Here is a 142,361-nt window from a genome sequence, read left to right as displayed (position 1 = left end):
GATACAATAGAAATAGCTATATGGGGCATTTAGAAATTGCTTAAGCAGTTGCACTGCCTGAGATCTTTTGCTAAGGACTTCCTAGAGCTAAAATATGTCTCTGACATACTTAGTGGCATTCTACTAAGCACTGAAGTGATGAGATTACAGTCAAATTAGGAACTTGTGCCCTTCTCAAAAAAATAAAAAAGCACATACAGAGACATCTTGTCTCAATTGCCTTGAAAGCCTCTCAAAATTGCTCCAGTAGAGATTTGGTTGTAATGAAAAAGGAGCTGATTTAATGAGCACAAGTTTTTGGTGGGTCTATCCAGCTCCCAAACTGTTTAATGGGAAGCAGAGTGTTGATCCCCTATCCAAGGTAAAGAAGTTGGGGAGAGACAGAGGCACAATTTAATGCTTAAAAATGGTACCTTGGTCATCTGGGATACGCACACTGGGGTATCGGACAGTCTACCCTTTCAATCATTATGCCGAGAGGTGTCATGGAAGAGGTCAGGAGTCCACAGACAGTTCTAAAGTTCAGTAAATGCCATTGGTTTTCCAAATTTTCTCTTTTTGTTAAGAGGAGAACATAAGTCGCTTGTTGCCCTTAAGACACCGTGGAAATTGGGTTATTTTTAACCTGATCTATGTTCCATCTCACAAACAGAGCAGGAAACTGCAGCAGCACAGGCAAGCAAATACCTGGAGAAGGTGGTCTTAAACTGGTCTCACTGCCAGGAAACCATGTCTTGAAAGATGATGTGTCACAAGGAAATGGTCTTCAGCTTAATACATGGAGCAGCACAGGGAATGGGCTCTAATCATCAGCCAGCTGCCAGCAGAGGCAGCTGGGGCAATGAAAATAAGAAAGCAGAAAGCAGAAGTCCCCTGAGAGGCTGCTCTGAGCTCACCATGAAAGTCATGCCTCTGTGGTGTCAGGTAGAAGAAAGCAACCAGCGGCCATGTGAGTACTGGGAGAGACCCAGTGTCACTGCCCAGAGGCCTTCCCCTGTCCTTTGGTGCTTCAGGCAGTGACCAGTCCCACCACCCTCACCACCTTGCTTGGCTCCCATCACTCCGGTCACCACGGAAATCCTCTTTATCTACTCCAGCCTCATCCATGACCTTCCTCAGCTGACTTTTCTCACACCTCAGTTGGTGCGTGCTCTAAGATATAACCATATTTTAGCCATACTTATGGGGAGGCTGAATTACCATTGCTTTTACTACGGGAGTAAGTAGACGCACTGCAGTATTTACAGCCCCATTTCACAAGGCGCCATACAGATGGATTTGAAGAGACCGTACCTTTTCTGAGCACAGTATAGATGAAGCAGGCAAAGTAAGGTTTGGAAAATTTATTATAGTTACTCAGCAGCAGAGCAAGGAAAAAAATGCCACTCCTGAGCTTGGTGTTCTGCCCAGACAATTTTACCATTCCTGCCTTTTAATACATTTAACTTTCCCTTTAGCTGGCATTTTGTTGAAACAAACTTTATGGTCCATAGCATCAGTGGTACCAAAATATGACAATTAATCACAGCCAGCTGCCAAGCTTCTACTGAGTTCAAGCATTTAAGTCACAATTAGCAGACACAATATTTCAGGATATCAATTTAGACAAAACATTGAAACGCTGAACCGAATTTGATCTATGACATTGGCAGAGTTGCAACGAGCCCATTACCATACAGCTGTATTCATCATAATTTATCTAGTCACTGCTGAACACTGCTGTGTTCACCAGGCCATGAAGGGAAGGACTGTAAGTGATCCCTGAATCTGCAGTGATGATGGTTCAAACCTGGCTTGCCTAGCACATTTCACTGTCCTGTTTCACACAAATATGCATCCAGTAAATCTCTAAGAATAAGTCGCTTAGGGCCAAAAAGACTTAGCTTTGCAGTAACAAGCTCCAGTAGTGCCAGAGCAGCTGTACAGACATTCAGCACTTTTGCCTTTCCCTTCTCTCCCTGTGTGATGGTGTGCTCCCCCCACAACACTTCTCACCTTCGGTCTGGCCATTGCCTTGTCCAAACACTGGCCTTGCTCGTGCAGGTAGCGACCACAGCATCAGCTCAAGCTGGGTGCTGGAGAACCTGGCAGACATCTGGCTCAGCAGCTGAGGGCCAAGCACCAAAAACAAAAGAACCATATGACTACAAGTCCATCATCTTACCCCATAAATAGTGAGCAGACCAAAAGCCCTTGGAGCTCTTCTGCATGGTGGGATCTCCTCTTGAGCAGGGACACCTCTCAAGGTCACATCTGCTGCAGAAATCCCTTACCCCTTGCTAAAACAGATCCTCAGTAACTGGTTAATAGCCTGCTAAACTTTGTAAGCTTTGCTAAGATTAAATCTTAGATGGATTGTGGATTAACCATGTCGGGGACTAGGAGTGGATCCGGCTGCACCTAGGTTCCTTACCCCTTCGGTTTGAGGGGGTTTAGAAAACAAGGGGGTGCGCTCTGAACCTCGTGAGTCAACAGGAGGGTCTCCCTCACACATCTGACTTACCCTGTCCTCCAAGCAGTAAATTATCAAGTGCACCTTGCCATCTCGAATCTTGTTAAGCCACTGCTACATTACTACATATATACTACATATATATATATACACATATATACTACGTACATATATAGTATATATACATATATACTACATTATATCAATAAACATACCACTGCTTCTCTCTTATGAGTGAAGTATATAATTTCACCCACAGCACTCTGCAAGGCCAACATAGCGCTTGAGAGGAGCATGCTGGAGGTCAGAAAGGATATTTGGAAGGCATTAGAAGGGTGATGGAGGGCTCAAGCTCTTAAATCAGCTCACCAACAAGTCAGAGCTCCTTCAGGATCAGCTTTAGGTACAGCTGAAAGGCTGACGCAGGTGAAGCCGATGGGGCTAAAATTGCCTATTGAGAGCCTTGTCCTGCTAGGGCTGCACTTGTAACTCTTTCTACTAACACAGGTGTTAGGGGGCTTGAGCTACATGCTCCTCTTGAGCCAGCTTAATGGCACCTTGTAGCTGACCAGGCATGAAAAACCCTTCCCTGTCCGCTTCTCTGGGCTGTACTCTCCATTGCCATTAACTTCGTACAGGTTTCAGGTTAAGCTGTCAGGAAGAAATAGAAGAATATCTGGCTGTAGCCCTGGTGTTGCCATGTCTATCTTAACCCACACTAACGCTGAATTCTTCCAGCCTGGAAGGCACTACAGGAATTATAGATGTTACACGCTTGGCATGGCACCCATAAAAAGAGAGCTATAAACAGATTATTCTCACAAAAGAGCATCTCTTGAAAAGAAGGGCTTTCCTCTATCCCCAATATTAATATTGAATTAATGCAGTTCAATATTGTATTAACTTATTTACACATAAGAATTATTGAGTCGTTAGTGGGTTTGGTATTTATCATGAACTGATTTCATTCTTCTTAAATACTTTTTGACAGTGGTGCTGTCAGTTCCACAGATGGTAAATCCATATCTTGATTCCCAAAGCATTCACGAGGATGTGCCCAGTGAGACTAAAGTGTTGTTTACAAATAAGCTGCACGGAGCATATCCTGTGAATCATTAATTTTCTTCATCTTCCCATCTTTATGGGCCTCCACAAGCTTCCAGACCCTTCCCACCCTTACGTGCAGGAGGTCAGAGCAAGGTGAGGGAGAAGGGGCAGACCCAAGACTGCTGGGTCTCTCTTCCTCTCAGTCCCCTGTGATTCAGCCCAAAGAGACAGCACAGCACTGCCTCCTGCTTGGTAACCCCACGTGCCAAACCCTGCGGACCAACCCTGCCATCATTCGCCATCCACTTGTGCTGCCACCTGAAAGAGAAAAGAGACCTCGAAGAGATCCTGGCTTTCAGCTTGGTGCTCCAGAACTTCACCTCACGTGTGAGACCACACTGACCCTCTACCGCCCGGGACAGAAGGCATCTGCATCCTGAACCCAGGACTGCCTGGTGCCCATCAACTCCTTCTGCCTCTGCGCTGTGCCATTCCCTGCTGGGCACAAGCCATCTGGACCGTGACATCTTCCCAGCTTTGATATGGATGTCTCCGAGCTCTCAAAGCAATGGATGCCCCATCCAAGTCTCCACATGCGACCAAAATGACCTACTTTCCCCACTCGTCTGCATTTAGAAGTCTTGTGAACAGGTTGCACAGCGCCTATTTCTGACTTGGCAAATGCATGCTCTTCCCCACCGTGGACTTTTTTTAACTGACGATGCTCAAGATGATTTATGAGTTTCCAAGAGCCCAAGTCAAATCACATCACTAGGTTATTTTGGGGTTATTATTCATGAAGTCCATTTCAAAGCTCAATTCAAAAGGCGTCTGTAAGCAGACGGTGAAGAGCTGGAACCCCTACTGTAATAAATGAGTCATTTCTCAGTGGAAAATTAAAAACTTACCATGTCAGCAAGATGCCTGCAAATGGTAGAACATTGAGAGAAAGAGGAAATGGGATTAAGGGAATGGAAATGCAAGGAAATCTTAAAGAAAGAGCAAAACATATGGGTGGAAAGAGACTCAAATGGAGTTATATAAATAATTGTTTTGATGAAGTTCTTCAGAAGCTCCAGAGCTTCAGAATGAGAGAAAAACATCCTGCTTATAGCATTATTTTGCATCTCCTTGCCCTCTGAGCTGGTTTCAGAAATGGAATGCCCAGGTGTGGAAGAGGTGGTGCCAAGAGTCTCAAAGGGAAACCGGCCTTGTAGACTTATTGATCCGTGTGTGGGGTAAACTTGCCAAGACATGCCATTATTTTCCAGAAAGTACTTGTCCTGAAGCAGACTGGATGGCAGATGGGGCAGGTTTCCACGTCAGGTTCAATCTACTAGCCTAGTAGCATCTTCTTCCACGGAGAGAGCAAGGCTCCAGGTGGGAACATGCAAAATTCATGTGCTAAGGAAAGCAGCCAGAAATATTTTTATCTTCTTGCTACACCATAGCAAGCTTTTGATCCTTCATGACAAAAATTACTCTTATACTGGCCAATGTCAACCTTTCCTAAGCCTTTTACCGCTCCTGCCTGGTATTTGGTTAGAAAAGTGCAAAATGGCCTTAGTTTTGTGTGAGCTGAGCTCTGAGCCAGGCAGCATCAATGTCCATGCAGTCAGGAGTAAGTGCTCCACAGGGCCTGCAAATCAGAGCCGGGCAATAATCCTTCTTATACGCTGTCCTTAAAAGTATCAGTTCTTGCCTTTAATTCACTGTGGTCTTCTCAAGAAAATCTCCTGGCTAGAGCTTCTCCAGGTACTTCTGTATGTGTTCAGATGTGTTTGGTTTCATTGCTTTAAAACGTATTTAATTTAGAAGCATCCTTACTCTGCTGTTACTAGGAAAGCCTGAGTGATAGACTTATCCTTTACAGCATCATCTTGTATTCGTTCCTTTCAACAGAGGCTTTTTTCATAGTGCTGGTTATTTTCATTTCCTTCCTGAGAGCTCTTCTTGCTGCTACCCTGTGTTTTGTCCAACAAAGTGATCAGTGGATCCACCTCATTGCACAGGTGTCACACTGACACCAAGCTAACTGAGATATTTTCAAACCTGTCCTTAATACAATCTACCATCTCGTTTGCTGTGGGGCCCTTTATTGGACACTAAACAGAGGTTTTTCACAAAAATGGTGACAGAGGCTTTTCCCCCACCTGGCTGCAGCTGCTGTCAAAGCCCCAGCTCTCTGTGGCAGCTCAGGTGGCTCTCTGCAGCACGGGTAGCCCAGCCGATCAGAACCTGGCTCTGCAAATGCAACATTTTTTAATTTAACACCTCAGCTCTTTTGCAGTGATCATGGATGTAATCCTTCACAATTACCTTAAAGTGGCACTTCTCCCATTCAAATGATTAATCTTGCATAGAGCCAGGAACACATCAAAAGAGGGAGGAAAAAAAACAGGGATGAAAAAAGAAAGGGATAACTAGAAGGAAAGAAAATACAAATTAATTTTTTCACTATTTCCTTGGTCTCCCTGCCTCTCTCTTTTTTCCACTAGCAATTGTAAATATGGCCCAAAACGTGCAGTTTGTTTACAGAAAATGCTGAAACATTTTGAAACAGCAAAGAAGATGGATGGGTCCCAGGAAGGCGGGAGCAAAGGACTCTTCAGAGCCACGGAGCTATGCTTCATGCTACCTTCCATATCCTGCTGTTTCATTTTCTTGTCTCCTTTCTCAGTTTCGACCGTACAGTGATCCAGTGTATGAATTATTTCTGGTTTCAGTATACCCATGTCCAGTCTCTACCCACCCGTCCTTGCATCACTATTGCCACTTCAGAAGTTCTTTTCCTTCCTTTTTCATCCCTGTCGGGGATCTCCAGACAACTTCAGCCAGCAGCCCACAGCTTTTCTCACAGAAAAACACTCATCTCCATCCTCACACCTGGAATGGAAGACGCTGTGGATGTCGCTGCACCGATGATTCCGCAGGTCTTGTGCTCTGCATTAGCAGCCTGGTCATGGTCTTGTGGACAAGTATTTTGAAAGCTTTCCCCCAGATGACAGCACTTCGACATCACATCCTCTCTCAAACACTTGCCATTCCAAAGCAAGTTCTTTTGCCCACCTTGCAGACCATCCATTCTCCATTCCTGCGGCCTTCCAGTTTAATGTCATCTCCTTCTGAGCGTGAGTTGTATACTTTAGACCTGAGAAGTACTCACCATAACATTTACAAGAGTATTTATTTTCCTATCCTGGAAACACAGCTTGGCAACACTAGCGTATTCTTTATGGCTCCCTTATACTTATGGCTTGGCCAGATACTGCCTGAGGCCTAGACCTCTTCCTCCTCCTGTACCTCTTCTTGTGCTATTCCATTTGGGTTTTGAGAAGGTAGTTCCTTGTCCATGACTGCTTAATAAATCTATATCTCCCCCTTGCTCTCCAGTCCCCTTATCTAATACCAAAAGATGCAGCAAATGTCTCTCTAATGCACAAATTTCTTAGGAGTGAATCAACAAATGGCACTGATTTTAGGAGATGCAAAGGACTGGCTCCAGCAGCACCTCTGTTTTCACTCAGTGAGGACTTGTCTTCACAATGTAGCTGTGATTTAAACAGTAGGTATCAGAATCTACTTGCTGTACAAATGTCTTGTATACTGGCATTTGGACAAACTTCCATGCTTCCCGGCGAGGTGCACAGGTAAACTTTTAGTGAATGAAGAGATGTAGCAACAAATAAATCAGATGCAGAAGTACCAAGGGGAAGGGAGGAGGTGAGAAACAGAAATCTTAACACCAAATCAGTCCAAAGCTGGCATGAATTGGAGAGGAAGACAGGAAGGAGACCTCTGATGCAGACTCTCACAGACAAGAGAAAGGCGAACACTTCCAAGAACGTGATAATCCACCACAAAAATGGCCATCCTACAGTGTCTGCTTCTATGTCGTGTTTAAATCAGAATCATAGAATCATTAAGGTTGGAAAAGAACCCCAAGATCAGCTGGTCCAACCACCCCCCTACCACCGCTGTCACCCACCAAACCATGTCCCTAAGCACCACGTCCAGCCTTTCCTTGAACACCCCCAGGGACAATGATGCTGCAAGGTCCCTTCTTGTACCATCCTGTAAGTGTACTTAGAGGTAGCTGGCTGCTCACTAACTTGACGTTTGGAAGATAACCAGGTTCCCTGCGCTGCTTCAGGGGGCTTCAGCAGACAGAGCATTTGGTAGGGTCCTACCAATCCCCTACACTTGGGAAATGAGCTGAAATGTAGACACTCCTGAAGCTGTGTTTGGGGAGCTTGGCAGAGACAGCTTCACAGCCAGTAGGCTGTGAAGGGATGGATCACTTCGGGCAAGTAAACCTGCAAAGAAGTGACCACAGTCCTTACTGGCTATCCATGCAAAATAGCTTTTCTGGTCACTGATGTGATTTCACTGTGAACCTAGAACGTGTACAAAGCTCATCAGGAATGAGCAGAATGTAAAACGTTGTCCACACTAACATTGTCTGGGTGTCAGCAGTGTGGCTGTCTGATGGAACTGCTGCATTGGCTGAATTCATCAAAGAGAGGCAAACAAAGGAATATATTTGTCAGGCTCTGTTCCAGTCTAGCTGTGGACATCATCCCCCAGACCACTCAAGCCCTGTAACATCAGTTCTTTGGTCCCCTTTGGTACCTGTATGGACAGCTTGTTTCATGAAGCTTTGCAGTGTGTAAAACAGACAGGGAAAGGGAGAAGGTCTTATCACATTTATACCTTCCCGAGTTGTATAGTCAACCAAATGAAAGAAAAAAAAACAGAAATTCGCTAGACGTATTTTTGCAATACATATATTTTTATAGATATATTTTTATCACCTTCAGAGAGGATGGGTCTGGGCAATAAAACAAATTCTGAGCCAGAAGCACAGCTTTCATATTAACTGTGATGGCCAAGAGCAGTAAGATTTTCTTTTCTGTTCTTTTGATGGTTTCAAGATGAGTCTCTGCACTTCTAGACCAGACAATGTGTGCTGCAGAACAAAAAGAAACAATCCAGGTGTCCATATAGATGAAGAGCTTACGTTAGCTAAATCTGCTGGGGGTGCTGCCGAATCAGGCTGCAAATAGGAAAATGAAGTGCGGGATTATGTATTGGGGATATAGAGCCGAGAAGAGCAGCTACACTTTCGCATACAGCTTTCTGAAACAAGTGCTGCTGCCAGCCTGGGTTTGCTGCAGAGACGTCAGAGCTGTCCCTGCTCTGAGGAAGAGATCGAGCTAGAGGCCTCCTGCGGTCCCTTCCCAACTTGCATTATGCTACAATCCTCAGGTACCCAGTCACTCACTTCCTGGCACCTGAATTGTGTATTTAGCCTGAGTTTCCCTGGGATAAGGTGTTTGTGGACTTTGGTTCAAGCTCTCCAGGAACAGTTATCCATGTTACAAATCCAGAGCACTGTTTAGCATGGTTTGCAGGCTCAGAGAAAGAAATAAAAGGCGTATTAGGAGAGAACCTTGGGCTGATGCATTGAGTTCTGCAGAATAGAAATGATTTATCAGATGTGAGGTTGTTGAAATCCTGAAAGAACCATCATGACTGTTGAGTCTGACCTCCTGAATACACGGGCTGAAGTATTTTAGCCAATGATCTGCAGCAAACCCTTCTTTGCAATGATCATTTTATTCATAAATCCAGTAGCATGACAAGCATCTTCAGAAGCTGAGGTACCTTGAGGTCTGAACTCTTTAAGAAAATGTCAGCATAGGAAAGAGACACTTCTCAAGACAAGATCTTTTTGCAGACCTGGCTGCCTGCTTATTAACCATGAAGGGGAAAAAGGCAGCCCCAGCTGAGACTGAGGACCTCAGAGAAAAACCTTTTCTTCTCCAACCATCCCCGTTCTCTCCACAGGACTCATAACCTGCAGTTGGGTCTGGGTCTGGAGTTCACATCTGACCCAAAAAGGGCTGTAAGGCTGGCCCAGACTCAAATAGCTTCTTAAATCTTTTGCTGGTGAAAAGTGACACAACGTGTCCTTTATGCCTCAGGCTCAGGAGGAATTTGAAAACACTTCTAATACTTTGCCAATTGAATAAAATAGCCGAACACTCAGATTCATTTCATAAAAAGACAAACTGATCACACTGGTCTGGCAGCGCAGACCTGATCAGCACAAGCAGAGCACAGAAACACAGGTGATGGTCACTTTAGTCAGTTAGGCATCTCTGGGCAGATGGATGGGCTGATAAAGGAGGAAGTTAGCTAGTGAATATATCCTTTTCTATGTCCAAATTCACACATGAACCTTTTATTTTTAATTCAGTAACATTAAAACTGTAATTCAGCTCCAGAGACACCTACGTTTTGGCATCCTTATGTAAGTGTGAGCTAGCTGTCTAAGCTGCCACACCGTCCATGGAGACCTAAGGGTCAATTTAGCAACCAGGTGGTGCCAGTTTGGATGTCCCAGGCCACCCTCCCTGACCTCCATCTGCTGTCCAGCAGCCCATGGGTCTTCCACATGCGCTGCATCGTATTCTCAAGCCCCACATAGAAGTTTTGGCCTAGCTGATGTCTGCGCGTGTGAAGTTGAATCCCATGCCTAGATTTGGAAAAAGCTGGATTTAGGTGCCTGAATCTGGAGCTGAGCAAAACCATTCTTTTTCCCCTCTGTGCTAACTGATCACTCAGGTAATGTCTTCTGTGTGACTTTACCCTTCTTCTCTACCTTACTGTCTCCTAAAATCCTGTCTAAGGTATCATTTGCTAGTTCATAATGTCTCTAAAATCATTAGAGGGGAAAAAAAAATCAATGACTAGATACGCCAATTATAACGAGGATACCCATATTCTTATTCCAGGTGCACAGGATTTAAGCTGTTCCACCTGTGGAAGTAGAGGTTCAAATCTAGGTCTGCATCTTTGCTCTTTTGCATGAGGGGGCTTCACCAGGCCAGGAATGGTTTAACGCTCAGCTGCAAACAGGAGGTGAACCAGAAGTCATTCCCGGCTCAAATGAGCCATCAGACTTTGTAGCCTTTTGCCCTTAAGGGACCTGCTGCTACCTGGGATAATTGGCATTTATTGGCTGTTCTTTAGAGCCACATCTGTAGAGAACATCATTGCCGAATCCCAAGGCTGGCATTCACTTCTCTAATGAGAAGAAGGGATGCATAAAACAAATAAGTGAACAGGATAAAAATATTCAGAAATCAAATGCCAACAAGCTGCTAATCTCACCTTCTCTTTAATCACCTGCTTCATTTGGATAAGACAAACAATGTTCTAACTGAAGGGAGCCCAAGCTGCACAGTCTTTGCAAAATCTCCCCAAAGCTGAGCTCACGGGGTACATAGTGCTCGGTATTTCTGCAGCCACATGGGAACAGGGTGTTTTATAGGCCTGAAAGGAGCCAGAAGCTTGGGTGTGTTTTCCACATGCACTCACGGCGAAGAAGAGCCTCCGTCCTACCTCTTCTTCCCCTCCCCAGGAAATTTCCAGCTAAGCATCCTTCTTGCCTCTGAAGGATTGATGTGAGGGAATTAATTACTTGGCTAGGAGGAAAGCTTTTAAACTTCAGAATCACAGAATCATTAAGGTTGGAAAAGACCTCCAAGATCATCTGGTCCAACCACCCCCCTACCACCAATGTCACCACTAACCCATGTCCCCAGGCACCAGGCCCAACCTTTCCTTGAACACCCCCAGGGACGGTGACGCCACCACCTCCCTGGGCAACCCATCCCAATGCCTGACTGCTCTTTCTGAGAAGAAATGTCTCCTCATTAGCTCCCCATAGCTTCCTTGCTTATGCCTTTGCCAGAAGGAACTGTTCAAAGGGACTGTATGATGACACACATGCCCAGAGTACATGATATAGTTCCCCTGATTTCAGCGTCTGATCTCCTAGGTTGCAGGCAGTCAGGTTTTCAAGCTTTTCTCTACAGCCCTGGAGCAAGAAATACCAAACCGCCACTCCTGATAAAGATATAGCCATGGAGAGATGGCAGTCCTGCTCTTGGTCTCAAGTGTGGGCTGACTTTCTCTAATCCAAACCACCTCTAAGCTCCTCCTGCATGACTGACATTCAGGTGATCCTCACATGCACAAGGGAAATGAAATAAAATGCAGTTCATTACTACTATCAACCCCCCAAAAAAATAAAAATAATAAAAAAAATGTTTCAAGCAGTAAATCCCAGCACACAGACTTTAATAACATAAAAACAATCTATCCAGGAGGAGGCGTTCTCCCCACCCTGCTAGCATTATTCACACATTAAATCAGAACTGACACCGCAATCTTTTCAGCTGAGCTGTTCTCATTCTTCTTTTTTTATCGTGATGAAATAATTCCCCTTTTTAACAACTTCCAAATGTTCATACTGATGCATTATTGAAGTGGAAGTGCAGATTTCCAAGAGGATGATGTGTTTGATTTTCTCCAAGCAGTGAATAGACAAGAAGTTAATGAATCGGAGAAGTATTAAAAATTTGTTTTGCAAAAGGAAATGTTTTTAACTGTATAAACCATTGCAACAACTATTGATTGCATTTCCACCACAACAAGGCAGGCAAAGCTGATTTATGACAGCAACCCACCCTAACTATCTAACCAGATTTAATATAGTTGCCATTCCATGACACAATGATGTATATTTTTGTGGCAATCTAGAAAATAATTTGCAAGGAGTAACAGTTCGTTCTTCAGCCATCAGCCATAAAGCTGTCAGGGGAGGATCTCCAGCGCTGGCTATGGGACAGTGATGTAGTGAGGAGGATTGCAAAACTTCATGGGCTGGGGGGAGAACGGTGGGATCTCAAATTTATGGATATGAGGATTTTCATGAGACTGTGTTGTTACTGGTTTTATTTTAGCCATAAACCAAAGGTAGCACGGTCTCCATAGGAATACGCAGTGTTTACCAATCCTCACTTGTTGTTGTCTGACAAAAATTCAAATGGGCCTTGCTGTGTAAGTTGACGATGCAGTCTTTAGTTGTCTGGAGTTTTTATTTCCTGACAGCTCTGGTAACAGCTTTCCCTTTGGGAACCCTGGGGCCAAGGCTAAGGAGGGCAGAGGAAGGTAGAAGGTAAGTTCATCCACACTTTTTCGCTTTTTCACATGAAAAACTCAGGTTTTCGCTAAAGCTGGGCAGAACTTTAATAGCAAATACTGAAAGCACCGAGAAAACACAGCCTCTTCCAGCCTGCAATGCTGCTTCCAGTCAAACTTCTTTGAGCGTTTTTGCTTGGAGAGGATCTGGGGGCAAAGTCCCCCAAAAACTGTCAGAAAAGGGACCGGTGCTTTCATCATATCCAGCTGCCACTCCGTGTCACCCAAAAGCAGAAGTACCCCAATGGGAAGGACTCGTATTTGGGCAGGAGGTGGCTGGCACAGCGACAGCAGAGACGGGGCACTGCCACCGTGCCTCACAAGGCCGCATCTGCAACGGCGGCCCACTGGGAGGGCCTGCTGGAGAGGGTCTTGCCAGGGGACCAGGACAGAAAGGCTACGGGTAAGGCAAAGGCATGATCCAAGCACCTCACTAGGATGAACACACATGTTCATGGGCTGCCGTGATAGAAAAATTTGTCCAGGAGATGCCCTGAGGCATCTACGGGGCTTTGCAGGCCCAGCCACCCCCTCTGCTCTTGGGTTGGCACAGTTATAAGGAAAATCCCGCTGGATGAGGAGCCTGTTCTCTACCCAGCCCTCGTTTCAGCAGGGTTTCTACCTGTTTATCATGTATAAAGCCTTGTAGGACACTGAAAACCTTTACAAGCATTATTTTCTGCACTTCTACCAAGACTGCATTAAATGGTTGAGCAATAAATACGACAAGCCTCCTTCCCTCCACCTGCTGCCTTCTCTCTTCTGTCTCTGAGGCTCTCCAACATCCCAATTACATGAGAGTTAATTATGGGGGTTTGTTTGTTTGTTGTTGTTTCTTTGCACATTGCTATATCACTTATGTTTAGGGTACGCTGGCTTCTCCACCAAACCTCAAAGCAGATCGGATCCACAGGAGCACTAGTACATCCAGAGATGCTACAAGTAAACTTCAAGGTGAGAAGCAAAGAGGACACAACTGCAGGCCCCTGCTTCAGGCAGCTGACTGCCCTAGGAAATAATCCGTGTCAGCAGCCCTGCAGCCTCTAAGGATGCCGTATTTACCAGGATAACAAAAATTAAACAAACAACAGCAACCAAAGGAAAAGAACTAAAGTTAACCACAGAACGCAGCTTTGGCTGGAAACAAGCTGAGCATATTTTCTTTAGTTGACTAATTCTTGTTTATTTTTTGAAAGCTGCTGCTATAAAATTCACAATCCAATTACAATTTCCAGGCTGAAAGAATGGCTTCTAATTATATTGTTTCCTATCACTGCTACAATCATTGCAAGAAAGAGTGGATTAAAGCTGTATTATTTGTTCCCTGTACAGGAATCAGATCCCGGCATTGTCAAATGATTTATAAAAGACACATTAAATAAACTAACAATGTTTTTGCAACAGAAATGGGCTGTACCATAAACAGGACAAATTGAAAAATACAGATTTGCTGCCGTGTTCCGGTGCATCAGAAATGAGGATAACAGTAACCGTGCATACAGAGTGTGGACTGTATAAACACAAAATAAGGAGGGAAACGCAGGTGAGTTTTGAAATGTGAGACCAGGCTTTAGGTGAGCTGGCTTGGTCTCTGGCCTGGCAGAAACTTTCAGCATGACTTTGGGGAAATCACTTGGCCAAGGGGAGAAGAAGAGCTCCAGATACTGTCCTCCCAGGGCAGCTGTCTCCAAGTAGGTGTGAACATGCATGCTTTGGGTGTCTAAGTTCCTGAGAGGAGAGTCTGGCTAGCTAGAGATCTAGTCAGAGGAGGTCGATGACCAAATGTGTCTACTTGACCATTCCAGAGGTTTTGCTGTCCTTGCTTTGTTTCTCATATGCTTTATCCAAGCACCCAGTTCTGCCATGTGTCTGGTGACCTTGGGAGGTGGATATGGATCATAGAACCACAGAATCATGAAGGTTGGAAAAGACCTCCTTGATCCAAATGCCTCCTGTGTTTCAGGATGGGGCTGAACCAAAGTATAGGTTGTCATCCATGAACCGTCAGATCAATTTATTCCCAATTCATCCATACTGTGGTAGACAAAGAAATCCAGTGTCTTGAACTAACCTAACTGTTTCCTGCAGAAAGATGTATCCATTTAAATGACTGATGAGAAACTTCTCCCACTTATTGCTTCTCCTCCTTGCAGTTAGAGCTAGTTAACAGCAAGACTGGCAGTCTGAATGCAGAGCAAGGAGAGGATGACCTTGGGCAAGACGCTATCCTTCAGGTTGTGAACCCTTCAGAGACATTTCTACACAGATTTATGCACACATCTCTCTCTACGTACACAGCAGCTATTTCCAAACACAGCTTCTAGGCTACAAGACCCCTTGCAGCCTTTCTGCGCGGTTAACCTCCTCCACACAAGGGCTGACACTGAAGACCCAGCACCAAATTAGTTTCTTCCTACTTATCGCACGCAGAGAAGCAGGACTACTCCAGTCCCTAAGGGCACTGCTCATTGCCCTGGCTACTTCCAGCATATACAGCCTGGTGTATGTGACACTATGGTAGATGCTTTTCCAAGGAGCCCAATCTCCTTCTCCTCTTCTCTAGCAGTGAGTGACTATTTCATAGTTTTTTTCATTATGCACTGGGTTTCTGTTTCTTTTGTTGTTGTAAATAAATAAAAATAAAATCTTTCAGGCCCAACAATTCGTTTGTCTTCTCCTTAACTGTCCTTCCCACTCTCCCACTCTTTGGCCCTCCAGCCTTGAGCAACAGAGAAAAAGGGAAAAGAAAAAGAAAAGAAAAAAAAAAAAGAATTGGTAAGCTCTTGAAGAAACAGTCTAAGACATTTCTTGTCCACATCAAAATGAAGATAGGTATTTCTCTAAGGCAGGTCCCATTTGACTGCCAAAGCCCCACAGTTCAGACAACATTACTCATACCAGCTTGAAAAGCAACAAGAAAATTCGACGTTGCTGGTATACTGAGAGCATGGGGAAGAAAACCAGCTGCTTTCTTTACCACTTCTCTCCAACTTGCATAAAAGGATATGACCATAAATCAATATAACATCCAGAAAGAATAAAATAGTGTTGTTCTTATTTTCATCTGCTATTTCTCCAGCACATTTTCAGCTCCTGAGCTCAGAGCAGGAACCCAAAACTGTTTTAGTGTTAAAACCTGCCACCTAGAGAGCAAAACCACGAATGGAAATAGGTTTGTGAGCTGTTGTTTTTAAAGCAACTGTCTCATAGCATTACAGATGTGCTAGAAACTATAAATTCGCTGTGCTGTCTTTTAGGGCAACAAAACAGATTTTAAGAGACCCTTGATTATGTATCTGCACAGCACAGACATCATTACAGGGTATTGCATCTGCTCCCAGCACAAACACTGCTGCATGTGGCTTAGTGATTATAGGACAGAAAAACATTCTTTCTCCCAGTTCTATAAATTTGTACTTTGTGTAGACAGAGACTGATCTCTTTCTCCCTCGTTTTTTTTTTTCTTTTCTCCCCCTTTCCTTTTTTGAGATCACATAACCATTGCAGAAAGCAAGGCAGTTTTTAATCATAAGTTTTGGTGCTTTGAGTGGCAGAAAACAGGCTGGGTCTGAGTCTGCAAGTGAGCTGTGTTAGCTCAGCCAGCCTGACAAACTTCTCCTTGTGGTCTTCAGACTGAAAAGGAATTAAAAAAAATAAAAAAAAAAAAATCACAGAGCACTTCTGAGGAAGTTTCCTGAAGTTTTTAACTGGAGCAAAACAACTTCCAAGTTTCCACTTCTAGGAAAATGTCCTGTTTCCATCTCAACTTCAAATGGAAGAAGTTGCCAATTTCCTTCTGAAAATGGAAAGTCTTTCAGTATTTCTGAGTCAAGAAACATTTCTGAAATTGTGCATTTTCATTCCAGGCCAGTTCAACACTAAACCACATTTTCACAGAGAATAGGAAAGGGAATATATTGAAGTAGTCTCCCCCTAAAAATGGTGCCTATCAAACGCGCTATTTCCATAACGCATCCAGTCCCAGGGCTCCTGCGCTCCTTTATAGAGACTAGAGGGGAAAGGCAGAAAGGGTGGGCAGAGGCAGGTGAAGCAGTGCTGTAAATTTGGAGGAGTCGGCTACTTGCTTGTAATTGTGAACTACCTGATGTACTTCCCACTGCTCCGCTTGTGAATGGGGCTTTGGGCTGCGCAGTGCCTGTAGGTGCAAGGCAATGGCAGCAGCTCCCACAGGTGCCGCTGCCCGTAGTAACTGATGTGCCTCAATGACAAGAGACCAGCCAGTGCCAGGGTAAATTCTCACAGGGAAAGTTTAACGCCTCGTTAAATAATTCAGAAGAAGCCATTATTTAACAATTTGGCCAGAGACGCGTAGCATAACCCCGTCTAGTTGTTAGTGGGGTGCTGAAAGGTTGTGTCCAAGAGACTTTTGTCTTGGGTGTACAATTTCTGCAGAAAATGCCAAACCGCAACTCTTCCCCTCCTATCACCACATGGCCAGGGTGCTCAGCACTCACAACCCTCTGCTCGTGCCCCAGGAGGAGCTGCCTGCTGCCTAAAACACCCCAAATCTTGTGCTTGTCAGGTGCCCGCAGCAGCCCAAGTCTTCCCATCCCCACCTGGAGAAACTCCGGACTCACGCCTGTATTATCAGACATGCAGAGAGCCCTTCTTATGAAAAGCTTTAAGGTAATCCTGACAAGCGAGAGCTAGTGGATAATACTTAATTCCACAGTTTCAGCATAATTAAGAGCTTACGATTTGGGCATCAGAAGTCAGCTACCACTTTGAAGACGTCCAGACAAAAGCCAGCCCCCGAGGTTCTTCTTGAGACCGCCATTACGGGCCTCGGAGCTCAGATCCTGGCGATTTCTGGCCCATTTTGACATGCCCCTCACCTGGCTGCCAGCAGGAGATCCAGTCACCAGGCCTGCGGGGCCCAGCGTCAGGCCACGAGCAGAGGTCAGTCACCGCCCCAGGACAAAAGACATTTTTTGAGCTACTTTCAGGCCAGCTAATTAGCTGCCTTCTGCCAGAGTGCAACCTCTAACCCCCTCGTCACCGGTGAGGCCCATTAGTGAGCGCCCCTCTCCTCACCTTAAAGCTTTGAATTTACTATTTGATCCACAAAGAATTAAGTTGCGTCTTCAGTTCAGCTAAAACCACCCAGACCATCTGAATACAGCAGCCACCTGACTGTAATTAACACATCTGCTAGGGCCCTGTGGGATTTCAGTCCACCACAAAAAGAAGCAGGTAACCAAAAGGATGAAAAGCAGCACATCCAAAAAATGGGGTAGCTTGAAGAACAGTGGCAAATCTCAGAAGCTATCACAAGAGCTGTTGAGAAAACCACCACCACTTTCTCAGGAATCCCATACAGTTTTAAGTACATCTCAACACCGGGGTGACCTTCTGTCAGGAGCCTCTCCTTCCCTCTCCACCTCCTACTCACAAAGACGACCTTATCTAACCACATGAATTGGCATAAATGAGTTTCAGTAAAGTGAATATTAAAAATCCCTTTGCTAGAATCTAGCAAGCATCATTTTAACTACAGAGATACAAAGAGTAACTTAGTCTTCCACAGAAATATGACATAAAAAATTAATTCTGGAAAATAGTATAACCACAGGGAAAAAAAAGTCACCAACACATCCTACAAACACAAAAGGCATAGGATTTATTAGGTGTGACAGACCTCTAACCTCAAAGAATCAGCATTGACATCATCAAACTCAAGGAGCACGTACTAAGTGAGGATATTGGGTACCATTCAGAGGCAAATACTGCCCAGTAAGAAAAAAAAGAAAAAAAAAAAGAAAGAAAAAAGAAACTAGACCTGCATCCTCTTCTCTTTTTCAACAAAATCATTGCAGCAAAAATGAATCCCTCTGACCAAAAAGAGCATCTAGAATTTATTCCTAAAAAGTGCCTGTGATTTATAGGTTGGCTTCATTGCCAAGTCTAGATCAAGGTATAAAAAAATAATAATGATAAAAAAGAGACTATTTCATAGAACAATGAGAATTTGAATGGTAATATCAGTAATGTCTCTCTTGCACATAAAACGTATTTATTAAGCGATAAGGTAGCAACAGGTTTAAGGCTCAAGACCAATTTAACTTTTGCCTTTGAAAAAAAAACTCTCGATTTTCCATATCAGATTACTTGAAATTATTTATTCACAAGCACACCTGGATGTGAACGGATGTGAACCTATTTTCCAGAGACGCTGTCATTAGCACTGTAAAAGGCTGATGAGATCTTGTCAAGTGTTTTAGATAGCAAGAAAAAACTGCAAAAATTAAGCCTCTCTATGGGACATGGTCAGATTTCTTCTCCACCCTCAGGCGATCCTCCTCTCCAGGCTGGTACAGCCTGCTTCCCGGGGCTTGCACAGAACCAGACAGCTGCTAAGGAGCAGCACTGGATGCCTGCTGTGAACATTAGAACAAGGGGCACATTTTCAATGCTTCCTCAAATTTCAGCACATGAGGAGCACTTCCTCAGGGGACAACGGTCACTGGAGTTTACGGCTGTCTTCTAAAATCGCTGGTGCCTCTGAAGTAGCTTTCATTGAGCAATCCCTAGCAGGAAACTTCCTACGCTTCAGTTGTCCTGGAAGGTCATCTACCATAACACTGGTGGCACTGATGAAATTCAGGCAGTAGATGAAGTGTTACCCACCCCAAAAGATGTGGAGAAGCCCACCACTACAATGAACCCCCTTGATTAGCAGGTTCCCAAGAGGAAAGGCTGCAGTATCATGACATTCACGGGTGAAGAAGTGCCTTCTTACATGGATTGAGACGTTCTAGCACTTGTATTTCTGGAGTTAAAGAGCACTGTTTCATCTTTTTTTTGCTTTAAATTAAATCAGGCACTACACAATAACTGAGCTAGTGTTAAATTCCTACCTGTTGTCATAGACTTTACCAAATGATTTACCACTCAGTGCTGCCTTCAGCTGTCCAGTGACATGTCAGGTTCATTTTAGTAAACCACACCAACATGAATAATACAGCATCTAGTCTCTGTGTCCTAAGTCCCGTACCATCTGACCAGTGCCTGACCATATATGAAGCACATTAATACACATTCGGTGCAGCAGACATTTGACCTGTCCTTTTACTCCTTCCTTCAGGGCGTAGCTCTAGGAACTGTAAATGTCAGCGTCAAGATAAATGCTCACTGCTTGCATGAGGAAGCAGAATTGCCCAGGCGCTTAAGTGAGAAAACTAAGAACAGTTTTAAACAAATAACAACACGAGTTTCGGTAACAGCACCTTTATGGAACACAAGGTTAGCTTTAGACAAGTGCCAGGTTACATGAATTTTCAGCCCTCTATATAAAGAAAGCAATCTTGGATTTACTCCATCCTGATGAAACTTCTAACACTCGTTTATAGGCACTGTGTTTGGGCTATTTCCAAAGTAAAAAGGGCTTTCCGTTACAGTGCTGGGAGTGGTTAACAGGTAAGATAACTTATTACATTCTTTTCCAGAAAATAATAATTCTCATCCATTATCTCCCAGTGTTATTGGGATTTCAGAACACACAAACAATGCAACCCTAGTTCAGGTTAAAGAGGAAAGTAAAGTAGTTTAAGACAAAGAGCAAATCATTTTCATAGTTACACTTTTGAATGTATACATTTGCATTGGAAATTAGACTCACTTCTGTGAACAAAAATTCCACCTCTGTAAAACAAAAAGAATTCCTCGTCAGTAGAGGGCTACACTGTGCACGGGTCAGCCTTGAAAAGAAAGCCTGGACTTCAGGCATATCCAGCTACGTGGATCAACAAGCAACCCCTTCAGATCCAGCAGCTTTGGTTTAATGGACGGAAACTTTGGCCTATTGTTCAAACGTACTTGCCAGCAACGAACAAGTAAGAATTTTAAAAATAAAGTGTGATACATGATATGAGCAATGTGCTTAAAGTCAGCGCCTTGATCCTTAAAAGCATCTCTATAAGCGACTTTACCTTAAAATGGGCAGTGCTTAAGTTACAAAAGATTCAACCCTTCAAGGCTGATTGGTTTCTTTATGATGGTTGAAGAAACAGTTCTGCTTCAGGAATTCAAAAGATGTATCAGGTTTAGTAGTAGATTTATTAGTTTGCTGTGATTTACAATAAGGTGATCGCGTCTGAACCAAGGAGACATCAAAACAGGTTTAGCCAAGAGGTTTATGGCTTCAAAGTCAAATTCCACAACCAGTGCCAGTCATTTGGGCAACTGAGGATTAGCAGACAAAAGATAAGCAGAGGCCAGGTGCTGCACTGATGGTTCAGAGACGGTGTTCCGAAGTGTCTTCTCTTACAGCAATTTCCTTTTCTCAAACTCCTGCAAATAGCACACAGACATTACATGTAGGGAAAAAAAAAAAAAGGGGGTTTACTAATATTATAAATTACTTTCTATTTACTGTACTACATTGAATTTTAGGAATTAAAAAACTGGAATTAGAAAGTAAATTAAAAAGCGTGTAATGTGTGCAAGTACTCTCCCACCTCACATTAACTCACTGGCTATGAAAAACCAGTAGCTCTAGATTGCGGTCAGTGCACCACACTCAGACTGCAATGCTGTCAAGGCACAGGAAAACAGGCCTGAAAAACACTAATTCTGTATAGAAACTGCACCAGGATCCTTATAGTAAAGGATTCAAGCCAGGAAAGAAATAAAGATTTTTGGTTTAGTACAGGAAAAAAAAAAAACAACAACAGAAAAAGGGAAGACTCGCACAGCAGCCTGTGAAGGTGCTATTATGCAGTCATCATTGGAAAAAAAAGATAACTAGCACAGCTGAATTACGCATTTCCTCTAGCTATGAAACAGTGCCTTTTTTTGGAGATGAATTAAGAAAAATGGCAATAAACCTATTTCATACAGAAGTTTCTCAGCTGTATGCATTCAGCCATAATTCCAAATTAGTACTTAAAAGAGACATGCCTATATGCCAGGGCTTTCCTCCTTCAAAGACTGTACTTTCAAAGAGTGTTTTATTATTTTAAATTAACTTGGGTTCTTTGCTTCCTCAGATAGCATCCTGAAAAGACAATTCAACAAGTTGTTGCAAAAGCAGCTAAGCGTAATCATTTCTATATTTTGCTGTTTATTTTCCTATAAAGTTGTACTATACACACTACTTGTGCAGATCATCTAAGTAATAACTGCAGCTATTTCAGTCACTAGACTTCTGATGTTTAACCAAGCTTAGAGCAACAGAATATTTGGGTGAGAGATGTACTACCATTCCCTCAAAAGTAGACTCCTGCTCTGGATGAGTGCATATACCAGTTTCCAGGTAACGAACCTTGTAGATGGTGCTACCTAGCTGAGCAGGGGACATGCTGACCACGACACCAGCACTCTGAAGAGCTGCTATCTTCTCTTTAGCTCCACCCTTTCCACCAGCAATGATTGCTCCAGCATGACCCATCCGCCTGCCTGGAGGAGCAGTCAGACCAGCAATGAATGACACTACTGGCTTGGCATTTGGACCCTGTGAATAAAGAAAATATACAGAGTTACACGGGGGAGAGCAAGATGAAAAGCAATTCTAGATGGCAGGTTAACAAAAAAAAAAAAGCATCAACTAGGCAGGCAAAGATATCAAAGAGCTAGAAACCTCAGACAACATGGAACCACTAGTCTGAAGATAACTCCTCCTGATTAACTGTGTCAACCAGAAGCGATCATGAACTTTAAGACAGCTCTTTACAGAACCATGTATATTACCAAAAAAATGTTCCCTACAAATATCATTAAAGGACTAAACATCTGAAGCTGACACTGCTCTGCTGTTAGAATTGAAATTGGAAGCTTCAATCATGATAAATCATTCTCTTTAATAAGAGTATAATCGCCGTTTCTCTTTTGTTCTTTTGTCAGTGCAGGTTAGAAACTGTACCAAGCTTTCTTGACATGGCAGAAGATGGTTAACCACCAAGGCATCTGGAAGCAAGTTCTTTAAGACTTACAGAATTATTTTCTTTCAAAAATGCTGCTGCATCTTCTTCAGCATTTCCTCCAATCTCTCCAATCAGTATGATCCCCTCAGTATGAGGATCCTTCAGGAAGACATCAAGGCAGTCAATAAAATTAGTTCCATTGAAGGGATCACCTCCAATCCCTGAAAAAAACATGAAACCACAGAAAGGTAACTGAAGATAACATTACATTTACATTATTAGTTTCAAAGTGAATTTCAGCATGAAGAGTTGTTCCCAAAGGCTCAAAAGATGGACAGCTCTCAGAGTGCCAAGTTCCTGTTACAAATCTGTCTCCTCCACTATTTTACAGAAAGCTTGATATCCTAAGTTAACATCTATGACCTTTCAAACCATAAGCAAAACAGCACACCTTATACAGAGACCCTATACAATATACAACAGGGGCGAGACTCCAGCTCTATAAATTTGCTGTAAGAAAATGTGAGTTAGCCAACTTGCTTAACATACCCAAGCAAATGCCTAAGAAAGCCCTATCCCTTTTTAATACTAAACATTTTAGAACACTTCCTAGTGGGAGGTGTCCCTGACCATGGCAGGGGGGTTGGAACTAGATGATTTATAAGGGTCCCTTCCAAACCAAACCATTCTGTGTTCTTCTGTGTGTTGGCAGTTCTCTGCTCAAAACTGTTTCCTAGGCTGTTATTAATCTGACAAGGAAATGATATCAGAGAAGGGGGATACTCTTCACAGCAGCTAGGGATCTAATTTCTCAGTAAAACAAGAAATGATTCAGCTATTTCTGTGCTTGCAAAAAAATAAATTTAATTTGGAATTGTTCCTGTGAAGAAGAAGCAGATTAGACTAGGTACAGCAAGCTGCTCCTGAGGAAACCTACCAACACAGAAAGACTGCCCCAATCCAACTTGCGTCGTCTGATGAACAGCTTCATAGGTCAGGGTTCCAGATCTTGACACAATACCTTTAGGGAAGAAACAGAGATAAACTTAACACTAATGTAGCTAAGTGCATGACTAGAGGTAGCTGTTCTTGCATTCATGAAAATCACCTTAATAAACTGAATGTGAGATGTCAAGTTTTCCAGTTATCCTTGCCAAAAGATGAAAACTCTATGTAAAATTATATCTGTACAATTTCTTGGTTAGCACTCTTAATACTGAATTGTAAACAGACTAACAGGCTTGCCCAGCAAGCCAGTTATATTGGGTAAGATAGCACTCCTCACGCTACAGCTTTACCAGGAGAGAAAACTGAAAACAAAACAGAATTTCTTGTCCTGTATACAAGTAGCTTATGCACTGAACTTAAAACAGGGTTGCAGCTGAACAGTTAACAAAATAATTCAGTATTAATTGTATCTCCAGTATTGCTAGGCACAAGAGATCCTCCAGAATGGAAACGCACTGCATAATTCAAGTTACCACTATTAAGATAGTCATTGCTGCAACTTATCTGCTCTGCGATACACATTTAACATTCACATTCCAGTATTACAAGAGACCACAACCTAGCCAGGCCTAACCAGATTTTCTACAGCAAAGGTTATGTGCTGAATCCTAGATCAGGAGCAAAATCCTTGCATGTTTTTGTTCGTTTTTCAAAGTCAAGATTTTTGTTAACACTCCAAGAGGGAAGTTTTCCAGGAAAAACAGACATTGTCTTCCGTCTATTTCAAGCCATTTAACAAGCAATGTAATTAGTGTATTGCACGAACAGAGGACAAAATGCACCATTAGACTAACAAGCTTAGTTTTATCTACAGTTTATACTGTTGCACAGTGCAGATGTCTACTAGCAAAGAAGTTTTTTTCTCACTACATTTGCAAAAGGCTTCCTGTTTACTATGTTTCAGATTTCATGAAAGAAGCATACAGAGGTCCTAAGACTGTGGCTATTTTTATAGCTTGCATCCCAAGATTATCAAATGGTTCTTGGACGCCTCACAGTAAGAGAAAGCTGGGGAGCATATCACTAAAGGTCATAGTGTTAAATGAAGCTGGGAGGATGGCAAAGTTCACATCTTTACTCCCCGATTCTTGGATCACCATTGAAAATGTTTCTATTAGGCCAACTGGATTTAAAATATTCTTTTGTGCTTGTGGTGCCTTGCATTCAGATTCTCCTGTCTTGTGACGGTAAGATATTTCAAGTAGACACAGAAAATCTTAACAGAACTTTGATTCAGAATGAAGATCGAGGTAACGTCAGCTATCTTTTACAGTCATAGAGCAATGGCTTGATGTAATCTACAAAGGGGATACCCACAGTAGTCTGATTTTTCAATTTCAGGTTTGACATGAGCATTAATGTTTCCTCCAGCATACATTAGGTACTGTTATTCTAAAGAGCTCCTCATGTTTGAAAAACTGTCCTGAGTACACTTAGCTTAAGAGCACTGAACAGCTTTTCCCACAGCAAACACACTTTTCACAAGAAAAAAAAATGATAATGCTGTGAAGGGTACCTCCTCCTCCAGAGGAGGGCCACAACAATGATCCAAGGGCTGGAACGCCTCTCCTGTGGGAACAGGCTGAGGGAGTTGGGTTTGTTCAGCCAGGAGAAGAGAAGGCCCCAGGGAGACCTCACAGCAGGCTGCCAGTGCCTAAAGGGGGCTGCAGGAAAGCTGGGAAGGGACTCTGTGTCAGGGGTGTGGTGACAGGACAAGGGGGAATGGTTTTAAACTAAAAGAGGGTGGGTTTAGATTAGATGTAAGGAAGAAATTCTTTACTGTGAGGGTGGTGAGGCACTGGCACAGGTTACCCAGAGAAGCTGTGGCTGCCCCATCCCTAGAGGTGTTCAAGGCCAGGCTGGATGGGGCTTTGGGCAGCCTTATCTAGTAGGAGGTGTCCCTGCCCATGGCAGGGGGCCGGTACTGGGTGATCTTTAAGGTCCCTTCCAACCCAACCCATTCTGTGATGTTATGATTCTGTGTTCAAGTTAACCTCACCACCCCACTGACAGATAATGGCAGCATATGCTGTTTACAACCTTTCTAAAGCTCTATGTATTAAAATATCAATGCATGTTTTGGAACAATTTTCTTGATTTTTCAAATAATGTAATGCAGGAGCTATAATCCAGTTGTTATTTCTATAGTTTAGGACAAGGAACCACCAGAAATCAGGACATGACACTTGCATGCAACAGGGTGTGCAACTACCTTATGATTATGAACAAGTCACCGCCCCTCTCACCTCAACTTCCCTGTCTGAGAAGTGGCTGTGTCTGCCAATTCCACTCACCATGGTATAACTGCCTAACTTGTCATGTTATGAACTTCTTGGTAATCTCTTCATTTTGTGGTGATACTGAGCTCACGCTAGGCGTAGGATCCCAGTCATAGAAGCATTAAGGTTGGAAAAGAAGTCCTCAGAAGCCAAGCTGTTGGAGGGATTAGTATTTGGGAGCCCACTCAAACCCCAAGGTAAATGGACGTACACTCAAATTAAGAATAGTAGTGTACCAAACTTTACTTTTAGATAATGCAGAGATATTCAAAAACTCACCAATTCTTCCCTTCTTGTGAATGTGACCAGGCATGATACCAATTTTACATTCTCCAGGCTAAAGAAAGAGTGGGAGAAGTGAGATGGAACATTTAAACCATCACTAAGAACGGTCCAGCTTTGGAGCAAATCCAGAATTCACTTACATTGATGACACCAGGACAATTCGGGCCCACGAGTCGAGTCTTACCCTGCCGAACCAGTCTGTGTTTAACCCGAACCATGTCCTGCTGGGGAATACCTTCAGTAATGCAAACAACTAAGGCCATTTCTGCATCGATTGCTTCATTGATCGCAGCAGCAGCAAATGGAGGAGGTACATATATAACAGTAGCAGAAGCACCAGTTTGTTCTTTGGCCTACGAGGAGGATACAAAAAAAAAGGTATCAAACATTTAGTGGGCCCAAAGAGAACTTCTGACAACTAGTCATTTAAAATATGTCCACTCCAAATATAAATCAGGTAAATAGATAGATACTGATTTACTATAATCAACGCAAGTGTTAAATTCACTGAAGACAGACACACAGAGCGTAACCTGAGACCTAAGTACTGGCTGAAAAGGATCTCCCCGACAAACAACGCCACAAACACCCTTTGATAATAGTTGCTACGATTTCATCATATGCACCAGAATCAATCAGAAACTAGTTACGGGCATAAAACATAAACATATTATAAAGAAAGTTAAAAAGTCATTTGCGTTACTGAGCATCTGGACTCTGAACTTCCCAATGGAAGGCAAACTCATGCTTGACCACAGTGAAAGCCACTTTTAGAAGGCATCTATTTCATTGCTTCCACAGTGACATCCATGGTTCAAATATTTTGTCTCTTCAGTATGAGGAATGCAATAAGGAGGCCTTCAGCAGCATTAGCTCTTGTATTAAGCCACCTGGTCCTCCAGTCATTGCTGCAAATTACCTCCTTCACAGAATTAAACACGGGCAGACCCAGATGAGTTTTTCCACCTTTCCCTGGAGAAATTCCTCCCACTAGATTGGTGCCATAGTCCAATGCCTGCTGGCTGTGAAAGGTGCCCTATGAGAGAGAGAGAGAATGAGTAAAGTTAAAATGCATACGGTAACAAAGTAAATGTAGCAAAAAAAGGTTTTGATGACATTTGTAATTCTGAAAGCAATTCATTGCACTTAAATTTACAATGAGAAGAAGAGATTTCACAGGAGGAGATACAGCCAGCCGTTTTGAAGAACATACCAACATGTTTTATAAGGATTCAAAATATGCCATGCTTTTTGCTTTTAAATTGGAGCACTGTGGTTGCACACTCAAGAATGGTTTGTTCTGTGTTGCTAATACACCAGCAGACATAGCAACCACATTTTATCTTCCACATCAATTATGGCAGATGACAAATACATTAATCAAACAGAAGAAATTAGCATTCTCGTCCATGACTAGCTGACAGACTTAGCAAAAGCAGTCTTCTTCCCTTGCAAATGTGTAAGAGTCAATGTGAAAAAAAATTAAGTATCCTGAAATTAAAACTTTTTTTTTCATAGCCATTGATATTCAAAGGCTTTTGTGAAAGAGGCACTTTGAGAACTGTAAGGTTTTTGTAGTTTTTTGCAAGTCTCCCTTTACAAAGGAACCCTTTCAGTTATGTACAGCTTAAGGCTTAAGACCAAAGCCAACCACAAAAATCAAGTCATCATGGAGACGACAAAAAAAAAAAAAGTGTTTTAAGCTTGTACAGTAGTGGGAAAAAAAAAATCTAGTTTATCGAATTTCAGAAAAAGGGTATTTGGACAGAAGAATGGGAAACCACAGAGCTGAAAGGATCTTCTTGATCACAAAGTCCTGTTTCCTAACAACACAGACAAGGCCAGCACATCATCTCTTTTATATGTTACTATGTTTTGCGGCCAATTAACTTTCTGCACTGAAAGGGTGACAGAAGAAACAGTTCATATACATACCTGTTTGCCTGTAAAACCCTGACAGATAACCTTTGTATTTTTGTTAATATACAGATTTTTCCTCGATGCCGAGTAGGAGCAGTGTCGTACTCCATTCTGGTGCACTAGAGGAAGAAAGCAAGGAGAGAGCAAACCATTAATCAACTGCCCCGTTATGCTCTAAGTTAAAAAGTGTCCTATCAAGTCAGTGCATGTATATTTACGCTTACAAGAAAAGATGAGTTGATCGTGTAGCTCCTGTTTTTAAAAGTAGCCCTGAAAGTCGCAAGCATTTATGAACTTTTATTCTAAGATAGGAAACAGCTGTAGTTCACGCTCTCGTTGTGGCTGCTCGGTTTGCCGGGAATCAGAGGTTGGGTACTGAACATCCGAGCTCCAGACAAGACACATCACAAACATCTTAACCACTGCTTTCATTTGTGAACGACCACGTCTCTGTCTCCTAACAACTTCTACAAAGAGGCAAAGCAGAACTATGATCCTGATATCCCAGAGGCTCTACACCTTGTGCAAACACAGCACAGCCCCTGCAGACACCGAGAGATCTCGACACGGCCACAGGACCCCCAGGCCTAACTCCAAGCACGGCACACAGCAAGAGATCTTTCCCCAGCAGATGCTGAGCCACGGGAGCTTGTACATCGCAGCTTTCAATGCACTTGGGCTCTTGAAGAAATACGGCTCTCTGGATACTCCACTGAAACGGTTTTCAATTTAGTTCTCACAACTCTGGTCTTGTAAACACCGCTCGCACACAAAAGTAACACAACTGTAGAAAAATGGCACAGTGAATGCTGGTTTCAAGAAGAAAAGGAGAATGACTGCCACTCTGATGAAGGGAAAAATGGGGCATTATCAAATGATTAAAAAAGAAAAGCGTAGAAGGGCCCAATGCAAGAAAGCCTGAGACAGCCGGTAAGGAGGAAAAAGAGGTCTTGTGGCACAAAAAGGATGCACTCAGTACCACGAGCTTTCACAAAGGCCAGGGTTTTGAGAGGATCAGAACTGATTCACTTCCTGCAAGCATTTTCGATAAAGACCGCATTTTGTGCCTATAGTGAGGGTGGAAGAGTGCAATCCTCATACAAACACTGACACTAGTATGGTACTACACACATCATGAGCTAATTTAAAACTCTTCCACTTTGGATTTGCAGAAATAAAAACTGAAGTCGAAATAAAAACACAGAGGTTTTGAATCGGGATCCCCGGATTGTTCCACATACCTGCTCAGGCACGCCTGATCCAGCGGGAGTTGAGTTGTTTTTATTTTAGTGTTTGTTTCTTACAAAGGAAGCAAATACTACTAAGATGAAAAAAAAAAAAAAAAAGAAAAGTATTCTTCAACATAAACTGTTGATGCACAGAATTTGAGATGACTGTTAGCAGGACACACTCAGTGATTTTAGTATTAAAAAAAAGCAAACAGTCATTTCTTTCTCCATACCATGAAAGCAATTCTACAGTCCCAGCTCAGCTGCCCATTCCGTACCTATTTTCAGCTATTTATAGCCTTTCACAGAAAGGTTTTCAAAAGCTTAAGTTTGTCGATTCTCAGTTTTCAGAAGACTATACAGACATACATTTCAGGGATAAGAATCTTTAGTGCCTTTTATAAGCTATCAAGTACCCGAAAAAAAGGTATTTATTCCCACGCACTGATAACTGAAAAACAGCTTAAATGCCACGCTTTTTCTGGATTTACTCTTAAAAACTGTATATGCTTCATACATGAGTGAAGAGCCTATATTCAGAAAAAAATACAGCTGGTTCAGAAGAAGCTGGCTAGGGCAGAGCAGTTGGCTGTCTCCAGAGAGAGGCAGCTTAGCCTGGCACGTGTCTGGGGAGCAATATATTTTGGAAGAAATTTAAAAAAAAAAATCACCTTGCACTTTCTGGGCTGGCTTTGGTTGAGATTTTATTTATTTTTGTAACTGGCACAATACAGCTCTGTATTTCTCTCCATGGCCTCATCTGAAGCAGAAAGGTTTGGCCCTGGCTACCAGCACAGTCGGACCTGCAGAGAAATCGGTGGAGACGAGGTTTGGCTATATATATGGGGCACTTGCAGCAAGCCCTGAGTGCAAACAGCTGGCAATTTAAACAGCTAATGGCAATTTAAATAGCTAAGACAGATATAAGATGAGAAGGAAACAGGTGGAATATTGAAATGGCATGCCTAAGTTCACAGCAGGTAAGGCAGAAATAGAATCAAAGGCTCAGTTTCCAGCTAGGACCTTCATTCACGAGCGGCTCCCAACTCCTGCAGGCAATTGCTTTGGTGCCTGAGTGTAAATGTATGTGCCTTCAAGAAGGCAGGACAAGAAACGATTTGCTCTTCTGCTTACAAAGCTTCAGCAATGAGCCAGGAAAAGCCAAACTCCTTGCGGATGCTATTTTAATGCGCAGCTCTCGCTTACAGGCCAAGTTACAAAGGTGCAGGCTCCACGCGAAGCCATAAAGCACAAAGACAAGTCTTAACAGTTGCAGATCTTATCGAAAGCACGGTGGAAACGCTGCATTTTGTCAAATCAGAGGCCCAACATTAACAAAACCGTGTTCAGCCAAGGCCTGTAATGCACTCACTGCAGCTCAAGTAGCGGGACAACCTGGTTACCTTCACTTCTTGAAAGAAACCTCACAGCAGCAATTCACGTCTTACAACTAAAAAGCCTTTCTAGAAAAACATGCTCCTACTTAGCATTGAGTGCAAACATCAATTTACGTGCTTAAAGGAAAATTAACCCATTTGCAAGATATTTTTAAGTTACACATCAAATGTAAATACTGTTTTTTGCAGCATTTCAGGCCCTCTTGCAGCAGTATCTCCAAGTCCAGCCCTTACTTAAAATGGCACAACCCAAGCCACCTTCGCCCAGATGAGAGCCAGCTGACCATGCAGGTACTAAATCTCTTCCTCAACTTTACAGAGTTGAAGATTTGTTATTTTCAGGACCTCCCACAAGACTCCCTAGAGCTACAGGCAGGAGTCCAAGTCAAAGTGCTTCCTTCTTGCCCACGTTTATCGTGGAGGAAAAAATGTCTGGAAGCTGAGGTAGCACCTGAAGGTGCTCACAAAATGAGCACAATATAAAAACAAGGTAAAGGAGGGCCCTGAGCAGACTCCTACACTGGCAGGAGACGGACAGGTAATAAATGAAATTGTCCCTCTATTGCTCCTTGAAATACCCCGAGGGCCTGGAGACGAAGGAGGATATTCCTTTTCCTATTACCATTACGGAAGGGAGGAAGAAAGCCTTAAAAAATGCATGGGCTCCAACACAAACAGGGAAAATGAACTTCAGCGCAGGGAAAGTCAGGGAGGGGGTCAAGTACAAAGAGTGCAAGGCAAAATACTATATAAGTTTGTTGCCCCTTTTTTTTTTTTAATACACACACACTTTACTTTCCATCAGTTCCGAACCTTCAGCTTGTTTGTGAGAAATCCTTCCAATATTTCACACGCTGTTTAATTTGCCTCTTTACGAGCGTCTCCTTTCTCCTCCCTCTGCCTACAAACGCGTGGCCTGGAGAGCACAGAGCAGCAACAGCTCTGGGGAGTTTCTTACATTACAGCACAGACATTACAAATAAGTTTCTTACATTAAGTATTCTTACATAAGTATTCTTACAAATAAGAAGTTTAGCAAAGGCCAAAGTACCACAGCAAATTTTAGAGTTCGCTGACTCAAAGTTTGATATTACAAGAAGATTTGACACAGTTCCTCATCACAGTCCTTCCTTCAGTTGTGATGATCATGATCAGGCCGTACGTGCACATTCACACACGCGGTTGTATTCTGGACAATCCTTTCTCAAACCTGTCTAAATTCATCCTGAAAGGTATCGGCTGCAATACTAGAAGATGATCCTCAGTGACAAAGAAGTTTTCATGCTGTTGAGGGATTGCCAAAATATCTTACTCCTGGTCTTAAAGAGGATTATGAGCTCAGGGAAGGATTTCCAGCTATTGGTACCCAGCCTCTCTTCTCTCACCCTTCCCTTGCCAAATTCCTGTTAATTATGGAAAAGAAAAAAAAAAAACAATCCACAAACATGGCATAGGGGTTGAGGAATTAAGCAAATTAACCAGTCTATAAAGGAGAGATGCAATGACTATGCTACAACGACCACGTTACACAAAAGCAAGCTGACAGACAAGTGACAATTAGAAAAATTTTATTTCTTTCAACACCTCTCTCTTCCCTAAGCAAAAATCCCCGCTTAGTGCCACGAACATCACTGGATACAGTCACAGGAAACACGATGGCATCTGAAAGAAAAGCTTTCTTCTCCCTAGCTTATGAAGTTGAAACTGCAAGCCCTCGAGGAAACAGGCACACTCTGCTCCGCACAGATCAAGTTCTTCTAAGACAACGAACTTTTTCCCGTGTACACAGCACTAAGAAAGCGTGCAGCTAGCGAGCTTGCACAAAAGCAACAAACAAATCCTTCAGTGTGCGTCGTTATTTCTGCAGCACTTCTTTGCCAGGATTATTCACAAAATTTACTTTGATTATTTAATCTAAGAGCTCTCCAAAGCCTTCCAACTCGCCCAGAACATTCAAAAATCCCGACTCTTCAGTGATAATCAAGATAAGCTTAAGTCTTGGTCCATAAGCGAGCAGCGCTTTGAGATGACCTTTGAGCAAGCCCTCACCACTCATTAACATATTGCATGGCTTGTTTTCACATTGTTTTCACAAATTCCTGAACTGAAACAGTGATACACACCCTGCGGGCTTGCTTCAGCAGTATACCAACAAGAACTGATACTCTTTTGCAACAGAAAACACTAGAAAGTCACTATTTTAAATTGCCACTAAGAGATGTTAATTATTTGTTACTGAGACTGTTGTACGAACAAAGTCCAAACTTAATAAATTAAAAGACTGCCCAAACCTTAAGAGTATCAAACCAAAAACTGTTTCAAATGAAGAAGTGTTCCTTCTTACAGGACTTTCTTACAAGTGTTTATAAACTGTTGCAAGCAGAAAGCTTCCTGAATTACTGAGTCCACCTCCTTCCCCTAACCCCCAAAAAGCATCTTAAGCACTCTTCCCTAATCTCTTACTGCTACTTGTAAAGGGAAGAAAGTGGTTTTTTGAAGACATAAAACTGCACCCAAGATTAGCTTTGCTGGGGGCATAAATTAATCTAAGCTGGAGGTGCTTCGTTCTCATCTCCACCAGAACCAACCTGCATCAGACTCACGGGAGCCAGCTCAAAGAGCTGCCTGGCAGAGTCAGCCCCATGGGAAGGGGTATGGGAAAGGGTCCAGGAAGGAGTACTCGTGCTCCTACAGCTTCCTACTTGTGCTCATGGGGGACAGGAGGTAGGAAGGGGTGCCTGGGGAACGATGGGTGCACCACAGGAACAATTTGGACCAGCTTAAAACGTCGTAGGATCACATCATGAGTCCCTGATCTGCACGTTACCACAAGAAGCATAACGTTTTGCTTGCACGGAGATCCAGTGAAATCTGTTAAGTTTAACTTTGCCCGCTCGCTGTCAGATCCATGATTAACACACCATTTCCTCAGCTAAGATTCCACGAAACACCTCTTGTGCCTAGGCATACCCATACCAATTCCTGTAGCGAATGCAGCATTAGCTGCACAAAATAAGCACAAAGAAAGAAAAACACTTTATTTAGTTTATTGTGATCTTCTCTACGACCCCTATAAAAGCTTTCAAGCTGAAGCGTTAGCTGCACATTGCTCGTGTTCTCTGTGCTTAAAGGCTAACGTTGTTATTCTTGACAACACAGACAACTTTATAGGGTCGTGCTTCAGTCTCAGGACAATTTAGGGACCTCAAGAGGCCCCTAGCCCGAAGAACCACTCAAAGCGACCAGACCCAACCCCACCACCACCTTCCTTGGGGAGCTCTGTGCATTTCCAGGGATGCAACAGAGAAAAAAAAAAGCTGCTGGGCTCCCCACCCAGCGTCTGACACCCCCCAACAGGAGGACACCCTTCATCCTCAGGACCCCCTGCCACCCCCAAAGGCCCCCCCCAAAGCCCCCCAAAACCACCCCAACCCCTTTCCCTGGCAGCCACCCATACTGCTGCCCCCCCCCCCCCCCCCCCAAAACATGGGGCAGCCTCCCCCGGCTCCCCACCCGACGAGCCCCAGGCCCTTTAGGGCTGCACCCCGGGGGGACACCGAGCCCCACGCTGCCCCTCCCCAGCCCTCCCCCTCCACAAGCAGAGGACGCTGAAGGGCTGGAAGCAGAGCCCGGGCCTCCACCCCCCCCCCCCCCCCCCCCCCCCACACCCCCTCAGCGCATCCCCGCGGCCTAGCCCGGGGGGGGGGGGGGGGGGGAGCAGGCCGCGGCGGCCGAGAGCGGTTGCCAAGAACCGGGAGGGCCCCGGAGCGCCGGAGGAGAGGGTTGGGGGGTCCCGGGGGAGCGCTACTCACGGCGGAGGAAGCGGCCGAGGAGCCGGGCGGCGCGGCAGTGAGCCATCGTCCCCTCGCAAGGACACCCGGCCCGCAGGCCCCGCTCGCCGCCTCAGCACCGCCCGCCCCGGCAGCGCGCGGGGGGTTGTGGGGGTTGTAGTCCGTCAGGCTCCCGGGGCAGAGCGGCGCCGAGATACTCGTTCCGTGCTAAATTTTAGCTCCTAATTTGTGTTAAATTCCTTCAGAAGATGAGTTCTGGTGGGCCTGCAGGTGGCCCGGTACGCTGCTAGGTCAGCAGTGGGGGTGAACGGCACGCTGCCTACACAGGGATTACTTGTTTGTCTTGGCTATAGCCACGAGTGCAAAAATAAGTAACATTTTCAGGGAAATGCTTCGGTAAACAACATAAGACACATACATCTTCGTTGGTAAATCTAATAAAATACTCCTCTCTACATAACAGACCCCGTCTGTTACTAATTTTCAGGGCAACATGTAGGAATGCGGCACAGCCCACGTCCCGACCGCACCAAGCAAACTTTCAGTAAATTATACAATCACAGAAGGATTTGGCTTGGAAGGAACCCTAAAGCACAGCCAGTCCAACCCCCCACCATAGGCAGGGACACCTCCCAGCAGCCCAGGCTGCCCCCAGCCCCATCCAGCCTGGCCTTGAGCACCTCCAGGGATGGGGCATCCCCAGCTCCTCTGGGCAGCCTGTTCGGTGCCTCGCCACTAAAAACTGTACCTTCAGGAGAGAGAGAGAAGTTGATCTAGAACTACACACAGCAAAAATGAGCGAGACTGGAGAGCAGACATCCAAATAGAACAAGAAAAAAAAAGAAAAACAACTATTTCTAAGCCATCCCCCTGGGCTTGCTGAGGCAGGCCACAGACAGGCCTGTTCTAAGGGTCAAAGGAGAGGCCCTGGCCTGTCAACAGGGGGATCCGAAGTTTTAAACCCAAATAAGTTATACAGCGGGTTTTTCTTTCTCTCTTTTATGCTGAGCTATGTAGCATCAGAAGTCTGTCTATTGGATACCAATTTAGAATAACTCAGGCATGAAGTCAAAAATGTGGCCACTGCAACTTTTGTATAGTTTTAGTGGGACTGTAGAAGGTGAAGGGGGTTTGTGGGTTTGTTTTGTTTTGTTTTCCAAACCTGAGTAGCATAAACATCTCTTTAGTCAAAACCTGAATGTATGTAGCGTCTTTTGAATATTAATATTCATGTATAATCAAAAAGTCATTACCACTCTAACAGTAAAGTTTCAGGGTACTGAATCAAGCTGTACAATATAGAATTGGCCAGAAGCTCTTGGAAGTGGGTTTGTTCCCGTCAGAGCACACTCTGTCCCACTAATATTAATTTAGTTAATTTAATCAACTACATAGAAAGAAACCATTCAGCCCAGGGAGAAACAATACAGCAATTAGCAACACTCGGGTGGCAATGACTGGGGCTCCCTTACACAGTTCGGGACAGACTGAGTTTTAGCTCAGAGGGGGTAGCCAAAGGATTAAAAACAACTGTGGGATTTAATCTACAAACAATGCTTTTCAGGCATTGCAGGAAGATCAAATGTCAGGTAAGGGGTGGGGTCTCTCCCTAATGCATTTTGAAGTGAGAAACTTCATTGTAAGAGCAACACGGAACTTGGAGTTCAACCTTATGAAAATCACACGCCTAGGGACTGAATCCTAGAAAACATTTTTCTTGCTCTCTTACTCAGAGTTGCAAGTTGACTTTGTTTGAAAGCACTTCTTTGTGATACTAAACACAGGGTGTTCTGCCTAGTATCCATCTGCAGAGGACCAGACCTTCGGATCGCAAAAAAAAATAATATAAAAATAAAAAAAAAGAGGATCATGTTAACGTTTACCCACGTGGGAGCTCGTAGCCTAAGATAAAACCACAGTGTCTGCTAACCTTTTCCCATTCCTAGATCTTTAGATGAAAAGGAGTTTCATTGCGTGAACAAATTCAACTGTTTTTGGTGCTCCCTTAAAACTTATTGTTAAAAAGGCTTTCATTGCTTCCTTTACATCGTGGCTGGGCAGCTGAGGGCCCTGGCTGTGGTGCTAGCGGTCTGCACCCTTCCTTGGAACCATCACAGCAGTCACTCAATCTCTCACAGCCTTGATTTCTTCTCTTTAAGAAAAGACAATATTAATGCTTTGTTTGCTTGCATCAGCAGCTAAAAATGTCCAATGCAAATAAAACACCAACCCCATAAATATCTGGATTTACCAGCACTAAGAGCAGCAAAAAACACATATTTTTTTTTCAGGTTGCCTTGTTTACACCCCAGGCCCTAGACATGATGTTATTCCACACAATGAACACAGACTATGCTCCGGGCTCTGGCACCTAGATCTAACAGTCACCTGCACCAAACCCCTGTGTCTCTTTTCTCCATGAAGCCTTGATGGATACAGCAACTGCCTGCCAGGCTTAGCCTTCTCCATCCCCACAGGTGACTCACCCCTTAATACACAAAGCAGTCTCTTTTCCATATGCTCATTTCCATGCATGGATCTATGTATCTCCTTTTCTGGGTTTCAGGAGACATCTAAACTGCTTGTGGGCTGGCATCTAGTGCAGCTTGAGCTGCCCTGCAGCACCCCGTCCAGCTTCTTCCTGCCTCTCCAGAAACACCTGGGTTTCCTTTCAGTCCTGTATCCAATCAGCCAGTCCTCTACAGATGTCACAGCAACCCTAGGGCATCCCACATGGCACCAGACACCTATATTTAGGCACCTAATGTGAGCCTTTGCTGCCAGAACAGTATGCAGCTAAGGAGGAAATTCAGGTCCTGTGTGGCAGGTGAGTACGTGTGTGCTGTCCCAGGTCTCGTTGTGCCAAAGACCTCGTTGGTGCCGTCAGCACAGGCGAGACAGCAGTTCATGAGATGTCTATAAGCATCTGCTTCAAGGAGAGGGCTGAACTGCGCTCTTGGTGCCCTTGCAGAGCTGGAAGGTCTCTGCTGGCAGTGACAAGAGCTCGGAAACCCACCCACATGGAGGCAGCGTGCGGTGGACGGGTCAGCTGGAGGTGCGTGAAGCTGAACCTGACTCCCACCCAAAGCATTTTGATCCCGGCAAGATATGCTGCTAAGTCAGGGAGGCAGGGACCAGCAAGCAGGCCTTCTTTGCACTGCTCCAGTAGTTCCTCCTCCCATCTTTCCCTGTAACAGCGATTAGTGTGGATGCATTTCAGACTGTCAACCTCTCACCACTTCCCAGAAAAGAATCGCAAAACCAGAAAAAGCTTCTCGTACCCCAGGATTTTCCACATTCGCTACAGCATAAATTCCTGGGATATAAATGCCCGGACTGCCAGCACTTACCTCTGAGATAAAAGGTCTGTTTGGGGCTCTGTTCAAGGCTGCACCAATGTTTTGGTGCCTGCAAGAAACCTGCTCCATCACTGTCCTCCCAGCTGCTCTACGACTGCAGCCCCTTACACCACAAGCTTTGTGGTGACGTTAACCCCAGGCACAAATCCTTTGGGATGACGGCAGGGGTCACACACTCTATCCGTATGTTAAACTCAGATATATCAAAAAAAGTTGTACACAGCCTAGCAGCCATACGAACAATACAGTCAGTAGAGCCAGAAAATGGCCTTTATGGGCAAATATTTCATGGCATAAAATATGCCATTGGCTTCCTACTCAGAATCAGCTTTGTCTGCACGTGCTGGTCGGGGCTAAAAGGTTCCCCCTCCGCTTTGCTCTTCCCATCACGCAGCTCCTTGTGCCACAGACCTGCCATTAGTCCTGTGATCAGCACTTCTTTGTCAAAAGCAGGTTCTAGCAGGAAGGGTTTAGCAAGAAGGCCACCCTTTGAGCCTTTATTTTGGGAATTGCTAAACTAGGGACAAGCTGGTTTAGCAATCTCCGTCTGGTTTAACCCTTACTCACATCGATGGTAACACCAGACTGACACACCTTGCACCAGCTGATGTTTGGTCACTGGCTCTCATTCCTAGCTCTCCAAAATATCCCCACTGCTTGAAATCCTCATGCACCTTGTCAGATTTAGCAGCAGCATCACCTCCTATCGCTGGAAGTTAAGAATGTGCAAAGAAATGGGTCGTTCCTCTCATCTTCCTTGGACTGAGGGACCAAAGTATGAAGACCAGCCCTGGCCTTGCCTGTACCCAGCCTCCAGCAACTAGGGTTGCTGTCCTAAAACACGTTCACCTGTGGATTATTTTTACTATAATTTACAGGCTGCAAGTAAAAAAAAATAAAGTCAACATCTCTGCCCTGGGAGAGTCACCAGGTCTACTGCTCTCCTTCTCTATTTGCGAAAAGCACAGAGAAAATCAGAGGTGAGGATTCCTCTGCAAGGATTAGCCATGCTTGTGCTTTAAGCCACTGAATCTTTATCCCTGCAGCCTGTAATGCTGCAGTAACAGAGCTATGGCTGAGAGCATCTGCTAAGGAATTCGGTAGAAATGGACTTACTGGGACTTCTGCTATGACTCCAGATAGCAGAGGTAAAACCATGGAGGGTTTATGGCAAGGAGGGAGAGGCAGGTGTTGCTGGTGTTGTCTCACTTACTAAATTTCTCTGCAATTCACATATTGCTTTGAAAATTTTGTATTTAGTTCTCTGCTCCTGAAACGTCACCCAAACTTCTGTAGTGTTGCTACTGTTATGATTATTTTAAGATTTCTTATTTTTTTTTTAGTAGTACCAAATGAAAATTCACCTGCACACCAGCGCTATCCCCTTCTTCCCTAAGCAGTGCCACAGCTTGGTGTTTCTGAAGAGCCTGGTGTTCCTGTCCTGCTTCACAAACAGGGCTCAGATTTCACCTTGGCACCAACTGGGATCACAAGGTCGACATCAGAAGGGGGAAGTCCCCAAGGACAGGACACCCAGCCGGTCCCCGCAGCCTGCCAGCCCCGGACTGACCGTTTCAGGTTTGCACTTCAGGAAGGCAGATGCTGCTGAAGATCTTTGGTCATCAGCTATTTTTCCTCTAAACATTTTTTCCCCTTTGCTCTCTGATTTGAAGTCTTACTCTGTCCCGTATCAGGGGCTTATCAGAGCTTGCTCATTTTATTCATTAAATTTTACCAGAGATGCTCCAGCAATTCCAGCTCTTAGGAAAACCTTGACATTTGATGGGCTTTTGTGGCAGCTCACTGGGCTGCAGTCGGAGCAGCCATATGCGTCCCTCTGCCTTCCTCCTGCCAGAGATGGGCCAGCCAAGCACAACAGTTTATTAAAATCACAGGTATTGAGCCCAGAGCTGCCCCGCAGTGCTGGGAAATGTTCACTTGCACCAGCCAGGGAGCCAGCTCTTCCACACCCCCTGGTCATGAGGAATGGAGCGGATCTGAAAGATGGGATGGGTTCACAAAAGAAAAACAGCACTTCGGGGCAAATTCTGTTCTCCGCGATCCTGCATGGAGTTCTCCTGGTGCTGGAGCAGGATACAGGATGTGGAGCCTCTGCCATCCAAGAAGAAGAAGGAGCAAATTGGACACAGGTCCCTTGAAGCAGAAAAAGGAAGAGCTCTTTCCCCTCTGCTTCCAATAAAAAGGAGTAAACTTTTTCTGCTCCTTGTCACCTAGAACTTGCTCTGGATTTGATCAAAATGGCTACACAGCAAGTAGGAAAACCATACTACTGGATGGTTTGGGATTTATTTTGAATGGTTTGGCATTTATTTTGACTTGCTCCCATCTACACACAGGCTTTTTCATGGCAATCCCCAACCAGCAATAGTATAACGTGGGCTGCAGAATCGAAGACCTCTAAGAGTTTGAAATCTCCATGGGTCAAGCTCTTTCTTAACACAGGTATGCTCGTACACTCACACAATCATTGATTTGTACAAATCCATGGGGAAATCGCTAGGATAACTTCTGGAGGATGACTTTGGCTGGGCTGTGGGGTCCTCAGGCAGGAACTGGGAGCTTTGAGCAGCCCCAGCTGATAAACCTTTCCCTCGAGCAGTCTTATGGGGCTATTCCTGTAGTTTGAAGGACCTACGCCTTCCTCCCAGGGGACACATTTTCAGCATGAAAGCACAAAGCAAAGCTCAGCTGAAACTCCTGTTTTATTCTGAATATACATTGAAGCCTTAAGAAGTGCTGGGCTGCCAAACTATACCTTCTTACTATCCTTTTCTGGATGTGATCAGATCATTTGCAATAGTGAGACAAGTCACCTGCACTGCCTGGAAATCCCAGTGTTGGCTAGAGCAATGTCATAAATGCATCTGTTGAACTTTTTCATACTAAAATTGCTTTTCTTGTCAGGCTTTGTAAGGTTGATACAGAGTAGAAGTTCTGTACTTTTTTTTTTATTATTATTTTCTGGAGGCTTAACAACCCCAGAATAAAACATAAATTAAGATTTATCCCATGGAAGAATTTGTCTTTCACCTAAATAAAAAAGTATTTTGTGCAAGTTGGAAGGTTTTTGTGCTGAAGTCATCTTTCTACTTCCAAAATACAACTAACAAAACTGACAATTTTAAAAGTGCTTCTTTGTAAAGTGAAGATTTTTCTCTGAGGTTTTTCTTTCGCTCCGATCTTGCTGCCTCAGCAATGTGCAGAGTTCTGCAGGACCAAGTTAATGTTCCAACGAAACTCTTTGCTTAAGGATCGGTCCTTGAAAATGAATGTCTAGGAAACGTGTGTAAACTAAATGCAGAGTCTGAGCTTCATTTCATATCCTTACAGTTGAATGCAGAGCACCAGTAGGGAAGTTACTCCCATGGCAGCACTTCAGACCTTGTGGCCTCTTGAGAGTCCTCTGGCTCCATATCCTTAAAAGCTGCAGTCAGTTCTCCACCTGTTACACCAAACACACTCAAAATCAGCATTCATTAAATGTGTCTGTTCTTCCATACTTAACATTGTTTAATATATACTTTTGTATACATTCCTCAAGTTGCCTCGGAGTGGCGAAAACCCACAGAATGACACTCACATCTCTCCTTTACAGCAGTTTCTTCCAGTTTCATCTTCTGGGAAACCTTTCACAACCAGCTGCAGCAGCGAAAAGCAGTGGGTGGCTGAAGAGACCTACTCCTCCATGGAAAGTGCCGTCTCTGCTTCACTAAAATTATTTCCATTTTTCCTGTAGCTCCATCACAGAGGAAAATTACAGGTTGGTCATGAAGGCATGGTGGTCATATATACGTACGGTCATATTTACAGTGAGCATTTTTGTCTGTGCTGAAATAGCCACGAGTACCACTAGATGTCACAGCTGCTTCGCTGTTTGACCTTCTCCCAGGGCTGCTCTGAGCAGCCTTCACTGGAGAAGGGCTGCTACAGCCTGAAGAGCAAAAGCGAGGACTGTGCCGCTGAGCTGAACCACGCTTCTGTCCCCAGGCTCCAGCTGAAAGATGCTTCAGGGATGCTTTTTCTTTAGCAAATGTTTCATGCCCTTCTGAAGTCCTCTGGCTGGACTGGGGAGGAAGAAGAAGCCCGCAGGTTGTTTGGGCTGAAGGAAACCATCAGAGCTGCAGGACCTCCCTGGTCATTGGAAGCAGCAGCAGAAAATCGGGGTGGAGTAGGGGCTGCCTTCTTCCTCTGTGCTACTAATTTCAGTGTTGGAAGAAAGAAGCTTCCCTACACCTTCTCTAGAGTTAACAAATGGCATTTGCCCTGGTGCTGTGGTTATCAATGCCTGCTGGATGGATCTCAGGAATGCCTGCTTCCTCCTGCTGAAATAGTTAAGGAATAACAAAAATATCAACCAAACGTAATTAGGTCAAAGTCGGGGCATTTTCTCTCAAAGGGAGCTAATTCAAGTGCCAAACAGCTACAGAGATTGGCTGCATCTCCGCTCTATTTGTGGCAGAGAGGCAAATAATTGCAGTGCGAAGGAGCGAGCGCTGTTTCTTCGGGCCACATGAAGGTCAGGGGAAGAATATTCTTCCTCCCTTCTCAGGGCAGTCTCATTTCTGTCTCCTCTCGTGTCACCCTTAGGAAACTCTTCATTTAGCTCTGAGGTTACCAGAAAGGATACACCTTTTCTGGAGGGAGGTTCAAACTAATTATCTCCCACGAGCCTTCCGAGGATTTGTCTTCCACTTCTAAAGACACGGCAGTTAGTGCAGCAGCCTGTGTCATCATTATGCACATGGAAGTAATAACAAAGCTGAAGATAATTAATTCATTTATTCACTCTGGCATGACTGGTAATTGCTGCTGTGGATTTCTTTTTCACTCCGATGACAACACTTATGCTACAAACAAAACCAGAACTGAATTCCTGTGAAATTGCTATTAAAACATTCCCTTAATGCGCTTCTTACGAGAAATTTTAAGAGAAGTCAAGTGCAAATCAGGAAGTAGCTAAAAACAATTTCCAAATGGAGTCAATTTTCCTACCTTCTGTTGCTGTGTATTATTTTTTTTAACCTTGCCCCAAACATCTTGGGTGTAAGTCTCCTGTATTGCAGGAGGCTGGTTCCAGGCTGCTGCTATTGCAGGACCCATCACCCATGGAAAACTCACCTGGCATCACTGAAAATGGGGTCCCTGTCCCCTGAAGCAGAGCAGCATCTGGCAGGACATGATTTTATACAAAAGCAGCCTCTAAATTTGAGCTTTGAAACTCAAGTCAGTGTTCATCCCTCCTTGGTACTAAGAAATAACTTTTCCATCAGCTTTTGCTGAAGGCTTCCCATTTGCTCCCACACAACTGCAGCAACACAAATATCAATTCCTTAATTCATCTGCAATTACAGGACCACCTAACTTCCACGCAGTACAAACCTTTGACACCTGTATAAAGGAAGCCTCAGTTTCTTGCTTTTTGCCCCAAAAGGTTAGATGAGTTTTCTGGATTCAGGACTTGGCGTGGTGCCACAGGCTTTGTGGGCTTCAAGGGAACTGCTCTTGTCTTCCCATGGTAATCCATAGCCAGAGGATTGGCATCATAATCTACAACAAAAGATTGCAGTAAGGTTCCCCATTTACACATGAAAGCAAGGCCATGGCAAAACTGATAGAGAAAACATCGAATCAACAATGATCCCTCCTCTCCAGCCCCATCCTACAAGCAGTGCTGTCTCTGCCATGGATTTTGCTCTCACAGTCAGCGGTGTTCGAGATAAAGATGACGGAGAACATCCCTGCCAATGTAAAGTCCCCTCCTGCTGCACTGCCGCTCTTCTGTTCAGCAGATCCCCTTCGCTGAGGGATGCTTAAAAAAGAAGGAGGGAGAAATCAGTGGTGGGAAGGTGCGCTGGGGAAAAGCTCTGAGCACCTTTCAGCAGAGCAGGTGAACCAGTTCCATTCAAATGCCATTCAAAGGAATGTCTAAAACCAGACTACAAAGCACACATTTAAATGTGACTGTAAATCCAGCTCTGAGCGTGCAGATAAAGCAGAAAGGCTGCCTCCCTCCCCAGGTGCCAGATCCGAGAGCGCAGCACAAGGCGTCTTTAAAGAGGTGGCTGCAAGAAGCCAAGAGTTTTTCACCAAAACACCCACAGGATTTGATAATTTGGGGTTCATTTCAGCCATCTTTTATTTTCCCTAAAAAGAAACAAACTCATTTTCCCCGACGAGCTTGCGCTGGCTTCTTATGGCAATGGGAATTCGGCCCAGGAGGAAGCTGCCGTGGCCATGCTCACGTGTGGGTTCTCTCCTAAAAGGTGATGCCTCAGGACTGTAGGTTGCCCAGAGAGGTTGTGGGGACTCCTTGGGGGTCTCCAGGAGCCGCCTGGACATGGGGCTGGGCCCCCTGCTCGGGGTGGCCCTGCTGGGGCAGGGCTCGGAGCAGAAGGACCCAGAGGCCCCTGCCAGCCACAGCCGTTGGGCCGGGCTCTGTGATTCTGGGGCCTGCCCTTCCGACAAGAGCCGTAGGTGAGGTTTTGTGGCTAGACACAAGGAACGGCTCATATCAACGAGCACTGATGTGCTAAATCCACGTAGCTCGCAACCTGCTCAGCCCAGAGCAAGATCAAACAAAACGCTGCCCCACAAAATGATCTTTCACTGCATCCCCAGCCTTTCACGGCCTCAAACTTCCATCATTTCCACAGCATCCGATCTTCTTTCTCACCAAACTCCGACCTGAGCCTCGCATCCCTTCCCCGTGCCGCTGCACGTATCGCTTCACAGCAGCCAGCTGCTTCTTATTGTCTTCGTTGTAGACATTTAACATTTGAGTGCTATTTCTCATTCTCTTTCTGCACAGGGCAGGGAAGCTCCCACCTGCCCGCAGGAATAACGTGCCGCCATTTCATTCCCAGCCCGTGCGATGATGTCCCACAAGCCAGACGCGCATGGCTCACACCTGCACAGCCCCACACCACCCCCCGGCTGCTCTGAGCTGTCCTCGTCACTTCTCACACGCCGTCTGCCAGCACCGAGCCTCCACACACAGCAGGACTGTCTCGCAGGCTCATCAGGCTGCTTCTCTCTGTCTTCAAGGCAGGAATTAAACCAATGGAAAATCCATTTTAATTCCACCCCTAAAAAGTGCAGGAACTTTGTGTCCCACCACTTGCATTCGTCATATAAATTAATTTACATCCTGAGTGGCCTTTTCTAGTGGTTGAGTGCATTTAACAGGAAAAAGATGAAACATCCCACAGAAGTAAATGGTTCTTTTATACCCGAATGAGCTTCAGATCATGGGTAGCAGAGGAAACCTTGCGTCGCATGCGATGTGCAAGCTGCAGCAACCATAGAGACATGGGGCGAGCTGGAATCAGGATGAACTTTTGTAATCAAGCTGGAGAGCAAATGAGCATTCCTCCCTTCCCTTAACTCTGCTCACAGATCGCTGCTCCACTGAAACACCCAGAGCCGCTCACCATCACGCGGCAATATCTGCAGTTCAGTTCAAAATCGATGGGATTACTCGCAGCTTCACAAGCCCAAGTACGGAGGAGGGTCACTGCGAAACACTGCCCATCATACGTCCCCAGTCATGTATCCAAACAACAAAATATGATTTTGGTTTAATATGCTCATGCAGCAGTAGGAAAGTCACACCTTCTGCAGGGATATGCACAAAGTTGCTCGTCATTTTTAACAGCAGGTGCATGGCACGTACCATCCACCATACCCATAGGAACTGCAATGGGTAGAAGTGCCCCAGTTTGCACTTTTTATTCTTTTATATATTACTTATTATTCCTGCTTGGTTAGAATGGAGTAACTGAGTTGAGTTTATGGTCTTTTGGATCTAGCTTTTAATGCTAGGTGATAGAAAAATAGGACATTCATTAACTGTGTTTTAAAATACCTGATTAAAATAATACCTGATGCATAGCTAAACAAGAGCTAAAATAAATAGCTGATGTGCAGACCTATGCATCATCTTAATGGGAGGAACAAGCAAATTAAGGAAATATTGCGTAAAGGAGAGCAAGGGATATAATCCCATCTCAGAGAGCTGTCATCTTAATAAATCTTAATTAGTCGAAGATGACAAGTCAATTATAAGTAAGTACTTACAAGAGGGGAGCTATGAGGAAGTTAAGTCTTCCATTTTACAGCGAGCAGATTGCTTTGCAGTCCTCATGCATGTCGTGTTGGATACTTGCTGTTTTCCCCAGCTCCTCTAGGCATCATTGCCAGTCATATACCGAATCCCAAAAGCCTTTGGATGACGAGGGGTGAGGATACGGGATGGAGTCAGCTCACTGCATGTGCTGCCCCTGCTGCAGAAGCTGAAGCCACCAAGGGACTGAGACACCCCAGCACTGGATTTCTGCTCAACACCTTGATCTCCACAGGCTGGAGCGATACCGCTGTGTTCTCCTTGTCTCTGGATTCCCCGAGGCCACCTCCTGCTCACTCCCCGACCTCAAAGCTTGGCCAGATGGCTCCCACCCTGTTGGCCCACATTCCCCAACTCACCTGTCACAAGGTTATTTTTTACAGAGCCTTTAGTCAAACTCCTCTCCTGCACTATAAAGCAGTGCTTATTTTGTCCGTCTGTGCACCTGACTTCAAACGCAGGTGAAAAACAGCTGAGGCCGAGAGATCTGCTCATGCTTACACACTTTGCTGAGCAGATGGGCATAGCTGAGGCTTCTCAAATGCAGGAGGCCAATCCTTGTTATGAAAGGATGCTGCTGTGCATAGGGCAAACGATGGGGGAAAACCATCCCCTAAAAATCATTAGAAGTTTTGCTGCTGAGTGCAACAGCACCGGGATTTTAACCTGAATATAGACTTGGAGCATCACTGCTGTGAGAGAGAGCCCTGAAGGACTTAGCTAAAATCAATGGGAGTGTTAGAAATAAGCTCTCAATGCCATAAAAAAGGGCAAACAATGTGCTTGGATCTTCATAGGATCAGTGTAACTGCTGGGGAGGGACAGAAAAAGAGTTTTCAACACCTCTGTCTTTGAAGATCTCTCCCATCTGTAGCTGCAGGGATTGGCAGCAGCAGCACTGACTGGTAAAATGTCACCACTGCACATATAAACTCTGTTAGAAACAACAAATATTCCCTATGAGGGAAAAAATAAAGGTCAATACTGTTTCAAAATATTTTCTGGAAATTGAATAAAATCTATTCAATTTTTTTTTCTTTAAAAATGAGACATATGTTAAATGGGACCTTTCACATATTCAGAACTCCATAGGCACAGGATAAGCTGAGGGGGGTGAATTTTTGTTTGTTTGTTTTGTCGGTTGTTCTTTACATCTTGCTTTATCCCAATTACATCTTTCCAAAAGAAACAGCTGCAGCACAGTCTCCAGTTCCAAAATGAGCAGTTCCCTGCCTCCAGCTGCTTAGGCTGAGGACTAATCGTCACAAGAAACTTCTGCTGAACGGATTTTCAATGGACATCAACATTGCAGGAGGAAACCAAAGCGTCGCAACCGACCCATTCAAACAGCAGCAGGAGCTTTAAAGACGTCCTTCATCCTGAAAAGCAATGTTAGAAGGACCAGGCTCTGGGACTTGGGTAGGTGCTGCCAGGAGGGGACAGGTCCTGTCTAAATTAGATCAGATGAATCCACTTGGCTCTTTCCAGAGGGCTCCACATTTGCTCAAGCTAACTGCTCATGTAGCCTTTGAGGGACATCTTACATGAGACAAATCCTATTACTGATGCAGCAAAAGTGGGAGTAAGTTGCTCCTGGTCCTGCTATCTCTGTCTGTTTGATCAGCAAAATGGGTGCAGAGATAGATCGATAGACAGAGAAATGTATTACAGCAGACAGGATTTGTCCACGCTTAGCCAGCTGTCTGGCTAAATAGCAGTATTGATCCTGTAAATAGTGACATCCCTAAGATACCTAACTTATTCTTCAAGCAGTAAGTACAGGCCTCGGGGCATGGATGTCTCCACAGGATGAATTTTGCTCGGGAGAGGCAGCCATCCACTGCAGAGCAGCTACCGAATGGGGACTCTCTCCCATCTTATTTATTTCTCTTCCATTAGCCAAATGAAGGCTAGAAAGGTATCGCACTTTTTTCCCCTCTTACTTACTGCATATTCAGTTTGGGACTTTGAGTATTATTTAATCCAGAAATGTGCAAGTTTTCGAAGCAACCGTTGACCGAACAAGGTTTATTAGCCCCTTTATAACCAAAACGTTGCAAATCTGGAGGATTCAAAGCAGCTACAGGAAGCTGCATTACACACCTAGCTAAAAAAATACCAAACCTGTGAATAGCATTTGATAAGATTTTGATTGAAATGTGGCAAACCATTGCTGGCACCTCCAGATGCACAATCCTGAGAGCGGAGGTTTTTACAATGATTCTTCTGCAACAGCTTCAGCTGTTAAGTTTCGCACTGACTTGCTTTAATTCATGAGTTCTGGCTAAACTAAAAAGGGATTAAGTAGTTTTATTACACAATATTCAAAACAAACTGACTTGCAGAGCACTGCTTGCACTGACTATACTGCATTGCCTTCCCTAATACAAATAATACGGTAATAGCTGTTACATACAATAATAGCTAATACAAATGCCCAAATGTTGCCTCGAATTTCAAATATTGCAGTAAAGTAAAACTGAAGAGGACTCTGCAGATGCCCACTGATGTTACTGAAACACAATCTGGCTGTCCTTCCCCATTAAAAGTACTTCCAAATCAGTTAAGCAATAGCTACAGAGACAATTATATAGAGAAACAATATATTATATATTATATTATATATATGTATATTATCAAGAGAGACAACACACCCCATGGCAGGAGGGCTGGAATTAAATGATCTTTAAGGTCCCTTCCAAACCAAACCATTCTACGATTGTATTAATTTTCTGTCCCAGTGTTAGGAAGAATTCTGTTTCCCCAATTCATTTTGCAGTATAAAATTATCTTTATTTAAAACCCAGAAAAAAAAGATCACTGCTGATGCGATATTAATACCTCTAAAGGGTTTGCGGATGCTGGTCACTTCCATTAACCCACCAGTTGCCCTCCGGTAGGAACAGAGCTCGTGGAGATGGATATAGTTGTGATATCCAGATGCCTACAAGCAACACTGCCAAAATCAAGTTACTTTGGGAAGAAATAGAGTCTATTTAATAAATACATAAATAAATAAATGGATGACAAATCTCCATTGGTTACAGAAGACCAACCCAAGTAAAAATACCCCATCCTCAGGGACTTTGTACATTTTGGGGAAGCCAATATCTATTTGACTTCACAGCCATGTACGAAGAAACTTTTAACTATAGGCTATATAAAAAAGCCCCAGAGAAGCTCGTGCCATGTGGTGGACTCTTGGTGGACACCTCTGGTGGACATTTCTCCAGGTCATTGCAGGAGAGCAGAGAAGGGGATACAGTTCAGGGGTGAATCCTTCCAGCCCAGGCATCCCTGCCAAACCTTGGAAGATCAAAAAGTTTCATTTCATACCAGAGGTAGAAAACACTATCACCAGAAATACCCTATAGTTTATAGCCTAATAAAACAGGCAATGAATACTTGACTTAAAAGACTGAATTACTATCACTGCTTACATCGGGTGCACTGGATGGTGACGGCGTGCTGAGGGTGCTGTTATCCCAGACGGATCAGTAACTGCCAAGAATGAGTTTCTGCGTTTCATTTCATGACTGTGATGCCTTCGTATGAACATAAAACTGAAGGTAACCGTGAATGCCCACTCATAATTTAGTAAGGATAAACCAGACAGATTTACAATTTCTTCTACTAAACAGCTGTTTAAAAGGGAACCAGTAGCAATCTTAATTTTTTGGCTGCTTTTCAGTGACACCGATGAGACTGACTTCATATTTGTGATAACATGGGCATTTGGACCTGGTAGATTTGTGCTTAAGGCTAGGAAGTCTGAGCAACAATATTTTTAATGTCCTTTTTTTCCAAAGTATATCCGAATGTGTGGAAACCCCACAAACGAAGTCAGCAGGGAACAATTTTAGCCAGATCTTACCAGACATTATTTTTATTGTTGAATGGAAAAGATGTTCTTAACTGCTAGCATTAAAATACAGTTTAAAAAATTCAGAGCTTTGTCCCTATAGGTGTTACATTTTTATTTTATTTTATTTTATTTTATTTTATTTTTGTGCTGCCGTACAACCCGAAATGTAAGAGAACATTCAGGAGGAAGAGATTTGTTGGAGGACAACAGGGAGGTTCTACGAGTAGCCTCGACAAAGACAACAACGAAATAATTTCTGTTAATGATAGCTGCCTGTTCTCGTACGGGTCTGAACTAAAAGCGATTTGTACCTGCTATCATCTCCGCAGAGAAAAGCATTTAAATAGCAGCTTGTTCTTCAATTATATAAGATTTTGCTATATTAGTCATGAGCCGTTGGATTTGGATTCCTCGCTGACCTGGCCCCATCCTCACTAAGCTATATTTAAAATTAAAGAAGGGAATGGTGAGCTCCTTTTTGAAAACCAATACTCGTGTAAGGACAAGAGGAAGACAAGATTAGTTTTTTAAGCAAGGAATTAAGATAGTAAGACAAGTGTCATACCGTCTAGATTTACAGTGGGGTTTTTCAATTTAATTTGACAGTGCCAAATACATTGCATTGGGATTAAACTGTACAGGTTATTAAATCCTGATTACCAGAAGCCAGTGCACTGTAGCAGGCAAATAACTCACAAGTTACTGAAATTACAGCTTTGAAAACGTTTTAAGGGAATTAATGTTTAATTAATGATTTTGATTTTTAAGGCCTTCCAGTAATAGCTTCACTAAGAGATTACAGAAACCTGCCAGACATTGTAAGCAGAAAGGGTATGTGATGTTGCTGGTTTTATAATCAGCCTTGCACTGGAACAGCACCACGAGGGAACGAGGAGATTGGTGTGCAAAAAAATGACTGTCCCAGTTAGGAGGAACTTCACCTTCTGTGATTTTTTTTGTTTGTTTGCATGATCAAATTTATCTCTCATCCTTTTAACATTACAGCATTAGACGAACTTTGAATTTAGAGTGATCCAAGAATATCCCTAGTTCAACCTCCCAAGTTAACTTGGATATTAATGTGCAGGGATGTTTACAGGCCTAAAATGATTGTTTAAAGTTAGCACCGTGCTGCTGGCTTCTTTTTGGTGCTAAATGCTGAGTAATAAATACTGAGTAATAAATACTGAGTAATAAATAATATACATCATCATCACTTTATAATTTTCCAGCACGAGATCTGTATGAAACCACGACTATTGGTTACAAAACTAACTTACACCAAGAAATTTTTGTACAAACTTTTTCTTTTTTTCCTTAGTAGTTTAAGTAGTTTCTCATATTTATGTAGTTTCTTAGAAGAAGCTAAGTCACTGATCCTTCACTCTTTAGCTCACCACGTTTACCGTGATGATCCGACGTTACCTTCACAAGGCTGTAATTGTAATTAAGGGGATTTGGAAGATGTGTGTGTGACTGCCTGTAAAAATGCAAACAGGAAAGTCTATTGAACTGAAAATTATAAACATTTGGTAGCAGTTTTCCTACAGAGATGACCTTACAAGGACTCTCCGACACTAAAACATTAGGGATCTTGACGGTAATTTATGGTGCCCAGTCAGGAGACCGGGACATTTAAAGCTGACCTGTGGAGTGCTGTAATTGTACTGGGGCTTTCCGACAGGTCTGCTCCTGGTGGGTTACAGAGGTACGGGGATGATACAAAACCCACTGAAGTTATTGGAAAGGGAAATGCGGTAGTTCGTAGGTTAAAAGTAGTTTGTAGGTTAAAAAAAAAAAAAAAAGCGTAAATGTCATTCTAAAGTTCCTCTTTTTAACCTGAGATACAGAACATTTTCGCTATTGTATTGGGTAAAATAGAACTGCAAAGAGGTTTGGGGGGATTCACAAGGCTTGATACGTTTGAAAAGTCCCTTGGAAAAAAAAGTCACTTCTTCCTCATTTCTTCCTGGAGCAGCTGGACCAAAGCCGAAGCCACCAGGAGGTATCCGGTTAAAGCCACCCGACTGACATGTTCCTCCAGACTTACCAACTTATCCAGATAAGCAAGGAGAAGGCTTTCCTGGGTTGCAAGATGGACCTGGCTCTATGTTTAAAAGGTATCAATACCCATTACAGCTTGCTAATAGTCATTACGGCTCGTTTTGCTCACTGCTTATGTGATCATTTTCTCCTTATCACTTGGTTTGGTTTAATACACAGAGCAAACAGCCTCTGTGCTGCCTGCTTAATTATTTCCATCTCGTTGTCAAGTTTCTCAGCGCAATAATTATGCCAGCTCGTAAAACTAGTCCTACAGTGGCAATAGCAGGAACCTGACAGAAAGAGTTGGTTTGTAACATGGAGCAAGGTGGTTCACTTTAACTAAACACTCAATTTCTTTCCCCTTAGTTTAATTAATTCAGCTTAATTATTTAACCTGCTAACCAAAGGTTAATTTGATTGGATCTTAAGCACTCTATTATTATATTTATATCGGTTGGGGTTTCTTTTTGGAATGAGCCTCGTGTTTTATTACCTCTCATCCTCATTAATTTTAGTGCTGCTGTTGATCTCTCTTGAAACGTTTGTTTTCTCCAGGGCCAAGTTAATCCATAATTCAGCGCTAATGGTAAATCGGCTGTGCGTTACCCGCTGCGCTCAGTGCTAAAAGCGAGGCCAGGGTTGGCGTGCAGGAGATGGATCGCACCCTCTCATCACGGTAAGGTTCAGGTACTGCAGTGATATCGCACCCTAAATTGTCACAGCTACTCTGCCTTGGGCGTTAAAAGGACAGCTTCTTCCATCTGCTTTTAAATTTTTATTATTTTTTTTTAATGCCATCTTCTAAAAATGCATCCCTGCTCTTCTTCCTGAGCAGGGTGGGATAGAGGTGGCAGCCCTGCTACTAAAGACTTCTTAAGGCTATTTTAGACTGCACCTTAAAAAATAGAAGTCAAAAAGCAAATGCCACACTACGAACCGCCCAGGGTGTTAAAATCAAATGTAACAAACACAAACTCAGGCCCAGGAGCTGTTGGGAGAAGCCCTCCGGTGTGCTCACAGGTGAACAGCCCCCTCCCTGGATGGTCACAGCGTGTCACGGAGCCCAAGAGCCTCTCCGCTAGCTGTGGGGAAGCACCAGACCCTTCTCCATTAGGTGGATTTTGAGTCAAGGTGCCCTAACCCAGAACATATCCACTGACCAAAAATCTGAGCTGGAGAACTTTGCACAAAACCTGCATAAAAATCGGCACAAAGCCTCCAGACCTGGTTCAGACCCCAATTTTTCCTCCATCCCTGCAGATTTTAATTCCATCCCTGCAGTACATCGAAGTCTGCATGCATAGCCCATAGCCCAAGACCTGCTCGAAGTCCCCCCGGCAGGGACAGCTGCCAACAAAGCATGAGGCTTTGCCACGAGCATCCCAAGCACCCCAAGAAGCTGGAGAATTAGACTTGCCACGTTCAGGCTCCGATTTAACAAGCCCCTGCTAAGCACAGAGCTGAATGAGATCACGTCTGGTCCAGGGCCAGGAAGTAATGGTGCAGTAATGGTTTTATTGGCTTTTTCAGAAGGAGCTGTTCGACTTCAGAGAGTCAACAGCAGCGTTGGCTCCCGCTAATCTCATTTTCAGAAGCGTGCTGTGTGAGAAGCAGCTTCCTCACAAAGCTTTGCTTGATTGCCCTCTGTTTATCTAGGATTGCATTAGGAGCCCGAGACTATCTGAAAGCAGCCCGTGGCAGTCGGAACAGAGCTATGATTTTGGGAACGGCTTCTGCAGCATCAGATTTGCGAGAAGAGATGCTCCAGCCTTTCCAGCAAGTTGGTGACTGGGTGGCAGCCAGCGTGCTCAGTACAAAGAGGTTCAGAATTCACAGAATAGATGTGCAGAAAGGGGAAGATTTAAAGGCATAAAAATAGCTCCTTTCTGTGAAAAAGGAGCTGTGTTTTCCATGCCCAAGTTTCAGACATGCGGATTTAAGACAGGCACGTGGTAAGTGCTGCAGCTAACACGTGATGATTAGAGAAGGGTTAATTGAAAATAATGTAGTGTATTTACCTTAAGCAAAAGGAAATCAAATGCAACATCAGGGTGAATTTAGCTTGGGTGAAGTGCTGTTTTAAGGGAAAAGTGCAGACAAACTTTTAAAGGAACTAGAGCATAAATCTGTCTCACAACAACCTGTCCATGGAGTAGTTACCTTAAGAATGAAATCACCACCAGACCTGGTATAACAGTTCTTTATTTCAGTGTCTCTAACACAAAAAGAGGGCTTGCATTTTGACATCAGAACCATGCAAAGCACCTGTACACAGAGAACAATATATCAAATGAGTGTCTCCCTCCTGCTACATACGGTAAATTTAGGCAGGAAGACTCGGTTTTCCTTCGCATTCTGCTCTATCCTTCCACAAATCAACCAGCTGCGAGAGGTGATAATTAACCTTCATTCCAAACCAGTAATTTGCCACAGAACAGTATTCTGCACTGCCCCAAGCTGCTCATAAATGCTTCTGTAAACATCCTCAAGGACCCTCAGGTTCTGCTCTCCTTTTACAAGGATGAAGTTCTGAACATCTCCAGCTACTGGAACAGGCTTTAACAGAGGTACTGCGGTAATGCAGTTGTACAAGAACAGATTTTGGCTCAAAGGATGAATGTCTCCTCCATACAGAGGCCCAAAAAAGGCCCTCATTAACATCCCAGACACAGGGACGCAGAGACCACAGTGCCCCTAGGCTCAGAGATTTGTCATATGCACAGAGGATTAATTAGACATCCCAACTATTAAAAAACAGTGGTGTAGAAAAAATAAAAGGCATAAAATACCGAACCAAAAAGGTTCCAAATAAGGCATCAGCAGGTCCCAACTGGGTGTGCTCCCGTTATGCACATCATCCTCCCAGCCAAGGTGGCTAAGAATGACGCATTAGGGCTGTATTTCTGACCTCAATCGTTGAGCGCTAAGAGCAGCCCGAAGGGTTCAAGTTCTGTTCCAAAAAAAAAAAAAAAAAGAAAAAGAAAAACAAAACAAAAAAAAAACACAAAAGAAGAAGTATTCTTTTTGGTAAATATTTCTTAGAAAATCAAAATGTTAAAGCAATTTGTTTAAATGATTCTTTAAAAAAAGACAACACTCCTATAAAGTAAAAATATATATATATATCTAGAAATAGAATATAATTTCTTTTGTGGTTTTTTTTTTTTTTTTTTAAAAAAGACATTCAGTATCACATCAGCGGATTCTGGTCAACTCCCCGTCCGCCTCCTGCGATACCCGCTGCTCGTTAAGGCAAAACGTCAGGCTGGCACCGTTACGACAGCTGAATCCAAGTGGCCCAAGGCGAAGCAGAGCGGGCAGCGTGCCGGCGTCAGCGGGGCTGCTTCTCCCGCACGCTGACCGAGCCGTCCTCCATGCCGAAGTACACCACCTCTGCCATGTTGATGAACAGCCCCGTCTCCACCACACCTGGGAATGAGAGCATTAATGCCAGAGAGGTTTACAGAAATGTGTCCAGCCTGGGTGACTTGCATCAGCCATACCAGGAGCCTTTACCACGCAGCCAGACCGAGGAAATTCTCTACAGAGAGTAAGAAACAGCTCCCAGAGCACCCCCTGATGTTCGCACCACCCCAGCCACACGTTTACACTAATACAACCACAAACATGGCATTTTCAGCTGTCTGACGACCCACAGGAATCAGAGGAAGCCACACAGCCATAAACTTACCCACTTTAGCTTTTAAACACGTCTGAAAAATTATCTTCTTAGAGTACACCTGGATAACACTTTTTCAGATGTTAAGACAGCAGATCTGCTGCTGCCTCTGCAATTTGTAGCCCATTAGCAGGTGTGCTTCTGGTTGCATTTAATTAGGTAATTATGGGGTGCTCTTAACTTCACAGTGGTCACTGAGCCGCAGCCAGAGCCCATAAACACCCAGGCTAGTGGTTTCCAAACCAGGCAGGTGGAGGATGCAAGCCAGTGCCATGGGTTCAAACAGAGCCTCCAGGCTTTTCTCCTAGCCAGCAAGAGACTCCTTTAGGAATCAAACCGAAACTTCCTCCGGGACAGGGGAGAAAAGCCAGCTTTTCACATTGCTTAAATCTTTGATACCACAGGGATTACGGCCGCAGAAAGGTCCATGAGAAGTTAATCACCCTGTCTAAGGGGAATTAAGGGCAAAATGGATTTGAGGCCAAAGATCAAGGAGGAAGAAAAAAAAAATAGCACCAGAGCGATGCTCATCCAGTTGGTCCTTCCTTATACAGACAAAAGAAAAGCCCAGGGATACCATTAGCTCTGTTTTGAGGCACACGAAAACCTCAAGCATCTTTAACGCTGGCAATTTGTAGCGATGCACAGCAGCCCCCAAGGCAGCAGCTTGCTGGTGCACGTGGCACTCAGCATGCCAAAACCCTGGTCCCGTAACGGACCCAAAGACAGAGGCCACCAATACTCAGAGCCAGCAGCGAGACTGCTGGGTGAGCCCACGCGAGCTGGCTAGGATATGGAGCACTGCACGGGGACAGCCCAGCCCAGCAGCGCTCACTGGTTCATTAACATCAGCCACTGGTTTGTTTAGATCTGCTCCTGCCAAAGGTCTGAACCCGCCATCTACTGTTGGCTGCAAGCAAGTGCCAGGTAATTATTCAGACCACAGACACCAGGACAAGCCAGGGCAGAGGTAACACCCTAGCAGCTTGCTCCGAGAGTTGGGAAAAGGAAAATGGGTTTGTTTTCAGCAAGTCAGCCTTCTAATAGGCATTGAGGGAAGCAAAGCCACTAAACAGAAGCAGCTTTAAGTTACTGGGAACCCTTCACCAAGCCTAAATTCATGGCCTCTGGCTGGTCGTGCGCTTTAATCGTGGTGCCAGGACAATACTTTGCCACTTTGCAACAGGATCCCAGCCTGTTCCTATGCGTTCTGGCAATACACCAGCAGCAGTGAAGCTAAAGGCAGTCCTGCTGTGCACTGCAGGGGCAGGAGGTTATCTGGGATGAACTCAAAGATAAAAGATACAACACTATGTATTCAAAAGCTGGCCAGATTCAAGGGCAGACTTTTGCTAAGACCTCCAGCCAAGATAGCCAGATGAGGCCGAGCCAGGCTTCATCTGCTCAGGAGTCCTTGCAGAGAAGCTGTTCCATTTGCACAGTATCATTGGCCACTGCTTCTCTTTTGCACATAAATAGCTAAAACAATAGGTATGACACACTGCAACCTTACAGCAAGGGGAGCCCCCAGGGCTACACAACAGTACTGAGACGGAGCTGTAAGCAGTTTCTGGATAACACAGCCCAGTGCAAAAACAAAAATAACACAGCCCAGTGCAAACCCCTCGTTCCTGAGTCCACCAGCGTTTCCACTAAAAGCTCCTTGCTAAATGGACACAAGGAGAGTAAGGAAGAGAATAAGACTGGCGTGTCTAAAATGCAAAATGGTGTACACACACACACATACACAATCCCAAGGTCAGGGCTTTCTAGCATGGACCAAGCCTTAGCCAATGTTTGTTTTTTATTTACAGACATTACCTGGTATCATTTTGATGGCAGTGTTCACTTCGCTCCATTCATGAACCTTGTCAAACTTCCAATCCAGGATGAAGTTCCCGTTGTCCGTCACCACAGGGCCCTGGGAAGCAAACCCATCTGTCAGCACCGCGAGCTCTTTTCCTAGCAAGCGCAGCAAGGGACCATCACAGTCTCGCACCGGGAGCTGTCCCCGCTGCAACAGTTTAGAGAAAGTCATCATTCAGGTAAAGGAGGGCAGTGCCCTGCTCCACAAGAACAATAAGCCTGTAAGAAAAACCATCACCCAAGGCAACTGTGCCTCCTGCATTCTTCTGCATACAGGTCACAGATAATAACGCAGAAGCTGGAAATAATGATGCGATTTCATCACTGCGGTAGAGGATCCTTTTCGCAAGAGTAAAACCCGATGAATGTCCTAAAAAAGCTACCATATACAGCTGAAGCCAAAATAAGACCCCCTACCCCAAAGATAAGGGTGTGCCACACACTGCTGGATGCCAGGGGGAGGTTTTGGAGCTGAAGGACTGCTGGCCTTCAGTGTCCCAGATGTGCTCTGCACTCTCTCAAGCCCAACAGTTGGGTCCTTTCAATAAAGCCAAAAAAACTGGGGCTGAGAACAAGGTGTCTCAGCAGCTAGGAGCAGGGTTTGTGACCACACGCTCCAGCAAGGACCACGGCAGGAAAAAAGCATCCTCCAAGGTCATGGCTCGTGCTGCACCAGCACCAATGTGCGTTCCCCGAGAAAGGCTGGTCTCAATACACGGAGAACAACTGGTTTGCTCTTCTCAGGCTCCTAAACAGCCCCTCAACCTCTGGCCAAGGGATGAAATGCACCAAAACCAAGTACTCAGCCTTCAGGCGTTAGCTCCAGCTGTTCCTGCAGACAGCTCTCTTTTTCCCTGGCTAAGTGCCACTGCCCCCGGCCAGGACAGGACAGTGGCAGTGGAGACAAAGCAGCTTCGGTTTTAATTTAGTCCAGCTCTTGCTCAGTGTGGCACACAGGAGCCTGGGATCACCAGGAGCTGCTCGCCCAACCCAAGACACATTGGCGGCACAGACTGCCCTCCAACCCCAAACATCCCTGCGGAGCAGCAGGTCAAGTATTTGTGGGTGAGATGGAGGCCCCGGCAGGACAGAGAGGGTTCCCACAAATACAGTGACCCGGGCTCTGAACAGAGAGACCCAGAGCAGCCCTCAGACATGGGCTTGGCAACCCCTCTTCTTGTTCAGGGCTGCTTGCTTTGAGAGGGAGGCCAGAGAGGCCTTCCGTGAGCAACCCCAACATCTAAACACGCAGTTCATTAACCGAAGTATGACTGGGGAGGAATTACACAAGGGGCCAGATCTAATCAGACGAAAGGTCCTCCGTTTGGTCACGTTCAGGTGGCTCCTTTGGGCAATCCTGGGGCCGATCAGGGCCACTCACCGCTTTGCTGACAGCCATCCGCAGCTCTGCGGCACCCCCAAAGTTTCTGGTCAGGGCTCTGGTGACAGGGACGTAAGCCATGGGGATGACTTCAATGGGGATTCCCTTCTTCCACTGCTCCCCGAGACTCTCTGATTTTTTCCTGAGGACACGGTTTGAGGCGGGATTGGTGTCAGACATCACATTGCTACCACAATTAGCTAACATAAGACACTTATCGCGTTCCCTCTTGCCTATCCCTCAGGTGTAAGGCTCTAGAGAGCAGAGCACTCCGTTTGCACATGCACATGTGCAGGAAGAACAGGTTTAATGCGGAAAGCTCTGCTGATAAGCCCCGTTTTTACACACTTTGGACAAACAGGACAGAGGTTGGCTTCTCTACAGCCTCGAGGCTGCATGCACAGAAGGGGAAATTTATTCTGTGCCGACAAGCACTGAGCTCAGAAAGAACGGAGCAGCCGTTTCCCCACAAGCTCTGCTGACTCGGAAGCAGCCCTGCTGAGTTGAAAATTAAGGAAAAAAGGCCAGATTCAGTTGGTGAAGCACTGGGAATCAGGCTCATCTCCACTTATCCCTGCTCCCCTGACCCACTGGAAGAACTGTAATAGCCTAACACGGGACCATCCAAATCCTCCCACAAGACAGAGGCGTAACAAATCTTAATATTTACCTGTAATCGGCAATAACAATGAAGCATTTGGCATATCCTGCAACTATCTTCTCCTGCGTCAAGCAGCCACTGCAAGGGAAAAAAAGAAAACGTCAGAAAACATCGGACTGCTCCTCGGCGGAGCCCCGAAGCCGCCCACCACCGGTGCCCCACGCAGATGCACGGACAGCAAAGCTCACCCGCCACCTTTGATAAGGTTGAGGTTTGAGTCCACCTCATCCGCTCCATCGATGGCAACGTCAAGCTGTAGGGAGAGAAGAAATTGGGTGTGGAAACCTCACCCACACAGCCTCAAGGCGCTGCTCTCGGTGAAGACGGGAGGTGAACTTGCCGTCTCAGGGGACCACCCGGAGAGAAGCCCTGCTCTTCTTGGTCACGTCGTGGTGTCGGCGGTTGGGATTTGAGGGCATTTGTGGGTTTTGTGAAGTGGAGGAGCCCAGTTCAGCAGACAGAGACAGCCTCCTGGCCCTGCAATCCCTGCCCGAGTCACCCTAAAAACCCAGCCTCTCAGCCAGACCGCTGCTTTGAGCAAACTAAAAAGCCCAGGGAAAAAATAAATTAAGCTGGTTCTCTTCCTTCCTGCAGCTTTTCTCCCCAGGGAGGACAGACGAGCCTGGTGCTTTAGGAAGGACCAGGCTAAAGGCAGGGCAGGTAAGGTCTCGGTCCCGCTTACCTCTGGATGTCGGTCCAGGTCACTCAGCGTTAAGCCGTTCTGCAGGATCAGCTGCCGGGCCTGCGCACCAAGAACACAGCGAACACCATTTACCAGGGGCAGGGAAGGAAAACAGCCTTGTGGGGTCGTTCCCCCCGCCGCAGCGAGGATGGAGGCTCCCTGGGAGGCCTGCAGGACTCCGTCCCGAGCTCACAGAGAGGCTGTGGCCAGCACAAAGGCACGGCAAGGAGAAAACGCTGCTTCCGCACCGGATTCTTTTATCCAAATAATGACGATTTGAACTCAAATGCTCAGATGGTGCAAAGGGAATGGCCTGAGTGCAGGTCTCTCCATCCTAAACAGCAGGAAGCCCCATCAGCTTGGTGGGAGACACCCGTGTCTAAGCCTGAAGACATATATGGGATTTTTGAGTCCTGTATTTTCCATTTCAGCTTGGACATTATATTCCCCTGCGCCCATCTAGCCCCTCGGATTTCCCTTGGCTGAAAAAGCGGGAGGAGGAAAATGAATTATTTGCACCGTAGCGACATGGGGCTAACGATAAAAGCATTATTCATATCGGAAAGGAACAAACAACAATCGAAAAAGCAAAAAGGAAACGCACAACTCATGGCAAAAGTGTGGGAAGCCTCCTGAAACAGCAGTTTGGTGGCCCCGACCGGCTTTTACTGAAGTAGCCGTGCATTTCCCTCTAGTGGCAACACGACACAGAGCACCTGGAGCCACTCTCCCCTTTGTCCACCTGTTTAAATGTAAGACGGAACTTACAGAACCTTAAACGGGTTGAATTTTCTGTTGCAAATCACTGTTTGAGTGAGAGTCCCTTCTTGCATGAATTCTGCCTGAGTCTGAACTTCTGATTGTGCTGTGGCTATTCCAAGAAACCCGTGTCGCAGCCTGGATTAATTCATTCCCAGCAGTTTTACCCACTTACAAAGCGCACCAGTCACACGTAGGGGCATTCCAGAAACATTAAGAAGAATTAGATAGTCCTGGCAATGAGAAACAACTTGTATCTTTTCCATTTCTCTATCATTTTACAGCATGCAGTTTTAACACCCATGGGCTGCGGGCTCTCGATCAAACTGTGCACTGGGATTGCCCCGAGGGCTCAAAAAGACCCCCGTCAGTGGGCGTACATTCGTGGTGTTCGTGTACGGAGATTTCAGGGATCTGGGAATTGAAAGCATTGGAAAACACTGTGCTGCACATGCAGGCCAGATCCTGGACAGGCTCAGAGCGAGCGGCGTGGAGACGAGGTGGCTCTCCTCGGGCCCTCTGCTTGCAAGGCGATGAGAGCAGGCCGGCAGAAATCAGCAGCAGAGCTCCCACAACGGGGGGCAAAGTGGCAGGACCCGCGCAGCGCTTGCACGCCCCGAAATGAGCGGGTTAACCCCGTTTCCTTGCCCAGCCCCGGGGATCCAACATGCAGTCCGGAGCACTGCGTTAGCTGGCTGGAGGACGGGTCCTTCGGGGATTAGACGAGTGACGGGTCGCTGCCAACAAGGGTCTGGCTCCGTGCTCTCGGCACGCGTCCGGGTGCAAAGAAGAGACAATGCAAAAGCCAAGGGACGGATACTTACCCCGGCACTAGCTTTACTGATGGTGACGGAATAACCCAACCTTACAACAGGGAAGGGAGAAGAATAAAAGCCCACTGAAAGCAATTCTTCCTTGCCAGTGACCTCAGGCAGCCATTTACACCTGTACGTAGCGAAAATAAGAGGCTGTTTTGCTGACCTGGGAACGTTTCCCTGCGAATTGGTTGAGGTCTAAGAGACTGCACGAGATACGAGGCAGCCCCACATTTGGGGGATTTGGGCTCGTGCAGGTGTGTGACCTATCTCCTCCCTTTACCAGCAACCTGGGTGTTTTACTGGGAAGGAACTCTAATGTTACATGAACGATCCCAGCACTTGAAGGCAGGGCAGGCTCCAGCTCACACTCACCATGAAACTTTTATCAACATTCCCTCTAAGACCTAACGACGTAACTCAGAGGAGTTTTTCTAGGTTCTGACAGCACGTGGCATCTCAGGATGGGGATCAGTTTACACAGATCAAAGAGAGGCCATCACCACAGTGTATGCATAAAGCAGAAGTACTGATATAGGCTAAAATATGTATTTATTTTTTTACTCTTTGCTTTTTGCAGCAGTTTGCCACTGGTTGTTTGCAACTGCTGAGAAGAGAGAGCCTCACGTTGAAAGAACATCTGCAGGGCACAAGGGTGTTAAGTTTTCATAAGGTTTTAGGATGATTTAGGTTGGTCTCCATCCAACCTCCAGCTCACAGCAGGGCCAGCGACCAGGCTGCTCAGGGCTTTGCTACACAAACCTCTGAAACTGTGCACGGCCTCTCCGGGCAGCCTGCCTCACCACAGGATCGGCCTCACGGTGACAAAGTTGTGACAAAAGTACAATCCCGGAATCCACACCAGGACTGAGAAAAGGACAAATGTCCAATTCCCAGACCAGAGTGTTGCCACCCAGCCTTGAAAACCCTGCGGGTGGCCCCCGTCCCACAGGCTGGCACCATCTCCTCTCCCCACCCTAAGGGGACAAGGTGCACAGCTGCTCCTCTGCAGCAAGTTTCCACCTCAGGGAACAGAGGCAGAGAGACCAAAGGCATTTGCCTGAAGGCACAGAAGCAGCTCAAAAGCTTCCTGAGCAGCTCTGAGTTTTACCACGGAGCCACAATTCTCCCTCTCCCCGTCAGCTTCTCGACAGCTAGGTTGGTATGAGCTGATCCCTGAAGAAGCTGCACTGCAAGGGAAAAACTAAGCTGATTTCTCTCCCGCAATCTCTTGTAAAACCCAGCTGACACACGCTGTCAAGCTCCTCCTGAAAACACAGGAGCTCGCGCCGTGATTTTTACAGCTTTCAGGGCCTGATACAGAATCAGGGAAGGAGACTCAGCGTCTCCAACGTGTTTTGCATTATGAGCCTGCGTCACCACAGCCAAAGGAAAGATGTCTGTGAGCGCCTGGACGAGAAGAAAACAAAGGAGGGAAGCGCTTACCTGAAAGGACGTAGGGATGCAGACAATTGTCAGGTTCTCTTCTTTAACCCGCTCGGCTGGAGGAAGAAAGCAGAAGCCTTGGTTTGTTCGTTGCAGAAGGGAACACCGCGCACCAACTCTCGCTGTAAGGACATCAGCTCAGAAAAGCCCCTCTGAATCACCGCAATTACTTGCTTGGCTTGCAAATAACTCGGTCACGCTCAAAACGCCAACAGGAGCCACCCTGCAGGGGCTCAGGCTCTGTCTCTGCAGCAGCGTTCGAACACCCCGGACACCACGAGCCGTTAACCTTTGGGTCTCCAGCAGCGGAGGCGCGAGGGTTGTGCCTCGGCAGCAGCTCCCGGGACATCGGCCCCGCTCCCCTCTCTCGCTCCATTAGACGGGCTTTGCTGTGCTCCTTGTAAACAGAGCCGCAGCAGCTGCCTGAGAGGTTTTCTGGCTTGTTGCCTCGGGGACTTCGCGTCCATTTCTTATAAAACATTTAAATATACGGCAGGGAGAGGATTAATGAAACACGGTATTCCGTTAAACGGAAGGAAAGATTTCTTCCCTCGGGTTAATTTCAAATTACGAAAATCTATCGGTACGATATTACTATGGACAAAATGTGATTTTAGTAAATACAGTGCAACAGCCATCTCATCAGAACAAGCACGTGGGCCACAGGCTTCAAGGCAACGCAGCCTTGCAGGGGTGGAGGATGAAAAACACGGGGCCACGTGCTGCTACAACTCACATCTCACATTTCTTTTGAGATCGATCCCGTGTTAAATTTGGAAGTGGTTGTAACACTGAGGCAAAGCCAGGCAGCTGAATCGCAGCTCCCAAGCCACCTCCCAGACCACCGTGTGCAGGAGACGTGGTGTGGGGTGACGTGGGGGTGACAGGCAGATCACACCACGATCCCTCCTGTCCCCTGCCCGAGGAGTTAGGAGTCACCAGGGGACTTTGCAGCCACAGCAGCCGGAGACACCCCGAGCTCTGCTTCCAAATCAGAGTCCCAAGGCCGAAAGGGAACTTTAAACCTCGGTGCCCACCGTAATGAAGCACGAGGATAATTACCCTCACACTCACTCTGCAAAAATGCGTTTGCTTCACTTGAGAATTTTGCAAAGAGGCTGAAAATTTCTGAATCACACCCTGAGCAAATTTGCACCTCGAGGCAAGCAGATCGACCTAGCTGTAGGGTATAAAAAAAAAGGCACGGCAGGATTTCATTCCTTGCCCCACTTACACCTCAGCAGGACCCTCGGCGTGAATGCCGTGCGTGCGAGCAAGCAGCGTGAGCTGCATGCAAACGAGTTAATGGCAGCAGAGCAGCTGCATGGCCCGAAGCCACAAAGCAAGTCAGGACCGGGCAAAGCTGGAAGGTTTTTGGCTCCGGTTTGGGCAGAGCTGGAAGGTTTTTCGCTCCAGTTTGCGGCGGGTGCCAGTAAAGCGCATCGCCTGGCTCTCCGGGGAGAACAGGTGGAAAGCACCGCCCTGCTGAGCAAAGCCGAGGGAATCAGTCCCTCCTCGGGGCTCTCCGTGCAAAAGGTTTGGAGCACAAGACCCAGCTGCAACCTCCGGCTTCGAGAAGGACGCGGCAGTGGGCGAATACACCCAATGTATGAGCACGAGCTCTACGTACGCCTGGTTATCAATTAGTTGGGGCAGCTGGGCAAGAGGACTTTCTGGAGCGGGAGCAACGTGAAGGGGAGCACCCTACCTAATCGATGCACCGCGTGGACAATCGTGGAACCGCTTCCGATGCCAAGAACTTGGTTGTTCTGCAAATCAAAGAGAGACGGGAGAGCTGTTAGTGGGGCACGGTGCAAGGCCTCCGCTTTTCCAGCAGACTCCGTATTTTGGGCACGTGCAAGGGGAACCTTGCACAGAGCTGCCCGCTGACACGCTGACAGCGTGCTTCAGACAAGGAGAGGAGCTCGCTCCAGCACGGCAGGACCGCTGCCTGCTCTCCGTGAGGGTGCCTGAGGGATTTGAAGCAACTCACCCACTTCTCACAGGACCTGAGCTCGCTAAGTACCGCTGCGTCTGGCTCTCGGGGTGCTCAGTGCACACTCGCTGCTGGCTGCTGGCAGCGCCAGAGGCAGCCTCAGCAGCAGCACGTAGGGGCTTGAATTCCAACTAATCCTTGAGGGACTGTGAAGAGGGCAGCCAAAACAACAGGGTTTGTCCTCCCCCGCAACAGCCTAGCGCAGAGCAGGAAGGAAGCCTGAGAAACACTTGCACAGGACCTCACAGCTCAGCCTCCTGGCACTCCCAGCCAGCGGCACGTCTCCTCAAAAATAAGCAGCCCGGTTTGCAAGCCCCAGCCCCGGCACAGGACAAGTCTTTTCCTTCCGAGAGCAGGCGAAGGGGAAGGTGAGCTCTCGGCAGGCAACGGCAGCACTTCTCCTGCCGGAAAGCTGGGCACTTCCCCCAACACCACAGAGGAAGAAGGTGAAACGGCCTCCAGATAACATCTCCCAGAGAAGCCGCACAGTAACAGCAGCGGGCTGCTGCCAGCGGTGTTGTTAGTAAATACTGGGCATGCACCAGCAGCCAAGGCAAAGCAGTTCCTAGAAGATACAAACACCGTCCCCTAACACAGGGCACGGAGCTGGCTGCAGGAGGCTCCAGCGACACCCCTGAAGGATGAGTGAGCCTGGCAGCGTGTGCTGCAGAGGATCACGCTTTAAACACAACTCAGCCCTGGACTTTTCTCTGCTCGTGGTCCAGCTCGAGGATCACTGCGGTCTCACCCACAACACAGACAAGTTTCTAAAGCACGCCGCAGGCTGAGGGTGGTTGGGCGCAGTCGTCTTGCCTGCCCCAGAGGATGCTCCGCCGTGTAAACCTGTGTTTTATTATCAACTCAGCCTCCCACCCACCAAGAACTACCTGTGGCATCTCGCACACTAATTTTCGGTGTACTTGCCCCTGGTTTGGACAGGATCCAAAGCTTAAATTGACTTAAGAGGGCACGATATCACTACAGAGATTTCAGACGCTAAAGACTTCCAACCAGCCAGAGGTGCAAGCACAGAGTTGCTGGGTGTTACTTCTTGGATGTCAGGCAGCTCTTCCTCCGTAAGCAACAAGTCGGAGCTCAGCAGATGTGGACAAAGCCACATCTGCAGCATTTCAACCAGCTGAAACGTTACCGGGACGTGAGCCTGCCTGGAAAGGCAGAGCTCAAGGCAGGTCACACTCCCCTACGATTAATGACTTCCCTTGCTTCTGCAGCTTAAAAGCTTAAAAAAAATAAAAAGTTCTTTGAAACCCAGCACACAAACAGCTCCAGCTCTTCCTAACCACCGTGACTCTGCAAAAGAAGGGGAAAGCAACAGATCACCACCGCGTGCTTGCGACACTGCCAGCAGAGCTACGACATGGGAGAAGCCCAGCAGCAACCAGGGCTTCTCAGTTTCACCTGCCTGGCTGGCAGAGCCCAGCAGAGCAGCTGCAAGGGGCGAGCAAGGCTCGTTTTGGCCATGCAAGGGGCAGTTTCATCTCCTTGACCTCACCTCTACAGGCTGGGACAACTTTTTGGAAACCCTAAAGCAATGGTGAAAGCCTCAGCATCAGCCACCCCATTGTAATGAAGTGGGAAGAGCTCACCAGGCTCATCAACAGCAATAAACCTGAAGGTGTTTATCGGTGACAAGAGGCAAAGCACCCTCCTGCAGGAGGTGGCAAGACTTTGGTCTCAGTGGGTTTCCCAAAATTCAGTTTAAGCCGTTCTAAACCGGTGCTGTCACAACCCTGGCCCTACCGCGGCTCCCACCTCTCCCTTCTCAGCTCCAACCCCAGCCAGAGCAGGGGCAAAACCAGCCCAAACCCACCCAATTTTAAAAACGGGTGCATAGCAAGCCTGCCTTGAGTTACAGACAGGGCACAGCACAGCAAGCGCACCAGCAACACCTCACAGGCATGGCCGGTCCAACACAAGCTTCCAAGATTCGGATTTACATGAGCAAAGAGCTGGAGATAAACAGCACAAAGGCCGAAGTTTCCTCACGGGCATCTTCAGTCCTCTGTGGCAGGCGTGCCTACAGCGGCGCTGGAGGAGCTGTATAAAGGCAGGGCCAGCTGTCCCCAGGCAGTTTAGGGGTCCATGCTACCTGTGCTGCTCCTGTTTGAGCTCCTCCATCCCGGTGTCTGCTTGAAGGGCTCCTGCTCCGGTTCCATGGGTTCTGCTCTCAAAACTGCCCAGGGACAAGCGCTGGGGGTAAAAACACTGACCTGGCTTTAATTAAATGAGAAAGAAGAGGAAAAAGAAAAAAAAAAAAGGTATCCCCTGCTAATCTCCACCTAACGCAGCTGCTGCAGGCTGCCCAAGGAGCTGACGTTAGGGAGGACGGCCCCAGTGCCGTGAGCCTGCAGCAGAGTCAGGCAGGAGAGCTGTGTCCTGCACAGCCCAGCCCCAAACCCAAACCCAGCAGCACCTACCACACGTGCCTGGCGCACACGGGAGGCGATCTGCAGCTGCATTTTGGGGGGATCCTACTGCTCCCTCCGCTAGCAGTGATAGCAGCAACGGCCAAAAGGAAAACTGTTAGGCAAAGCAGTTGCTCCCTCCCGATACAAGCTGAAGGGGAGACGCGTTTTCTGCAGTAGCTGAGACCACCCAGCTCTGGGGGGACTCTGACTTGCTTCGCCACCATCGCTTCAAGCCAGCTTGCAGAGCAAACACTGCAATACTACCCCCACCGCTGCCTCTTTCATTATTAGCCAGGCCCTGAACTTCAACCGGTTGGGACGGGGCCAGACGTCACCGTTAAGTCCGCCCGACCATAAAACAGTGCAAAAGTCAGGACTCAGGAGTCACGTTGTGCCCCGAAGGCTGAGGTGCACCCGCCGCGCGACACCCAGCAGCGCCACGCACTGAGCAGCCCCGCTCCTGGCGACACAAACCCTTCACAGACCCACACACCGTGCAACTCGGGGCTTGCTTTCGGCAAGGGAAGGAGCTGACGCCACCGAGAACTGGGCTCCCCCTGCCCCACTGTCAGCTCTGCAGTGGGCTGGGGGAGGGCAGAGCGGCTGTAAAAGAAGCAAGCCACTTACGGGACACCGGGGAACCCGCTGACAACCGGGCCTGGGGGCAAGCAGGGTGGAAAAAGGGATTTTTTTCCTCCCCGAGAGTGCTAATATGGACGTGGAGCCCTACACCCCCTTCTTCAGTGCTGTTGAAGAGATGGTGAGATAACCCACTGCTCGGCAATAACCCACTGCTCGGCAATAACCCACTGCTCGACGACAACCACCGACCCTCCAAGTGTTGCCCACCAGCCTGTCCCAAAGCTGGGACACTTCTGCTCCTATCTAACCCTCGAGGGGGTGACCGAAGCCCTTCGCCCCCTCTCCCTCCTGGCAGGGGGCTGCCACCCCCTGTCCCCCCCCCCCCCAGGGCTCGCTGGGCTGGGGGGCGACGAGCCTGGGGGCGAGCCCAGCTCGCAGGGAGGGAGAGCGGGGAAAAACTGAGGGTGTCCCACCCGGGGGGGGGCTCGGGGACGAGCCTGGGGACCGGGACGGGACGGGGCAAGCAGGCGGGGTCCCTCACCTGGACGTGCCTGTCCACCGCCGCGCAGGCTGCCAGCCGCTTGGCTTCCTCGGCCATGGTGCCGCCCGGCCGCCCGCGGGAGAAGGCTGCCGCGGCCCCGGCCGCGTCCCCGTCCCTGTGCCTGTCCCTGTCCCTGCTCCTGTCCCTGTCCGTGTGACTGTCCCTGCCCCTGCCCCTGTCCCTCCCCGGCGGCCGGGCAGCCAGGGCGGTGCTGCGGAGCGGGCCGAGCCTGCCGGGGAGCCGCATGCCGCCGCGGCCCGCCCCCGGGGGGCTCTCCCGGCCGGGCTGCGGGCCTGGGCCGAGCCGGCTGCCTGCCTCCCTCCCACCTCCCTCCCTCCTTCCTTCCTCCCTCCCGTCCTCCTCCTCCTCCTCCTGCTGCCGCGGGAGGCTGGGACTTGTAGTGCGGCGAGCCGAGGACTACAGCTCCCACAGTGCCCCCTTGGGGGAGCGGCTCCCGGCCGGGCTGTGGTGCCGAGGGGTCGGGGCCGAGCTGGGCCGCTCCCCTGGGGTGCCCGGAGCCCTTCACAGCCCCTGTTCCCCGCCTGGCAGCAGGGGAGCTGCCCCCACAGAGGCAGCGTCACCCCCGGGACAAGGGGGGACACGGACGGGACAGGAGGTGCTGGCCCCTGGGGCGGCCGGCACCCGCTGCTGCTTCTCCCAGCATAAAGCACAACGGGGTTTTCCATCAGGGAGCGCATAAAACCTTTTCTTTTTTTACTTTTTATACATATTTTCCCCTCTGTCGCTGCTGACACCGTCCCCCGAGACAATCCCGGGGACGCGGGTCAAGCCCAAACCCGGCAGCCAGGCTGAGACCAGGCACTGGTACAAAATAAAAAAGCCCTCTCCGGGCTTCGTCCCACGTAGGCAGCTGGGATTTGCAGGTACAAGGTCACACCACAACGAGTGGAGAATCTTTTTTTATTTGCACAACAGAAAAGCTGCTGTTGACTCTATTTTTTATTTTTTTTTTTAGTTCTGCACATGACTGGCTTGTTCTGCTGCCAACCTCTGCAATTCCGCTGTGATTTTTTAAGGCTAGAAACGTTTCCTTTTGTTTTCCCTGGGCAGGCACGCCAGCCTTTGAACAATGGGGCGTTATTTGAACAATGGCTCTATTATCATCACCCAGGCTTATCGGAGTGAGCTGAGGCCTTACCTTTCTGTACAGAGCAGGTGACTTGCTATTAAGAGCATGTGACTGCTATACAGAGGAGCCTGGAGTTTTGTTTGCTGGCAATGATTTTTCCACGAGATACACGTTTAAAGTCCAAAAACGCACGGTTAGTGGAATCTAGATTTCAGAAAGAAATCCCTCCTAAGTGCCACAATGCATTAATTTTGAAGGAGAAGCTGACTGGGTTTGGGTGCCACTCCGTTCGGCATCCTAAACGTTTGACTTCTGCTTGAAATAAAAACCAGTCCTGTTTTTTTTTTGTTTTTTTACACTGATTCAGCAAACCCACCTTTACATGCGGGAGTCTCTCGAATCCCGCCTGAGTGAGGAGCGTTGGTGCTGAAGTTCAAGCCGAGGTGATAAACATGTTTGTAGCCTCAAAGCAACTGCCGGTGGCTTTGGCTTGAAGCGCATCCCGCAGTGCACGTGCCTGGAGGAATGCAAACATTTCCACTTACAGATAATGCTGCTTTCCGTTAGCGTTTTCTCTGAATCAGCCGGTGAGGTACAGTTCCAGTGAACGCAGGAAGATCTTTCCCAGAATATTCAATTTCTGGTGCGCCGAGACTTGCCTGTGCACAAAAAGAGGGCACTGGACCTTTTAGAAATGCGTTTTCCCTAAGTTTCAGTGACAGCCAGCTCTGTTTGCAAACGGCTCAAAGTCATTCTGTACAAGCCTGTGTTTGCCCCTTGTCAAAGCCGCTCTGGGAGCCAACACTCATCCTCTCTGCTTCAGTACAGAGGGAGGCGTTTGAACCTGCTTTGAATAGATGTTTTCCTTGTCGAACAGGGTGGCAACTGCAAGATGTTAACCCTAGCAAAATGCCACACTGATGAGCAGGGAAGCGTGGACCGTCGGGCTGGGGAGGGCGGCTGCGTGATTCTGGGTGCTGATTTTTCGTCTGAGGCTGAAATTACACGTTAGGAAATCACAGGGTAGCAGAGAGAACAGCTTGCTGTTGACAAAAGGGAAGATGGTGCTCCTTACTCTCGTCACCCACCATCCATTCTGGTCCTGGGTACACAGATCGCGCTGGCTCTGCCATTGCTCAGCCCCTGTGCTGAACCGATTGCCACACAGGTGAAAAGAGCAGCTTCCTGCCAGGTGTGTGAGGTTGAACCGGCTCAGACAAACTTAGCCTGTAACACCTCCCTGAAAGGGAATTGTATAGCTAGTTTATTTAAGCTGCTCTGGTCTAAGCACTGTCCCCAAAAAGGAGCTTTCCCTCCCTACGGTGGGGAACCATCCATTTGCCAACTTTTCCTGCTACTTCCATACGTGGGCAAGGAGCTGATTTTTCAGCTTTTCAGATTTTTACAGATTTTGCCGGCAAAACAACTGGCAAAATCAGAGTCAGTTTTCCTGAATTTGTGCCTGTATGAGGAAGGCAGCAAGAGCAACCAGTTGGCAGTGGGAAGGCTGTAAGACCGCGCAGCTTAAACCTGTTGCAGAAGTGTGTGCTAACCTGAATGAAATCCTAGCGAAGGCACGGCAGTCCCAGGGTGTCAGACGTGTTTATCCAACTGTCTGTCTCATTCATTTCCTAAGTGGTGTGAAACAGCCAAAAAGATAAAACCTACGAAGGTAAAACTTCACCGACACACAGGAGACAGCAAGTGGAAGCATTTTAAAGCACTCATCTTTCCAGGCAAACTCTTTTGCTGTTTGGCAGTGGCTCTCCAAGCCGGTTCTTCCAGTCACATCCCAGCAATTACGTTCTTGCTACCTAATTTTTATCCTGCAAACTCCAGTTCGGTGGCATTTCTCCTGGATAACACCTCCTTCGCTTCCCGTCTCTGGTTTGATCTGGTGCTTGACTTTATGCTGCTTATGAAAAGATATCAGCAAGGGTGCTGGTGTACTAATTCCAATATATGCAGTATTTTGAGAGCCTGACTTTTCCTGGAGGAAAAAAGTAGGCTATAAATAAATCATTTTTCAGGGGACTACTAATGGCCCTTGGTACAGGGCAGCCACAAGGTGGCACGCTGGGCTTTCACTGCTGTGCCTGGCTGCTCTGCAAGTTATTCAAGAAAAGCAGGCGAGTTCTTAGGTGGAGTTATGTAAAGCACCGTTCCTATTAACATCCATCCGTCCTGCAAGTACAGGCTTTGATTTCCCGATAAATGTCTGGTTGGATCTTAAGTTATTGTCATATGATTGAAATAGATCTCTTATGTCACTCAGTCAAAACAGAATGGAGCATGTGAGTCATGCTTTGCAAAAAGCAGGAAGTTTGGTTTTGCTGGCACAAGAATTTAATACAGAGAGAAAATTATACTGTCGTATTGCAATGTTTGGCTTAAGGATTTCTGAATAGCGTTGCCAATGTAATAGAGAAATAAATTTCCAAAACAGAAAAGTGAGAACGGGTTACGATCACTATTCCTTATGCTGCAGTGGTAAGGTGTCTGGAAGAAAAACATAGACTCACCTGAAAACTGTTGGACCCCTTAAAACAAAAAGCAGCAAGTGGCAGGCTTCTGATCTGGGTGGGACAGGGGTGGAAAGTAACATGAGAAAATGAGTTAATGCTCGTGGGTGTGATAGGGACACTTGCACAAGGCTGTTACTGTTTTGCCTCAAGTGTAATCAGTGAATCAGCACAAAGGTAGAAGTGCAAGCCTTGTTGTGAAGGCAGCATTCAGATCCCCTGAAATGTGCTGGTGTCTGTGGTTATTGAGTATTTGTTTCTAAGCCGCTAGAATAACTGGTGGGAAAATAGAGTTTCCTGCAAAAAGCGTAACACAATGCTAAGATTTGGGGGACAATCTATAAATACAATGGAGTTTTAAATTCAAATACGTTCGAGTTACCCTTCAACGTGACTGTTGAAAGCACTGCTATGCAAGAAATGTTAATTTAAATGGGAACAGGTGCAGGGGAGGGCTGGTGAGATGAACGGGGGAACAGAGAGCCAAAAGTGTAAGGGAAGAATAAAAGCCTTTGGCTTGGTTTGCCTAGCGAAACAGAAGGAATTTGATTACTCTTTACAAACATATGAAGGGGTAGACACTCAAGAAAGAAGAGTTATCTAAATAAAGAAAATATTAGCAAAAGACCATATGGATGTAATAATAAAGTGTCATTTGAGTTACTAAAAATGACAATATTCTAACACGAGCTGCTTGGCACGCGGCACAAGGTAAACTCTTTTGGACTAGAGTGTAATGAATGATGCCAGAAAAAAAAAAAAATTCTCTGGATTCCAAGTCAGCGGTTGTCTGGAAAGGAACGTTCGTGACCTGACTTTGCATACATCTGGTGCTTTAATAGAGCTATTTTTTCAGCTCATCAGAGTGCACGCAGGAAGAAAAAATTAGGTAGGAGTTTACAAATGACAATTATAAGCTCTTCAGAAAGAGTTCACTGAGTCAAAAGAATGACGGTCAAGGAGCAATGATTCCAAAATCAAGAAAGAAAATACTTTGGCCGTTCCTGTCTTACTAGCAGACCAGAGAGAGAGTGATGAAAAATGAAGAAATAAATAGCCCAAATGGGGAAAACAGGGGAAAAAAAAGTGTTGGTATAAATGAGAAGTTATGAGAAGCAGAGTAGTTATTGGAAGTGAAGCACATCAAAGGAAATCCATAGCTGGCAGGGTTGTGCACAGCAAAAATCCCCAAAAACTCTAGTAATGGTACAGGCCCATTAGTAGATGGACATGATTAAAATGTCAATAACGATGCAGAAGTGTTCATTGAACATTTATGATCTGTGCTTGTCAAGAACCAGGAAGATCCGCGGGTGAATTACTTAAGAGTGATGTGATAAATTTCAGTCCATTAGTAACCAACAAAGCTCTTCTGGTGGTAACTGTGGCCGAGGAGCTCTAAACCAGCTGGCTGTGGAGATCCCTTGCCTGTTATGTTCCTCTTCAGTAAACCTAGATGTACCAGGGGAAATTCTAGAAAGCTAAAAAAGTGCCAGAATGGTATGTGTCTTCAGAAAGGGCAGCTGCACAATATGTGGTAAATGTAGATGCAAAAACACTTCCTGGCTAAGTACCAAAAAAAACTGGTATGCGACTCAGTTATTAAGGAAGTAGTAATAGCAGCCAGCGGCCTAATAGAAATCTCATTTCATGCTTCAAGACGACAAAAAGAAAAAAAAAATATTTCTTCTGGGAGGTGTAATAAACTTTTCAAATAATTTTTACTTGGAACTGCACCATGTGTTAGTGAAAAAAACAGTGTAATACAACATCAATTAAGCATATATCAAACACTGGGCACATGGATCTTCTTTTTTAGAATTGGTTATAAAACAATGAGTTAAGGCTACTTCTAATGGGGTCCCTCCCAGATCAGTCCTACACACGTACATAGTCAATATTTCCATTAGTCACTTGGAAGTAAATTTAAAATCACTCCTAATACAATTTGCGGTTGACATCCACATTGGCCGGCGGTACAACCAGGACGATGAGAGCCGCTTTCACGATGCGGTAAGCTGGGTCCAGATAAAGTGACTTTATGGTAAGGCAGCCAGACACAAAGCCGTGCATCTCAGGTACACACCTGTACAGAGCCACGGGGACCGTGCTGTGGCGGCGGTGGCTGGCTGGGACCGTAGGCTTACGGGAAGAAAAGCTCACGGCTGTACGATCACGAACGGCCTACATTCAGCCTTTTCCTCTACACAAAGGGGAAGCACACCTAGGGCCATGCTAGAGCCTTTCCTATCCCTGGATACGGATGAAACGTGGCACCCTGCTCTGAAACGCTGCGCTCTGAAAAAACGGAAAAGGCGAGGGGTGACAAAGTGTCTTTTAAGGGCTGGGCGAGACGGCCTTACAGTGAGAAACAAAGAGGTTTGTATCTAACTTCGTTTATTACAAAGATGATAAAAGGTCTGCCTGATCCAGGCTGTGCCCGGTGCCTCTTGGCCTGGCCCCGTGCTCTCTGCAGCCTTCCCTCGGGTGCTTATGGACGTGGACGGGACCCCCTGGGCCTCCCCTTCCCCAGGCAGAGCAGCCCCAGCTCTCCCAGTCTCTCCCCACAGCAGGGGCGTCCCAGGCCCCTTCAGTACCCCCAGACCCCCCCAGTACCACCCAGTACACCCCAGACACCCTCAACACTCCCAGTACTCCTCCAATACCCCCGGACCCCCTCAGTACCCCCCCCAGACCCCCTCAGTACCCCTCATTATCCCCCCAGGCCCCCCTCAGACCTTCCCAGCACCCCTCCAAGGCCCCCAGACCCCCTCAGTTCCTCCCCACTACCCCTCAGATCCCCTCACTACCCCTCAGTACCTCCCAGACCCCCTCAGTACCCCTCATTATCCCCCCAGACCCCCCTCAGTACCCCCCCAAGGCCACCAGGCCCCCTCAGCTCCCCCTCAGTAACCCCAGTACTCCTCCAATACCCCCCAGACCCCCCCAGCACCCCCCAGACCCCCCCCCAGCACCCCCTAGACCCCCTCAGACCCCCCCCAGACCCCCTCAGTGCTCCCCAGACCCCCCAATTCTCCCCAGATGCCCCCCAACCCCCCCCCACCTCCCCTCAGCCCCCCCCAGACACCCTCAGTGCCCCCTCGCCCCCCCCCCCGCCCCGGGCCCAGCCCCGCCCTCCCGCCGGACGCGCCCATTCCGCTCCGCCCGGGGGGAGCCCCCTCTCAGCCTCTCCCCGTCCCGCTCCCCCCCGTCCCGCTCGCCGCTTGGTACGCGCCGCTGGCCCCGCCCTGCCGGCCCACGGCAGCAACAGCCACGTCACCGGCCCGGCCGGGAAGGGGCGGGGCCGCGCGGCCCGGCTCCTCCACTCAGCAACACACGTGGCGACGCGGCTTTGCCAATCAGCGAGCGGCTCGGTGAATCATGCTCTTCTGATTGGCCAGCGCGCCGCGCCACCGATTGGCCCTGCGGCCGTGTTGACAAACACCCCCCTCCCTCCCTCCCCCTCCACCCTCTCCACCAATAACAACCGAGAGGCGCGCTGAGCGACGCTCCTCCCGCCCAATCACCACCCTCCTTCCCTGGCGGGGCGGGGCCTCGGGACGTGGCGGGGCGGGCGGGCCAGCGGCGGGCGCCCATTTCGCGGCGGCGGCGGCGGGGAGCGGGACGGGCCGGGGTGGGGGGGGGCTGCGTGCGGCTGGGCGAGGCGCGGCCCCTCCATGCGGGGCCCGCGGGCCCGCAGCGCCCTGGCCGCCCTCACGCTGCTCCTCCTGCTCCTCCTGTCGCTGGGGGCGGCCGGAGCCGCTCTGCCGGCGGCCGGCGGGGAGGTGACGGTGGAGGACGATGAGCAGGAGGCCGAGGGGAGCGGCGGAGAAGCCCGGAGCGGCGGCAGGTGGGCGGTGAGGGGGGGGAGAGGGGGGCTGAGGGGGTGTCAAGGGGGCGGGGGGGGGCTCTGCGGTGACAGGACGAGAGGCAGCGGGCACAGAGTGCAGCACCAGGAGCTCTGGGTGAACGTGAGGGGAAATTTTCGTCCTGTGAGGTGACGGGGCGCTGGAAAGGCTGCCCAAAGAGGTTGTGTTGGCTCCTTCTCTTCAGTTATTCGAGCCCACCTGGGTGTCATCCTGCGTGACGTGCCCTAGGTGGTCCCGCCCAGCGGGGGGGGGGGGGGTTGGACTGGGTCATCTCCACAGGTTCCTTTCAACCCTGCCCGTTCTGTGCCGTTTTCGATTTTTAAACTTATTTAGCCTCAGAAAATCCGTAAAAAAATTAAATTTCTGCCCTATAATTAAGGTTAAATAAGGACGCTAAAGGTGTTCGGTCAAATAACTGAAGCCTGAACCTTTCTGTTTTATGACTAGAATCAAATGAGGACACTCAAGATGTTCAGTCAAATAACTTAAGCCTGAGATTAAATGTAGCCGTTCTCCCATTGATCGCTGCTTTGGGGTAGACTTGCTGTCATCAGATGAAAATAGAATATCACCAGCTCCATAGTATTTACCTGCATGCCTGCCTGGATTTTCTTTCCATCAGTATTTGTGAGGTCTTTACCCACCCCAGCCAACTGTTCTGCAGCTACAGAATATCCACGTAGTATAATGGGTTCAGTGCAATCTGGAAAAAAAATAACACCACCTGTTTTTGCTGTAGGCAAATAAATGTGATCATCATTTTGAGGAATTTCTCTTCCCTAGAATAAAATAAGCGTGGTGCTTAGCGAGTTACCGTGCTTACCCCTTACAAACGTTCAGGGTGTGAAGTTGGCATAGCTGTTTATAGTTCAGATTTGACAAGTGGCTGTATTTGTAATACCCCAAGTGCACTTTGAGGCCAATATTAGGGTTGTTTGTTCCTAACTGAAGCGAGAACTGTGGTACATATTGTACCTAAACGATGATGAGTTCTGCTTTCTCTTTCTAACCAAAAGAACTCATTTGAATAGATGCAAATCTTCTGTACAATGAGACGGGTGGACAAGCCAGTTAAGAGTTCCTCCTGTCCTGTTTCCATCTTCCCGTGTTAGTGTGGCCCTTTTCCTCTGTCCGTAGGTAAATAAGAGTGCTGAGCTTCTGTAAAGCAGAACAGGGCTGTGTTCAGGGCACCTGTTCTCCAAACCTGGTGTGTTCGTGATGGGTTGTACTCAGTGATTTGAAGTCCCGGGGCTGGCCTTTTGTAAGTGGAGTTAGAAGTTTGTAGCAGGTTCTTTGAGTTCTGGGAGGGAACTTTATAAATGTGCTTCCATAACAACCTCGTGTTGTGAGTGACAGAGGCTAGGAAATGGTAAGAAAACAGACTTTCATTCAGCCGTGGAGGTTATTTATAGATGCCGTGTGGGGGAAGAAAAAGTACACCCAGATGCTTTTTCATATTGACAAAGCACAAATAAAACGTGGCTGTATAGCATTAGCACAGTCTGTCGGCAGCTGTGATTACAGCTCTCTGTACGCGCTGTGCTGTGCTGCTCCCTTGCTTTAATCCTGCTGCTGGGGCCACCTGTAAGAGCCCAGAAGGGATTTTCAGCCCCCCCATCACAGGTTCCTCACGTGTTCTGGAGCACCAGCTGGAGACAAGGTGAAGATGTGTGTGTATTTACCGGCGTTTGCTTACCAGGTGCCTGCTCCACGCATCCTGAAGTTCGGCTCATTGCCTGGTTTGGAGTTAGGAGTGATTTCGTTGCATTTTTTTCCGCCTCATCCAGGCTTGTGGAGACTATTGTAATGCTGGTGTGTGTTTGTGTTTTTGTCCCCTTACCTAGCAGTATGGGACGTGATTCACTCACTAGTGGTTCGTGGTTTATTTTCACCAAATACCTTGCTGTACTTGCAACCTTGTTGCTGTTTGTCTCCCTCGCTTCCTTAACATCCTGGTTGTGGGTTTTGGCCTTTTTACCTTTGACCTCAGGTCGGGCAGTTGGTGTCTTGTGTGGGGCGGTATGCAAAATTGAGGTCTGCCTTGGTGGAAGTCTCAGGAAACTCCTACGTTGCTGCGTTAGGCTTCTTGTAGTCTCTGAGTGCTGCCTCAGGCAGGAGGTGGTGCTGATACCGCCGGTGATAAGGTATGGTTTTGCAGAGAATAATAAAGTTCATCAGGCTTAACCATTTTCGCTGATGAGGAAATTCCTTTCCTTGCAGTTCGATGATTGTGTCCCGAAGATGCATCAAGAATATCGCTATTTGATTTTGATGTCTGTAATTGCAGTTACAGTCCTGATGTCTGGAACCAGTAACAGTTCCTAAAGGATGGGTCTTTATTCCCGAATAACTTTTCACACAGCCATATGCTGCTGGCGTGTGTAAGAATTTGGTGTTACAAGTTACGGTTACCCTAAGATAGCACAATGGGGTGACAAAAAGCAAGCGGCTTTCCCCCTTTTTCAACTGCAGTAGCTTCTTGAAGCCATCTAAATTGGGTTTATCAGAATCCATTAGTCTAGTGATTGATCAGAATGTCCAAAAGATGGGAAAACCTTTTTTTCCTGTCATCGCTTCCTATTGTCGGTGCTCAAAGCAACAAGCAATGGAATTGCACAGAGAGAGGGGAGAAATTTAGCAGACGTGCTAGTGAGAAAATACAATGCAAGCATCAGTCTGAGTAGGGCACAGGTAGAGAAATTACAGAAGTTAAACCAATTAGTGTTCAAGTGACAGGGTTTTAAGCTGCTGAAGTTAGAGATGGGGAGAACCTATTTAGGTTTTAATTTACAAAGAAACAGAGTAAGTAATCAAGGATTTTCTTACAAGAACAAGGAGTCTTTCACACTTTTTGTGACAGGCAGGAATATTGTTGAAGAGCAAGACCAAGATTGGACCAGAAACATGACTATTTTGTTTAAAATGAGTTATTTAAAAAAAAAAAAAGCAGAAACACATTTTCCTTGCACCTAGACACAGGACTAAAGGTAGCCGGTTGCAAGATTTAGCCCGGAGGGTCTGGCTGGCTTGGTCCTGGCCCTGTGTCTCACCCAAGCGTTTGCTCTGTAGGTAGAGGTGGTGAAACAAAGTCCAGCATCCCAGCGCTGCTGCCCCAAGTGCCCAGGGGATTTTCCAGGTACACAGCAGGGGCTGGTCACCCAGTTTACCGGGAGTGTGTGCTGTTGGTACAAAAGCTCCCTCCAAAGGCCCGTTTGGTTGTTTTACCATTCTAAAGCAGCTAAACTTAAAAATTAGGAGCAGTTGCACTGTGATTTGAGTGACTCGAGGTCATTCAGAAGCCTGCCTTTTGGGTGGCAGGGCTTCAGTAATGAGAACTCCCGGGGAAGGCTGCGGTTTGCATCTGGTGAGGAAAGCTGATATGAAAAGGTGAGGCACAAGGGCATAAAATATTCCGTACTTGAGGGATAAAACAAGAAGGAAACCAATGGGAGAAGGTAGGTAGGAAACATTTCACCACATGACGTTAGGGTTTGTCTTCTCTACGGCGGCGCTGCCAAGATTCCCTCCATTCTAGCTGCGTTTCTACCTTTTTTATAACCAAGTTGTCAGCTGGATCAACATAAAACTGAGGTAGATCCACTTGGAATAATATTTTTCTGCAGTGCCAGAGGGCTTTGGATAAATCGTTGTAGCATAACGCAAACAGGCCCTGTTAAACGTGTGTCCGAGGCTGCTGGTGTGCGAGCCCGTGTTGACAGTGCTTGGGAACAGCGAGTCTGCTGCAGTCGGGTTGGTCATTAACCCGGTCGTGGTTTCTGCACGGGTGGAATAATTAAGTGTACTCGGTTTATAAAACCTCACGTGTTCTGTTCAAGTGTTTGCACAAGTGGCACTCTTCGAAGAGTTCCTTAAACTAAGCAGCTTGGAGGAATGTGATGCTTGGCTGCCTCCAGAAAGGAGGGCCGCAGCACTGTTGTTGGTACAGGTTGAAGATGCATTTAATTTTCTATCTGTCAGTAATATAATGCATATAGTACAGGATAGGGTTCTCTAAAAAATGCATGGGTTACTTTTACATGTAAAACCGCAATGTTTTAGATGACCCTTGTAGGTGATGTGAGTTGCTGCCCTTGAACGTGTTTTTAAGATGATGATTTTAGCTCTTCCTCTTCAAAGAAAAATGATAGCCCCCATGATTTCCTCTCTAAACTTCAGCTTACTGCACTGATAACCTTGGACAAGTGAATATATCTGGTTGGAGTTCTGCACAGTAATTTGGTGACCCTTATTGTTTCCCAATTCTTTTGCTTATCTGAGTGAGTGCTACAGTCCCCTCCTCCCCTGCAATCTGCTCATCAGGCTTATTTGCACAGCTCCTTATTCTCATTGAAAGCGCTGTCTATAAAAAGTCCTTCTGGGTCAGTAAATCCAGCCCCCCTCGGTGCAAGCAGTCTGTAAAGCGATCGAGCTCTGCTCCTACAGCCTCTGAAACTTGGTGAGCTTGCAGCAAGCCCCAGCTGCCTGCATGTCCCCTGCTTTTTCGGGTCAGAGCGAAACAACTTTCAAGGGAAAAAAGGCCCTTCAAAAGTGCCTTGTCAGTGTTTTTTCACTGGTCATTCATTGTGTGTGAAGTGTGTGGTTTTTTTTAAATAATGCTTGAATTCTAGCCCGATCAGAAATGCTTGTTCTGATTGTATTGCTGTGTCAGAAAATTGATAAGCTTCGGGTTCTGCAGAAACCAAGAGCTAGCTTGCTGTTGCCACGTGTTCCTGCACAGGCTCCTTAAAGAAGTGCATAAGGCAATTTGCTTGCTTTGCTGTCCGTAGTGGCTGGATGTTGTTTGTAGTGTCCTGAGTGTTTCTTGGGTGAGACTTGTTTTATTATGAGATGCCGTTAAATGCCTTCAAGGATATCAGTGTTTCATCCAGAAGCAATGAAAACTTACTTAGGTGTGACTTAATCTTTATGTACTTGCTTGGTTAATCGTTTCAGGTTTGGGTTGTTTGCACGGGCGTGTTAAAGATCCCTGTGGAATGAATAGGGTCTGTGCTGTTCCTAAAATACCTAAAAAGAGGAAGATCTCATCCAGTGTTGCAGTGGTAACACTCAGAGCAAGAGAGAACAAGAAATCAGCTCTGGAACTGAACTCTGAAGGCGTCTTGCAGCATGTGAACTTGTTTGGTATCCAGCCCCAGGCTTCAATTTTTCTATTCTCCCTTGTTGGTCAGGGTGGAACGATCAAATCCTGTTTTGTGGCATATATTGACTTGACTTTGTATTTAATGCAGTGGGTTTCCAACTTCAGAAAACATTTAACTGATAAATGATATATTGCTGGAGCTCTTACTGTGAATGTTTCCCCTTGCAGATCTCTAGTAATTATCAGCACTTTGGATGGACGGATTGCTGCGCTGGATCCAGAAAATAGCGGGAGGAAACAGTGGGATCTAGATGTCGGATCGGGTTCTCTGGTGTCATCCAGTCTCAGTAAACCGGAGGTAAGGCTTCATATCTCTCCTAACTAAGTCTTTTAACAATGTATTTGCTATAGTAAAATGACTGCTGTTTCTCCCATGTTTAGCAGATGTTAGATACTGCAGCAAACTCAGAATGGACAAAGTTTGACAACTGTTTTCAAACTTTCTTTGGGGTGCTTACATCCAGTTTCCGTTTCGAACTGGAGTGGGTCAGCATTGTAGTGCTGGCATTGACATACGTGACAGAACTAGATGAACTAACATCGAACTAGGTGATGTAACCAGGTTTGAGAATTGTGTGCAGTTGCTGATTGGAAACAAGTTACTTGTAAATTGGAGCAAACAGCAGGATCATCTGCTTTGTGTTACTACAGTGTGTTTTGGCAAGTGCTGACATCTTTTTTTTCCTCTTCAACAAAAGCAGAAGTCCTTGTGACTTAGCAAACGAACAAAAGATTATTTCTTATACTAGATAAGCAGGCTGCCTATAAAATAAAATGTTTGCAATGAAATAGAGTACTGAAGGTCACCATGAAGTATGGAGTGGGGAAGGGTTGCATCATTTCTTGCGGATGAGCTGTAACGAGGAAATTCAGATGGTAAAATTCCTTGTTTGGTGCCGTTTCCACCATCACTGGTTGTATTTCCACCAGTCTTGAGTAAACATAAGCTAGAAATTAGAAGGAAGGTGGTTTTCTGTTCTTTTTTACTTCCTGCCTTGAAGTGATATCCATGACTCATTCACTCCTACAATTAGGAAGAATAAATACACCAACTCTGAGGTAGTTTGTGATGTTGGCAGAGCGCGTGGTCCCTCACCGTCAAGGATGGTTGGGTTTGATAACCAGTCCTATATCCTGCTTCTACTTGACAAACAACAGAGAATGGAAGTTGAAGGGCCATTCAGACTGCATGAGCATCTTGCCTGTGGTGCTGTCTACTTTTTGTGACCTCTTCTTTTCACTGAAACAGTCTAATGAAAGATTTAGTTTGCTTTGGTAACAAAAGGGTGAGAACTATTAATAACCATCGCTGAGACCGATTGCAAAACTAATGTGAATGTTGACTTCTGTTGTTTCTGAGAGAGAGTTTTATTTATGGATGCAACTTTTTGATACTTGTTCAGATATGCTTTGTTTAAATTTCTTTGTTAAAGAAAAAAACTGAAGAATTTTCGTAAAACTATATTCTAGGGCAGAATTGAAAGGACTACAAAAATTGTAAAGAGCTCCGTAAAGGGGAAAGTGTCTGCTTGGAACTGCTGTCCTTCCCAAATATTTTCAATACTAGTAACTTGAAATACTTGTCTGTTACCTGTTGCTCTGAACAGTTTGAGATGAGGTCAGTGAAAATAAAACAGCCATGTATAAAACAAACACTAGAAATCTATGCAAATACAAACTTCATTGTTCGTTAAAAACGAAGACGTGATCCTAGATTCAAATTCAAAGATTTCAAGAATTCAAGCATTTATTATTACGGAAGTGTTCTTGCATCTTGCAAATCCAGATTTCTGTGACTGAACTGATCTGGCCAGCGTTTTGATCTTTTTGCAGTGTGATGTGACTTTAGAAACTGAAGGTTGGTGCCGGAACAGCAGAAATTGTCCTTTGTCCATGCAATATACGGTTCCCTTCTGTGGCTACAAGTTAGTAGGCTATGGGACTCATCGCTTTTAAAGAGCGTTGTTAAACGTATGAGACGTTTTCAGATGGGCTTTCAAATTGCTGCATTTCGATGACTGTGGCCAAAGGCTCAAGGTTTTGTCAGTTAAGATGCAGACCTTAGGAGAGAACTTGTGAATTACGAGTAATCTATTCTGGCCTTCTGGAAGATGTTAAGAGTTGTGAACATAGGTCTCTTAGATTTACCATCACGTAAACAAACAGCGTTTGTTTAAGTGAAGAAATAAAGCTTAGAAAAATGTAAGTAATGAATACTCCAATTATTCTACACTAATACATTTCAATATGTGTTTAATCTGCAGTCAGCATCACCTGAAAGATACTGCAGTGAATCTAGAGGCTTCTTGAGGTACCAGCTGGCCTTATTAAATTTGTTGGGACTACTCTTTTGGGTCAATATATTCAATTCATTAAGGTCTCAAAGTCTGTCTCCAGTTCAGTGTTTCCTTTCTGATTTGGGCATGTGGTATATTTTACTCTCTCAAAGTAACTATTGAGGCTTTTTCTTCCTCTTCCAACATTTTTGAGGTAGAAGAGTTCTCTGCGCTTGCAACCACAATATTATATTCTGCATAAAAGAGCATCATTATGTAAGCTGTTAACCTACATCTTGCAAGAAATGGCAGGTGAGAAATTCCTTCTGCATTACACTTGGAGTCGTGTTGTGTTTCTTCAGAATGAGGGAAGTGTTTGCTGCTCTGTCTTAATCCTTTGGATTTTTTTTATTTAAACTATTTTGGGTGAGAGTGCAATGAACTCTAATTCAGAGTCTTGGTGCAAAAGCATGAAATCAATTTCCGAATGCCTTTTAAGAAAAGGCATTGGGAGTTCAAACTTGAGTGTTTAATAGAGCTATAGTTACTTCCTCTGCTTAACTGTAAAATGTCAACTTGACTGTCTGAAGCTCATGTGTTAATTAGAAAAGTGAGGTAGTAAAATTTCAAATGTTCCAGCAGCTCTGTCAAACACTTCAGATCTTGAAACTGCTGCTTAAGATGCTGACAAGAGAGATGTTCATCATTTGTTATGCGAACAGATCAATTAGAAAGGGAAGTCTGCTGAACGACTAATTGTTTGGGTAACTGCAATAGTAAAATTTTCTTTGGCTCTAAGCTCCAATGTGTACAAGCATGGTCAGGGTGCCAATGCTGCAAATGTATGAGACCACATTTCAGTCTTGTGCATTAAAATTTAAAAACTATTTCCCTGTGTAACTTCAAGATTTATTGCTACTTGCACATAAAGATTGCTCCCTGAAGTTTAGGGTAAAGTCTTTTGACTCTCACCTTTTCCAAAAGTGCACTTTTAATGCAAACACACTTGTTTACTCTTTAAATTTAAACTTAGTACTGAATATACAGTATACTGTCTGTACTTAGAAGTGAATACATCTGGGAGAATCAGCCTGTTAAAATAGAGGGCTGCCTCTCAAGCGGCAGAAGGGGTTTATACACATCGTTGAGACTGCTGTCACTTCCTAACAAGGGTGATGTGTTCTTTTACCTGCATAGCTTAATACTAAATTGCTTAACGGGCTTCTTTTTTCTGTATACTACCATATGAAAGAAGTTTAGGTGTAAGCTTGCCCCTATATTGAAATCACTGGCCAGAAGAGGTGTGCATGATCAGTGGGAGGCTGGAGAAGAAATGATAGACAGAAAAAAGCCTGCTGCAAGATGGATAATCTGTAAAGACACTGCTGTGAAAAAGCTGGTAGCTTGTTTTCTCCTGTGTGATGAGACTGGAGAAAAACAAGTAGGATACTTGACGGTGATGATGTGAGAGTAACAGCTTAAAAATACATCCATGGCTGACACTTTTTTGTGCGCTGTCAGGGACGCTGCAGGGAGTTCAGCCTGGCAGGGTGGCTCAAATCATATGTACTGGGTAAAAGGAACTGCCTTGGCTCATAAGTCTCTTGTTACAGACTAATCCCTGAGTAAGAACCTCATTTCCTTATTTGAGGGGTTTGGGGACATGGGACAAAATGAGATGTCAGGTCCACCAGCCTGATATCTGTAGGAGTCATAGTGAACATGCCACAGTATACTGGAAAAAATGAAATAATTGAGTTATGTATTGTAAAATTCATCAGCATCCTTATTGCTCTAAAAGCTCTTAGCGTAGCAGCTCAAAATAAGCTTTTCTACAGTCTTAGGAATCTGGGAGATCTGTTTTTGGACCGAAGTGGCAGTTCTTTGTGGGATAGCCCAGGATTATTATTTTCTTCCAGAGAAACGTGGAGATGCAGAGAAGTTTTATACTGAAGTCAGCTGAGAACTAATTGCACTGTAGGCAAAGAATCCATAGATATCTCAAGCCGTTTGTTCCTTTTTTGTCCTTTGGAGAGGACAGGGTGATGCTTAGGGCAGACGACTGGGGAAGACTTCAAAGTCTCCAAAGCTCTACTAGTTACAGGCTTTAGTTCACAATATAAATGTTTTGTTTTTCTTCATCTGCATCATAAACACTTTAAATTTTTCAATGTTTTGATTCTCCAAAAGAAATAGGAATTTCTGCAGTGAAGCGTCCAAACATCTGGGAATCCCTTTAAGGCATTATCTGCCTGGACTTCACTGTGCACTGGATAAAGCAACTGCTGCACCCAGTTGTGGCCAGAGAAGGGTCAAAAGGTGTCCTGGGTTGCTTTGGGAACACAGGAAGGAATTCAACAACTCTCAATTCTTTGGCCTCTTATATTTCAGGGCAGAAGAAATAGCAAAACCCACACTACAGGAGGTCAACATGCCCTCTGGGGATGTTGACTTGTGATTTCTGGATTCTCTTTTATGTGCCCTCCCAGAGGTTAGGGGTGGGCAGATAATTTGTCTCATTGAAAGAGAAATCTTGTGACATCAGCTTCAGGAAAATCACACCCACCACTTAAGGCACCCCTGCAGCAGCACTTTAGCCTGAATAAAAACGAGGTTTTTGTTTGGCCCGTGGTTTTCTACTTTGGTTATTTTTTCAATTAAGTCATTGCCTGTAAATACCATCCAATGACAAGCTGAGATGTGGTTGCTTGCGGCATGGGTGGGGAGTACTTAGGACTGTCAGTCATACTTGTTCAAGTGCTTTCACTTCAAGGGTTATTACAGCAGCTTTTGACTACGGTGCTGAATATTAGGAATTTCTAGCAAACCTGTACAAATCCGTTCTGGCTCTCCCAGCAGTCACTGGTGAAAACAACTGGAGGTGCATCTCAGACTACACGCACACTGAGAAGATGCCTTTCTCTGTACTTCCTGGCTTTTTGCTTACAAACAAATGGGTCTGCCTCTCTCACTAGGGTTAATTGTAACTTTATATGTATTTATGCATCTTAAAACAGCTGGCATGGGGGCGCAGCAGCAGAAGCAGCCTGTTCTGCTTAGCACTTGGAAGAGCGCTTGCAGGAGCAAATGCTGGGTGGTGGGGTCAGACTCCCATAAGCATGGAATAAAAAGTTGGTTCTCTGTGCCTTAGTATGCAAAACTACAGCAAAATTTTACTCCAGAGAGCAAAGAATGTAAATGTTTTAAGTTTCTAGTGATGCTGCAAAATTGTTTTGCATCCCTACTGTGTTGCAACCAGTTGCAAATCCCCAAATCTTCACTTAGTTCAAGCAGGCAGAGTATTTAAATCAATGGACTTGGTATCAAGATGGCTAATTTGGCAAAAACCTATTTCCTTGCAAGTGGAACAGTATAATTTTAGTTGTTTGGAAGAGTTTATTAGTAGAGTTCCATGTGTCCTGTAGCTCATCTTTACTTTTGTGCGCTGCTGGGACAGATGTAGGACCACCAGATGCTCTGAGAGCGGGAGGTATCGTTCCTCTAAAGGAGGGCTGGGGCGTAAGCCAGTTCTCCATCACAGAAGTTCTCTGTAATAGAAATGGAATTAAACTGTACTAAATGAAATACAAGATGCAGGGACTGATAACAGTTTTGTTGAAGGTCGGAGGTGATCAATTTAAAACTGAGAATCCTGTGTGCTAAGAGATCCTGTGACGGGTTATCAGCTGCCATCTCAATTCCTCTGCAGGGGAAGGAAATGTGATCCCACGCTGCCTGAGGGCAGAGAGAGAGATTAAGAGTCTTAAATGGTCCTGGAAAAGCTCATAATGAATAAGGAGTGAGTGTCCAGAATTGTACTTCAAAGGAAGATAAATTCTAATTGCAATTGAGGCAGAGAAGGCTTATTAGGGCTATCAAGGGGAGTGGAGCCTGTGTTTTATAAGAAGAGAATGGACGCGACTGCTCTTTAACTACACAGATGTATTATGATTGCTGATGACTCAAACAGTTTTTTCTTTCTGTTGCTGGAAACATGCGAGGTGAGCTTGGCGATGAAGAGGGGCCATGCTTTGAGAACTTGGCTACCCGTGCATTTCTGAGTATAAACCTCTGCTTTCTGGGTGAGATTAAAAAATGATTTATAGTTATCCTGAAAATACCTTTTTAATAAGGGCAGAAGCAGTGATCAGAATATCATTGGCAAGGGAGTAATTGGTTTTAAGTATCTGGATAGCTTGAAGTTGTGCTTTTGTAGAAAATCCAGCTGAACTTTTTAATGTGGAGTGGTAAGTCTGTGGGGAGGAGGACTCGGTGGTGGATACCTGAGCTGAGTTGGGGGGTTAATGTGATGCAGCATCGTGTTTTTTGCAGGGTGACAAATAAATCTGTTGCTTAGACAAGTGGCTGCATGCATTTATCAAAATGCCCGTTTTCAAAGACAATCATCGGAGTTTAATGACTCGTTCAATTAAAAAAAAAAAAACAAACAGCTTCCTATAACTGCAGCTCGGTGGCTTTCTTGCTGACACTTAATGCAGTTAGCACTGATGAAGCTCTGATAAAGTGCTGACACGTGTCCTCTAACTCATGCTGTAACGATGTCGGGGAGGGGGGGGACAGCTTCTGTTACAGGGCACGTGGGGAGCTAGAATAACAAGTGTGTGGCTTGTGTGATAGCGGAGCGCTCAGCCCGGAGCATCACCGGCGATGCTCTTCCTCAAACAATGCCAGCAAAGTTTTCTCTGACAGAGGCACTCCGGGCTAATGGTTGTGGCCGACTTTCATCTGCCACGCTGGCAGACGTGGTCAAAATGCATTGGAGCAGAGCTTGGAAACGTCGTTCATCATCAGCTTGCTGTCCGTGTTGTTTAGTTGCCTTGATGGTAGCTGGTAATTTAATTACACATGGTACGCTGCATGTTTTGTGTTGTCTGTTAAATGCTTCTGGTGTTTACAGAGTTGGAAGTGGATCGGCTCTAGTAATGCCTAGACAAATACCCATTGCAGAACAGAGAATGGATGACTTAGATATGTGGAGCTTAGCTGCCCAAAATACAACACAGCGATTTATTCTGCCCTAAACCCGTTTTGAACTTGCAGCCTGTATCTCTGCCTGTACAAGAAAGGGCTTGTTTCAAGCACTAAGCATTTTAGGCAGTTTAGCAAATCATGCCTCTAGCAGCACGGCTGCTGACATCTCATTTCTGATTTTCATTTGGACTTTACCCTCTATCCACAGGTAACCCTATTAATCTTTCTGTCAGAGTCACTGCGTGTTTCGTGCTTTCTGTCCTCTAACCTCTCTGTGGTCTCTGCATCCTTGAACGAGGATACTGCATTTGCCATCTTCTCTTATCCTCCTGTATCGGGCTCTCTTTTCTTGTAGGACTTGCTCTGTGACTGCATTTTTCAAGACACAGGGACTTTGCGTCCTTACCTTTAAAAAAAAAAAAAAACCCTGTGCAGGCAGGTTTGGGGAAGAAATGCACAGGGCCTGGCAAAGATAGACTTAAATCCTAAACCCCCAAAGTGATGTGGGTTGGTGTTTTTGCCCATTTTCCCCATCTCTTAAGAGAAGCATCTCACTTAGGTTCTTCCTAGTGGTCCTGTAGGAGCTTGTGTAGTCCTGCAAGATAGATTTGGGCCGAGGGGGAGTTAAAACATCTTAAAACATGGTAGCTAATGAGCTTCTGTACAGTGCCTGTTTCCGTAGGAGTGAGCTTTGGGGTAATTTTCACTTTCCTTACTGATCTTTTTCCCAAATGTGCCCTTGGTTTCAGTGACCTCAGTGCTGGGCTCAGTAGCAGCAGCTCCAGCATGCCTTGGAAAGGACTGCTCTTCACTTCTAGAAGACTGAAGTCTTTTCTTTTGAACAAAACTTGCTACGTTAAAGAGGGGGATGGAATAATGTCAAAATAAAGTCGTTCTTAAAGCACCATGCGTTTTTGATTATTAAGGAGAACAGTTTTAAAAAGTCTGTTGCCATGGCAGCGAGGCAGGCTGGCATCTCTGTAGTCAAAATCCCGAGTCTTGTTTGACTGTGATTAAAGTAACAGTGGTATTTTAGTTCGCTGGCCTTCTTCAGAAGGGGCTGTTTTGATCGCACAGCGAACGGCGTTGGGGAACTGATCCCTTTTGAAGCTGGGGCAGGCTGGTTAACACGCTGCGGTTGCTCTAGTTCCTCTGTTTCACCGCGTGGCTGCTCAAGGAAGGGCAGAGGACAGGGTAAGGCTAATTCTTCTAATGGCAAACGTGAGCCTAACATGATACCGTGCCCCTGACGCTGGCAAGGGGACTTTCATTCTCGAGCTGTTGTGGTGCGTAGTGTAAAAGGCAACCAGGGTCCTGACACTTGATCAGGTTTTAAGGTCTGCAGTGTAGAATTGTGCCAGAGATGCCGACTGCAGTTGTTCAGTGAAGTTGTTGGAAGTGTTGCAGGTGTTGCTTTGAGGAAACAGGAAAAAGGAGTTTTCAAACAGGTTCTCTAGTGCTTGCCTAGGCACAGGATTACATCGCTTCAGCTCCATGGCTGTGCCTTGCACTCACCATTCATGATAAACACAGCCACAAAAGTTAAATTCATAACTTGTCCCAGTCTCTTCTAGCTAATGAAAAATGAAGTAGAAACTACCAGGTAGTGGAGTATGGTGGGATGGTGAAAGAAGAGCAAAGAGAGAAACTTCTTTCATACGGATCTTGGCGTGGACAGGAGCAGGGGCCAGGCTAGGACACTTAAAAAAAAATAAAAAATCCTGTGAATTCCTGTTTCTGGGTAAAAGTCATCGTGAGGTTCTAGAATCTCATGCAGTGACTATTCCTTGGAAGGCTGGGATGCCTTTTCACTTTATCACAATCTGGCTGAGATAAAAACCTATTGCCTTGGCTTCTCTGCCATGCCAGCCTGGCCCAGGCTGTCCCTTCCCTTCAGAGAAGGCAGGCCATGTTCTGCTTCGGTAAACTGTGAAGCAAATACCAGTGCACCAGAAGTTCAAGGGAACACTTCTCTCAGTCCTGATCTCGAAGATGTTTTCAGCACGTACGCTTGCTAACAAACAGGATGCAGGTAGGAGCAGGTACGTACCTGATAAACAACTGTCATGCAGAATCAGAAGTGGAGGTATTTACAAGAAAGTAAGTTTTTCATGACAAGACACTGACGACAGCCTGTCTGTAGGTATTTCCAGCTTCAGCTTCCTCATCGCCCCTGAGTACATCTCAGAAGGTCAGTTGACATATGACTGATGTGAATCATGGACTCCGTTTCAGTCAATTGTATTCTTCCTTGGCTAGTTAAACAGCAGTGTGTGCTCTGGAGAACTCTCTGCTCTTTTACCAATGCTTTAGGCAGTGGAATAATTTAACTGGGCAGCCTTTGTTTCCCAGAATATTGTGCTAGGGTCTTTGTTTTCTTCTTAAGGAGGTGTCAGTGGTGTGGACCTTGCAAAAAGTTTGCAGAGAAGTATGTCCTTATACTCTAGCTGATCCCTTCTTGCTAGTGTAATTTTCTTTTGAATAAGGTTTTCCTGTTGGTAAATACTACGTTGTCATCCTTGCAGTGTAGTACCCTGTGCTTCAGAACTTCTGCAGGTACCTGAAGGGAAAACAGGAGAATTAACCATCCTGAAATCCAAACTGAGGCAGAGAAATAGCCACTTATATTGGAAGAAAGCCATAAACCAGTGCAGCTGTGCAGATACTTTCCTGCATACATATTGAAAACAGGCAGACAATAAATCAGTTCAGACACCTAAGCTAGTAGCCTTCCCGTGTGTGTGTGACCTGAAAAACCTCTAAAAGTTTATGGTATGGATATCTCTATACTGCTGCGATTTTTTTTAACGTGGAACAAAGTGATTACGTGCTCTTTCCCTGATTCGTTTGTGCAAACTCTTGTTTCCACCCTTTATAGTGAAGCTGCTATAATTGGCTCCTAATGTTGCCTAGACAAATCTTAAAGGGGCTTAGAGACAGTTCTCCCTGGGAAGCAGCTTTAAGAGCATACCCGATGCGGGCTTTGATCTTGTTTGTGATTACATCTACAATAAGATTACTGTAACAGACAAAAAAGGTACCCTTATCACATAAGATCATATAGGTTAGTCTTAGCTAATTAGTAACTGGAATAAAGCTTTTACAGGAGTGATATCTTATGATAAGAGTAAGTTTTGAAAACCACAAGCTGAAGTGTTAGAAAAACAAAGACCAAACGCTTCCTATTCTCAGGAAAGTATTTTATTTCTGCTTAGTTATTTCCTTGGAGTTACTGGAAAGCCCAGCGCAGCTGAAAACAATATTAACTGTTGTGGCATCATACCTTTTTCAGCTGTCTGCACGTGAGCATGCTTGATATTTCGTATGGTAAGGATCGGTAGGTATGGGAAGTGAATGTTAGGCTTACTGTTAAACAGCTCAGGGGAGCTTTTTGATCTCTGTTCGCACGATGCTTTTTTTCCTCCCCCTACAACAAATCAGCAGCTTTCTTCCTGCACCGAAGCAACCTGTCATGGACCCTCTCGTGCGGTGCCCTCCTTTCCAGCAAAGAGTCTAGACAGCAAATTCCCTGGTAGCGTATGCCATTTCGGATCGTTACGCCTTTTTGCTTTTTTGTCAAGGCTTTTTAGAAACTGCATTACCTCACCCGTCGGCCTGGAGATTGAGCAGCCAGCGCCGCTGATAGGCCTGCAGCATCCTGCGCCGAGCCAATGGAGAACTTCAGCTTCAAACTCTTTAATGAGCAAAAAAGAGCAGCGTCTCATTTAGGGCTCGCTAGTTAATGTAGGGCTTTTTTTTTTAAGTGTTACTTCTGAAAGACAAGCCACTTAACAATTATGTGCCATATTGCTGACCGGTGAAGCTGAACAAATAGCTATTTACATTGACAGATCAGAGGAATGTGTAAGTGCATCGTGGTAACCTACATTTTCTGTGCCAAGAGATTTGCAGCTGACTGCCTGGGTGACTCACTCCTCGGATTAGCAGATGAGGTAATGCTGTAGAGATACGGGGTGATGTCATTCCTCTACCTGAGCTGCATGCCGATGCTGCTCGCTGCTACTTTCAAGGAAAGTCCCTTTGCTGCTTCTCAGGTGCTGGAGCTGCCGGACTCTGATAGGAATTGATGTTGTTGCTGTGCTTTAAAGCGCCGAAAACCACACTCGTAAAAGGCAATGAATGGCGTGTCCACAAATGCCTTTTTGTTACCTGTGTGCACCTGGAGTAGGCACATCTGCATGCCTGCCCCATTCTTCAACTACAAGAGAGCTATTTTAGTTAGAGAGGAGCTTCGTGGCAATTAGGTACAGTCCCCTGCCAGAGCCACGTCCTGTAATCCCATTTACAGGTAGGTTCGTCTTAGAAGGGGAATTTGGTTTTGCCTCTGTTCCTCCAGTTGATGTGAAATACCCCACTTGTGGTGGTTACTAACTGAAATGCCTAGCTTACACTTAATCTGTTTTCAGTTTAGCCCCATGCATTCCTCCCCCAGCATTGTCCTTCAGCACTACAGCCCTTCCTGCTGCCTGTGCTTGCCTTCCTGATGTGTTCTCCAACAGCAGTTTTTTCTCAGCCTTCCCAATGTCGCGCAGGATGTGCTGCTCCCAAGTCTGGGAGCAGGGGCAGGTGATCAGCAGAGCTAACCGGAGCCGTCTCATCTGTCACCTGCAGCTGATGGGGACGGAGGCTGTATCAGATGAGCAGTTAGTGCCCCGCTCCTGGGAAATCCTTGAAGATGTACAAGGCGTGACCCTGTTTGACTCACATTTTGGGAGCGTACTTCCGTGGGGGGAATTTGGGTGTGGTGTTCCCAGAAAGGGCCAACATTTTGCCATATTCTGTAAGTTTTCCCAAAGATTTAGTGGTCAGGCCTTGCAGAGAAAGCTTTGGGACGAGGGAAACATCTCCAGTGGTGTGTGTCACGCTGTGACCAGAGCTCATTGCTACCTGAGAGCCTCCCTTGCTCAGCACCCACTACTCGGGTCTGCACCACAGCCTGGGCAGCAAGGAGCCTGCTCAAATACATGCTAAGGAGTGTGGCGCTCAGAGCGTGCTCAGCCCTTGCTGTTGTGGCTTCCAGAAAGCTTTTCTAAAAGCCAGAACCCACAAGTAGCTGTCTGACTACCAGCAGCACCCACGTAGCTTGCCCATGCTGTATGAATTCAGCTGGCTGGTAGCCCGACAGAATTTCTTCTGGATCCAGCTGGAGGTCGGGCTCGGGTCCTTGCCGAACCACCTGCAGGAAGAAGCCTTACAGAGGATTTATTAACACAAAGTAACCTGCACAGCCTCTGAGCTCTGACTGTAACTATTATGCATTTCTGATAGAATGTATTACAAAAAAACACTATCATATTGCTCTGTGTTGAATGTTTTAACTAAATACTCCAGCTTGGTTAAGGCTGCAACTTTGGCGCCAACTTCTTTTGTTGTTGAACTATTTTCCATGATCTGTACGTCTTTGTTCTGAAGATCACAAGGCTGCTCTTGAACGTGAACGTTTATGTAAACCTTGTTTGCTTTATTTTTCCACTAATCATGTGATTTCTACAAATGACCCTCTGCACAAATGTTTGCTTTTGTTGTTTTATTTCTGGAAGTGTGTGCATAGAGCCATGTGTATGTAGGTGTATAACCCCTCCACCCCCACGTGGGAGGCTGTGAGAGCTGTGATGCGCAAGAAATGCTGCATTACAATGTCTTTTCCTACATGTTTTGGCTTCTTTTGTTGTAAGGTAAATATCTGGGAAGGAAAGAACACTTCATTTAGCTTTGTAAAGAACTTTGTGGCTACTCAGGGGGTTGCTTTTGTTATCTCTTCAGTTACATGTTGTGATCCTGAGAATAACTGTTTACTGTCAGTCATCGTGAGGCTTTCCAAAACCAGAAAGCATTGGTCTTGGACCCTTTAGGGACCCTAGATACAGTCACCAGCATTATTAGGCAATTCACCTGAAGTTTCTCCCTGAATCAGGTGTACCAAACACTGTAAGAGATTAGTCATGACATGCACACACTTACAAGACCTGACTTTCTCTCCCTGTTTGTGTGAATCTCAACTTTGCTCATGCCATTTGCTCTTCTGTGACCCAGTGAAAATAACAAGTCTCATGCTGGAGACTTCAGTCATGCAGAAGATGTGGTTTCAGATCGTCACATAACAAGAAGATCTTTTGTATGGCTGATAAAAGATCTTCTGGATCTTTTGTGTGGCTGTGCAATACAAACCTGTGCCTTGCAGTCTGGCAGGAATACGTGTTTTTTTTTGAAGTGACTAATACATATTTACCAGACTTCAAATTATAATGTGTAAGGGATCTGGATTTAATGTAATTATGTTGTAAGGTATTGCCCAAATGGACAGAGGGTCTGAAAAAGCATTAACATCTTCCATGTTAATCCATATCCTCAAAAGCCAAGATCATATGGATTATAGTTTCTCACTGTTCATGATGGACACCGCCACCGTGGCTCCACGGTATTAGTTATGGTCTATGATGCTGATAATGAGTTCCTTAATAAGTCCCTTAGTACTCATTGACAATGACTCATCCTTCCGAGTGAGGATCTCCTTGAAAAATCTGTGTAATGGATGAAACTGTATCCTGGTGAAAAAATCTTGACCTATTGTGCCTTTTAAGGAAAAGCCAGAGAGTATTAAAGGAACTGTATATAAACAAAATAAAAAAAGTCTGGGGAGAAGCTTGATTGAGCTGTCTGAAAAGGCAAAAATGAAATGTGAGCTCTGATGTCAGTGATAATTGCTCTGTCAACTTTAAAGGAGGGTGGATATTCTGGTGTAGCCATTAACTGCAAAAAAGTACACATACAGCCTCAGCTTTTATTTTACAACAAAATTCAGTCTTCTCACTTGGAGAGAATGGTTGGTTGTGTGTTTAGAAGTAAATCAGCTGCGGTGAGGGGTGGAAAAAGGTAGAACTTCACCTAAAATGCCACTGTCTTTAAACTTACCACCATCACAAATAACGTGCAGTGCCTGCTTCTCAACTAGTGACTGTTCAGTCTCTTCAAGAATGTTTCTCCCTTTATATTTGCTGCAGTTGGGATTGCCGTAGAGTCACAGAACGGTTTGGGTTGGAAGGGACCTTAAAGCCCATCTAATTCCAGCCCCCTATGATGGGCAGGGACACCTCCCACTAGTGCAGGCTGCCCAAAGCCCCATCCAGCCTGGCCTTGAACAGGGATACGCAACTGTGAAGTAAGACGTTGGAATATAAAGTACTGTACTTGCCCATGCAATGCTTCCTTTTGTATTTGCCATCTGTATATGTTTTGCTAAAAACGTGTTTAGATGGTAGCTAACGTTCTCTTGAATTCTTCTAGGTATTTGGGAATAAGATGATAATTCCTTCCTTGGATGGGGACCTTTTCCAGTGGGATCGGGATCGAGAGAGCATGGAGGCAGTTCCTTTCACAGTGGAATCTCTTCTCGAGTCTTCGTACAAGCTGGGCGAGGATGTTGTCTTAGTTGGGGGAAAGTCTTTAACAAGCTATGGGCTGAGCTCATACACAGGGAAGGTAAGAGCCTGAAAAGGTGCCTTGTCGTTGTTTCTAGCACTGTGTTGCCAAAGGCTGCCCTTAAGCTTTAAACTGTACTATGGTTCTAGTGTACAACTGTACAGCACAAAAAAGTAGAAGCTGAATTTCTTGGGAAACAGACGCAGCAGGCTGGAGTGGTGGTGATATGGCTGAGAGCATCACTGCAGTGTCCTTGTCTGTGAGCTTCTGCTCTGTCCCTTGTGCTTTAACGCTTGCCCCTGGCTGGGCCGATCCAACTAACCAGTTAACCCAGCACAAAACTAACCTGATAAAAAGTGAACGCTCTTCTGCTAGGTTAGCAAATCTAGTCAGCTCAGCAAGGGGTTGGGAGAGTGACAGAACCAGCACAAAGGAACAGGGGGGTTGTGAGTGGAGGTGAGTGAGGAGGAGGGGAAAAAGAGAGAAAATGACCCTTTGCTGCTGAAATGGAAGAGTTCAGCTTTATTATATATCTATAGCTGTGCCTGAAGTAGACTTTGCAGTTCAGCTTAGTGAGTATCAAAGAGTTTTAGATGATGCATATTTTTTTAACACTTCTAGATTTTAATCTTTTCACAACTTACAAGGGGTATCTGGTTGAAAACATTCAACATACATGAGCATTTGAGGTTTGTAGTTGCTGCCAGTAAGTGTGCTCCCTCCTAGAAGTTCCCCTTAACTTCGGCATATGAGTTTAAAACTTAATGTGAAAACTACTTGCTATCTGACTGGTTCAGAAAGTATTTTCCTCTGAAATCCACTGGTTGTATATTTAAAAAAGCTAAAAGCGCAGGAGCTTATTACATTTGAGTTCTGGACTTTGACTTTCTTCTCTTCCACCTTTTATGTGAAATATTATTAAAACGTTTGTAGATACTTTATGTAGTGAAGAACAGATATTTGCTAAATCAGAAAAAGTGCACTTTTAAAATGTGTAAAAATAAAAATGATGTTTTTAAAATTTTAGACTTCCAGCGTTTGCTTTAAACAAAATCAGCTTGTGCATTTTGATCAGATATTGTCGTGCAGAAGACTTTTATTGTGTTGTGTATAGTGATCACTAATGATAAAGAGTCTAGATCCAAAGCAAGAGTTTATGAAATCATTTTGATTTGCACGCTGATAGCACAGGCACTGTACCAACAGACTGCTCGTCCCCCCACTGTTCAGGAAGTGGAAATTTCGGTTTTTGCTTTGATTCCAGGCTTATGCTTACAGTAGCAGAGGTGCTGCATGCAGGAAATAGTGCCTTACTTTTCCTCATTGAGAGTTTGGGTGGTATGTTGTCTTTGGCAATATGTCAATTCAGATTTCCTGAAAGTGTGTCCAACTTTTTTCAATATACAAATGCCAATATAATCCAAATTCTGTTGTGAGACTGGGACTATTGCAAGGTGACTGTGAGTTAATAAGGTCCTCATCCCCTTTTATTAACTGAAAGATAAAGTTTATATTTTATATAAATCAATAGTACTTGATTTGAAGTTTATAATAGAGTTATGCTGAGGCAAATATGGCATGAACGCAGAATTATGCCAGGAGCCTACTTGTAGAAATTATTTATGTCCATAGACACAGTGGGAAAAGAGAACTACATTTTCTCTTGCAAGTAGAAGAACATACAAAGAACAGTCAAATATGTAACTATGTAATTATAATTTATGATATGAAATACATATTTTTCAAGGGTATCCCAGACTGACTAAAGATGGCCCAAACTGTAGAATTCCTAGATTTTTTTTTGAAGGTTATAGTTCTGAAAAGCACTTAGGTTAAACCAGACGTATCAGGTTGAGCATCTAAAACCCGAGCTCCAAATCCCCTGTGAGCTGAAAGCTTTTCATAAGAATTGTTAGCTTTGAACATTCCTGTTTATTACTTCTTTTCAATTGAAGTTCTACAGATTTCCAAGCATGTGAGTCTCTTGCCTTGTCCCTTAGGTGAAGTACATCTGCTCGACTATGGGCTGTCGCCAGTGGGATGACGATGAAGCAGACCAGGAAGACACACTCCTCTTACGCCGAACCCAGAAAACAGTCCGTGCTGTTGGACCGCGCAGTGGCAATGAGAAGTAAGTGTGATCATTGCTCAGAAACAGTCTGACAGAGATAAGGTCAAATCCTTAAAGCATTACATATTAAAAACTTGTTTTTACTCTCATTGGAATAGGAATTGCATAAGGGAGTTTGGACTGTTAACCGAGGGAATGCAACAGGCTTACTTAGCACCTAACCCCTTTGCTCCTCAATGCTTTTGAAAAATCTCTTTAACTTCAGTGTTATGGATCCTTAGAAAAAATACTTGCACATACTTATTCCCCCTAAATCAAATGAAAGTGACTTTTATTGTCCTTGTGTACATCAAAAGAGTCTCACTGCTCTACTGTGCACGGCAAATGTCACTTAGGTTTGTTCCAAGGTGTGTGTTGATTGGTACAGCAGGAGACAGCTTACAAGCCTTCTGTGACTTACTGGTTCGCTTCAGTTCTTTACCTACTCGTAGTAACTCTTGCTTTTTTGTTGTATTTGATGTATTTAGGTTTCTTTTTAAGTTGATTAAAAAAAGACTAAAGACATTTTAAAAAGCCTTATTCTTAAGTCTCCTTTAATTTCGTAACATAGGTGTTCTGATCTCTGCAAGCTGTAAGAAGTGGTTCAGTCTCTGACTTCCCTAATGCCGTCACACAGGTTTTTATACGTTAGCATTTCTATAAAAATAGACACGCATTGGACAAAAAGGCAACAAAAGCCAACAACAAAAACCCACCTTCCTTAAGTACAGGTTTAAAAGTTATACTGGTTATACTATCCATAGATAAAATAACCGCCCAACCATTCAGAGGAAGACTAGTCATTCTCTGTTCACCTGCTCCCTCTTCTGTTTGCAGCAGGATTTGACACGTGTCTGTAGTCTCAGATAAGCTAATTAGAACTCAAATAGATTAGCAGGTGAGAAGTCTTAAAAGAGTTAAAAGATCTTGGATTCTGTGATTCTTGGGGACTGATATTGGTGGGAAGGGGTATGTCACAAAAACATGCTTTTCTTTCCTCCAAGTCTTGAAAACATGCCATGATACTTTGTGTACCTGAATTCTTCTCTACAGGCAGAAATAGAGATGCTTTCCTGGTGACACAGTATTGCTGCTGTGGAGTTCACAGGATAGCTCTGTATTTTTAATCCAAAGAAAGAGAAGCTTTTAATAAACAAAGTTCAACTGATTATATGAAATATGCTCAACTTTTACCATAGTGGTGTAATTTTTTAAGGAGACATTTTGACTCCTGGTTGGTCCTAGGAAACTTTGGGTACCTAAGCATATTGTTAAGAAGTATATTCCCTCTTGTTGCTGTTCAAGACACAAATTTACTGTTGTTTCCCCTCTGTATCTTTCTACAGCATTGGGCTGTATGGTGGAAATAAGAATTCATCAAAATAATTCAGTTTCTGCCCTGATTTTTTGGTTTATAGAAGTTAAAGAGCCTTTGGCTATGCAAGACAACTGTTCTTTATACAGTCATACTTGTTTGAGAGTATGTTAACCTGGGACATGAGGAATCCTGGTTTCATTGAAGTGCCTGTCAAAGAAATCCTCTGTTAAGTCTTGTGTGGGGGATTAAAAGAAAAGAACAACAACAACAACAAATCATCATCCTTCTACCAGCTCAAAAGCCATAAACCTCAAAATATGCTTTATTAATGAAGTGTGTCTTATGTAGAATGCTGCTTCCTAAATGCTTGTTGCTTTCATCAGCTATGTAATGTTTTCCTACCTAAACAGACCTAGCTGTATTCCTTGATGTTTTTTTTTTTAACTGCCCTCTCCATATGCTAAACTTTTAATGCCATTGCCCCTACTTCCCCAGCTGTTTTCTCAACTCGACATCGTGTTGGAAAATAAGATTTCTCTGCTTTGTATTCTGGATATAGCTAGAGATCTAGTGCTTCCTCTCTTGGTAAACCTGTGGTCATCTGGCAATCTGAGGGTTTACTATGAAAATATGGGCCAAATTTAGGTAATTCAGCATAATCTTCTGGATGGAGGGCTTTGGGATTTACTTGGAATATATAATATAGTTTCTACAAAGTGTTTTTTCTTTCTTTTAGGTGGAATTTCAGTGTTGGCCACTTTGAGCTGCACTACGTCCCAGATATGGAAAACAGAGCAGGATACATTGAGAGCAATTTTAAATTACATCTGAACAAAGAAGAAACAAAAATAATTTCAGACGTGGATGAGCAGGAGGCTATGATGAAAGATACAGTGATAAAAGTCTCAGTAGCTGACTGGAAGGTTATGGCTTTTAACAAACGAGGAGGACATCTGGAATGGGAATACCAGGTAGGGGAAAAGATGGAATATTAAATGTTAGAAACATAGAGGCTTTATGGCATCATAGATGATGTCTTTCATCTTGAGTTCCAGGTGCTGTTGTCTTAAAAAAAAAAGAAAGCACACATCTGTTTGTAACTTGTTTAAGTGAAGCTCTGTCTTTGAGCTGTTACATCTGTTACAAAAACTAAACCAAGGAATTTAAGCACTTTATAATAACACCTAGTTAATATAACATTAATTTTCCAGTTACCTCTCTCTTCTTCAGTTTTGCACTCCAATCGCTTCTGCGTGGCTGGTTAAAGATGGCAAGGTGATTCCAATCAGTCTGTTTGATGACACAAGTTACACCACGAACAATGAAGTGCTAGAAGATGAAGAGGACCTTGTGGAAGCTGCAAGAGGGGCCACAGAATCCAGTGTATATTTGGGTGAGACACTGACTCTGAGCACTTTGTTGTAAACATTATCCTTTTCTTTCTGCTTTTAGGAAAGCAGATCTTTCCATATTGGTAGAGTACACTCAAGAGGAGCTATAATGTGTGCAGTCTGATACTCTAATATAATGTACAGTTTATAAAGTCCCAAAATAGAGGTTTTACTAATGTATATATCCCAGAAAAACAACAACTCTTGATTGAAAAAGCTTAAAAAAATAGATCTCTGTTCTCAGCCCTTCCTAACCTGCTCTGGTCACCTTTACTGTTGTCATTTGAAGTCAGATTTCTGTGTACCCATCCTATAAATTCTGTCAGTTACGGAAGGCATACGTTACCTTCTGTAGAAGGTAAGGTGTACCAGAAGGTGTGGTATAGCTTCGGCTCTGGTAGAATCCATTTCTATGACTCTCTGGCCTAAAGTGGTAGCTAAATGGTGTTTTGGTTTTGAAAAAGAAAAACGTTCTAAAATCAAATCTTTTCCATTTTGATTCTGAAATGTTCACTACTTTTATAGGTGTAATACTATGGGGATGACTGCAGTTCTTGAAACTTTCAAAGATAAGCTCATAGTTAACAAGGCAGCCTTGTTGCTCAGAAAGCAGTAAGAAATACCTCCCTCTAGCCCCCTAATTTGTCACATTCATTTCTTCCTCTGCAGTGATTACGGTAACTTACTATGAAGAAATTTCAGTTAAGTTTTTCTGTGACTGAGTTCTCATCCAGCTGCCAGTATTCATATGATGTGAATTCTGACAACTAGAAATAGTGTCCCCAGGTCCTTCCTCTCAGCTGTCTGTCTCTGGGAGGCAGATGTGCTTTGTTTTTTTCGAAGCCCTTAGCGTTTTTCTCTGAGTCTTTACACCTTTCCTGTTAGTGGTTACACAGATTTTTTCTACCCTTCTTGTTAACAGCTGCTGAAGAGTTGTGTGTACCAGCATGCAGCTGTAAGACATTTGAAGGAAGCCTTACTTAGGCAAAGCCCAAGGTGCTTTATAACTCTTCAGAATTTGTGGTATTTTTATGAAGCCCCAGCTACCCAGGTGTTCTAGTCTCTTGCTTTTCCAGAGGAAAAAAGAGCATATACTACTTGAATTCAGTCAGAGTCAATATCTCAGATTCTCAGAATATAAAGTATTTTCCAAAATGTTTTCAGGCGTACATCTTACCTGGATGATTTTAGGCTGCGGAAGAAGAAAACTAAGTTTAATATGCTCTCTGATTTGTTACACAGGTATGTACAGAGGCCAGCTGTATCTTCAGTCATCAGTCAGAATTTCTGAAAAATTCCCAACCAACCCGAAGGCTCTGGGATCCAGGAATGATAATGCAATTATTCCCCTTCCCAAAATCAAGTGGAAACCTTTAATCCGTAAGTAACAATCCAGAGTTTCATTTATTGTCTTAGCTCTGAAAAGACAGAGCATCTTTCTGATTTATATTATGTACCAAACTAGTCTAATAGCTCCTGAACTAGTTTACAGCTGGAAACACCTTTGTGCTCTTAGTTCTGTATTTTTTTTAATTACATGTTTAAATTGCAAATGGCTTTTACTTTTTAACTTTTACTTTTGAACTTCATTGGGTCATTTTAAGTGATGAAATTTTGGTCTTCTAAACCATTTTTTCTACTAAAAGAGGAAGCTTGTTATTTTAGTGACCCAAATGAGTTAATTGCCTTGTCAAAAATAGTATTTTGGCTGGTGAATGGTGTTAAGTAATGGTTACCTCTTAACGATTACCTTGTGAATGTTTTTGTTAGTTTTGGTTGTTACAGTCTGGTCCAACAATCTGATATTTTCTAAGATAATACAGTTGGAGTTCTCATGACAGTCATCTATGAGTAGACTGATTTATAATAGTTCAGCTCAAAGTTGTCTCTTCTGTGCTTAGATTCTCCATCCAGGACTCCAGTGTTGGTGGGGTCTGACGAATTTGACAAGTGTCTGAGCAATGACAAGTATTCTCATGAAGAATACAGTAATGGAGCACTTTCGGTTCTACAGTATCCATATGGTAGGTGGAGTTCCAAGTTTTGAAGTGTTTCAAAACAAAGTGTGTGAATGAAACCACCCGGTGTCTGTTGAACGAACCTATTAATGAGAAGACGGTTACATTTATTCGTAAGCAACTACGAAGCGTGCCCTCTTTGTCTTTTATACACAGATAATGGTTATTATTTACCCTACTACAAAAGAGAAAGGAGTAAACGGAGCACCCAGATCACCGTCAGATTTTTTGATGATATGAATTACAAGAACATTCGCAAAAAAGATCCTGTCCTTCTACTTCACTGGTGGAAAGAAATTGTTGGCACCATCATATTTTGCATTGTGGCCACAACTTTCATTGTACGCAAACTCTTCCATCCCCATCCTTACAGCAGAGTAAGTATTCTTTTTGCTGAATCCTAAATACAGAAAGTATTATTCTAGCTTTTTCTTTTGGTTTCGAGTCTGCAGTGAGTAGTGTTAATAAGTTAATACCTTACAAGATAACATAGCCTAAATGTGTTATTTAATCAATCTGTGAAGGCTGTCAGCTGCAGCGTGCAACTTACTTGACTGCTTCAGCAAACAAATTAGATTGCTTCAGCCACATCTGATGTCTTCAGAGATGTTCACACTGGAATTACTTAATGCTATATCTAAGGGTACAAACTGGTCTCAAGTGCTAGGACTTGAACTGTTTTTTTGTTGTTCTTTCTTCTTTTGGTCACCCATGTTAGCTGCGGAAGGAATCTGAAACACAGTGCCAGACTGATAGTAAGTACGAGCCCGCTTGCGGAGATGTTAAGGACACCAGCTGGAGTGATGTCAAGAGCTCTGGATACGTATCCAGGTGAGCTCAGCTCAATGCAACATGTACGGAGTTGTTAATCGGTATGACATTTGATATTGTGTGGAGAAAAGAGTTGGTGTTCACTAGCTCTTACCTATCCTCAGACCACTCGGGATAATCAGAAAGAATCCTGTCATCCCTTTATTGATGGCAGACTGCTCTTACGATTAGTCTAAGCAATCCCTGAGAGCCTACGTGGTACCTGTGCTTGGGATTGTTGGTCATCTATTTACTGTGGATATATGAAATAGAGGATTGATTTTTAAGGTTCTTAATCTGTGTTCACTCCCTCTGATTCTGTGCTTGTGGTTTAAAGTAGAGTAAGGGAATTGTGAATGGAAACATGTTTTATATACTCTACAGAATAGGAGTTTATTTGGAACAAACCTTTGTTATTACGAAGGGGTTAGTTAAAACTGAAGGATGTATAGGGGCATGTCAGTGGTATTCTGGAAAAAAATGTGAATGTAGCCCACTGAAAATAGGAACTGGAACATTTAAGATGAGGAAGAATAGGAAAGGTGAGATTTAAGAACTGTGTTTCAGAATAGATGCTTGGAAGGACTAGTTGCAAAAATACTTAAGTGGGGTTAAAGGCAAATCATGATTTAGAAAATACTTGGCTGTCACTGCCTAATTTGGGCATAGGAACTTAAGTTAAATATCCATGATCCAGTATACATCGAACCTGATACTCTGAAACTTCTTCAGTTTTTCATGTGCATGTGTAAAGGGTCTTGCCAAGGATAATAGCACCTGTCTGTTTCCTAAGTAGGTAACCGTCTGATTGCCTCAGTGAATGGGTAAACAGAGGGAAAAAAGGGGGGAAATGCTTGAAGTCATTCAGCATGTATTGCCTGCACCAAAGTTACTTACGCTTTCACAAATGATTTTTTTTTAACTATCCGTGCTAATGCATTTTTCTCCTTTATCCTCCATCTATTCTTCTCTCCCTTTCTCACACCTTTCCTCCCAGATACCTGACAGATTTTGAGCCAATTCAGTGTCTGGGTCGTGGAGGCTTTGGAGTTGTTTTTGAAGCCAGAAATAAAGTGGATGACTGCAACTATGCTATCAAGAGGATCCGTTTACCTAACAGGTACTGAATGAGTGTGAGATACAGAAAAAGTCATGAATGGTGGGATCCTGTGCTGAACCATGTGCTCCTGAACTGACTTCCCAGATACTGCATCAGGATGAATGACATACTTTTTTTAAGGGGGGGCTGACTTAATTTTGGCATCGAGAATTTGGCACGTCCTCACAGCAGAAGGGTGACCTGCTTGGCTAAACTAGTAACATAGCAGGGCCCTTGCGAGGGTGCTGCAGCTACATGGGAACTCCTTTGATTTCCTTGATGAAATGAGCCTTTGATAACAGCACTAGTTATTTGTAGCACTGTTAATTTGCTTTTCTCCTTCCTCTCCTTACCTTTCCTATTCCACCCTTTCTCTTTTTCCCTCTCCGGCCTTTTTGACTCCGTTTGTCCATTTGTTTCGTTTTCTGGTCCCACAACCCCTACCTTTTCTTTCAGTCATAGGTGGTCAAGCCTTGCTGCTGAATTACCCTACACAGAACTTGCAGCACTTCCTTTTAGTGGGAGATGGGAGACACTGCTTCTGGAAATCTCAAGTTAGAACAGCAACAGGCAGGCCAGTAGAGGGAGGGGGTAAAGCAATGAAATCTAGAGTTACTTATTTTCGAATGTGTTAAATAAGCATGACTATTTAAGATTAAGGGTTTTGGTTGGAGACTTAAGGTAGCCTGAATTATTTTCCAAGCATACCTAAATCCATTAAATAAAACCATCAGAATTCATTTGATGGAGTTACGCTCTTATGAAGAGAGTTTATGTACTTCAGTAGATAGCAGGCTACCTGTTTTCCTATCTGTAGAATGGAGATAGTCTTCACGTTTTGCCAATTAAAAAAGAAACACTAAGCTATTTCTGTCTGTCTTTTGTGCCAGTGTCTTCTACATCCCTGTAGAATGTAGCTGTTTAGTGGACTTTTCTGCCCTTGTAAATAGCTGAGAGCAAGATGAACCTTTTCTTCTCAATTTTGCTGCCGGTAACTATTTGAAAAGAGGTGACTAAATGCTTAACTATTATGAGTGCATACTGCCTCCCCGTGCTCCTAACCTGAAGGAGTTCTTCAGGGGAATTTGAAACAGATAGGACTTTTCATGTGAAGAGCAATTCTACTAGCCTGGCTTATACTGGGCTAACTTTGGTTAAACTTTCTTTTGCAGAAATGTCTATGCTGTGCTGTTGCTTTATGTGACCGGGTCTCTGTTTCTCTTCTCACCCAAATCCTAGGGAGCTGGCTCGTGAAAAGGTGATGCGGGAAGTCAAGGCGTTAGCTAAACTCGAGCATCCAGGTATTGTTCGGTACTTCAACGCCTGGCTGGAAGCTCCACCTGAGAGATGGCAGGAAAAGATGGATGAACAGTGGTTGAAAGACGAAAGGTAACTCGTGGGTGTTTTTACTCAGTTGAATTTGAGGTTGTATACCAACAGAACAGGAGAACTGGTAGATGATCCAGGAAGATGCAGAGACTATGTAGGAAATAAATTGTTATTAACTTAGTCTGTCAAATTCTCAGTTTAACAAGGTACAAATATCACATTTGCATGGCATTTATCAGTTTTTGGGGCCTCTGTTGTGTTAAGGTCCTTCTTTCAGCTTAGATCTTGTAATGCTTAAGTTAACTTCCATAATCAGGGGTTTTAGGAAGGTTGGGGCATTGTTTGCTACTGGAATTTGGTTTTAAACTTGGGCATCTGTCTTCTTTGTTCCTTTCCACAGCTGTCCTCCTCTTTGGTTTGGTTTTGATATCTCTGATTCGGTACTTCAGTAGTTCAATTAATACATTTTGGCATGAATTTGTGACGGATGATCAGACTGATTCATAAAGCTTTGTAGAAATAGGCTAAAAATGAAAAATTATGTAAAGGACATAGAGGGTGTTAGGAATAAGGAAAAAGTGGGTGTACGTTAGCAACATTTGAAGGTGGCAAGGGAAGAAGGAGGCCTAATATTCCTCTGACCGACTATTTAGCAGTCTCATGATAACATCTTAACATGCCTGATAATTTTTAGAATACAGCGACTTTTATATTTCAGGCACCAAATTAACATTTCACAGCTGTAATTTTTCCAAAGGACTTTAAATAGTCATTGCAGTGCATGTTCTAAAGGGGTGAGTTTTCTTGAGCTAAAGATGAGCCTGATTGCATGCTAGAAACGTGGGCAGTAGAGTTTGCTGATGTTTTTTTATTTCTGACCACCGCCCCCATTCCCTGTTCCCCTGCGCTGCTCAGGGGGAGGACGTAGAAGAGGGTGGATAGGGGGAAGATGTTTTTAGCTTTTAGTTTCTCACAGCTCTAGCTTGTTAGTAATAGGTAATACGTTATATTAATCTCCCTCTTTTGAGTCTGTTTTGCCTGTGACAGTAGTTGGTGAGTGATCTCCATGTCCTTATCTCAACACTTGAGCCCTTTCTGTTGTATTTTCTCCCCCTTTCCCTTTGAGGAGGGGGAGCGAGAGAGCAGTTGTGGTGCAGCTCAGCTGCCCAGCTGAGTAAAACCACCACGATGAGGAGATGTTGTGCCCACTAAGAAAAATGGGTGCCATATCCTGGTTATTAGTGATTCCCATACATGGATAGTTATTTACTGTTACAGTGCAATGCTTTTTATTTCAGAGGAAGTATTTGTTTAAACTTGGTCTTCTGAAAATCCGTTTCTAGGGGGATGAAGCTCTGTAGTTCTGATCTCTTGATTTTTTTTTTTTTCCTAGCACTGATTGGCCTCTCAGTTCTCCCAGTCCAATGGACGTCCCGTCGTTTAAGATCAGAACAGAGGCGTTTTCTACAAAGGACCACATAGAGGTTATTGCCACTTCATCAGAGATGGGACAGTCTTTCTCCATGGGAATACCTTGTGGTCAGTCTGACTCGTCTGAAAGTGAGTTTTCTCCTCTGGAATTTTATGCTACAGACAACAGGGACTTGCAGCAGTCAGAAGATCCACTGTTAAACCTTCAGGACAGCGTCCTTACAGGCTGCGATGTAGAAGACAGCACTATCAACAGTAGTGAGATGGGTCACTGCAAGTTGGATCACTCCTTGGAAATCTGTCCTCTGCCTATCCCTGTTGTAAACCTGAGAGAAGGGACCTCCTCTTCCATTGTGTTTGAAGATTCTGGTTGTGGAAATGCTTCTAGTAAGGAAGATAAAATCGACGTTTCACAAGATGGAAATCTTTCCGAGGATAAGCCAACAAGTACAAAGGAACCTGGTAACAAGAAATCTGCTTCAGGAAGTCCCCTCTCTGTTTCTCCACCAAGGCCAACAAGCTTAAGCCTGGACCTTTCTAAAAATACTGTGGAAAAAGTCAAGCCCACCTCTCCAAAGGTGTATCTTTACATCCAAATGCAGCTCTGCAGGAAGGAGAACCTTAAAGACTGGATGAGCAGAAGATGTATGATAGAGGAGAGGGAGAGGACAGAGTGTCTGCAGATATTTCTGCAGATAGCTGAAGCAGTTGACTTCCTGCATAGTAAAGGATTAATGCACAGGGATCTCAAGGTTTGTATTCATAGGGCACTATAGGAAATGTTTATTGTCATGGTCATCACTGAATGAACTTTCCAGATTCTGCTTTTAACTAGTTGTCTCACTGGCTGTGTCTGTATACAGATATTTCCTAGTTCGCTACTGTGAGATTCTTAGGATCTATCATAACTTGAATTATCTGTGCCCAAACTGCCACACAAAAGTCTCTAGTATTATAAAATTCCTGAAACATGTGGACTGACTCCATCCACTGTTTACCTGTGTCAAGTTCTGCTGTAAAGTGACAGATCAGGAGTGTGTGGTTACAGGTAACTTTTGTGTGTGTGTGGAGTAGCGCGGCATTGGAAAACAAACCACACAAAGGATGAGGTGGGAAGGGACCCCTAGGGGCCATCTGGTCCCACCCCTGCCCCAACAGGGTCAGCCCGAGCCGGGAGCCCAGCCCCACGTCCAGGCGGCTCCTGGAGCCCCCCAGGAGGAGCCCCCCAGGCTCTGGGCAGCCTGTGCCAGGCTCCATCCCCGCCGAGCCCAGCAGGGCTGCCTGGTGCTCACAGGGGCACCATGACAAGGGCCTGGCCCCTGCTCTCTGCAGCCTCCCCTCGGGTGCTTATGGACATGGACGGCGCCCCCTGAGCCTCCCCTTCCCCAGGCTGAGCATCCCCAGCTCTGCCAGCCTCCTCACAGCAGAATCCTGCTAAGATAGCTGACTACTTATCAGTGACCTCAGAATCGGCGTTACAAAAGCTGAGTTAATGTCTGTGTAATAATTTGGAGGTGTAGTGCTCCAGGAAGTAAACTGATCGTTCGTTACTACAGTCAAAGTCTGCCTTAAAGCAAGACTTCTTGTGCCGGGCACAGGTCGGTGGCATTGGTTTTATGGCATTTTTAGGTCAGGAATTTTGATGCAGGTTCACTCGTTGCTGAGTGGTGTGGCTCAAACAAAACAGAAAAAGCTATTTTGAATTTTTTTCTGCCTTTTGAAATGAAACAATTCTGCTATTATTCTTTCTGAACAGCAGCAGCGTTACTCCTGGTTAGGGACAATAAAAGTTAAATATTGCTGCTCTAGGATTGAAACGCAGACTGTTCTGGAGTCAAATTCTGAGTCAGTGCTGGCTGTGTTACAGCAGCCTTCTGAAGGATTCATAACCTTTTAATGTCTGATAACACCCAGCCTGGTGAGACTGGAAGGCAGCGGTGGTTGTTACCCCTGATGCTGCAGGTGACTGAAGTCAGGAGTAACTTTTTGTGCCTCTTTCATTTTGCTTCTGATCCTGTGTTAGTCGGTGCCTAATCTTGCTGGAGCTTTTAGTGCTGGAGGTGTCAGCGTTTGTTACCAGATGCCAGAACTTGGTTAAAGAGCCTGGATGAAGTTAGTCTTATCCCTGTAAGCCACAAGAAATGGAGTCCTTTGCTTTTGCTGAATGGTGGAGAGGCAGCTCCTGTTCCCCTGCGCTTGATTGAGGAGGCATTGATACAGTGGAGTATGTTCTGAAATGATTACAACCATTCTTGTAGCCCCTCAGATGGTAATCATCTGAGATCACTAGAAACAAAGGATGAAGATAGCATCTCATACAAGGTTGTAACAGGGGATTCAAATTAAGTAACACAAAAGTAAGTCAAAGTTAAAAAAAACTCGTAAAACTCACAAACCTATTCGAGTATTTTCTTTCCCCATCGGCATTAAGCAGTTACCTTAAGCCAATTATCTGAAAAATCTTTAGTGCTGGAGAAAGTGACCAAAGAAGTAATTTAATCCCTGTATTAATGTGTTGCTAGACATGTTAATCAGTAACGTTTCTTAACAATACTTGCAGTTGGAACTCTCCGCAGACTCCTCGCTGAGATCTCTGTTCAGTAAAGCTTAGGTAGATCTTCATAAAGCTGTTTCACTCTTAATTGCTGTGTAGAGTTCTGTTGGGACATCTGAAAAGTTCAGTGTTGGCAGCTGCTTGAACAAGAGATTGTATTGTGTTTACTTGGCATAAAAAACTTGACTCCTTGAACAAACAACTTCGGTGCTTCAGAAAACCTGCCCTGCGTGTCTAACATTATGCTTGCAGCCTGGAAGTCCACTTAGGCGTTAGTTGTTCACTTGGTCAAAACAACAGCCACATTTATCACTCCGTAGTTCTCAGAAGCTTCTTGGAACAGTTCTTGCAATTTGTCCAGGAGATTGGGCGTGCAACCCCAGCTTTGTGAGCACTAATAAGGGAATAATCCGCACAGCTGTTTTGCTTCTGCTAATAGTTAACTCTGTGTAGCAGAGATCTGGAAAATATTTTAAATACTAACAGTGTACATTGAAGTATATTATGTAGGCTCCTACTGCTGAGAGAGATCGTCATGACAAGATGGTAAGAGGTTAGGCAGGCAGGTGAACAGGTCACAATTCCAATTCTTTTGAAGGAAAAGTACAGGAACAGAAGTCTGTCCAGTGAGTTTATTGCTACTCCCAGATAAAGCTCTCAGCCATGCTTTGACAGCTCAGAAGCAATAATGGGTCCTGTCAAACAGGGTGTCACAGAAATGAAATAGTTTTAGACATGTTTTGCAGCATTAACTGAATGAAACAGTAGTCCTCCAGATGTAGCTTATTCATGTTTGTGGAAAGGATGGGGATTCTTGTTCTGACTGAAGAATCCGAAAAGAAATTTCTTTGGAGGGGTGGCAAGATAACTAAACTAGAGAGTGGCTGTATTCTTCTCATTGAAGTCAAAATTGTGTATAGTTCCCTTAAATGTCCTCTTTCAGAATGTGGTCCTGATGGCTCTTTTTTTGCTGGCAGTTTCCAATAACAGTCCATTCTCCTAAATTTGTAGAAACGATATGCCTGGCCATTCGGAGATGATCTGTTTTCAGCCAGAGAAGCGTAATAAATAAAGCTTTTTGTTAAGAAAGGTTCTTCCCTGTGGAGCAAGACAGATCTTGTTGACTTCTTGTCTGTTTGTCGGAGGAGAATGGAGATCCAGGCGATGGGACTCAAACCCCAATGGGAAGCTTGTGCCTTGAGCATTAAGATTCTAAAAAGAGTTTAGATAACACGTGTACCCAGTCTGAGGGTGGGTATTGTGTAAACCATAGGATATCCTGAGTTGGAAGGGACCCACACTGCTTCAGAGAGCCTAAAGATGCTCTGGGTTTACAGGGCGGCAGCTTTTGTGCACTAAAGGAGCTGGGACACCAACGGGCAGGACATTCATCACTGGAAAAAGCAGCGAGAGAGAAGACCTGGCTCAGATGGCAGTTCTAGAGGCAGGATGTGGGTGCTGTGGAAATAACAAGTTAGGTATAACTACTTGCTTATCACCAAGCTGCCCGGGTGTTTTACTTGCTTAGAAAAACAAGAAGCCTTTTCTTCTGTCTTTGCGTGGAGCGGGTTTGTTTTTAACTGAGGAAGTCAGATGGACTTTGAAACAGGTCAGCTTTGTAGTCCTTTAGTCGGGCAGAAAAATATTGCCCTGTGTCTGCCTGTCTTCTCCTGTTCCAGGGTTTATGCCAACAAAGCTTGGACCAGGCTTTCCCAGCCTTGAAGGTCCAGGAGCGATAAGAGCAGCGTGCCCAGCACCACCTGCTGCTTTTTCCACACGTAGCTTTCCCTGTCCATAACCCTGAAGCGCTGCTGCTTCCCTTGGCAGAAGCAGTCTGTTCTTTCTCCAGAATCGTGTCTGTCTCTATCTGTGAGCCAGGTGGAGCAGTCAGCTTTCAAAGAAGAAATCACTCATTTGGCATGTGTTGTGTCATTTTACTGTGAGGGTGGCGAGGCACTGAGCAGGCTGCCCAGAGGAGCTGTGGCTGCCCCATCCCTGGAGGTGCCCAAGGCCAGGCTGGATGGGGCTGGGGGCAGCCTGGGCTGGAGGGAGGTGTCCCTGCCCATGGCAGGGGGCTGGAACTGGGTGATCTGTAAGGTCCCTTCCAACCCAACCCATGCAGTGATCCTATGATCAGCCAGAATGCAAAGCTCTGGAAGAAATGATCTGAGATGGGTACCATTAGCAAGTGAGGCACCCATGGGGATTTTTCAGTTCTGATTCCCTTTATCAGGGGGTTAAAAGCAAGACAAGGCAAATCGTTGCTGTTGTTGCTCTTGTGAAGTACTTAAGCTTCAAATAATAAATTAATTCCGTTACACAAATGGTTATTCCCACAGTCAAACTAAGCAGTACCAGCTGAAAAGCACGCCTTGTTCCCGGACTTCCAGTCTATCTGTAAGGTGATAACCAGTACGCAGCACATCGTCTTAATGCTGCAAATGAGTTCAGCACTTGGAGACTGGAATAAAAATACCTAAGTCAGAACTGTAGCACATGATGTGAATTTGCCATGTGTTTGGAAAGTTGGGATAACTTATCTGTGCTGTTCCCCACAGCTGTTGACTTTTCTGCATGTCACCCATTAGATCTGTGTAGTGTTAGTGGACCTCTACTGGAAGACAAGAAATGAGCAGCCTGGGTTTCAAGAAGGGAGCCTGGTTAACGCAGGGGTAATTCTCTTTTCCTGCATAGCTGAGGTTCTTAGCTAGTTCTGCTCATGTGATGTTTAAGGGGCATTTTTAGCCCTGACAGCATGAATTATATGAGTATCTACCAAGTGTTGTACCTGGCAAAACACGTTCTTGTTTATAACTTATTTTCTTTTCTCCCATTTGTTTTCTCAGCCTTCCAATATATTTTTCACAATGGATGACGTAGTAAAGGTTGGGGATTTTGGGCTGGTAACTGCAATGGATCAAGATGAGGAGGAGGAGTCGGTACTCACCCCCATGCCAGCTTATGCCAGGCACACAGGACAAGTAGGGACCAAACTCTACATGAGCCCAGAACAGGTTTGTGTTCTCTACTCTGAAGCTATTTCCAGCACGACCTGGGAGACACCTGAATTCCCGGGAGTTCAAAGATCAGGCACTCCTCCTAGAAAGTTGTTGCAGTTGAGATACTTAAATTATTTCTTATCAAAATAGAGCTTTGAGCTAAACTGAATTTCAAAGTTAGTACTTTTAACATGCATGTATATAAAAAACATGTAAGACATACATATATGTAATTTTTATATATAATAGTAAAAAAAGTGGCTAATGATTTCTACTTGATGGATTGATTTATGTTGCTTTTAATATATTAAAAAGATAACTGTGATACCTCAAGTTAATTAAGGTTGCAGTATTGTACATGAGGTTTAAGTTGAAACATTTTGCCTTGCAGATGGGTCTGATGATCAGGAGGCCTGATGATCAGGAGCTTGCTCAGTCATACTCACTTGATAAAGTTTCATGTGCCCAGAGGCTGTTACAGTACCTGTCCTGTTTTCAGCTCTGCACAGCCTTAGTCACTTCCCTGTGTTGAAAGGGGGCTGATTACGTTGTATGTAACTCCATGCAGTGACTAGATTGACTGACCTTACCTTAATTCTGAATTCTCAGATCTGTGGGAACACCTATTCGCACAAGGTGGATATCTTTTCTCTGGGACTGATTCTCTTCGAGCTGCTTTACCCTTTCAGCACACAGATGGAGAGAGTCAAGGTACGTATGGTACAGCACCAAGGATTATCTTCAGTTTGATCGTTTCTTTAAGAGGTGTTTGCTCTGTGAAACACTTGCAAGCTGTTCCTCACAGCTTTGAAACAGTGTTGGAACTAGGAACACAGTATCTTTATCAGCCTTGCACATACCCCTGAATCATTGGAAATGAATTGCAGTTTTCCTAATTTGTGCAGTCAGATTGAGGCTGTAACTTTTTTACAAAGCTCCTCTGTTATCTCAAGTAAGAGAAACCATTGAACTAGGATATCCAGGATCTCAAATGGCAAAGGTTGTAACTTCAAGCCTACCAGCTCATTTTTTGTTCAAGAATTGGAGTCATGCTGTGTGTTTCTACCACTTCTTCTTTTTGCATCTCCAGAGCTTTTTTACCCAAAACGTTGAAAAATTATTCCTTTTCTGATAAAGTCTTAGCGGTAAGTCTATCTCATTGCTCCGCTTAAAGCAGTAATAGATGACTTTTATTGGATCAAATGTGAATTTGGGAGGTTTGACTTCCTTGCTGCTAAGATGCACGTGAGATCCATCTTTCAGAGGAACAGCTTCATAGAGAAGAAAGCTACAGCCAGAAAGGTTTTTCCTCTTGTATGTGGTGACCAATGACCTCTACAGGAAAGAAAGAATTGTTATAATATGTATTCATTGTTAATGTGTTTGGTTTTTAAATGCTTATGTGAAGATGGACTGGTTTTAGCAGAGAGCTGAGAAGCACACTATGAATGCAGCCTGACCAAATGCTTCACCTATGCTGGTGTTGCTTTCTCTTCCTTAAAATTTTCTGGCTTTTTGATACAGAGGAGCAAAGTCCAGAGAAGGAATGACAGCACTTAACTTGAACTCCTTGTGCTAAAACCAATTTGAGTTTCCCTAAATCAATTCTCCTGAGACAAATGCCCAATAGGGAGCTATCCTGGATTCTTAAGATGTCCTGCAGGAATGACTACAAGCTTTGCCCTTTCAGTTTATGTCCTGACTATAGAAGCAAAGCAAGTAATCAGAATGATTTCTAAATTGTATGCAAGACCCCATGAATTTTGCTTCTTAACAGAGTAAGAAGATTGCCCTAACTTGCCTAGATTTTCACTTTTTGATAAAAAGAACCTCCAGACGTTTCTTGTCAGTCCTGGAGACTATAGTCCTGGAGATTAGCTTCTTTAATAGTTGCTTCCAAGTTGTTAACTGAAGTTTTCCTTGGCATCAGCCAAGTTTTATCGCTGTTAGCTGAAGCGAAGAATGCTCTGCCTACCCAGGGAGCCCAGCAAATCCTAGCAGTCTGGGACAAAGAGCTGAAAAACCCCAGAGGAGGAGTGCGAGACCTGCCTCTGTCTCAGACTGTCAGCAGTTAAGTCTCTGGCAGTGCAGTTTATTTCCAGATCAGATGTTGAGAACAGATCACTAAATGCACAGTGACTTGGTAAAGGAAAGAAGTGTTTTTGAAATAGTTTGTCATAAAACTCAGTTCACTTGAACAGGAGATTGACTGTTGCCCATCACTATTAACTGATCAGTTTGTACTTTCAGTGAGTAATAGTGGATTTAATTTAACTTCAGAGTTCACATATTGTGTGCTCGAAATTGTACAAAAGGAGATCTTCATCAAAATAAGTGCTAAATGCTGCCCTTCTGCACTGACAAGATGCTAAAGTAGGCCGTGGGTTTCTGGAAATCACAATTTCAATTCGTGAGACAGCCAGCTGCAAATATTTTATGGCTCAGTGTGGAGAAAATCCTGTCACTAGATGGAGCCAACGTGCTGTCTGTGCAAGAATGACTGACTGACAGGGATTAGCTACATTGCAAGGACACATAAATACGCAACTTCTTTCAAAATTGCTGATAAATATTAGTCTGTAAATATTAAGCAAAGACTGTGCTTACATTATTAAGACAGAGCCAGTCATATCGTGTCTTAATACTGGTGTAGGTGATCTTGGGGATTACAGGTGCTACAGAGTACTTTATTGAGCCAGAACAGGAAGTAGAAATGTATGTATTTGGATGATTTAAAGCTGCAGAGATCACAGTTCTTGTAACATGACAATTTATGTAACGTGATTTCGGGTTCAGGCTGTATGCCTGGGAAGCAGCAACTTGCCTGGTTAAGCGTGTTGAGATTTTAACCACTAAAGTAAGACCTGTAAACAAAGTTTTTCTCCATCAGGCTGATTTCTTTGCAGAAGTGGCATATTTTTCAAAAACAATAACTATGTTGAAGAGTGATATTTTGGAAAATTAACATTTTTTTTAACATTTTTGCAGACCCTGAGTGATGTTAGAAACTTGAACTTTCCACCACTGTTCACTCAGAAATATGCACAAGAAGTAAGTACGTCTCATGCTGGTAATCGTAGCCTTTTTCTTTGCTTTCCAACTGTTTTGCAAGTAAAAATAGAAGGGAAAAAACACCCAAAACACCAGCTTTTGTTTAAGACACATTTCTCTGCCTGTGAACTTTACTGTCTTCCAAAATTCTAACATTACAGAACATTATAGTAGTGTGGATGCTGATGCTTCTGTCACAAAGTTTATCTCCGGTAATATACAACATTACTTGTTTTCTCTTGTTGCTTGATGCTACTCTTGTTGCATACATCTTGCTGTGAGTTCTTGCAACAAATCCATATTCACAAAGAGAAGGTGCAGAGTTCTAGACAGAAAGTGGAGATACCACAGTAGCATCATGGCTGTGTGGGATTTAGCTCCAGGAACTGGATCCTCGAGTAGAAAACCAAATTAGTCAAATCCTCGAAACGATACGGTTTCAGATAAAAAGAGGAGGTGATGTACAAAACCTCCTGCTTAGAAAGTTGAAGTGGTTTTGGGTTTTCTCGGTAGCTTCACACCACTAGCTAAATGAGACGAGCCTTTTTTGCTTTACAGCTGCAGGCTGTCTGGAGGAATTCAAGGTGTTGTGCTCAGCTGGAACAGGACATTTTGTTTTCTACTCTGAAAGATGCTTTGTTAAGTAATTCTGACTTTAAGACAGATTTTCAAACTACCTGTATATTTAAAGGAAAACTTCTGACTCATCATGAAAAATTACTTGCATGGCTTTAATCACGGCAGGCTTAAGCATAAAGCTGAAAACTACTCATGAATTACATTTCATTTGTTTTAAAATCCTTATGATTCCAAATAACGTAAAGGCTTTATAACTATCGAATCTTGGGTCAGATTTGATTTGACAAATAGATTGTAGTCCTTGATAGTGAAGGCAATTTCAGGAACGCACAGTGATACGTTTTCAAACATTTAATGTGTTTCTAATTACTGTGCCAAGATACTAATACCCAAATTACTAAGAAAGCAACTGGGAACACTTTCTAGTTGTTCATACAAACAGCTGAAGTCAGAACATTAAATAAGGGTGAATTTATGAATTGAAACACACACATCTAATGTTTTCTTTCAGTACACCATGGTGAAGGACATGCTCTCTCCAAGTCCCACTGAAAGACCAGAGGCTGCAGCAATCATAGAGAATCCTGTATTTGAAGACTTGGAACTCCCAGCAAAACCAGTGCTTAGGCAGAGGTCACGGACAATGAGTTTATCAGGAAATAAGCACTCGAGACAACCAAGCAAATAATTATCCTCAGGATCGCTTCTTCCACTCAGCAGGTTTTAAAGGGATTGTTCAGCAAAAGGATCCTATGATGCAGAATGTCTATCTTGGAAACGTTTACTTAACTTTTTTTGCCATGATTAATGTTCAAGACGTGTTGGACAGATTTTTTGTTTACTTTGACAGCCAACAAAAGCCAGTAACCACACTTCTCACATTCCATTTTTCTTACCTTAACTCTCCTAGGTGGATGGGTCCAGCTACTGCGCTTACCAATGTTGTACTCCATTATCTTTTTTGGGGGGGTTGTTGGGTTTTTTTGGGGGGTTTTCGTGTATTTTGTTTTTTTGAAGCTTGTAAATGTCAGCTTGCTGGGTAAGTGAGAGATCTGTAACATGTAAATAGAATTAAAATACTGTATTTTTATATAGCAAATTACAGTCTCTAAGCCTAGTGAGTGTATATCCGAATCACTTGCTCTTCAGTGAAATGAAGATGATTTTGGAGGAAAAAAATGACTCCATTTTTGTCCCTGGTGGGTAAACTAGGAATCTGCACTATTTTTAAAGCAAAAAAAATGACCACAACTGTACATACTGTCACTTTCCATAGCCAGTCATTAGAGGAAACTTTTCTCATGTTTCTGCACTATAGTAGGTCTTAGGGAATGCATTTTATAAAGATAAAACGGTAGGGAAGGAAAAGGAGCTTTTAGCCATTAAAAGAGGGCTTATAGGCAATGGTTGGAAGAGCCATAGTAAAAATTATGTACGAAAATGTTGTGATTCTGACAATTTAAACCTAATGAAGTCATACGTGTCGTATGTAATCTTGTAGATTTGTACTTTTTAAAAAAATCAACTGGTAGGCATTTGTGTAATCTGCTAATTTAACTGCCTAATGCCATGCTTTTATTTCTCATTGTAAATATGTTAAATTTTATTTATAAAATACAGAATCAATCCATTTGGGTTGGTGGTGTACAGAATGCACTTGCTATAATTGTTGAGTGCATTAATTATTGTGACTTCTTTCAAGTCTAAATGATTTAATAAACTTTTTATTTAAAAAAAACCAACAACACAGTAGTTGCTTCTGTTGAAAACCTGCATTGTGCCTGCTGCAGGTGGCAGCCTCGTGCAGTTGGAACAGGGACAGGCTGTTGGTTCCTGTAACTGGCTTTGCTCTCCAGTCCTGTACTTGCCACAGTGCATGTGATGATGTATAAAGATGTATATGGTGCTTGGAAGTGAGATGCTGGCTGGAGAAGGGAACGGAGTTGTCCTAAACGGAGAGGTGTGGATTATGGAGTCCTGGAGGTAATCTCTCAAGTGTTAACAGTGGGATAACTCCTACACTATTAGAACAATTTTTGCCTAAATGCATTTTTCTGGTTCTACACTAGTTTTCAGGTTTAGTTTTGAAGTTGTAGTTCTTGAAATCAGTTTCTTAAATTTGACTTCAGCTACTTCGGCTCCTTCTGGGGATCACTGTACTGTGGTATGATGCTGCGACTAGAATTAAGCCAGGTGACACTTGGGGTAAGCCAAGAGTGGCTTGCAAAGATTTTCTCCACTGTGCTCTCTGATGCTTCTGTCGTGGATGCTGGCTTGTCCAGTTGAAGCCAGAATGCTGTAGTGAATATTTGGTCAAAACTAGGATTTTATCAAGTTTAGCTGCTTCAAAACAGAAAACTGTCATCTTCCCTTGTATTGCCAAGTTTTTAATGTCAGTTATAGTTGCACAGTTAAGTGTCCACATTTAACTGGGTGAAGCTCTGGGTGCTTCTGTACCTTTTCTCCACCAGGTCAGTGAATACCAATGGAGAGCAGAAGGTAAGGAATGAGCTATCTTTTCACTTGCTGTACCTCTGCTGGATTTAAGTAGTTGCTTGTTCCAGCGTTCCTCAATGCTTTGACCAAGAAAATCTTTTCCATGACCAAAGTGTTTCTGAACTTGGGTATTGAAGCGAGCCCTCATTGCCCTGCCTCTGGCAGCTCTGCTTGCTGAGCCCCACCACTGTGGGGTAAAAGGACACCTTCATAGCTGTGCTATAAAACGCCTACCTGGGCTTCAGAACTCCCATAAGCACTGGGACTATTTCACCAGCTCTTCAGAACCAGGCTACGCAGACTTCCAATGCTGTGTTCTATCTTTGTCAGACCTCTTAACTACGCTGTGCTTCTCTGTTCCTTCCCTGTCCTGCAGGATGCTCTTCTTCAGACCAAAGGGTCAGCAGTGACTGAAAGAACAAAGGCCTGGGGTCTGATGTGCGTATCCCTCTGTGCTTGCATACTGGAACGGAAAGGGAACAGAAAGCAGTGAAGGCCGGCTTCTTCTCAGCTACCTACAGACAATAGCAGCAGCTTTCCAACCCTTCCTGGGATCCCAGGCTACGCAGGTCAAGCTGCAGTCCTGGTGGCAAGCCTTGTACCAGCCTGTGTGTCTCTGCTGTGTGCACAGCTTCCCAAGATGCAGAAGCCTCACCTGTACCAGTGCTCAGAAAAAGCCTTCTGGAAAACTTTTTGGAAACCATCCCTGCAGAGTTTCATGTCCACAGAAGAGGGGTCCGAGAGCAGCCTCGCAGTGCAGTGACTCTCACATAAACCAGTGTAAGACCGCACCAGAAACAGAGTGGGGAGAGAAATGGCTGTTACCTGAGCAGTCACTAGTGCTCGTGGGACTTCACTGTATCTCTGTTCGTGGGAGGGTTGGCTCCTATTTTACCCAATGTTATTTATGATCCTACAGTGACACTCAGGTGCAGGTCTGCCTTTCCAGGGTCCTCCTTCAGTGAGGTTCTCCGTGGCCCTCCTGCAGGGAGCCAGTGTTGTCTGAAGGCCAGATAAGCGCTCAGAGCAGTAAGAACAACCATAGAATCAGAGAATCGTTTGGGTTGGAAGGGACCTTAAAGACAATCTAATTCCAGCCCCCCTGCCATGGGCAGGGACACCTCCCACCAGCCCAGGTTCCCCAGAGCCCCATCCAGCCTGGCCTTGAGCACCTCCAGGGATGGGGTATTATCCATAGCTCCTCTGGGTAGCCTGTTCAGTGCCTCACCACCCTCACGGTAAAGAATTTCTTCCTTATATCTAACCTACATCTCCCCTCTTTCAGTTTAAAGCCATTCCCCCTTGTCCTATCACCACACCCCCTGACAAAGAGTCCCTCCCCAGCTTTCCTGCAGCCCCCTTTAGGTCCTGGAAGGCTGCTGTGAGGTCTCCCCGGGGCCTTCTCCAGGCTGAACAACCCCACCTTCCTCAGCCTGGCTCCATAGGAGAGGTGCTCCAGCCCGCTGATCATCTTCTTGGCCTCCTCTGGACTTGTTCTAGATCCATGTTCTTCTTGTGCTGGGGCCCCAGAGCTGAATGCGGGCTCCAGGTGAGGTCTCATGAGATCAGAGTAGAGGGGGACAATCCCCTCCCTCACCCTGCTGCCATGCTGCTTTTGGTGCACCCAGGACACGGTTGGCTTTCTCGGCTGCAAGCGAGAGAGATGGAGAGGGGAGAAAGGGTCTGAAGATGCCACCATCTCCTGGCATCTGACACGAGGGATGTTCCCTTCCAGAATTAATAAGGAGACTTGCAGATAATTCACAGTAAAGCCCCTGAAGAAAGCCCCTGGTCTCAGATCTTACAAACAGTAGCCACAGAGGCGATGCACAGCGAGTATTTCTTTCTACCTGCTGCTGAACCAATCCCAGCCTGTCAGCCACCGAGGCCAAAATGGGAAAGCCCTAAACCTGTATTTCAGAAGTGAGTGAACAAGCTGAAACCTGTGCACACAGCCCTGGCTGTGGAGAGTGTGAGCAGCTTGACCAGATCCTTCCTGCCACCTCCCGTTCACAGAACGACAGTGTACTTAGTACACCTGGTCACATTTATAAGGTAAACCGCAAGATGGGAGCTACAGGGGCTCGATCAGGAAGAAATACTGTCACAACTTGAGCTGTAGATCACCAGGATGTGCATACAGTAAGACAAAGTCACATTATTCTACTGATTTCTTTTCCCCAGCATGAAGATTGGATTCGTATTAGGAAATACTCATTAAAAAAATAATTACCCAGGAAAGAATGAGCTCCGTTAGCTATAACAAATTCCTCTTTGTTCATAAAACGGTGGAAGAGAAAGAAATGCATCGTTGTCATATGCCCCCAGCTGTAATATTTCAGCCCCTCCATCCCCTATTTTCCAGCCGTGTACTTTTCCACGAGGACGTGCTCTTGGACCTTTTACACCACCACCTTTAGCAACCAACTCTGAGCCCCTACTGCTTGGGCTTGCCCTTCAGGACCCCGTTGGGCACCGGCACGGTGATGCTATATTCCAGGTCGGGAGCAGTCCTGGAAAAGGTGGCTATGGAAACCATGTCCTCCCCGATGTCCACCTGAGACCTGGGCCTGCAAATGAGCAGCTTCTTCAGGGCCCGCTGGAAGTCCCTGTTGAGGAAGGCGTAGAGCATCGGGTTGATGGTGGAGTTGCAATACCCTAACCAAGTGATGACCTTGAAGGTGTCCACCAGGACCGTGCTAGCGGAGTCGGTGCCCCGGGCAGCCAGCCAGACGTTCAGGACAAAGTACGGCAGCCAGCAGAGCACGAAGACAGAAATGATGATGCTAATGGTCCGCGTGGCCTTGTTCTCCAGCTGCAGGTGGTTCTGCCGCTTGCTGTTGGGGTGGTAGTGGAGCTCCAGGGTCTGAGACATGATACGGTTGGCCTTGAGCCGCGACGCGCGGTAGATGAAGAAGTACATGCTGCACATGACCATGAAGGGGACGAAAAACGCAAGAGCGGAAGCCACAATGGCGAAAATCCAGTTGGTGACGAAGATACACTCTGTGCCTGCATCAAAATCCACCCCGGGGATCTCGTTCCAGCCTTGCATGACAGGAAGGAAGGAGATGAGGGAGGAGTACACCCAGACCGTGCAGGTCATCACAATGCATCTGCCGAAGGAGAGAGATGGGGAGGGGGGAGAGGGTCTGAGTTATTCTGAGTTGAGAACATCCAGTACAACCCAATCCCCATGGTGACCCGTGGGGGATATCACCGCTCGGTATTCCCAAAGGGCTTTGAGAAGGCGCTGAGCTGGGAAAAAACTGGGGTACAACACGTCCATACATCAACAACTCTAATGACTGGGTGCTTGGATCCGTGGCTTACAGAATTGGGGTCAGCGTAAGGGATGCTCAGAGGTGGCAGAAAATAATAAAAAAAAAAAAAAAACAGGAAGAAAGGTTTTATAGAGGATTTTTGTTAATATTTAAAGCAACAGCAGGTAGATCTTTCCAAATGGTTTCAGCGTTAATATCCAGCCATTATTTTACCTGCCCGAGGATCCTGCCTGCAGCGTCCTCTCTGCCCCCCCTCAGACAACCTTCCCCACCCTGCAGTCCTCATTTCAATGTTTCACGTGAAGCCTTGGCAGGAGCAAAGTTCTGCAAAACTTTTAAATGGTGCAAAGCTCCTTCTGTTCTGATTTGGGGCAGAAAAAGCCAATGGCTCACTTGGTCCCTTTTCATTATAGGCCACGGTGAAACGAAAATTTGGAGGGACCTGGAATGAGAAGCAACTACACTCACCTGCCACGGGACATCCTTCTCGAGTAGTGGTAGGGGGTCACCACGGAGCAGTATCTGTCCAGGCTGATGAAGCACAGAGTGACGATGGACGCGGTGCAGAACATGACGTCGAAGGAGATCCAGACTTTGCAGAACAGTTTCCCGAACAGCCACATCCCCGTCACCTCGTAAATGATGCTGCGAGAGAAAACGGGTAGAGACCAAAGCTAGAGAGGCTGATTTAATGTATTTCGAGATTCCACTGAAGAAACATCGTATTTTAACATGGAGATGAGCATGCAGCATAGTGAAGCTTGGACACCAGAGATTCACCCTCAAAGTGCAATCCAAGGCATTAACCCACCGGTGGGGCATGGCTGAAGAAGACCAAACCCAAGTTTCTTGCCTGCAGGTGCCTTGATCGAGGTGCTTTGCTCCAAAAGCTCCCAAAATACACATCTGTGCAGCCTTGTTTATCCCAGCTTTTTCCCATGCCATATGAAGCACAGTGTTTTACGAATCCTCCCCAGTTTCTAAGGTGTGGAAGATGCTGCCTCTGCCAAGAAGCTCACTTTTCATCTGGTCTCATGCTTCAAAACTGAAGGATTTCAACTCTTTGGTTAAAAAAAGGAATATATATATATATATATATTCTCAGAGGAAGCTTGAGTGGCTTGTACATAGCTCACAAATGCCTCAGCGAGGGAAGCACAACAGCAAAAAGCAGACGTTATGCCAAAATTATTCCCAACAAAGTCAGGGGGGGCTGTAAGAAGTGAGCAGCGAAGGAAGGAACATATGGCAGCTGTAGGAAGGCTGATGCATGTTCCTACAGCACTCCATCAGCTGCAATTTGCTTCTCCTTTCTTTCACCAGCTCTCTGTAACTCCTGGGGTGCTGCTGAAACAACCATTGTGTGTGAATTTGGTGTGGAAGGCTGAGTACCCACCTAATGCTGCAAAGCTTTAATTATCCTGTAGCTTCACAGCTTTATGGCCGAGCACGGGGAAAGCAGAGCTGCAGCGGGGCCCTTAGGTGGGCTCGGCTGTCTGGCAGGGGCAGAAAGAGCCAAGTTGCTATCAGGAGCTAGAAGCCAACACCTGCTCTGCATTTAATTAGCAACCATTCATTAAAACCACTTGTAAAGGTTGTTTTAGAGCACAACAAGCACGGTAAGTGCATTGCTGGAAGTGTTGTTGAAGGGCTCCAGCTGCGGGCAGCGTTTGATGTGGGCTGCTGCTCAAAAGTCCCCAGCAGGATCTGTCCCTACGACCTGGTGGCCTTCGCTTGGGCAGAGCGGAGGGTCTCGTTGTACAGCGCGGAAAGGTTTCACGGCTCTTTTTTAGATGGAGAAATGAGAAGACAGAAGTCAAACTACAGGTCTCGGGTGGCTTGGTGGCACTCCTCGGAAGTCCTCCTTACCCCCAGAGATGCGGCGAAGGCTGGGGTGTGAGCACCTTGGCCGGCCAGAGGCTGACCATGCCGCTGTCCTGAACGTCCCTGCACACAGATCCCGCACCTAACGGCCACCACCACGCTTCTCCTGGGACCCCCCCTGACCTAGCGATGTTCTCGGAGTGCAAGGCAGGGGACACCCACTCCACTTTCTCTGGTGCATTCCCTCTAAAGGCCCAGGAATGCAGCAGGTTAAAAAGGACTGATAAAAGCCCAAAGAAGCGCACCCCACGAGCAGAAATGAAGTCACCTCGGTGTTTCATTTTTGCTTGTACAGCTCGAAACGCTCAGCCTGGAAACAGATGGGCTGGTTGGAGGATCCAGACAATGAGCTGAGCACAGCCGAGCTGCTCCTTCCAGCGAGCCAAACCACGAACAAAGCAGAAGTCTTGCTCCTACGATGTTAATGCATCAGATGGCAACCACGTTTTTCCTTTCTTTCTATCACAAAACCTCTTTGTGCTGAGCCAAACTGCCTCCTAGGGTCATTTCTTTGCCTCCTCTTTGCCATGTGCTACCCGTCACGCACACCGAGGAGCAAACTGTGCTTCAGAAGAGCAGCACGGGCACGAAGCTGAGAAGCTGGGTAAGATGTGACCCACCAGCCCTGCCCGAGAGCCTGCCAGACCTCGCATCAGGAAACCTGCAACATTTGAGGGGCGCAGACCAGAAGCAGAGCTGCTGGCTGTCCTGCTCCAGCAGCAGTCACGTTCCTCCACCATCCTCTTGTGGCACTTCCACCGCCCCAGCTTCCTCCGACCCCAGGGAGAAACCCCACCACCAGCTGTACAAACCTCCCCGTGAAGACCCCCATTCCCACCAACTTCAGTAGGGTAGGAGCAGGTTCCAACGAAGCTGCGCTAAAAGCCCCCGGCACAGATATTTGCAGTGGGGAGGACAGGTGAGCACAGATGGATGACTCGAGAACCGGAATTTTAAAATTTACTCAGTTCAGAATTGAAGCTGGCAGTAGTGCTGTTTATAGGGCACCATTAAGTGCTTTATTCCCACCTGACAGTAGAAACCACTAACTCAGGTTGTCATTTTGTTTTGGGAAAATACCTTTCGGTGCCAAACTCGAAAGCGTAGGCAGCCCCATGAGAGCTACGGCTCGAAATGGGAAAATAGCCTTCAGCTCCTTTGTGGTGCTCCAAGAGCACTAAAGGCAGCTCAGCCACCCACCTTACACCAACTTACGGCCGCTTTGCAGCACGAGACAGACAGACCCAGCACGTCTGGGGATTTGTTTCCATAGAATCATCTAGACCACAGTTGTAGCCAGGTGGTGAAGGCCCTGATAATATACACCTCGTGCAGGGAGAATCATCCTCTGAGGGCCTGAAGAGGCACTTAAATATAGAGAGAACGTAAACTACCCTAGAAATAAAATCCTAAAATAAAAATAATATATGATTAAAATCCTTACTTTTACGCAGGGAGAGGGGAGATGGCCTTCGTCCCCATGCCAACATGACAGTCACTAATCTGCAATGGTAATAGGGGCAAAACAATTCCCCCACATGCGGTGAATCACGTTTGATACCCTACTGCAGGCTGCAACGTTTCTGTTCGTGCAGGCAAATGATCTATTTTGCGAGGCTGCCAGCCTTCCCCACAGATTCCACTGGCGTGTCGCCTTCCGAGCCAGAAGGAACAATCACAGTCCCGTGTTTCACCACGTGTGTGAAGAATAACATCTTTGCATGTGCTGGACGAAGACAAGCTCCGTCGTCCTGGAGCCGTCTGGAAAGCTGGCAGCCTGTTACACAGGGAACCTTGCCAACAGGTTTCTGTTGGGAAACTGAGGCACGGAAGCCTGTGTCATCAGTGACCCCGAGTTCAAAGCTCAGGGGAGCACTTCTCACCTGAACGGCATGACCAGGCACGCTACGAGGAAGTCTGCCGTGGCCAAGGACATGATGAACATGTAGGTGACGGTCCGCAGCCTCTTTTCCACCACCGGGCAGATAAAGACTACTGTATTTCCCAGGAGCGTGACCAAGTCGATGAGGGTGAGTATTAACCCGATGACCACCTCCTGGAGGCCGACCCCCGCCCGGCTGCCACCTCCTTTCACAAGGGATGATGCAGCAGAGGAGAAATTAGAGAGCCAGGACTCGTTTTTGTCCATCAGCATCCTCCCACTGTTAAAATCTGGATGACAGAGAAGGGGAAACAAGTTAAAACTTCCACACGCGATGAAAGGGAGTACAGCAAGCATAGTTATGCTCCGTTGAAAACTCCACACACCCTGCTGCGTCTGTGCCATCACTGCCCCATGGTTATCAGGCCATCGTGGTTATCAGTCCAGAAGTGTCTGATACGTGGCAGGGTAAACGTGCGGCGCTGGCTGAAGTGCTTCACGGCACCTAAAAGCTCCCCTGTGGATGACAAGTGTGTTATCAGGGGAAGCAGATACAAGGGAAAAAAAAATCAAACTAAAGCTCTGAGAGCGGAGAGAAGACAAGCAAGGAGTTGAAATCCAAACTGAAAGCAGCTCTGCTAAACCCCGCTTAGCAGCACGCCATCCCCCCGAAATATATTCTCATTAACATCTTTGCTGTTCACAGACCAGCTGAGGCTGCTTGCCCCGCCTGGTTGCCGTCATAACCCACAGTTCAGTGGCCTGGCCACGGCAGGTCTCGGTGGGAGAGGATGCTCCCCGCTCTTCCGTGGGTCAGGACAAATGTCTCCACAGTTCAGCGTGCCTCCGATGGGCTCTTTAATGTCTGTCACGTTCCCCAGCACCCTCGTCATCTCTTGGTCAGGATGAAGAGCCTTCAGCAACTTGCTCGCACGGAAGCAACCTGAGGCTCCTGGACACCTCTGCAGCTCTTCTAAGTCTGTGAGGGACCAAAACTGCAAACAATTTCCAAGAAGTAAAAGCTCCGTGGATTTATATAACGGTGTAACGATGTTCTCTGTTTTGTCCCTGACTCCTTTTCACTGCAATTCCTAATGTTGTTTGCTGCTTTTGATTGGCACTTAGCACCGAGCTGACCTTTCCACGATCCAAAGATCTCCTTCCTGAACGGTAATGGTCAGCTCAGAGCCCACTGCTGCGGATACAAAGGTAGGATGAAATCAGGAAATTAGGTTCCCCCCCCCTTTTCATCATCCTCGAAGTCCGTCACTTCACAGCTGAATTTCTTCTTCCATTTTAACACTCAGTCACTGAGCCTCATAAAAGCTTTTCTGCAGGTCTTTAGGTCAGGCCCTGTCCTCCGTACCCTGATTAAACTTGGTTTCACCCGCGAGTATCACCACATCACTAGTCAGCAATTTATCCAGTTTGTTAGGGATTTGTTGCACTCCGCATCCTTGTCAAGAGCGTTGCTGATCTGTCTGCCACACATAAGGGAAGGAAAGCTCCAGCTCTCCCGAGCTGGGACTTACTGCCCGGGACCTGAAGCTCTCCTGCCCCACCAGCGCTGAGAACAAGCAGCTTTGCTGGGCATCGAGCCCCAGGCAGGTGCTGCTAAAAGGCTGCGGGGTGTCTGAAGTAAAGCAGTCACAAGGAAAATGTGCCTTGGGCAACATTTCACATCCTGATAGCACCACATACAAATAAAAAATACAAAAATCCTACCTCCAGCTCTCCCGTTATTAACAGGAGAGGAGAGCCTAGGACGTTCACCCTGACAGTCCCTTTGAGGAGGTCATCGAAATGGATGGGCTGCTGAGAACAGTTTGATTTCGATGCAGCCCCATTTTTTGGCAGAAAAGCTGCTCAGCGTGCTCTCCTCCTGACACCTCCACGCAGCCAGCACGGTGACGGCTGGCTGACAAATCCCCAGGGCTTACAGGGTCACCATCTGCCCTCCAGCTCATCTGAGGCTCTGCCCCCATCTCCCACACCTCCTGGGAGGTGCTGGTGTCCCCACACCTCCAGGGATGCTGGGGGTCTGGAAGCAGTCCTCTGGCGCCCGCCTGAAGTTGGTTCCTAACCAGACGAAGCACACAGCCACCCCATAGCCAGCCCCACAGAGCAAGCAGCGTTAAGATGGGCTCTTAAGACATTAAGAGGACAAATCAGCTTTACTTCATTTCAAAACGTTCTCCTTTTTTTCCTCCGGCTTTGAATAACTCTTGATGAGAATGCTGGGTTTGTTGTCTGAGGTTTTCAGATGTAACGCCGAAACAAAAGAGCTTAGAAGTTACATCTTCCTTCTCCTGCGGGCTGTGCTCATGGTTCAGGACGTGCAAGTGTTCCTATGAACAATTAAAGCAGATCGTCACCTACACACAGCTGCTCTGGTACTGATCCGCGAGCACACGCTGCTCTCAATCTTCAAGCAGAAGAGGGACACAGCTCTTAGAGTTCATTTTTGCAAGCTCTCTGTGATACCCAAGTACCACCTTGGCCACCAGTACAGCCCAGGTTCGGTCTTTCCAACTGGGAAACCAACAGCGAGCTGCTTAATGCAGGGTATCTCTTGGAGCACAACACGATCCTCACAAGTGACAAACGTGTCCACGCTCACAAAACATCAAAGAAACACTCATATTATTTTCGGTCATGACGCAAGGACAGACCGAGCAGCTGGAAATCACACTTATTTGACCACCTACGCCACTTCTGCGACAACAAATATTCAGCAAAAAAAAGAAGGGATGATGGATGCTTGAAACTTCAGGTTTGGATTCAAGGTGCAGACGACAGGGTCCTGCTGCTGCGGGCTCCATTTCAAGCATCCCCATATAAAGCTCCTGGAAGTGCATCCGCAGCGCATCTGCTCTTTATGTTACAGCCAAGCATCCTTTTGTTTATTTGTTTGGTTGGTTGTTTTTTTAATTTGCCTCTGGCTGGGCAACCAGCAACTTATTTCTTTCTTACTAGGAAGTGCTACTTACTCCTGAACCATCTGGAGCCTTGTTAATACAGGAAAGCAGGGGATGATACAATCTTGAAATCTCTGTGGAAATCTTTGGGACAAAACAGGATGCGCCATCCTCCCAAGGGATGTACTTTCACAAAGGATTGGAATAATAGGTACTTAAATTCTTGTATGAGCTGCAGCAGCTCATGTGGCTATGCTGCTGATGTAGCACAGTGTCTTTAACATCACTCTTTCAAGCTTTCCTGAAAGGAGCCCCCTGAAATCAGTGGGATAAATGTCCCATCAAACAATGCTATGAGATCAGCCCAGGCAGAATGGGGACCTCAGGTTCCTCGGGGTTTGTGTTGCTTCTATTTGGATGTAACAGTTATGCTTCCCTCCAAAAATTCATTGGATGGATTCTGTTCTCAGTCCGCCCGAGAGAAGTCTAGAAGCAACTCCATCATTTCAGCAGCTTTCCTTGAATATACAGAAAGTCTGACCTAATTTATTCATCAAACAAATCCCAGGTAAAAGGTTAATTTCATCACTAACGCGTATATTTTGATGGAAAGGGAGGAAAAACACCCTGCAATCTCAAAGCTGACTGCACTCCAAAATCTTACAGGAATCGTGAAAACTGGAAATACATTTGCTGCCACTCTGCACCTCTGCTAAACTGAGTAAGAGTCGGCATAGGGCAACACACAGTTGCCCCAGGACCTCTGTGGGAGCTGAGACCACAGCAGGACAGCAGCGTGTTGAACAGCGAGTTACTGTGCAAGGCTGGCGATAAAGGAGGAGGAAAGTCCCTGTGGGTGCTCCCACCTGTAAAACATGCATTCGAAGAGGCCATGCAAATGTGCCTCTGCCTTGACTTTCCTTCTCTCTCTCCCTGTTCCGTCTGAAGAACAGCATTTCTCAGGCACAGGCGGTTTATTTCCATCCCCAAATCAGCACAGGGGAACGCCAGCTACCTCTCCAACACCTAACCAGAGCTGCGTCTGGAAGCCCACCAGAAGCAAGCGTGATCCTTACCTTCAAGCCTGGCCATTACGGGCAGCCGGCTGGCTCGAAGCATCCCAGCAGCATCTCGGAGCAGCAGCGGGGTGCAGCTTTCAGGATGCCCCGGTCCCTTCCCACCAGGCGCTCCCAGCCAGGCTGCGTGCGAGCATCGTCCCCGCTCCACGGCCGCGCGTCGAACCTGCATCATTAAACAGCACAGCCCTTTCCCATTCGACATCTCCCCTACAGAAGCAGCATGCACTTTTTCTGCGGTAAAAGCGAGTCTGTAGCGCTTCTCCGAGGAGCAGGCACAGGCAGGAGCACGATCGTACACTACAACTCAAGGCAAAGTTAAACCCGCGATGCGAACGCAGGGAGCCGATGAGCCGGGCTGCGAAACCCCAAACCCTGGGGTGCAAGCAGCAGCCTCCGGGGATGCAAATCCACAACCCGTGGGGGTGCAAAACCCCAACCCAGGGGGCTGCAAACCTCCAAGCCCCAGGACGCAAATCCCCGGTCCCTGGGATGTAAAACCCCAAGCCCCCTTGTTGCGAATCCCATGCAACAGGGGGGTGAATCCCCAAGCCCTGGGGTGCGAACCCCATGCCATGGGGGCAAACCGCCAGCCCCTGGGGTGCAAATCCCCAACCCTCAGCATGCAAAACCCCAATTCCAGGGTGCAAAACCCCAACCCTGAGGTGCAAAACCCCAACCCCCGAGGTGCAAAACCCCAACCCCCGTGAAAAGCCCCCAGCACCGAGCGCTCCGGGCGGCGCCCCGGGGCACGGCCAGCCCTCCATGGACGGTGCCGGGGGCGGTCAAATCGCCATGCCCCAGCCCGGGGGACCGTCGGCGGCTCTTACCGGCAGCAGCTGGAGCCTCAGCCCGGCTCCGGAGCCCGGGGCCGGGGCAGCCGCCCCGCCTCTCCCCGCCTCCCTCAGCCACCGCCCCGCGGGCCGGGCTCAGGGGCCGGGGCTCCCCCTCCGGGCTCCGCGGCCTGCAGGGCCGCACCGCCTCGTTGTGGCAACTGCTGTGTGAAAATACGGCGGGTTTGGGGTTTTTTGGGTTTTTTTTGCTTTCGATGTGTAAAAAAAAGTGTATTTTGGGGGGCCGCGTTGGGTAAATATAGCGGGTTTCTGCCTGCGCTGCGTGGAAAGAGCGGGGTTTTGGCCCCTGTTGTGTAAAAAAGAAGAGGGGGTTTTGACCCTAGCTGTGATATAACAGCAGTTTTGGCCCCTGTTTTGGAAAAACAGCAGGGTTTTGGGTTGGTTTTTTGGTTGGTTGGTTGGTTGGTTTGTCTTTTTTTGCATCCTACTGTGTAAAAAAGTGGGTTTGGGCCCCTTATATGTAAAAATAGTAGGGTTTTGCCCCTGCTGTGGAGTCTTTTTTTTTGTCACCGTTGTGTAAAAATACCAGGTTTTGGGGGGAGAATCGGGAGCGTTGTGAGGTGAGCCCACTCGCTTCCCTCACCTCCCGCGAGGTGCCTGGAAGCCGACAGCAGCCTGTGGAGGTGCCATGTCCTCAGGGGAGATGCTCCTCAATGGGCTCTGAAGGCAGGTCTCCTCCTCCCAGCTCACGTCTGGGCGTGGAGCAGTGGCTGGCACCTCTCAGTTCCCGATTTCAGCTCCATGCTCCGGTAGAAAACGAACTTGGCAAGGAAAGGTTAAAAAACGTGGTTCTGGGAGAGCCTGGGTGTCAGGAACACAAGGCTGGTGTGTGCGTGCCTCATCCGTGGCTCCTGTCCTGAGCCAAGCCCCAGGTCTCACAGCCAGGCACACCAGCTCACCTTCACGCTGGTTGACCATCACCAAAAGCTGGCTCACCTCTCTCACTAATTTGATTATTAAGACCATGGCTTCACCTATCACAGAGAACATCCTTGGAGAATTTTCTCAAAGAGTCCGGAGAGGAAACATCTGGAGCAGGGTTGGGAAGAAACCCAGATGCGCCGTCCTCTCCCTAGCATAGCTCAGCTCTTGGGCTGGACACTGACCTTTCACATTTCAAGCTTCTGCTTGACGTTAGTAATCAAACTGGGATGGATGAGCAAGTTTGGAACATTTTCCATCGTATTTATTCCTTCAGAAATAGGAGATTACCCTTTAAAAGTAATAAAGTCTACTTTAAATGATGCTTTTCCAGTGCAGCAATGAAATAAAATAGGAAAAGAAAGAAATGCAAAACAAGTTGTATCACACCTAAAACCCATCTAATCTCTGTATTTTCCTTTAATAAGACTGGACAAAATACTTTGTATAAAAGTGGGGAAATAAGACATGCATGGATCAGAATATTTCATGATTGATTTCTGGATTAATTTCATTGCTTTAATCAACAAAAATTTATGTGCATTTCTAAAAAAAAAATCTGTTTTGACATCTACGGAAAATAATGCCATTGTGTTTAAAGTTATCTATCAATTTTCCTTTTATTTAAAAATGGCTTTTAGAAAGCTTGAAATCCAAGCAAAATATTTTGTTTCAGGTCAATATAACAATTTTCAAACCTGGAGGAAAGTTGTAGGGTACGGTTTGCCAGCGAGCTCTTGAAGCTACATTCTGTCTTCCCACCTCCTGCCATCAGTGCCACTGAGCCAAGCTGGGGAAGACAGGCAAAGGGGAAGGAGTTGTAATAAAAATAATTTAAGGATTGAGGGTTTTATTTAAAAAAGCATATACCAAACCCTGTTATTTAGCTGGTGCTGACAACCAAACATCAACACATAGAATGATATTATATGTATCATAGCATCATAGAATAGTTTGGGTTGGAAGGGACCTTAAGGATCATCTAATTCCAACCCTCCTGCCATGGGTATATGTAATAAATAAATAAGAAAAAAATTGGTTTTTAAAAGTAACAGCTACTTTATCTTTTTGACAGCCCCTTCCTAAAGCTTGCTTTTTCTTCTTCTCAATGTCACTTGAATTTATAGTGCGAAAGCAGTTCCGAAAACCTGAAAGAACCTGCCTCTGTCAGTAAATTACAGTTTATTGATCATTATCATGGGTTATATTTAAGTGTGCTTGGTTGGATGGGAGCAGTAAACGCCTGTGACTTGGGCTCACGGCAGCTCCCGTTACTGTCTGCGGTACCCAGAGGTCTGCAACTCATCTGGGTTCTGGCTCACTTCAGCCAGCTATCATCATTTTCCTCTCACAGTGGCTTTATCTTCGTGTAATCTAGGAAGACTGTCAGACTCAAATAATAGAGTTTTGAAGGAGTAGAGAGTAGTAATAAAGGCTTGCAGTTCTTCAAGCGTAATAGTACTGATCCCAAAAACTGACAAAAAAGATAACGGTGAGAAGGTGAGGAAAGCGGTTTGGGCAACGTGCTGCAGATGCTGTGTCAACAGCTTGGAGTAATGTCATTTGCGATCGATACCACCTGCTGGCAAGTCACAAGCCATCAAAAAACACGGCACAATTTAGCATATATTGTAATTTCTAGAATACTCTAAAGCAGGAAAATGCTCATACGGGTTATTGGGGTTTTGTTTTTACTTTATATGCCAAGCTATCTGGAAAGGGAGGAGTCAGGAAAAATAGAATTTAATTGACTTTCTCATCTTGGCAACAAGAAGAGAAATAGGAAGCGTACACCCCACAGTCTTTTGCATATCAAAAGCAGCCTGACCTCAGAAAATCTTAACAGTGGTAGAGCAGTGTTCATGCAGACACCGAGGTAAAACTGAAGGTAGAACGCAACAAATCGCCTTAAATTGCCAAATAAGAGGTACTGGGTGTGGAAGACCCAGGAATAATTAGAGGCTTTATTTGCCCTTAATACCAACCTGGAAAGTGGAGTCCCTGCAAAAAGCAAGCTGTTCTGAAGAAGGATCTCTGATGAATATGTTAAGTTGCCAAGCGGCAGGATGCAAGGAAATGCTTTGCTGGGTGGGTTTTAGACATCAAGGTTTTGGTGGTGAGGATATTGCTATGGCATATGATAAGCCTATCATGCAAGGAGATCTGCCAAAAGTATAGAAAGTAACAAATAATAATATTAAAAAAAAAAAAGCTAAATCACATCAGACTGGATAAATAGGCCCGGAGGAATGTCAGATTTTTTTTGTGTGTTTTCTCTTCCTTTATGTTTTTAGGGCGAGCCTGGCATGATGGTGCATCCCCTTGATCAGCATCGTTCTTGGGGCAGCTACAGAAGGAAGAAACGAGCATTTGCTTTCCTGTCTGTCTTGATATAGCCAGGTGTGAAGCTGTGCAAACAGTTCCTCTCCATTATAGACTAACTCTTTAATAACTTGGCTGATTGACAGCGCTTCTGAGCAGAAGCCACCGAAGACTCTTGCTAAGCACTGTTTTCCTAGCAGCGCTCCAGGCCAGAGGCAGCTGCCTCTGGGGTGTGCTCTCTGCCAGCTCGCGTTGGTGTGCTGGGCTTGATTTCTGTGGAAGTGGTGCTACCCGTCGGCTCCAGCACGAGTTCCTTTGGCACACGATGCCTGCTGTGCTCCCTGGCTGCGCTTTTTAAGACCTTACGTGCTGTTGTGGCTGAGACATTTCTTGCTCTCGAAGAATTCTCCCTGACAGTTTCCTTTCCTTCTTTCCCTCCTCATCCCCTCCCTGTATATTTACGTTTTCTCTTTCAGGTGGGATTGGTAAACCTTTTAGTTTGACACATTCACCCCTAAGATGAACACCGAGGGACGACTCCTGTTGCCACTCATCCACGCTGCAGGCGTTCAGCTCAGCTGCTCTGTTCTGCTTCTCTGCTCCCAGAAGTCAACCCACTCTTCTCCAAAGGCTGTGTAGGGGATACACACTCCTAATTTTTGCAGTCTCAGTTGTATCTAATTTATATTCTTGAAGTAAATAGCGTGGAATGACAGGTAGCCCATGTCGTTCTACTGAAAAATCAAGATCCTCCTGGTTTTCGAGGAAATTGGAAATTCCCTAAACATTCCCAGTGAAACCCATGGGAATTACTGGAACCTAGGACAGATAACATTTATTATCTCAGCACCCATTATTTCAAGTCAGGAAGAAGAAAATAGAGTTAAGGAACTATACCCAGAAAAAAAAAAAAAAAAAACTAGTAACAACAAGCGTTTATAAGCATCAGGATATTTTTATGGAAGTGCCCAACATTTTTCAACCTATAGGGCAATTTTGGGTCATTGGAAGAATCCCACTTGGAGAGGAGAAAGGCCACTTTTCATTTCAAAACTTCCAAACCCAAATCTGAAAATATAGTAGGTGTCTCCCATCCAAGTGCTGTTCCACCCCAGTCTTTGGTGGTGTTGGGGATGCAAACTACTCTTTGACAAAGAGCAGGGGTGGACAGCTGCAAAGATGAGGGCGATTTGGTGGGGGAACTCCTGAAGCACAGTCTGTGTGACTCATGTTCAAAGGACAGGGTATCCTTGGTAGCTTGTTGTTCATGAAAATGAGTTTTAATACCCTTATTCTGGTATTCTACCTGTGGGTTTCTCATTGGTACGAACAAGCAAAGTGTGTTCTCCAGGTGGACCTGTACTCGTTCTCCCCACACCTCTGCTCACAACCTCTCAACTGCAGGGCTGTAGGTACAAATTAATTAATATATGGGGTTATATATCTAAATCTTGCTCTATTATGGATTCTCCCTTGAGCTATGGAAGATTTTGAGGCTTGTAAGCTGCAGAAGCTTATCTGGAAACAGAAAAGGCATAGCACTGCCTGTGACTTGTAACAGTGACGGTTCCTGAACTCTCTTCTCTTAGTGTTTGAATTGTTTGTTGTAGCTTCGTTTCAGCTCAGCCACACGCATCACTCTGCATGGAAGTGAGCAGCACCAGCTGAGTCTTCTTCTGACACCTTGAGGCGACCCTGGATGTTGTATCCTGTAGAGATCTAATAATATCCTGCAAAGATCTAATTCTGTCAGATTATGGTCCTTGCACATTGACTGTCCTTGCACATAGTTATTCCTGAGATATCCTGTGATTCAAGTAGAGGTATCTAAGGCTGGTAGGAAAATATCCCTGATTTTACATGAAAGCAATCGCGATTCGTGCAGTAGGACCAGCTGTTACCTGTCAGGAGGCTTTCTGGGAACTTTGGTTAGCCTGCAACGAAGCGTGCGTGCAGCAGCCGTGTACTCTCACCAAACTGCTCACTCACATCTCTGAAGTGGCTTGTTTATCTCTGTGTAGCTGCTGCCTTGTATTCATGCGGGAGACTTCTCCAGAAATTTGATGGTACTTCTGAGCAAAACGTTCCTGCCTGTAAAAGGGCACGTCCCAGTTATCAGATGGTCGGCTTTTCAACGTGGGCACGCTCCTTTCCCTTGGTTACACCACTGCGCTTTCACCTGCGGGTCACCATGTTTTGCAAACAAAAGCCCATTGTCAAGAAGGAGGCTTGGTGTTTTTACCCGTACGTTAATGAGCAATAAACCAGGACCCGGTGAGTAAGACCGACGTTCCCCAAAGTGCCCTCTGATCCTAAGCGCCCGGACTGGGATACCTAGGCTGGGTTTGCAGCAGAGCTGTGTAACTTAGACCCGTGCAGTACCTATTTAAATAGCTGCAGGATTTTTACCTGCTTCCAGCAATTCTGTTTCGTGGCTCTATTATTCATTTCTAGCAACAACAGTGAAATTATTTTATAAATCTTTGGGAAAAAAGTCATCTAAAGACACTTATCATGAAAACCACTTCTTGGGCTGAAATAGGTTGCCAAAGAAGATTTTCTTTACCCTTTTTATTATTTTCCTGACAAGCTGGACAAGGGCTGTTTTCTCTTGTGCTGAAAAATCTAATTATATACATACATAAAAAAATAGAAGGCACTAACCATTTGTCTCGCATGACTCACCACTGTCTTTCCAAATGTCATCAGTGCTGGCAAGCAAACTACAACCACGAAACACATTAGTGTCTCACAAGGCTGCTTGGCTTGATTACAGGCTGACAAGGATTAGGCTGAGTAATTGAGAGGAGATGGGAGGAAGATTTCACTGGACATCGGGGATTGTTGTGTGCTATAAACATTGCAGAAGAGAAGCCACTAAAAGATGGGCCAATGCATTCAATGGCAACACCCATAGCAGGGTGTTATGGTTTCTGCAACCCAGAAGACATGAGGAAACAAAGCATTGTCCAAGTGGAAGAGGAGACACCCACATTGGCAACAGCTAAGAGCAACGATGTCTTGAACACAACCATTCCATGGGCATGGTTTTCTTCTCCTATACCGTTGCACATCCTATAGCTGCAGCAGCCGCCGAGACCAAACCCCAGGCCTGCTCCTGCCAAGCCTCTGCTATCATAATTTGAACTTCTTGCCCTGGATGGACCTCGGGAAGCAAGCTGAATGGGACCACGAGCTCCACTTGTATCACAAATATGAGCCGAGCACTCCTCTGGGGCTGCCCTGCCTTAACCAGGCTGTGCAGTTCTAACACAGGATGTCAAATTTAGCTTTGCATCCAAAATAAAGGATGGTCAAACCATACCTCTGGCCTCCTGCCTTTGCAGCCAAAATAAAGGACAGTGAAACCATACGTTAGGCCTCCTGCTTTCAAATCAAAAGTGGAGCCCTCTCTGGATTACATCTTCACAGGCACCTCCTGTGCAGGAGTGAGGCTGATGCCTGGAAGCCCTGCTCTGGACCAAGCGGGTGGGGAGGAGGGCTTCAAGTGTGCTTACAGCAAGACCCCGATGTCCTCACCAGGCCTCAGCTCCTCACACAGCTGCAGATGGTGCAGTAAAGGCAAATTTTAAGTCCTCACAGCCCCCACTGGAAGAGCAGCGTCTTGCAAGAAGCACAGCGCAGCTTCTTCTCTGTCCTGGGACCACACGTGTCAGGGCAGCCCAGTGCCAAAGCGAAGCACGTTGGGCTGAGCAGAAGATGGAGCCAAAAGATTAAGTCTCAGATCCAACGAATATAAATATATAATATCCAATAAATTGGATATTAGGAGAAATTTCTTTACTGAAGGGGTTGTGAGGCATTGAAATAGGCTGCCCAGGGAAGTGGTTGAGTCTCCATCCCTGGAGGTCTTCACGAAATGAGTAGATGTAGAATTTAGTAGCATGGTTTAGTGGTGGATTCAGTACTAGGTTAAAGGCTGGACTAGATGATTGTAGGGGTCTTTTCCAACCTGAATGATGCTATCATTCTATGAATTTCCTACAGACAAGCTTCACCCCCCAAAAATCAAAGGTACCTCTGAAAACCTGGAAGACTTTGAAGTGTCTCCAGAGTGGGGTGGGGTGGGCAGAGTATTTCTGAAACACAATTTTTCCTAAAATGCTTTTCCTAAACCGACATGGCACACATTTCCTGACAACTCTGGGGCCAGGACCCGTCTGCTCCAAGAATAACCATCACCATTTCCATTTTACAGTCCTATTTGCCAATGCACCCTCTCGCTGTGTAATTTCCCATCGGCGGAGCCCAGCCTCATTCACATGCACAGCATTTCCAGCGCGGCTCGAGCCAAGACCGGCTGCTGAGCTGTGAAATGTGCCTTTTCGCTCCGCCGGCTCCTTCCGATGTGCCTGGAGCAAGGGTTTTATCTCTTGGTGACGTCAGGACGGTAGTGCCTGATCTTCAGTAAGGACTCACGGTAGAAAATTACTGATCAAGAAAAGGTACTCGGGTGGACAGGGAAATTGGGGGAAGTAAAAGAAGTAGGCTTTTGTGGCATTAGACTATAAAATCTCAGAGCTGCCTGTGCTACGTTGATATATCATGCTCTTCTCTGCAAACAACTGCATTACGTTTTTGTCATTCAGCAAATATAAATGTGGTTTATTTTTAGCTTTAATCGAATATCTCCCTTCAAATCTTATCACTGCCCACCCAGATCAAGCGAATTAGACATAAATACAAGCGTAGCGGGCTACATCATGCTGAAGAACACAGCAACAGCAAATCGATATTTCTTTTTTCCAAGGCATTTCATCCCAAATCCAGGAGAGACCAGGGACTTGTTTACTGATGTGATTCATAGCTGAAGAATAAAAAGTTGTCTGGCAAGGCTGATATTTCACATCTGAATATGTATTTTCACCTGAGGATCTCAAAGTGTTTACAAATCATAAAGCCTGACCTACACACACTTCCTTTGAAGCAAATAACCTTATTTTGTTGAGAACATGATTTTTTTTCCCCCCAGTACCTCTCCATAAAATCACAAGCACAGTTACAAAATATTTTAGAGCTTTATAACTTAATTCCCTTGCCAACATAGGAAAAAAAAATTCACTAACTTTGGTAACTTTGTGATGCTATATCCGTAGAGTATTCACATACAAAAACCAACATCACTTGTCTTAAGCTTAACTAATGCCATACCATGCCTCGCAGCTCCATGGGTGGAAGGCTGAGCGGAGCAGTCCCAGCATTGCTGTTTCACCGGAAAGTGTGGGATAATTGCCCAGCGTTGTGCTGAGAATACACACCTGATCTGAATATCTATGAAAGCATTTGTCGAAAACGGGGATGTGTTTAAACTAGCAGAATGAGAAACATGCTGCTTCACTTTGATGGGAAATCAAACTCTGGCCGTGGTATGTTGCTCCAGAGGCAGGCAAGCCTTGGGGAGATGGAAGGAGCATGTGTTGGAAATTAGATGTTATACTCCAAGGACTTTTTTTTTTTTTTATTGTTCCATGTGTGAATCTTACTAGGTCGTAAAACCTGGGTGGTGAGAGAAGGGATGGCATATAAATGCGAAGTCAGTGAAGGAATGTAAGAGATGAAGAGGCTGTCACGGCTGCTGGGCCTCAGAAGGAGCAGGAGGGAGGAAAGCCTGGGTTTGTAGGTTGTTCCTTGGAAGAGGCTGAATGGAGGGCGATGAACTACCATGAGCAGGAATTCATGGCTTTTTAGGAACAGAACAAAAATCCATCTTGTCAAAACCTCATCCTTTCCAGAAGCAAATGCAAAGCAAGTGGGGAAGGGAATGAAAAACCATAGCCTGAATTTCTTTCTCTGTTACTTTCTCATAACTTATGAACAAAGACCAGAAATGATTTGCTGTTGACTTCTGTGTCAGGCTGTGCCCAAAGGAGCCCAAAAGACCTCCTTTCACACCGTCTCCCTGCTTTCCACTGCCTGATCTGGAATATTAAAACATAAACTTACCTTCTTTTTAGTTATTCTGTTTTCATGGCTGGCCCTGGCTCCAGCAATCTGATCTCAACGGAGTTTGGAAACCTTTAATTCTGCTGAATGCCTTGGTCATCTCAATGAGAGAATGCACATTTTTCTTCCATTTTACATGCTTTTGGTGTTTGAGCTTCTATCACAGACATATCAGAGAAGGAGCATACTGAGATATGATATATATATACTTATAAATATATATTTATGTATGTGCCAAAAAATCACACGTATTTAATAACAGTAGGGTGGCTACCTTATATTTTTCAGTCAAAAGACTGCTTTCAGGGGAAATCAGGCTTCACCATTACAGAGCCAAAGCTACAGTTTCTATGATAAATGGAGCAATATTCTTCCTCCTCTGCTTTCTTCCATGAATTTTACTCCCATCCTTGGGAGAGCAGGGATGGAGTAAAAACCTGTATGATTTAGAGTCTGTGTTGGGTCTATGGTTGCACTGCACTCAACTCCCATTGTCTGCCCTCAACAGAAAGCTTCCCACCAGCTACAAACACAGGGGGCAAGGGCTGAAATTCTCATAAACGCCTAATTCTCAGTACCGAAAAAGAAGGCACCCAGCTCCAGGAGCAGTTCTCACAGTGCAGCACCTTTGGAAAGACTTCTCTGTAGTGACCAGAGCAGCTTCTGGACGGAAGGAGAGTCCAGCTCCAAGACTTTCGCAGTCTTTCTGGGTTTTATTCAGTGATTATCTATTGGAAAATTCATCAGTACTAAAATACCAGTCTCTAAGGCTTTCCCCATTTAATAACTGAGTTCCCTAGGCACCTAGCTACCTAGCTACAAAGCTGTTTGCTTCGTTTCTTTCTAGGCCTTTGAAATTTGCCTTTTTGGCTGCCGCACAGTCCAGGTCAAGAGGAGCCCAAGGAGTCCCGTGAGTCTGGCGAGTGAAGGGGGGCACCTTCCTGGGGCTGAGAGAGGTATTACTTCCACCACAAACCCGCTTCTCCCTGTAAACGTCTTTTACATCAGATTATTACCCAAAAGTAATAGCCCTCTTCTGTTTACAAAGGTGGGTGCAGAGTTCATCTCTCTCTACACCCTCAAGGCCTTTTATCCAGTTGGGCAGTGCAAGACAGGGGCAGTATTCCTTCTTAAAGACAAGCCAAGCTGGGCTGATTTTGTACTTTGCACATTTTGTACTTGCACAATACAACTTTTAGTTATTGTACATTTGCATCGTCCATCTGCATCCTCTTGCAGGGGACCAGGCGGGCACCTCTGCCCTTGCCACAGCAAACCCATGGGCAGGATGCAGCCCAGCATTAGGCAGTTTGAGGAAGACTTTCTTTTTATCTGAGGAGTGAAACATGACTTTTATTACCTGTATCTTCACAACAGGCCTGATGTACTTTTCACTTATTACCACCTCACACCAAGAACCTATCTAAATGGAGAGCATGCAGCCAGCTGTCCTGATGGGGTTTTGGTCTCTGACTTGGTTCTCTCTCCAAATCAATAGAAAAACAATCTTTTTGTGGAGAAATAGAAGCCAGACAAAAACAGAAATGCGTGCTCTTCTCAGATTTCCTTCTGCATGGTCTGCTCAGCAGGGACATCTGTGCACACAGGCGGGGACACGTGCTAATGCAGAGATACAGATTCAGATCAGAGATCCGTAGTATCTCTGTCAGCAGCAAGATGAGAGTTCATCCAGAGTAGGAGTGTGTTTTTCTAGATGTTCTGCTAAATATCTTTTCGAGATCAGCAGCTAACAGGAGCTAAACTACCTGGGAAAGTGTCTGAGGAGCAGGAGGTGAGGGCTGGGTGGCTGGGCAGGTGTGGAGGGACCTTCCTGTCCTCCATCAACCAAGAGAAATTTGGGGCAATCTGACATGAACTGGTTGGAACTGGCTGTCTTGTGCAGAAACTTGTGGTCAATAATTAGTGCTCATCCCTTAAAATTCAGACCGTGGCTGAGGAAGAATGCTTTGGTGCTGAAGTGGGAATCCCACGTTGCACCAAGAGCAAAAGGAGGGAAATAACCTCAGCTGAAGCCATCGCTGGGACAGCCAAGACCTCCACAAGTGTACCAGCAGAGGTAGGAGGCTGCCAGCCTCACCTCTAAGAGATCCACAGGTCCATGAAACAG

At 45.4% G+C, this 142,361-nt stretch overlaps 4 protein-coding genes and 1 long non-coding RNA gene across 10 annotated transcripts; 2 read left to right on the top strand and 3 right to left on the bottom strand.

The window, feature by feature from the left end:
• Positions 1-19,785: 19,785 nt before the first annotated feature.
• On the bottom strand, positions 19,786-34,540 carry SUCLG1 (succinate-CoA ligase GDP/ADP-forming subunit alpha). The gene is made up of 9 exons (XM_080589983.1): positions 34,365-34,540; positions 27,942-28,045; positions 26,926-27,042; positions 26,147-26,359; positions 26,001-26,058; positions 23,372-23,455; positions 22,504-22,655; positions 21,837-22,025; positions 19,786-20,863 (listed from the first exon to the last, which is right to left on the bottom strand). The coding sequence occupies exons 1-9, from the start codon at positions 34,408-34,410 to the stop codon at positions 20,837-20,839; spliced, it is 990 nt and encodes a 329-aa protein (XP_080446109.1). The 5' UTR covers positions 34,411-34,540; the 3' UTR covers positions 19,786-20,836.
• A 19,400-nt stretch (positions 34,541-53,940) lies between these two features.
• Positions 53,941-68,934, bottom strand: RPIA (ribose 5-phosphate isomerase A). Its single transcript, XM_080589982.1, has 9 exons — positions 68,594-68,934; positions 64,754-64,814; positions 63,046-63,101; positions 60,026-60,085; positions 59,532-59,596; positions 59,353-59,421; positions 58,683-58,824; positions 57,257-57,356; positions 53,941-55,185 (listed from the first exon to the last, which is right to left on the bottom strand). Exons 1-9 carry the CDS (start codon positions 68,837-68,839, stop codon positions 55,088-55,090), a joined length of 897 nt encoding a protein of 298 aa, XP_080446108.1. The 5' UTR covers positions 68,840-68,934; the 3' UTR covers positions 53,941-55,087.
• A 6,874-nt stretch (positions 68,935-75,808) lies between these two features.
• On the top strand, positions 75,809-118,370 carry EIF2AK3 (eukaryotic translation initiation factor 2 alpha kinase 3). The gene is made up of 17 exons (XM_080590098.1): positions 75,809-76,055; positions 81,404-81,533; positions 95,809-96,003; positions 97,944-98,074; positions 100,108-100,342; positions 100,602-100,764; positions 102,005-102,142; positions 102,664-102,786; positions 102,937-103,157; positions 103,499-103,611; positions 104,588-104,710; positions 105,929-106,078; positions 107,412-108,201; positions 112,850-113,017; positions 113,612-113,713; positions 115,991-116,053; positions 117,144-118,370. The coding sequence occupies exons 1-17, from the start codon at positions 75,883-75,885 to the stop codon at positions 117,318-117,320; spliced, it is 3,195 nt and encodes a 1,064-aa protein (XP_080446224.1). The 5' UTR covers positions 75,809-75,882; the 3' UTR covers positions 117,321-118,370.
• Positions 91,836-95,022, top strand: LOC308194332. Its single transcript, XR_013950452.1, has 2 exons — positions 91,836-92,812; positions 92,931-95,022. It is a non-coding gene; the product is annotated as an uncharacterized lncRNA (long non-coding RNA).
• LOC308194331 (histamine H2 receptor-like) lies at positions 117,757-132,516 on the bottom strand. Of its 6 annotated transcripts, none has more exons than XR_013950450.1 (6): positions 130,173-132,516; positions 126,565-126,695; positions 126,180-126,468; positions 122,881-123,057; positions 119,784-122,244; positions 117,757-119,591 (listed from the first exon to the last, which is right to left on the bottom strand). XR_013950450.1 is itself a non-coding variant. In XM_080590102.1 (6 exons), exons 3-6 carry the CDS (start codon positions 126,581-126,583, stop codon positions 121,566-121,568), a joined length of 1,164 nt encoding a protein of 387 aa, XP_080446228.1. In that variant the 5' UTR covers positions 126,584-126,695; positions 130,173-130,338; positions 130,897-132,516; the 3' UTR covers positions 117,757-121,565. The 6 variants fall into 6 exon arrangements, 4 of the variants coding, with proteins under 4 accessions (XP_080446228.1, XP_080446226.1, XP_080446227.1 ...); XR_013950451.1 differs by having other exon boundaries at positions 120,552-122,244; XM_080590102.1 differs by having other exon boundaries at positions 117,757-122,244; positions 130,173-130,338; positions 130,897-132,516.
• Positions 132,517-142,361: the final 9,845 nt, after the last annotated feature.

Source organism: Anser brachyrhynchus (assembly GCF_964034855.1).
Source record: "Anser brachyrhynchus genome assembly, chromosome: 4".
NCBI classification, from domain to species: Eukaryota; Metazoa; Chordata; class Aves; order Anseriformes; family Anatidae; genus Anser; species Anser brachyrhynchus.
This window is presented reverse-complemented; position numbering and strand designations above follow the sequence as displayed.

Excerpts from the sequence above, each read along its gene's own strand:
- LOC308194331 (XM_080590099.1), bottom strand. Across the intron at positions 123,058-126,179 it reads TGCCTGGTCATGCCGTTCAG|CATCATTTACGAGGTGACGG; the intron begins GTGAGAAGTGCT and ends TTTCTCTCGCAG. Across the intron at positions 122,245-122,880 it reads AGAAGGATGTCCCGTGGCAG|ATGCATTGTGATGACCTGCA; the intron begins GTGAGTGTAGTT and ends CTCCTTCGGCAG.
- EIF2AK3 (XM_080590098.1), top strand. The coding sequence starts at position 75,883 with ATGCGGGGCCCGCGGGCCCGCAGCGCCCTGGCCGCCCTCACGCTGCTC. Across the intron at positions 96,004-97,943 it reads TGAGCTCATACACAGGGAAG|GTGAAGTACATCTGCTCGAC; the intron begins GTAAGAGCCTGA and ends CTTGTCCCTTAG. Across the intron at positions 103,158-103,498 it reads ATCCCCATCCTTACAGCAGA|CTGCGGAAGGAATCTGAAAC; the intron begins GTAAGTATTCTT and ends CACCCATGTTAG.
- SUCLG1 (XM_080589983.1), bottom strand. The coding sequence starts at position 34,410 with ATGGCTCACTGCCGCGCCGCCCGGCTCCTCGGCCGCTTCCTCCGCC. Across the intron at positions 27,043-27,941 it reads AGGGTTTTACAGGCAAACAG|GGCACCTTTCACAGCCAGCA; the intron begins GTATGTATATGA and ends TCTCTCTCATAG. Across the intron at positions 26,059-26,146 it reads ATTGTCCTGGTGTCATCAAT|CCTGGAGAATGTAAAATTGG; the intron begins GTAAGTGAATTC and ends CTCTTTCTTTAG.
- RPIA (XM_080589982.1), bottom strand. The coding sequence starts at position 68,839 with ATGCGGCTCCCCGGCAGGCTCGGCCCGCTCCGCAGCACCGCCCTGGCT. Across the intron at positions 59,597-60,025 it reads ACCTGGACCGACATCCAGAG|CTTGACGTTGCCATCGATGG; the intron begins GTAAGCGGGACC and ends CTCTCCCTACAG. Across the intron at positions 58,825-59,352 it reads ATTGTTATTGCCGATTACAG|GAAAAAATCAGAGAGTCTCG; the intron begins GTAAATATTAAG and ends CCGTGTCCTCAG.